This window comes from Euleptes europaea, chromosome 6 (genome assembly GCF_029931775.1).
Source record: "Euleptes europaea isolate rEulEur1 chromosome 6, rEulEur1.hap1, whole genome shotgun sequence".
NCBI classification, from domain to species: Eukaryota; Metazoa; Chordata; class Lepidosauria; order Squamata; family Sphaerodactylidae; genus Euleptes; species Euleptes europaea.
The window spans coordinates 82,019,808-82,142,464 of record NC_079317.1 but is presented as its reverse complement, the minus strand read 5'-3'; the positions used below and the strand labels follow the sequence as shown (position 1 = coordinate 82,142,464).

Genomic DNA, 122,657 nt, shown 5'->3' with positions numbered 1-122,657 from the left:
GACAGTACATGCTCTTTTCTCTACGAAGCAGAAATACCAATGTAGGTAAATATTAAAATGGCCTAGTTTTCAACCTCAGTACAGCACAATTAGTTTAGCGAGGTACAAGCTGTGAAAGCACTCCTGGTTTCCATCTAAGCATAGAAGACAGACCTTTTACCCCACTGTATAAGAACCACCATGCATGAGAGGGCAGATGCTACTCAATAGCTGTTTGCTCAAATCTGCTTAACTCTGAGTACCTTCAGCCACCTTCACAATGGTTGAAGTGTAGACTTGAGTGCATGCATTGTGATAAGAGGAAAGTCTTAACCTACACATTGCCAATTGTCTGAATAGGGAAATTAAGAGGTCTCCATTACAGCAACAAAATCCATCCATAAACCATGTCACATGTGGGGAGAAAGGGTTCTCTTCCGAGTGGAGAGTTCACAATGCTCTCCCAGAGGTCAAGTCTCTGAGACTGGGGGCCTCCCTCTACCATCCTCTCCTCCTCTGCCAGGTGGGCAAGAACCAGAGTTGGATGAGGCATGCTCCGGGGGTGCCAGGTTAAGGAGATGTGGGAAGATGGCAGATGACAGTGAAAGGGTTGGCAGAAAGGGTTGTGGTGCAGGACATCTCCCTCTGCAGGTTGATGGCAGTGAGGTGCTGCAATGGGCTGCTGAAGGAACAGCACCACCAAGACAGAGCCCATGCACTAGGGTTGCCAGCTCCGGGTTGGGAAATACCTGGAGATTTTTGGGGTGGAGCCTGAGGAGGGTGGGGTTTGGGGAGGGGAGGGACTTCAATGCCATAGAGTCCAATTGCCAAAGCCAATTGCCAAATTTTCTCCAGGTGAACTGATCTCTCTCGGCTGGAGATCAGTTGTAAGAGCAGGAGATCTCCAGCTACTACCTGGAGGAGGGCAACCCTATCATGCACCCACGTGTCTCTTTCTCTCCTCCGGTTTTCCATGTCCTGTTGAACAGCTGTCACCCTCTCAGCCTTTCCCCCCCCCCTTCAGCTCCCACTGTACATTCACTAGTTGCTGGGCAGCTTTTCCCTTTCATTATTGTTGCAAGGGGAAGGGGAAGCAAGAATGTGAGAAGCTAACAAGGAGGAAGAGGAAAGAAAGAGCAATAGAAAGGGCGAGGGCAGCCATTAGGGAGGACTGGCCTGTGACCCCCTTTTAGAGGCTTTGTGACCCCACAGGTTGAGAAACGCTGCTCTGAAAGACTTTGGTCCCATTTCCTCCATGATGTGAGCACTGAAAGGACAAGAGGCTGCAAAAAAATTCCAGTTGCATCAGCCTTTACCACTCAAAGTATTGACCTATTTCCACTCAAAGATAAAAAGGGATTTCCTCTGTTACTTTCCTACTTCAACATGTGTTGGGGGGGGGGGGTTGAAGTAGTCAGCATAACCCATAGGGAAGGGATCTGAGACTGCATAAATTTACTGCTAAGAATTAATTTGTGTTTCATTTTCCTAAATGTAGTCTGTTGAAATTGCATTGCATTGTTTTCGGTGGTCATGGAATCTTATTTCTGCCCACAGACGGTGGTTTCTGTGCCTCCAGCATGCCAGATAAAGAAGGTTAGATTAACTGGCCCAATAGGTTCTGTGGCCATAAACCAAAATTCCCCAGGTATCTAATGCACATCAAAGCTCTGTGTGTACAGCAATTCCTCTCCACTCAATGTTTGGGGTTTTTTTGGGGGTGGGTGGGTTTTGTTTTAGGGGGCTTCCAAAGCATTCCTTGCACATGCCCCATATGCACTCTTGAGTTTCTGTATGAATGCCATACCTTCTAGGATTAAAAACCAAAACTTATTTTGGAAATATTTAATGGGCTTTACACGTTACAAACAAATGTGTGTAACAGAGACCAAAGCAGTTTCTGAAGGAGATGCAGGTGGACTTTGGAGTTGAGAAATGTTGGAGTGCTTACGGTAATCAGTTTCCCACTTGCTGTTTCTAATATTCCACCCCCACTCCCCTGCCTCTGCTTTTCCTGTTATGGAGCACATAAGCATTTGGAACCCTAAGAGATGTGGCCTCAGGGGAATGGGAAAAGTTACTTAATCTTTCTCCTCCAAATGCATTGTTCCAAACTTTTTATTAAAAAAGAAGTCAGGACTGAATTGCACATTGTGTCACATTGAGTCCATGGGAACTGGTAACATTCTACAATACATCTCCTAAAGGGAACTAATTTTTTTCTTGATGTTTGGATTTTACTATACAGTGGGGGTGAGATGGGGGCAGAGAGCCCAAACAGTAATGCTTCCATTGCTGACATTGCACAGACCTGGCCTAATATAATATCACCACTGTGCTAAGTTTTCAGAATCATTTTAGAGGGGATGTAATTTGAATAAATACCTAAGCATATTATTAGAAATGAGTTATATCTCATGTACATATTTAGAAATTCTCATATGTTAACACACACAACTATGTTCAGTTGTGAGTGTTGGATGCTATCCATGTACCAGTCTGTGAATGACCTTGCCTTCATGACAGTTTTTTCCTCCAGTTGGTGCTATTATTATGCAATAAAACAATGCTGTAGAATATAATCCTTGTATCTTTGCTATTTTGAAATCAACCATATGTGAAGTATTATTTTTGAAGAATAAACAGTAGTTCACTCCTAAAGCTCTAATCATTTTCTAAACATTCCCATGTCAAGTCACCCCACACCAAACACACAGGGAAAAGAACATCATCGTCCTAATATATCTAGATGTACAATTAATCCAGTTTAATTATTGTGACTTCTTTCCAAGGTACCTTGAGAATTTTGGGGTCGTAGAGGACTAGGAAGTTTTAACATAGAGACATTTCTACTTAAAAACCTAGAGTCCTCATACTTGGCCTAAGGAAATTACAACGTCAACTGGCAACAGTCCACAGAAGGTTAGTTGTGGCCAAGTCCTACTGAAATCAATGGGATGAAATAGTTCAAAGCAGTAACTTAAACCCCAATGGCCAGGTCCCGCAAGCTACTTAGGTACACTCCAGGTCTCCTTTTCAGCCTCCTTTTAATGTCAGTACTCTAGCCATACTGGAAACTGCTTTTGACACTTCCCACAGTTTCAAAACTTACCGGTATTAGATATACAGACAAAGGGGCAGCTTTCTGAGAAATAATATTCCATTGGGTTTGTGGAACTGGGTTGTGCAAATCTCTGGATCCAAGCCAGTGATATCAAATGAGTTTAGGCATGGCATGGCATGGCATGGCATGGCTAAAATTTCTTTTAAAGGAAAGAAATGAAACTTCTGCAAGAAGTCCTATATTGTTTCCAAAACACTAGAATATATTTATTTGACTTCATTTCTTGTCCCCTTTTCTCATACCGACTCATGGTGGATTATACCGGTAGTTATAAAAGACAATGCAAAAGAGTATAGTATATAAACGGACAATGCATAATAAATGTGGATTACACAGATTAAAGAATAATGGACTAGACAAGAGCATATAATGTCACATAAACTGGATTTCATAATTAGAGCAGAACGATCCAATATCTTGTATTTCACACAGAAGTAAGTGCAAAACCTACACATCTATAGCTATGAGCCCAATCCTGAAGGGGGGTTAGATCTGTGGCAGCTGGGAGAGGTGGAAACAGTCCACCTCCTCAGAGGCTTCCTGGCTGCTGCGGAGACAAAAAAAGAAGTTTTAAAAATAATAAGGGGGAAATGTCCTAATGCACAAAACGAGGCTGTGCCACCAAAAAAGGTGGAGCAGCCATGCTGCAGCTCAAGGGAGAGATCCCAGGGCAAACAGGGTTAGGAAGCTGCTCAAAGGCTGTGCTGCCCCCGGGAATGTCCCTCCCACCGACATGGGCTTTCCCTTCTGGGAAATCCCTGCCAGCTTGGCAGTGCTGGTGGCGGGAGCTGGCTGCTCCCGGATATCGGTGTGTTTGCCTCCATGCCGGTGTAGGTGCCACCTTATTCCAGCACCTACGCCGGCGCATTCATGCCAGCTCCTAAGGAGCTTCCCCTTCAGGAACGGGCTGAAAATTTATATTTCAAATACTACCTTTGTTTTGTTAAATTTATATCATGCACTGTTTTCAGTGTTCCTTTTTTAGTTTCACTGAAAATCCACGTCTTTCAGCCATAAAGAAATCCTTTTATATATGCCTTCTTATAGAATTTCCAGTGGCTCCTCTTATATACCTCTTTTTAAAGACAAACAGAGATATAGATATCTCTTCATATGAGAGCTACTTTATGAACTTGAATCGCTCTCAACATTGTTCCTTGTGTTCTCTTTCATTTTGTATTGCTTATGAGTGTGTAGGATGAAGGATAAGTATTGGGTTTACATACATTCTACGGCAGCATTTTTAAAATAGACTTGTATTTTCCCTTCTTATTTGTTTTTAGCCTGGAACCTTTTACTGAATTCTAAAAACACCACAGACGTCTTTTTGTTGCGTCCCCCTACCATAAAATGTCATGAATATTTACTCCAAAGTAACTCTGACGGGGTTCAAGGGGCTTTCCTTTCGAGTAGACTAAGCAAGCACACTTACTTTCACACAGCCCAAATAATGCACTTTCAATGCACCTTAAAATCGTTTGCAAGTGGATTTTGCCAGTTCACACATGCCATTTTTGCATGGTAATTAGCAGCGTGTTCCAGGCTGAATTGCCCCGCAGAGTTTCTTTAATTTTGCACGCTGGATCGTCATTCCGGAAGTGACTGCGAAGCCAGGGCAGACCTGCTTCACATTACAAAAGAGCCCATTTAAGGCGACCTTTGGTGTTTGTCATGAAGAATCCCCCTCAAGGAACAATGCAAAACAACAGAGGCGTGTTAGCTATGCACATGCTAATGGCTATGCAAACAGGAACAAAGGAGCAGGTGAGTGGGGGGGGGAGTGGAACTTCTCCTTTTGCATCGGGACCATGAAAAGGCATTTTTCAAGTCGCATTTTTAAAAAGAGCTTTGAGCGAGCATCACAATTGACCGCTCAAAAACGGCCACAGTAAAATCCACCTTCAAAGTGCATCGACAGTGGATTGTGAGCACATTATTTGGGCCGTGTGAAAGTAGCCTCCTCGAGTCCCTTCCGACTCCACACTAGCTGTGGAAACACATTTAGGGTTGTGTTCCAGTGAGCGTCTTTTCAAATGAAATCCTGCTTTCTGCACAGCTTCCCCCCCCCCCCCAGGGAAGCTGAATAGATGCATTAAGGAAGAATAATACAAGAGGAGGCAGGAGAAACGACCACTGAAGGTGGTGTGGGAGTCCTAAGGATTAATATAGATCGATGAATTATTACTCTAGGGCCCTTTATGCACAGGAGGTTTTGCCTTGGATTTGCCACTCTTTAGATCAGGGCTGGATTTAGGCTTGATGAGGCCCTAAGCTATTGAAGGTAATGGGGCCCTTTATACGTCCAGCTGTCCTTTGTCAACAACAAATTGTTGCTGTTTTTTGTGTTGAATATATGCTATATGGTAATTTATGGACCTAATAGGTATCTAAAGCCATTTGCTGTATGTAGGTTTTATTTTGTTTTTTTATCTTATATATTGGAAATGTACATCCAGTTTTTTTTCCCTTTAAAAATTTTTTGGGGGGGGGGCCAAGAGAGTGGGGCCCTAAGGTATAGCTTGTTTCGCTTATATGTAAACCCGGCACTGCCGATAAGCTTAGATGCACATCTAAAGTTTAGATGCACATATCCCCCCATCCCAATTCTCAAAACTAAACCAGAAGCCACCCCAATGCAGAGTTTGGAGGATTTGGATGGGGGAAAACATGCATCTGGAGAGCGGCAAATCCAAGGCAAAAGCCTCTCGCGCATAAAGGGCCCCTCGGCTGAGGCTGCGCTGCAGTCTTTACGGTTCCATATTTTTGCAACGTGTTTTTTGAAATTGAAGCCACAGCCTTCCATTTGCGAGATCTGAGCCAGGCTGTCAAGGAGAGGACATTTTGGAGGACTTTCATTCATATATGGCCATTTATTCATGGAAGGTCTTGCCTTGGAGTTGCCACTCTTTAGATGCACTTTTCCCCCATTCATATTCTCAAAACTCAACAATCAGCCCCCATGCAGAGTTTTGAGAATTCGGATGGGGGGAAATGTGCATCTAGAGAGGGGCAAACCCAAGGCAAAGGACTTTCATTCATATATGGCCATTTATTCATGGGAGGTTTTGCCTTGGAGTTGCCACTCTATATATGGCCATTTATTCATGGAAGGTTTTGCCTTGGAGTTGACACTCTTTAGATGCACTTTCCCCCCATTCATATTCTCAAAACTCAACAATCAGCCCCCCTGCAGAGTTTTGAGAATTTGGATGGGGGAAAATGTGCATCTAGAGCGGCAAACCCAAGGCAAAGGACTTTCATTCATATATGGCCATTTATTCATGGAAGGTCTTGCCTTGGAGTTGCCACTCTTTAGATGCACTTTCCCCCCATTCATATTCTCAAAACTCAACAATCAGCCCCCCTGCAGAGTTTTGAGAATTCAGATGGGGGGAAATGTGCATCTAGAGAGTGGCAAACCCAAGGCAAAGGACTTTCATTCATATACGGCCATTTATTCATGGAAGGTTTTGCCTTGGAGTTGCCACTCTATATATGGCCATTTATTCATGGAAGGTCTTGCCTTGGAGTTGACACTCTTTAGATGCACTTTCCCCCCATTCATATTCTCAAAACTCAACAATCAGCCCCCCTGCAGAGTTTTGAGAATTTGGATGGGGGGAAATGTGCATCTAGAGAGGGGCAAACCCAAGGCAAAGGACTTTCGTTCATATATGGCCATTTATTCATGGGAGGTTTTGCCTTGGAGTTGCCACTCTCTATATGGCCATTTATTCATGGAAGGTCTTGCCTTGGGAGTTTCCACTCTTTAGATGCACTTTCCCCCCATTCATATTCTCAAAACTCAACCATCAGCGAGACAAGCCCCCCTGCAGAGTTCTGAGAATTCGGATGGGGGGAAATGTGCATCTAGAGAGGGGCAAACCCAAGGCAAAGGACTTTCATTCATATATGGCCATTTATTCATGGGAGGTTTTGCCTTGGAGTTGCCACTCTATATATGGCCATTTATTCATGGAAGGTTTTGCCTTGGAGTTGACACTCTTTAGATGCACTTTCCCCCCATTCATATTCTCAAAACTCAACAATCAGCCCCCCTGCAGAGTTTTGAGAATTTGGATGGGGGAAAATGTGCATCTAGAGCGGCAAACCCAAGGCAAAGGACTTTCATTCATATATGGCCATTTATTCATGGAAGGTCTTGCCTTGGAGTTGCCACTCTTTAGATGCACTTTCCCCCCATTCATATTCTCAAAACTCAACAATCAGCCCCCCTGCAGAGTTTTGAGAATTCAGATGGGGGAAAATGTGCATCTAGAGAGTGGCAAACCCAAGGCAAAGGACTTTCATTCATATACGGCCATTTATTCATGGAAGGTTTTGCCTTGGAGTTGCCACTCTATATATGGCCATTTATTCATGGAAGGTCTTGCCTTGGAGTTGACACTCTTTAGATGCACTTTCCCCCCATTCATATTCTCAAAACTCAACAATCAGCCCCCCTGCAGAGTTTTGAGAATTTGGATGGGGGGAAATGTGCATCTAGAGAGGGGCAAACCCAAGGCAAAGGACTTTCGTTCATATATGGCCATTTATTCATGGGAGGTTTTGCCTTGGAGTTGCCACTCTCTATATGGCCATTTATTCATGGAAGGTCTTGCCTTGGGAGTTTCCACTCTTTAGATGCACTTTCCCCCCATTCATATTCTCAAAACTCAACCATCAGCGAGACAAGCCCCTCTGCAGAGTTCTGAGACTTCGGATGGGAGGGAAACGTGCATCTAGAGAGCGGCAACTCCAAGGCAAAACCTTCCATGTCACGAGTCGGAGGCGACTTGGCGGCACCGAACACATTGTTGCAACCGGAGTTCCTATTTCGGGACGGGGGTGGCGGCGAGGGCGGAAAGGGGAAGCGCGCAGCAGCAGCAGCAGCAGCAGCAGCCTGAGCGCTGCTCTTACTACTGGACGTCTTGAAGCGCGCGCGCGCGAGAGAAAGCCCTTCTGTGGGTGCGCGCGGGAGAGGGAGGGAAAGGAGGGAGGAAAGGAGGGAGGAAGCCGGGGGGGGGGGAAGAGAGAGAGAGAGCGAGAGGCCAGCCTCGAAGGCTTGGAAGGATTCCGCTTCCGTGGGGAGCAGCAGAGGCCGGCAGCCTGCCTGTGGGGGGGAGACGGCGAGCGGGGGGCTCCTGACGCGCACACTCTCTCCCTCTCTCCTCGCCGAAGCTCCGCCATGGCCACCTCTCCCCAGAAGTCGCCCTCCGCCCCCAAGTCGCCCACCCCCAAGTCGCCCCCTTCCCGCAAGAAGGACGACTCCTTCTTGGGCAAGCTCGGAGGCACGCTGGCGCGGCGGAAAAAAGCCAAAGAAGGTAAAAAAAACAAAAACAAAAAACGGGGGGGGGGCGAGGGAGAGGCCATTGACGCGCGGGAGGGTTGCGCCTTGGGGTTGGCCGCTCTGTAGACGCCCCGTCCCGATTCTCAAAGCTCTGCATGGGGGTGGGGGGGCTTCTTGTTGAGTTTTCGGATGGGGAAAAATGGGCGTCTGCAGAGCGGCCAACCCCAAGGCGCAGCCCTCCCGCGCGTCAATGGCCAAAGGCCGTGGTTTGGGCCAGCCTGGTTTTGTTTTGTTGCGCGGCGCCTTTAAAAGGCAGGGGGAGGGGCGTGAGAGGGAGGGGGGAGCCGGAGGTGCCCTGCGCGGGCCTCGAGCCCGGGGCGAGAGGCGGCTGGAGGAGTGTGTGTGTGTGTGTTAAGTGCCGTCAAGTCGCTTCCGACTCATGGCGACCCTATGAATGAAGTCCTCCAAAATGTCCTGTCTTTGACAGCCTTGTTCAGATCTTGCAAATTGAAGGCTGTGGCTTCCTTTATGGAGTCCGTCCATCCCTTGTTGGGTCTTCCTCTTTTCCTGCTGCCCTCCACTTTTCCTAGCATGACTGTCTTTTCAGTGACTCTTGTCGTCTCATAATATGTCCAAAGTACTACAGCCTCAATTTAGTCGTTTTAGCTTCTAGGGTCAGTTCAGGCTTGATCTGATCTATAACCCACTGATTTGTTTTTTTGGCAGTCCACGGCATCCGTAACACTCTCCTCCAACACCACATTTCAAAGGAATCTATTTTCTTCCTATCAGCTTTCTTCACTGTCCAGCCTGCCAGGCCCTTTTGGGGTTTGGGTGCATCCCGGCTGGCAGGCGGCCTCTGCGGGGAGGAGCGCGTCACTGTCGAAAAATGTGGCCTGGAGCGCACTCCGAGTTGGGCTGGGCTCTTTTTTTTTCAGCTGGCCGTGTCTGTACCAGGAAGCGGCCCTTCGCACCAGCCCTGTTTGCAAGGCCGTTTTTAGTCTTTGTCTGCAAGGATGTGTCGCCAAGTTAATTCATGCCGTCGTATTCCCTACTATGTAGATCCCACTGAAATGTGGTGTTGGAGGAGAGTGTTGAGGATCCTGTGGACTGCCAAAACAACACACTTCTCCAACAAATCAGTGGGTTATAGGGGGTTACTGCACTTTGTATTCCCAGCAATGTATTAAGAGTTTGAAAATGTTATAAAAAAACATCACTTTAAAAGAGTTTTGAATACCACGGCTTATAAATGGTTGGAAGATGTCTTCGCAGCTAAAGGGGCCAAACAAAGTGCAAACAGTATTTTTTATAACGTTTTCAAACTCTTAATACATCGCTGGGAATACATAGAGTGCAAACAGTATTTTTCATAACATTTTCAAACTCTTAATACATCGCTGGGAATACCTAGTGTGGTAACAGCCATAGATCAAATCAAGCCTGAACTAACCCTAGAACGGGTGGGTGTGTGTAAAGTGCAGTCAAGTCGCAGCCAACTTATGGTGACCCCTTTTTGGGGTTTTCATGGCAAGAGACTAACAGAGGTGGTTTGCCAGTGCCTTCCTCTGCACTCAACTCTGGTATTCCCTGGTGGTCTCCCATCCAAATACTAACCAGGGCTGACCCTGGTTAGCTTCTGAGATCTGACAGATCAGGCAAGCCTGGGCCATCCAGGTCAGGGTAGAACAGGGGTGGGGAACCTTTTTTCCGCCAAGGGACATTTGGATATTTATAACATCATTTGCGGGCCATACAAAACTATCAACTTACAAATTAGCTGACCAAGCCTTAAGCAGGCAGCTGCTCAGATGACCCCCCCCCGGGGCACGGGCAAGCAGGCAGGCATCCAACCGGTGGTGCACTCACCCACCTGGTGGCACAGGATGGTCAGTTGCACCAGCTGGGCACAACACACACCCCAGTCCTAGAAGCTCCATAGCTAATGACTCTTCTGAAAGAGGAGGGAAAGGTTACTTTTCTCAGCAAAACAAACTCACATCCGCCTTGAATAGAGGCTATTCCTGTCCGCGGGAGGGGGCGGATCACCAGTCTTAGATCCTTCTGAGCTAGAGATCTGCCAGGACCCACGAAGGGCCAGACCAAATGATTTCATGGGCCTTAAACTGCCCCCGGGCCTGACGTTCCCCACCCCTGCCCTGGAAGCTAAAATGACTAAACCGAAGCTTTTGGTCACATTATGAGAAGACAGGAGTCACTAGAAAAGACAGTCATGCTAGGAAAAGTGGAGGGCAGCAGGAAAAGAAGAAGACCCAACAAGAGATGGATTGACTCAATAAAGGAAGCCACAGCCCTCAGTTTGCAAGATCTGAGCAAGGCTGTTAAAGACAGGACATTTATTCATAGGGTCGCCATGAGTCGGAAGCGACTTGACAGCGCTTAACACACACACTGTTTTGCAGCCCCTCCAGGGTTGGGGCCGGCTGGCAAGGCTCCAAGTATCCTTCTTGCTCTGGGGCCTTCTTGTAAGGGGGGGGTGTCTCTGGTGCATGGCCTTCTGGGAAGGAGTGTGTTTCCCAGAATGGAAACCCAGCATTGAAGCATTTCAGTGTGTTTTTTAAAACGAGGGAGGAGAAGAGGGATGGGGGAGTGCTCTTGGCCAGAGTACAGCATTCTCTTGGGAAGAATCTATGTTTATGTATGGCGATTGCTGGAGCCAGCCTAGTGTCAGACTTCGGTGACCTTTTTAAATATCTTTTAGCAACTAGTAAGGAAGAAGATGCATAGGGGAAGTAACTGTTTTTTTCTGTGGTGGAACTAGTTTGTTTCTCGGAAGACGTTTGTCACACCATTTTTAAAAGGCTACTGCGCCTTGAGTAAACTTGCTGGTTGGGATGCTAGGAAAGCGGCTTTTTCTTGTAAAGTTGGAAGCTATTTCAAAAGGCTAATATTGATCTACTATAAAGGCTGTTAAGAAATGCTGAGACTTTCTGTGAAATTGCTTCAACACTCAAAACACTTGCTTATATCATAACTGCCTTTTTTGGATTGGAAAACTGCAAAGCATCTTGTCATCCATGCACCAAACAATAGGATCGGTGTCTGCACAGTTAGAACATATAAATTTCTTGCAGGACTTGGCCTTTCTGATGATGTCTGTGAAATGTACTTTTTGCCTGTGTGTACTGTAGCTATAATGCAGATGTATCTAGATGAACTAAACAAATGCATACAGAGTGAAAGAAAAATCTATTGACAAACATTTTTGAAAATATTGTTGCATCTTTGGGAAGATCATTCCAATTGGCTTAAGTTACTGCCAAAAATTACTGTTGGGCTGTGGTAGGTCTAATAAACCTGAGTGAGAAGGAAACGGGAGGGAGAACTGCAAGAATCTCAGGTTCATACATAGCAAAATGGTTCTTTAGGTATGTGGATCCCAGATTATAGAAGGTTTTTAAATTAGAATTGGATCTGGAAGCATATAGATAAACAGTAGAGGAGTCCTAAAATCAGAGTAACATGATCACATGTCTGGTCTGTAGTCGGTAAAAGAACAGCTATATTCCATACCACCTGCAGCTTCTGGATAGCTTTCAAGTGGTGCCCCATGTAGAGTGCATTACAGTAGTCCAGACTTGAAGTTAATTTTCATTGCCACCTGTGTTAAGCAGTCTGTTTAATGGAAGTCAGAGTATACCATCACATAAACCATTGTTTATACTCAAATTTACTGTTACAACCATATTTGTTCCAGTTCCCCAGATAGGCTTACATGTGAAGGATTTACACCTGCGTTCTTCAGACATGCCCACTAAAGGAAGAGAAAAAACAGATTTACAAGGCCAGATTGATATATAGGACTACAAAATAACCTGAAGAGAAAATGACAGAATGTTAGGGTTAAGAAAGTCGGACAATGGCAGACTGCAGTAGATGGTCAGAATTGCTAATTTTTAATTTATATATATATACACATACATACACCCCCCCCCACACACACACACAGAGACACATATGTGCCCAGGCTAGATCTCGGAAGCTAAGCAAGGTCAACCCTGGTTAGTATTTGGATGGGAGACCACTAAGGAAGTCCAGGGTCGTTATGCAGATACAGGCAGGGGCAAATTATCTTTGAACTTCTCTTGCCTTGAAACCCCTATAAAGTTGCTGTAAATTGCCACAGCACTTGCCAATAGATAGATAGATAGAGAGAGAGAGAGAGAGAGAGAGATTTATATTCTATTTATTGTTTTTTTAATTACATCTAGATGATAAAAAAAGAGTCCAGTTGTAGAACTTCATCATTTATGACTCACTTTGTTGCCTTTCAGTAACACGTCTTTGTTAGTCTCGTTCTGATATTCTGTGCATTTTACCACTGCTTGTGAAAAGTCAGTCACCCACAAGGAGTAAAAATTGTCTCCAGGCAAGTGGACAGTTCTTGCAAACTGCAAGAAAAATGTAATTTTGTCGAATGGTTTTCCCTAGGCAGCATAACACATCAAGTATTTTTGATCCTTATAAAATATTAAAGTTACTAACAATTCTGAATGTTGCAATTAGTGTATCTTTTGAATGTCTTGGATACACTCTTAATGTTTTCATTTGCAGGTGTGAGACAAATATATGAATGTTGAAAAATTGAGAGCACATGAAAGGTGCTGTGCCAGCTGCCACTGAGTGCCACACAGCTTGCAACCCTATTTTTCTGGGAATAAGCCCCATTGAATAAAATGGGAATTGCTTCTGACTAGACCTGTTTAGGATTACTCCCACAGTCAGATGAGCAAATGAAGCTGCCTTATACTGAATCAGACCCTTGGTCCATCAAAGTCAGTATTGTCTACTCAGACTGGCAGCGGCTCTCCAGGCTCTCACACCACCTACCTGCCTATTCCCTTTAACTGGAGATGCCAGGGATTGAACCTGGGACCTTCTGCATGCCAAGCAGAGGCTCTAACACTGAGCCACAGTCCCTCATTGGGGGGGGGGGACGACATTTATACGTGCGTTTTGATTAGCACTTAATTTGGGTGGTACCAGAAACCGTTTGATTTGGGCTGTGCTTTATGCTAAAATGGTAGATGCTGTGGCTGCCAATGTACTACTTCTGGTTCCACAGTTGGTACCAAGGGTAGCTCTCTGCAAAGCACATTTGTGTGTCTGAGCTGAACATTTTTCAAAAGCTGTTATGTTCTACTAGACGTAAGAATGACGTATCTTATCAATGCTCATTTGTTTAAAACAGCAGTAAATAATTAAACCAGCTCCAAGGCCCACCGATCATCTTTGGAATATTTTTATATGAACATTCTTCTGAGACAACAGTGTGAGTGTGAATGGAGTGAGAAGTATGAAAAGGTTTTGTGTCTCATTCATCATGTGGGGTTAGCACAGATTCAGCCTCTGTGACACATGGATATAAAACCTGTGATATTAATAGTGGTGACTTCTGGGTAGTTAGTGTTTTAAAAGCATAGTGAACAGAACCATTTTCTGTGTAGTATTTTTAAGCAGTGGGAAATGAGAACAAACCCTGCTGCCCCTTCTTCCTCTTACTGAAGTATCTCATTATCTTATATTATGGGTTTCCAGGGTGAGTAAAGCCCCAGTGATTGTGCTCATTCAGTGTTCCTGGGATTCAGTGATGGACAGTAAAAATCCACACCTTGTAATAACCTGTCTTAGAGAATCTTAACAATTGGACCCTGACATTCTAATAAATCTCTGAAACACTCACCAAGGGAGAGCAAAGTTCAAAATTGCTTAAATTGGTGTAGGAGCAGATAGAAAACAGACAATTTGGACCCATGAATTTGATGGAGTGCAATTATGGTACCGTGTATGTCTCGGTCGGTTTCCCAGTTGATATGACTTCAATTTAAGTAATTTGCCCACTCTTCTTCTTGGCTTATTTAGTTTTGATGGTGCAAGAAGAACAAATCTTGCTCTAGCTTTTGTGACTCAGGTTTTTCTTTTCTTATTTTTTAAAGTCTTGCCATTATCTTGTCACTGTCGTTGGAGAAAGCTTGAGCAAGCCATGAACCTAGTGTTGCTAAATAATATGTGGCTTGAATGGCCTGTGGCTTGTAAAAATATTAGATAATCATAAGGCCAAATAAATAGGTTCTCAGGCCCAAGGTCACACCAGTAAGCTTCCATGGCAAGAATGGATATTTGGATTGGGGTCTCTTGGATTCCAGTCCAATAACCACTGCGCCACACTGTCTCTTATAATACTATGCATGCACTTGGTCAAGCTAATCCATTATTAGCAACATGTAGCTCAAACTATTTAAGTGCTGTTCATTATTTATAATTTTTTATTGTGAATGTAAATGGAGGTGTTAGAAGTTGGCTGTGTTCCACATTTGTCAGAAATAAGACATAAAACTTTGTGTTCAATGTTTTCCATCATTTGGAGGCTGACCTGGTGCATGCTACAGCGACATGCATGCTTACTTGGAACGAAATTAAATTGAAATTAATAGGATTTTCTTCACAGTAAATGTAATCAGAATTGGAACATATTACACTGTTGATAATGTTGGATTTTTTAAAATCACAGCTGCTGGCTTGTAACAGGGAATAGTTCAGAACAACTAGTTGGGGAAGATCTATGGGATGTCTGAACTACAAGGAAAAGATACTCTGTATATTTATGTACAGTGCTCCTCCACCAATTCTCTGTAGTTACTTCTCTGTATACACCACCTTGTTATTTTCATTTAATATTAGGATTTTATGGGTAGTATTTGGCATGCATTCAACTACACAAATCAAAGGAAGGTTTACTATTCCTAGGGGAAGTTTTATGAAGTATAGATAAGCATCAAACAATTCAGCATGGCACTTTGCTAACTTGATCCAGTAAAAAAAGAAAATGGTGGTTTATATCTACACATTTTTGGGATCAATGCTACAGGCTGAATGTGCACAAAGAGCTCATCTTTCTGAACAGTGAAGACTTTCCATGTTATGGTTGTTTGTTTACACGACTGAAATCATGATTTAGACATCAGCAGTAGTAGAAGATCAGGAGCTAGCTTTGGGAGCATGACCTTCCTTGCTGCAACATGCCGGGCCCATTATGATTAAGAGATGCAGTGCTATGAGTATTACCTGTTCTTAAGGATAAACATTTTGCTTGCTTAACCAGGATGTGAAACTAGGTTTGAAATTTAAGAAACAATGGTTGACAAGGGGTCTAGTTAGCGATCATTGGCGTCATTGTATTCCTTAACTGCTGTGAAGATAAAAGAAGTAATTGCTCTGGGTAGAGAGTGCGCAAAGCCCTGGCCTGGATAGCCCAGGTTAGCTTGATCTCATCAGATCTCAGAAGCTAAGCAGGGTTGGCCCTGGTTAGTATTTGGATGGGAGACCTCCAAGGAATACTAGAATTGTAACGTGGGGACAGGCTATGGGAAACTATCTCTGAACGTCTCCTGCCATGAAAACCCTACATCAGGGGTGGGGAACCTTTTTCCTGCCAAGGGCCATTTGCACATTTATGACATCATTCAGGGGCCATACCAGGTGAAGATCACCCGGTGGGGAGGAGAGGCTAGGGTTGCCAGGTCTCCAGCCACCACCTGGAGGTTGGCAACCCCAGGGGAGGCCACACAGAAGGCCTGCAGGGCGCCCCCGCTCCCCCTCCCAGGCAGGAGGGCAGCCAGCGGTAGGCCTGAGCAAACAGTTAATCGGCAAGGGAGGAAGGAAAACAGAGAAAGAGGAAAAGGGAGGGAGGGAGAAAGAGAGAGAAGGGGAGAAAAAAATGGAGAGAGGGAGGGAAAGAAAGAAAAGGACAGAGGGAGACAAAGAAAGAGACAGAAAAAGAGGGAGAAAGAGTGACAGAAAAAGAGGAAGAAAACAGAGAAAAGCCTTCCTCCCCCCCCAACACACACCCGCGCACACTGGCCCCGCACGACCAGGCCCCAGCCTCCCCGCCTCCCCCGCCCACACCCGGCAGCGCACGGAGCCCTGCGTGACCGGGCCCCAGTCTCCATGCCCTCCCCCCCAGAGTCCACAAAAGGCCCCCCAAAGCCCAATAGGCTCCAACATGCATGCCCTGTCAACGGGAGCCGACGGCCTATTCCCCCCCTCCCTCTCGCTGCTCAACAGCCGACAGCAGCTGTAGGAGGCAGCCTTGGGGGAAGCGTCCCTCCCCCTCCCCTCTCGCTGACCAACAGCCAACAGTAGGCAAGAGGAGGTCCAAAGGGCACCACAGCACCCCTGTAAGTCGCAGACCTAGGATCACCCTTGGAGAGGGCCGCCCTGCGCCCCGCCTCCGCGGCAGGGCCCCAGAGCTCCCGAGGGCCACAAAAAATGTCCTCGGGGGCCGCATATGGCCCCCGGGCCTGAGGTTCCCCATCCCTGCCCTACGTGGTCACCATAAGTCAGCTGCGACTTGACAGCAAAAAAAAGAAATGCACAACCCTGCTCTTAACCATTTGTTTATTCATTTATCTAAAAACTCTGACACACCCTTCCAATTTTCACTCAAGGTGACTTTACAGCACATAAAACTAAGCGTGCATGTAGTTTCCCATGCAATCCTATCCATACAGGGGCACTTGCCATCCAAAAGGTGCTGTTTGTTACAACTGCAGAAAATGAAATCACTATGCAAGGATCTGCAGCTCTCCACAGTATGCCTCAAACATGCACCAACATGGCACAAACCAAGCAAATGCTGTTCAGGCTGACCCTCCAAATAATAGGCAACTCATATGTTTATATAGTGTTTTCCACACAGGTCACTGCTTCTGCGCAAAATGGTCATATCTTAATACAAGGGCACAGAATTCAAAGTTCTAATTTACACTGGTGCATCATTCAACATGATGTCTCAGAACGCCTACGATGAAATCCCTCAGAAGCCGCCTCTGCAAAGCACAAATGTAAAGATATATGCCTATGGAACTTCACAGCCATTATCAACATCTGTCATGTTCCAAGCTCAATTTGCCTTTAAGGATACACCTGTTATACACCCAGAATATGTAGTAGCCAGTGGCACTGATACACTGATTGATTATGATTTGGCAAATCCCTTAGGACTAATCAAAATGATCAGAGCTGTATACTCTGATGGACTGTCTTAAAGTTTCCAAGTTCATGAAGCCCTGTTTCAAGGAATTAGCAAGCTTCATGTCAAAACAAGTAAAAATCCCCCATTGATGATACTGTTTGCCTAGTTGCTCTTCCTCATAGATGTATTCCCTTCGATACCAGAAACTAGTTGAAGAAGAACTATTGCATCTGGAAAAACTTGACATCATTGAGTGTGTAGAAGACCCCACTCCTTGGGTCTCCCAAAACTTAAACAACCAGGGAAAATATGAATTGTGTGGATATGCCTATCTAACCAGGCTATCGAATGAGAATAATGTTGCTGACATTATTGCCAATCTCAGTGGTGCGCAATTCTTCTCAAAACTTTACCTCAGTGCGGGTTACCATCAACTGAAGCTCATCCTGAGTCCAGGAGTATCACAACATTTTCAACACATGTGGGACTTCACCGCTACAAGCGCCTCAGTTTTGGCATCTCTGCAGCGATAATTCAGAATGCCACCCGTGAAGTTTTGGCTGGACTTCCAGGGATTCTGAATGCAGGTGATATTTTGGTGTTTGGTACCACATCTGAAAAGCATGACATGCATGTTGCTTCTGTTGAACAATCTGACACTAAACCAAAGCAAATGTGAGTTTAAAACACTGCTACACTTGAAGGTTAGGTTGGCTGGTGGTGGGAAGGACAGAAGGAGGCAGGAAAGGGGAGCGGCTATGAGAGCTTTCAGAAAAAGCAAGAGAAAATACTGAGGGAGGGGGAAATGAGATGCTAACTGGAAGTCCTTGACTGTCCCCTCCCCTGCTGCTATAAAAGGAAGTCTGTTGCTTCAAGAAAACATAATCATTCCTTAACTACTGGTTTGTTGCCCAGTGTTATGCACTTGGCTCCAAGAGTCCCTTGATGAAGCTGGTATATCTGTAGACTGTACTTGTGATGGATTGCTGCTTAATTCCCTTCATCCTTGATTTGTTCATTGTGGAAAGATATTCTGTGAAGGGTTCCAGTATGTATGGGGCCCCATAGCCTCTGTGCATGGGGAGCGTTTGATGAATGTTGGATCTGTCAAAAGCTCTACTTCCATGAAATTCTCACAACAGGTAATAAACACAGTTGATGTGTCCGTTGGAGAAAAATGGCTATGTAAATCCACCTCTTTTTTTCCTGACTGCCCTAAAGAGCTCTCCTGAGAAATATGCCTTTGTCCTCTTTGCCTTTCTTGCCAGCGCTGGCTGCTGAGTGATAGTTACAGGGCACAGGTATAGGTTTGTTTTGAAGGGCAGGCTTATTGAATTTGACACACACAAATAGAGTCCGTTCAAGATTAAGATGCTTGGGAGATGCGTCAGCTGCCTTTACAGACAGTAAAATTGCGGCATGTATTTTTCTTTGTTTTGCCCAGCTTTTGATTCCCAGTCTTTTGCATAGGCTGATCTGTTTTTGAATGAGGCCGTGTTTAATCCCTCTTGAGGTCTCAATAAGGCTTTTTTTTTTTTTGGTGGAAGATTGTTGCTCTAAGCATTCTGTTCATATTTTTTTCTTTTAAAAAATCTGCATAACAGGCTTGAAGATTAATCGGTAAACTTTCCTTGGAATTGAGCTTATATTAGTCATGGATTAAATGGGCCAACTGTCTGATGTAAAAAATATGCTCTTTCATGTTTAATAGAGAAATTATTTTGCCATGTGGATTTAAACATATAATATTGATTTTTTAAAACACAGTAGAAAGGTGAAGCACATACTGAAGGAGATATTTATTTTGAATATTTCTACCCTGTCTTTATCCCCAGTGGGGACCCAAAGCAAATGGCTTACATTATCATTCTTGTGACCTCCACTTGATTCTCACAAAACCCCTATGAGGTAGGTTGTTGTAGGTTAATCTGAGAATGTTACTGGCCCAAGATCATCCAACAAGCCTCCATGGCGTTGTGATGATTTGAACCTAGGTCTGCCAGATCCTAGTCCAACACTAACCATGACATCATGCTGGCTTTCAATACTGAGCAGAAGAAATACTCTGTCTGCTTAAATTAATATAATTTATAAAAGTTAAGTTAAAATGTTGCAGTGACCCTCCAAAGCTTCGTATTGTAAACTCTCTTAAGGATGGCAAGCTCCGGTATCCCAGAGAGAATGTAAGATACCTGTGTTTGCTAGTAGGGTATATTTTAAATAAATGTAGTGGATTACCTAAGGTAACGTAATTATATTCTTGTGTGAGATGAGATCTGAAACTGGTTTCCAGTTTGCGCTACACAGGTACTCAGCATATGCAGGGAAAACACTTCAACGATGAAAATCCATCGATGAAAACTTTTCACTGGGGGTGGTGGAGCAGTCTGTATCTTCTGCAAGTCTAGTCCTGACTACAATTTCTTTTACAACCAGCAGATTTGTGACAATGATATGCTGAAGTCATGCTAGTCATGCCAATAATACACAACACAATTTTATAATATAGTGTTCTAAATGTAAAGGAAATAGAATCTAGCTTGTGAATGGTTATGTGCAGAATGGGAAAGAAAGTAGGAGTACACTACTAGTTGAGATTAAAATGTGTACTAGGACCATGACAAAGACAGCAGCAGTGTGGAGAAAGTAGCTCTAAATACTTCCCCAATGAGATGCCCAGGAAAACTACCGTGGACAAGCCAGTGGCACTGTCCTCCAGGAGCTCCACAACTCATGTTGCATCTGTTGAGCTGGAGCCCGTTCCCCCGGTAGAAAAAGGCCAGGGTTGAACCTATGGAATTTTCCACATCTTCTCCAGTCGTCCCACTTTCAAGTCATTCCACCTAATTGATTAAGCTACTGTTTTTGACTTACCCATTGTGCTTGCAGTTTCCCCCAGTTTTATATCCCATGGAAATTTTCTATTCAATGTCTTTTTCTTTTTTTTTTGTATCTAGCCTGGGAACATAAAGACTTGTAAGCAGCAAGCTACATTTACATTTATAATGTCTGGCATAGGAATACATGCACCTGGAAATTGCAAGTCAAGAAACTAATAAATCAACTAAAGAAGTTGTCTATACGAAATGGTTTGATGAGCCTCTGGAGAATATCCATCTTGTTATCTACATCATATGGACTTCCAGCACTGGACTGGCTTGTGCAAACCTTTGGGATTGCAGTAGAACTACATATAGGCTTTGTGAGCCATCAGTGCAATATGTAGGCTTTTATAGGCATCAATACTATATGTGCAACTATAGAATAAGTTGTATGCTAGGTTATGAATAAGATTGTTTTTAATGATTAAGTAGAGTCATAGTTCATTGGTGAAGGGTTAACCCTGGTGGTTTTGTGTATGTGTGTATATGCTGCATACAAAGATATTGTTGAATATATTGGCTGTGCTGTGCTAGTTCTATAAGCTAATATTGGGCATAGGAAGGTGTGAGTTCTGTTTGCAAACTTGTCTGCTGACATGTTCTGTTTTGGGGTGGATTTTCTAGTTCAAAATTTACAACCTGCAGGTGCTCCATAGAGCACAAGGTGGCTCTAGTAACCAGCACATAATGGTAGTTGGGTAAATTGGAGGCAGAACAGACTTCATAGGAACTGACCAGCAGAATCGTAATAGAGAATAACATAAAAATTGTTATACTTTTTCATTTGGGATTCTTGGGACATCTATCATAGCTTGATGAAAACAAATGTAGATTATTCTCTTGTGTTATAGATATGTTTCTGTAATTCCCTATGTATCAGTTACATTACAATGTTTTGTCCATTTTTAAAAGTTAATTATAAAGAAGAAGAGATAAGTCATAAGAAGGCATCTGAGCCTTACATGTGTTCATACAAAATCCTCTTTCAGTTAAGTAACTTAATATTAATTTAGAAGGTATTATACAGTCTACAGCATATAATTCTACAATCAAAAACCATTTGATTTAAGGGGAAGTTCATTTATGATTCATGAAGTATGTGAAGTATAGGTTAAGGCAAGCCTTGACAAATTTTCTTTGGCTCTATGAACCAGCCCAAAAATGTAGGAGGCAGACTCATTTTCTGACGTTTAATTACAATATTATTTCATTGTTGCTACCACAAAACCTTATCCTAAACTCTTCACAGTTTCTCATAATTTCATTAAATCTGTGACAAAATTGTTGTGGTATATTAATAAATATAGCGTATATCACAGTAACAAAAAGATAACATCTCACCTAACTTCTCATAACTTTATTATTGCTTTTAATAGTTCTGTTTAGTTGAATATTGGAGCCAGTCTAGAAATCAGCTGGTTAAGGAATGAATTCATGTACCACCACTGAGTGGTGTAAAGTTAACATCTAAACAAGCAATGACAAGAACTTCCTGTACATGTATTTACATGTCATACAGCAAAACATAATCTCATGTGAAAAGATAAGTTTGTACTTCTCCCGTGAATCGCTGAAAGACAGTACAATAAACTCATTGCTGAAAATACTAGGTTTCACAATGAAATTTCTAGGCCCTTTGGTGATCTGGTGCCTGGGATTTGTCAAGCCATGGGTTTAATCTCCTTCCTTAGTTTGCATGCTGTGTATGAGGTTAGATTTGAAAACTGTACAGTAACTTGCTCAATTTATTATGAATAGGAAAACTAATTTGTGTGCCATTACAGCACACAACTCTTATGATCTCTCCGCAACTGCTGGTTGTGGTATGAATTTGCCAAATATGGATCTTGTCTGTCGTCTCAGGATTTGCTAGCATTTTGTTGTAGGGAAAACATTAAAATCTGACTTCAAAAACATGTTGCTGTTTTCATCAACTAATGAAGAAAATAAAAGTAGTAAAAATGGGTTGGCATTTGGCCAAACAGTAGATCTGAATAGTACTGAACAGAAACTGGATTGGATTTGGCACATATTGTTAACTTAATTTTAATTAGCCAGCTTCCATCTGGAGGGGCTCAGCTTTGTATGGAGGCTTGCAAGGGAAAAAAAAGACAATCTGCCATTTTGTCATAGGAACTAATATCACAGATGAAAGGTTGGTTTGCTTTTCAGAATATAAAGTGTAGGTACGTAGCATCTGAGAGCAAGACACAGCAAGGGCACTGGCAAATTAGGCTAACCCATACTTGACTAAAATGAAGGCTAAAGTTGATTTTATCAAGATAAATTGCTCCAATCTCTGTAGGTGTGACTGAATATTGGCTTGAATCCACCAGAAATTTCCACTGTTAGGAGAGATTTCTGTTAGTGGAGTGTGAATTTCTTGCCTCTCCTCTCCTGCCGCAGCCTGAAATGCCCTGTCCCAGAAGATTCTCAGGAATAGCATGAGGAGGGAGTCAAAGGTTTGCCACAGGAGGGGGGAAATCAGCTAAAATCACAATCTTCTTCCATCCTTGGAAATTCTCCAACAGATCTAACCCGTTTGTTCTCCATCAGAGAACAATGGATGAAGTTCCTCTACCCAGTCCTAGGTCAGTGTACAGCCTAAAACTATGAAAGCACTGGAAACTACTAAGCACTACCATGTGAGTTAGGCTGGGATTGAAATAGATATTTTTGTACACAACAGAAATTTAACTTGCTGTGCACCTATACATTGATGATATGCCATAGATACCAAGTTGTACTGAGTCTTTCTGATAGAAACTGTATGGACAATTTTGAGGAAGAACTGGAAACTGTAGGACTAGTGGGCCTAACAGTTAAAACTTTTGTCCTTGTTCATATGCTGCTGGAAGTATTCTATGAATCTTTTAACCCAGGGGTGTCAAACATAAGGCCCGGAGGCCGGATCCGGCCCCTTAAGAGCTCTTATCCGGCCTGCAAGCCAGCCGAGGCAGCCAACCTCCCCTCTCTCGATATGGCCTGGTGAGGCATGGCCCAGCCCAACCAAGTGACATTAATGACATATCTGGCCCTCGTAACAATTGTGTTGGACACCCCTGTTTTAACCTGTTCCTGAATATTTAAGCAAGTTCTTAATATACCGTGCATATCGTAAAACCCCTGTAATTTACTTCAGCCAGAATAAGAACACTAAACATGCAACTTGTTTGTTTTCAAACCGCAGAAACATTGTCAGGGGTAATTTTTTTTTAGTGGACTAGATGATATTTAAAGACATCTCATGTTGGAGTCTCAACACCACTTTAGAAAAGTAATTCAAACCACAGTTGAATGTGTATGAACCTGCCATACATAAGTGCCATTGCAATGAGGGCTGGTTGAGTTTGTTCCAATGAAGGATCATCATCAAATAATACTTCGCACATAAATTTCTCAAGAGTGTGAAGGAGCTGGAGACTGGGCATTCCTAGTATCTTCAGTTTATAGATCTGATAACGTGTATGTGGCTTTTGCATTTTGACACATTTTATGGGGATTCCAGTAAAAACACAATGGAAACAGCTATGTTTTATACATCATTTGATCTAGTAAACAAGAAAAAAACAAGGGGGGAGGGAATCCACCCATTGTCACGGTGAAGTCTGTATTTACCTTTATTTGGCTTCTGTATAATGAGGTGGTTTTTTAAATTGGCTAATGAGCAATATTTGCAAAATTGGAAAATTAATGGCTCTGTTTCAAGGACCACCATGGACAATTGCACACCTGCAGTTCTTGTGGATTTGTATAAATCAAAAAGAATATTCAAGGAAGTGCTGAGACAAATTCTTCCTTTAGCTCTTGTATGTTGTATAACTTCAATGTGTATAGGTAGCCAAGAACATAAGCTCTGTCTACAAATATTGTCCTGATTAAAGTTGTGCCACAGGAATAATTGCAAAATCAAGTTTAAGTATTGCCTGTTTGATGCAGTATGATGTGGCTTGAATCTTGCCAAAAACTAATGGATCCCTTTACAGGAAATTGAAAATTAAAGAGGATGAGTCAGTAGTGCACTTCAAGGTTAGATAATATGCATTGGACTTAAATAATAAATGCCAAACTCTAGAGGCAGCCAGTTGGATGCAGTGTTTTCTCTGCAACATTTCCCCCCACTCATTCTTTACTTAAGGGTCTTTTCATTTACGTCATTGGATATTAGGTGTGTGAAAATCATATGACGGCATGGTTTTGAAAGGGAAGCATCCTATGTATCATTTCTGTGCCAGGTACCGAGAGTAAGTTAAAATGTGTAATTTTCACTTTTGGGGACTTCATTTTTTACAAAGCCAGCTCTCCTTTTTTGAACTTTACTCCACTGAAGAAAAGGATTAATTTAACTAATCTGATCGCTAAAATAATATTAAACATTCACACTTCCTTCTTCTAGCATATTTATTTCATGTTAGGAAGAACTTCTTAACATTTTTAAAATGCACAGTATCAGAAATAGCACAAGTGCAGAGCATCAACTTCGCAAGAAAAAAAATTAAGAGTGTACCACTTGTGCAAGCAGTCCAGATTTAGTTACAGCGTTGGGGACCTGGTTTTATGTTAGGGCACTTTATTAACAATGTTCTTTGTCAATACAAACAGGACAGAAGTTAAAAGTTGCCTTTGCACTGACTTGTGAAGTAGTCGGGGGGAGAGTACTAGGGTTGCCAGCTCATGGTTGGGAAATACCTGGAACTTTTGTGAGTGGAGCCTGAGAAAGGTGGGGTTTGGAGAAGGGAGGGACTTAAATGGGGTATAATGTCCTAGAGTCCATCTTCCAAAGCAGCCATTCTCCTCCGAGGCAAGGGCATCTTATTGTTGGGTGTTTTCCCGCTGCTCCCAGGAGGCAGGACCAAAAACGAACTTCCTGTCTCCTTGGCGGGAAGACCGCCCACCATCCTCAGTTCTTTGTCCTGCCTTGTTCCGGAGAGCAGCGACCTTCATTAGCTCCAGCTCGACCTAGATTCCAAAACCTCCTTTCCCTATTCAATTTCGTCTGTACCATGAGTCTTCCTTGTTTGTCTTCCTGCTGTTTTGTTCGTCTCCGCCCCCCCTTTTTTCTTCGTTCCCCTCTCCCCGCTAGCGCTGGTCAGAGCAGGGCTTAAGGCACCGGCCAGCCAACCAAAATGGCCGACGCAGCTTCGGGGAGGGAGGATGACCTCCTCTCCGTGGAGGATTACCAAGCGGGCGGGCTGGTCCATTCCGCCCAGAACCCCTCCAATGACCGCCCCGGCGGCCCTTTGGAACGGGAGAGAGCCGCGGAAACGCATTCAGGGGAAGAGGGAGAGCCCGTGCCACAAAGAAAAAAGGTGCGAAAATCAGCGCCGAAGGTCGCGCCGCTCTCGGGCGCGCAAAAAAGAAAGACGCGCTCCAACAAACCAAAGACCGGTTCCTCCAGGCCCGCAGTCAATTCGACCGCAAAAAAGACGGCTCCAGTTCAGCCTGCGACCTTGGTGCAGCCTTTGAACTTCATCGGGTTACCGGTAGGAGGGCTCCAGGCGGGAGGTGGCATCCCCCCCCCCTTCGAGCTCTGTGGGTGAAGGGAGAATGTATTCCACTGATGAGGCTAACGATTTGGTTAACTTGGCCCTGCAGAGGCAATGGCAAGCCTTCCAAGCTTTCCAGATGAGGCTTTCCCCCCCCTTCCCCTGGGTGGTGCAACAAGCCTCCCCACATTCTTCTTCTTCCTACCCAGTTAGCACAGATAGAGATGAACCAGAACCTGGGCCTTCTACCTCTAGGTGGCCTACCAAGGCGGCCAAGAAGGCCTCAATGCAGGCCACAGTGGTTCAGGATGAGGCCCTTTCCTCGGAAGAGGATCAGTCCTCAGACCCAGACGAACGCGAAGATGGGGAATATGACTCAGACGAAGACATCTTGCCTTCAGATGAGCAACAGCCAAGACTGTTTTCTGGGGACGATTTTCAGAATCTTTTAGCTAAGGCCCTACTGGCACTGGACCTCAATGAGGATCAGGAAGCCTTAGAGGACCCTTCCCCAAAGCGCAAACGAGGGGTGCAGGAGTGCTTCCCTAGAAAGAAGACCCAGACTAACACGGTACCTTTTCCAGAATTTTTTCTGCAGGCGGTCAAAGACGAATGGGATAACCCCACTTCAGGTAAACAAATCCCTGCTGGAGTCAAAAAGAATTACACCCTGGCACCTCATGCCATGAGCCTTCTTAAGGTCCCTCTAGTGGAGGCACCTGTTATTGATTTACAAAACCCTGGCCTAGTCCCTGAGGACGGCGTTGGCTCCATCAGGGATCAATTAGACAGGAAGGCAGAATCTTTAACCAGGAAGGCCCACGAGGCTGCGGCTATGGCCATCCAAGCAAATGCAACCACCTCTATCTTTGCCAGAGCATCCTATCTCTGGTTAAAGAAACTTATACAGCTGGTCCCTGAGGAGAACCACCGGGTGTCGGCTGGATTGGAAAGGGTCCTTAAGGCAACCTCCCTGATGGCAGATGCATCCTTAGATGCAATTTCTTTCTCAGCTAAGTCCATGGCATCGGTCACCTCCGTAAGAAGAACCCTATGGCTCAGAACTTGGCCTGCTGATTTTAAAGCCAAGACTTCATTGATGGCCTACCCCATTCAAGAGGGAAGACTATTCGGAGAAAAGTTGGATAAAATCCTAGTGGAAACTAGAGATAAAAGACACGTGATGCCGAAACAACTGAAGGACGACAACCGCCCATCCGGATATCAGTCCTTTCGTACCCCCAGACCCCCCTTCAGGTACAGGTCTGAATCCAGAAAAGGATCCTGGGGCAACCACAATAGCCTCCGGCCATTTCGCAAGGGCGGCAGATTCCTTAGACAGGGTCAACAGTAGCGTTCAGATAAACCTGACAAGTTCTCTAAACCAAACTCCCAATGACTCCACTTCTCTCCCCATCGGGGGAAGGTTACAGGCGTTCGCAAACAGGTGGGAACTATCAAACCCCGACAATTGGGTTATGCCTATTATCTCCAGGGGCTACCTCCTGGAATTTTCCACTCCGCCTCCGGATCGCTTTATCCTTTCCCCATGGCCAACAAAGAAAAAAAAACAGCTAAGAACACTTCAGGCCATTCTCCATCTACAGCAATTGGCAGCCATAGAGCCGGTCCCAGCCCGGGAGAGGTTTCAGGGAGTATACTCCATCTTTTTCACGGTCCCCAAGTCAAATGGGGACTGGAGGGCAATTTTGGACTTGAAGTTTGTGAACCGCAGGATCCAAAAGAAGCGTTTTCGTATGGAAACATTGCGTTCCATTGTGGAATCCCTCCTCCCTGGAACCTTCATGACTGCGCTGGACCTCAAAGAAGCTTACCTTCATGTCCCCATCCACCCTATCCACAGACGATTCCTCCGCTTTGCCTACGCCCAGGAACACTACCAGTTCAGGGCACTCCCCTTTGGACTTTCCTCAGCGCCCCGGGTCTTCTCCAAGATCCTTATCACCATCATGGCATTCCTCAGGCAGGAGTCGATTCAAGTCCACCCTTACTTAGACGACATCCTGATATGTGCTCAATCTCGTCACCGGTCCCTACTAGACACCAGGAGAGTAGCTCAGGTTCTGCAAGAACACGGATATGTCCTAAACCTTGCAAAGAGCTCATTGGAACCCTCCCAGAAGGTCATCCATCTCGGAGTCCACATAAATTCAATCACAAATGTCCTTTCCCTTCCTCAGCCAAGAATCCACAAAATAGTCACCTTGGCCAAGGCCGTGATTCTGAACAAAAGATCCAGCTTAAAGGCTCTAGCGAAGCTCATGGGGCACATGGTCTCATCCATAAACATCGTACCATGGGCAAGATTCCACCTTCGTCCCCTTCAGTGGATGCTCCGCCCCTTCCAAAGGGATATCACCCGCAAAACACACAAACTCATCCAAGTATCAGTCTCAGTAAAGAACAGCCTTCGCTTATGGACCAACCCATCCAATCTACGCAAGGGTCAGCAGTATCTCCACGACGACCCACTGCAGCTCTTCACGGACGCAAGTCTGGAGGGATGGGGAGCTACCCTCAACTCCAAGGTAGCACAGGGGCGTTGGTCTCCGAAGGAGAAGAAACTCCACATCAACCTCCTAGAGCTTCGGGCAGTACGGCTAGCGTTGCTGACCTTTTCCGCCGACCTTCAACACCACCACGTCCTCATACGATCAGACAACATGGCCACGAAGGCATATATCAACAAACAGGGAGGCACGAGGTCATCGACCCTCCACCAGAAAACTTCTCTGATTTTCGAATGGGCACAGTCCAACGTCCAATCGTTAAAAGCAGAATACATCAGAGGAGTCCTGAACACGGAAGCGGACTGGCTAAGCCGCCAGACAGTACAGGAGGGCGAGTGGTCCCTAAACCAGATGACATTCCAAGCCATCACAGACAGGTTCGGTCTACCCACAATAGATCTCTTCGCTTCTGCCACCAACCACAAGACCCTTCGGTTCTTCTCCAGATACTACCATCCGAGAGCAGAGGGAACAGACGCACTTCTCCTCCCCTGGCCTCAGGAGCTATTATTCGCCTTCCCGCCCATTCCACTCCTTCCCAGAGTTCTACGCAAAATCCAGCAGGAGAGAGCCACGGTTCTCCTGGTAGCTCCCTTTTGGCCACGGAGACCCTGGTTTGCAACCCTCCGCAGGCTCTCCATTCAAGAACCATGGAAGATCCCGGCCACACCGACTATGCTTCAGCAGGGCCCCTTGAACCACCCAAAGCCCCAGTGGTTCTGCTTGACCGCATGGCTCTTGAGCGCTCAAGACTCTTAGCATGCGGTTATTCTCAAGATGTGGTGACTACCATTCTAGAAGCCCGTAAGCCTTCTACACGGCGGATCTACACAGCATCCTGGAAGGCCTTCGTCAGGTGAGGACAGAGAAAGAAAGTCGACCCCCTAAACCCAGGAGTCAATAAAATATTGGAATTCCTACAGGAGGGCGTAAGACTGAAGCTATCGGCCTCCACCCTCAAACGACAGATTGCAGCCATTTCCACTGATATTCCCTCAATAGAAGGCGTCCCTACCTCTCAACACAGAGACATCTCTGCGTTTCTAAAAGGAGTCACACACATTCGTCCTCCGACCATCCACCGCTTTCCCACATGGAAGCTGAACCTAGTCTTGAAGGCACTCACCTCGGCTCCCTTTGAACCGCTACGGAAGATACCCCTACAATTCCTTCGGATGAAGGTTTTGTTTTTAACTGCTATTACATCGGCCCGCAGAGTTTCGGAGCTCAGAGCCCTTTCAATCCACAAGGGCCTCTGTACCTTCCACAAAGATAAAGTCGTCTTGAGATTGGATCCAGCCTTCCTGCCTAAAGTGAACTCCTCCTTTCATAGATCCCAGGACATTTGTCTACCATCGTTCTGTCCGAAACCGGCCTGCCAGACGGAAAAATCGTGGCATACCCTAGATCTACGCAGAGCCCTTCGAATTTACATCGATAGAACTGAGGAATTCAGGAAATCTGATGCTATGTTCATCAACATTTCCAAACCCAACAGGGGGCTCAGAATGTCTTCCGCCTCCATAAGCTACACCCTGCGCCGGTGCATTCTAGAGGCTTACAAGGCCGCTAAGGTCATCCCTCCAGAGGGCATCACCGCTCACTCCCTTCGCAGCTCAGCGACCTCAGCAGCGTTCAACCGACAGGCTCCAGTTGATGAAATCTGCCGTGCGGCTACCTGGTCTACTATCAACACCTTCATCAAACACTACAGAATTAACACCTGGTCATCTGCTCAGGCGGCCTTTGGACGCAGGGTCCTTCAGCATGTGCTGGAAGAGAACTGACCCACCCAATTCTGGGAGCTCTAGAAGGTCCCAACAATAAGATGCCCTTGCCTCGGAGGAGAAGGAAGCCTTGGTACCTACCGTGAAGGCTCTTTCTCTTCCGAGGCGAAGGGCATCTGACCCACCCGATTAACAGTTCTTCCTATCTACAGACTAGGACGAATCTTGCCCCAATGGGCAAAATTACCTAAATATTGATGACGTTCAATCCTTTAATAACTAGTTTGCCAATACCCTGTTGGTATCATTCAGTTTTTCAAGTTACCGCTCATGGTGAGGTACACTTGCCAGTTAACCCTCTGGGTTTATCTAGGTTCACTGTTCAACGTTTGTTAACTACCCTGTTTCCTACCTTTCATGTGTACCGTTCTCAGTTTTTTTGTTTAGCACTACTCTAGGAGCTAGGCAAGCCAGTAACTGAGGATGGTGGGCGGTCTTCCCGCCAAGGAGACAGGAAGTTCGTTTTTGGTCCTGCCTCCTGGGAGCAGCGGGAAAACACCCAACAATAAGATGCCCTTCGCCTCGGAAGAGAAAGAGCCTTCACGGTAGGTACCAAGGCTTCCTTTTCTCAAGGGAAACTGATCTCTGTCACCTAGAGATCAATTGTAATAGTGGGAGGTCTCCAGCCACCACCTGAAGGTTGGCAACCTTAGGGGGTACATTGATAAAAACTTATCTCCAGGGAAGGGGAAGAGGGAAGCCTGTTTTTATTACCCTGGTAGTTGTATTAATTTTATGTTTTTAGAAGTGTTATGTTGCTTAGGCAATTGATTAAATCTGGTTTGCTTATAAACTTCGTTTAGGTTTAAACTAGGGTCTGCCTCTAGTTTTTATTAGATTTTTGTGATTTTTCTACTGTGTTTGGAAAATAGAAACCTCCATGGTTGTTCTTTTATGAATGTATGGAACATGACTGGTAGACGATAGGGAAGTGGTCCTACGAGAACAAAGGCGTGGTAGACCTTCCACTGTGAGCTCCTAGGAAATAGAAATAGCTGAAATGTCCACATTGTTTGTTAGTAATCCCATTCATGGAGAAATACAGTGACTTGTTTAGTTTGATTTGATTTTGGGATATCGTATGAGAGTGTGTAGGCCTTAATCCAAAGATTGTAATAAAACAAAAAGGGGGAAATTAGGGTTGCCAGGTCCCTCTTTGCCATCGGTGGGAGGCTTTTGGGTCGGAGCCTGAGGAGGGTGGAGTTTGGGGAGGGGAAGGACTTCAATGTCATAGAGGCCAATTGCCAAAACGGCCATTTTCTCCATCATCTCTATCGGCTGGAGATCAGTTGTAATCGCAGGAGATCTCCAGCTAGTACCTGGAGGTTGGCAACCCTAGGGGAAATCCAAAGGAAATGGACGTAGGCTGGTTACAGATATGGGAAAAACCACCCTTCCTGTGAAAGCAGCAACAAGGGAGGTAGAGGCGTGCGGGGCTGACGTCTACACGCCCTGTAATTGCATCGCTCAATGCCATTACCACTCCTTTGAAACTGGGTAGCCCAGATCCTAGTTTGACACTATAACCACTACACCACACTGGATCTCATTATGCTTTATGTGAGTAGGCCTACATATGGTTGGCTTACAATCAAGAAGGGCTGCCAGCTCTGGCTTGGAACATTCCTGGGGATTTAGGAATGGTCTGTGGAGGCTAGAGTTTGGGAAGAGAAAGAAGTTCAGCCTAGATGTGATAGTATAGAGTCTGCTCTCCAAAGCTATCATTTTCTCCAGAGGAACTGATCTCTACAGTCCAGAGATCAGTTGTGGGGCCAACAGAATTCCAGATAGGGGTTGCCAGCTTCGGGTTGGGAAATACCTGGAAATTTTGGGGGTGGAACCTGAGGAAGGCAGGGTTTGGGGAGGAACTTCAATGCCATAGAGTCCAATTGCCAAAGCAGCCATTTTCTCCAGGGGAACTGATCTCTATCGGCTGGAGATCAGTTGTAATAGCAGGAGGTGTGGTGGTTGGCAACCCTAATTCCAGGCCCCATCAGGAGTTTGGCAGCCCTACATTAAAGGGATATCTGTAAATGAAATTGTTGCATATTAAGTGGCCTGTGTTAGTAAAACATTGTGCAACCACACTACTTTCTGTTAGCTGTAAAGTTTCATTGTTTATCACTTCCCAGATGAAATTCTAATTTCTGGGCAACATAAACTGAAGATGTTTTTCAAAATCTTAATTATAGTGTAGGTCCTTAATTTAAATGCTTATCCTTGAGTTGGTACTGCAATGGCCTAAGTTTCAAAATGCAAATACTAACTTTCTGGTCTCTACTAATCTTATCTGGCATTAATAATTAATACTTTTCCTCCTATTGATAACTCTGACAGGTGCTAAATGGAACTGTTGAAAGAAATGCTGCATGTGTGTCTGTAACAATTTTTTTCTGGGAAAGAACAGAATGTAGTGTATTTGTAGCAATACATATTTAGGTAACCTTTTTACAGAATTATTTCAATGGAAATAAAATACTTTTATTGTAACCTTTAAAATGGGAGAGTATATCAGAAGTTTGCCACTACAGATTTCTAGAAAGACAGAAAAACATGATGGAGCTGGTTGAGGATATGGTAACATGCATCCTACCCTGGAAATCAGATCCAGCAATGTTTCTGTTTAATATGGCAATAGGGAACTACAGTTAGCGACCCAATGAATATGAACCTCCCCCCACCCACCCCAGCGCTGTTGTTGCTTATGCTTAAAAAAATCATGCAAACTCCTGTTTAACTGTTTCGTTTCCATCTGAAAAATTACTTTTGGAAATAAAGGCAAACAAAAGTCTCTGAAGCTGTTGAAGTAGGATTCATTATTTTATTTAACAAAGTAATTACCATTTTTGCATGGAGGGGGCACCCTTTGGAGCATAATTCTGCTGTTTTGTCAAGCGGGCCAGCTAAGGTTTGCACAGCTGCAACTGTGAAGATAACATTAACACTTTCCTTACAATAGTAAGTTTAGTGTATTCCTTGAAGATAGTGAATGTCTGTTTTTAAAAGGAAGGGCCTTCCGCCTCTCTCAAACAGTAGTTGCTGCGGCATGTTTTGAAAGTACATCGGCTTATGTGACCACCTTTCTTAATGATTCACCTTTCTATTTCTTTTCTCTTCTTTTACATTTCTGTGAAAGTGCTGCATTAAAATTTTGTTTGGTATTTATATTATAGATTTATATGATGCTTTTCCAAGGACAGAATAATACCACCAAACAAATGATTACATTACGTTTATTGTTACGGCCATTGGCCAGCACACCAAACAAACAATTAAAACCGAAAAACAGCATCAAAGCAATAAAAATAGCATGCAGGAAACAGTAGATAGCAACCATCCAGGCCAGCTGTTTAGTCAAGCTCCTCCTCAAAGGCTTGCACTTTGTGACAATACTTTCAAAATTAATGTTACAGGCTGGCTTCAAAAACACCACTTGTGGAAGAGATCTTTTCTCAGTCGTCTTCTGCAGCCCACCTTGACATCTATCCCAAAAGAACGATGGTCCCTTTGGAACAACATAAGATGTGGGGACCTGCAGATTAAGTGGTAAATTCTGCAGAAATGTAGCAACTACTCCCCGTGCAATCAGGTGCCTTCCAGTTGCACGGGGGTTCCGTTGGATCCACTCAAAAGGTCCTATTCAAATTAGACCATGTTAAGATTAAAATGTCCTTGCAAGGCCATATAACCGAGGACAAAAAACCAGCCTGGTACTAAAATATTACCTTTTTTAATTGATACAGTTCTGTCTGCCCTCAAAGTCGACCCCAACAAATAAGCTTCTTAAAGACACCCAGACTTTCCCTTTATTTAGCGAGTTGTTAGGGCAGGGGTGCCAGGTCCCTCTTCACCACTGGCGGGAGGTTTTTGGGGCGGAGCCTGAGGAGGGCAAGGGTTTAAGCCCTAGTTGGGCTTAACTGTTTAAGCTCTAGTTGGCTATCTTAGTTGTTGATATTTTTTGCTCAAAGCCCTGTGAAGCATTTGTGTACATATAAGCCTTAGCAGGCTACTATAGGTTTTCTTATAGGTTTTCTTTGATAAGTTTCTGTTCAAGCCCTGCGAGGCATTTTGACGTGGTATTCTCACACAAAAATTTTTTTTCGCATTAAGCCCTGCGAGGCACCTGAATGAATGTTGTAATTCTTGTTGCTTTTATGTTGCTCCCTTTTGAACTAGTAAATGGTTATTTTTATTATAGATTTGTCTTCTATTATTTGGTTAAGTCTTTGAGCCTCGTGCTGTCTCTTTCCACAGTACCTGGAGGTTGGCAACCCTATGTTAGGGGGTGTCAGTTATGATGTCCTTTCTTCTTTCAATGTTTGGACAGGAGCTAAAAGATGTTTTCCCACAAGTAGGTTTGTTTGTTTGTTTGTTTCACTATATTTTCATATTCCGCCCCAGAAGCTCAGTGCAGTGGTTGAAGTGTTGGGCTAGGATCTGGAGGCCCACCCTCGCTGACACCAGGTTTGAATCCCCACTCTACCTTGAAGCCTGATGGGTGATCTTGGGTGAGTCACATTCACTCAGCCTAGCCTCCCTCACAGAGTTGTTGTAAGGGTAAAATAGAGTTAGGGAGACTGATGTATGCTGCCCTGAACTCGTTGGAGAAAGGGTGGGATAAAAATGTAGTCAATAAAGTAAGATGTAAAGAACTTTAAGACTACAGTCTTAAGACTACACTTACTAGGAAGCAAGTTCTTCTGAATTCAGTAGGATTTTCTTCTAAGTAAAAAAGTTAAGTTAGGCTGCAAGTAGGGTTGCCAACCTCCAGGTGGTGGCTGGAGATCTCTCACTCCAGCCGATAGAGATCAGTTCACCTGGAGAAAATGGCTGCTTTGACAATTGGACTCTATGGCATTGAAGTCCCTCCTCGCTCCAAACCCTGCCTTCCTCAGGCTCCTCCCCCAAAATCTCCTGGTATTTCCCAACCTAGAGCTGGCAACCCTAGCTGCAAGCCTCATATTATTAATTGGAAAAGAGATAATTATACAAATGGAATTAAAAAGTGTTTAATGCAGGGCCCCCAACGTTTTTGAGCCTGCGGGCACCCTTGGAATTCTGACACAGCGTGGTGGGCACAGCCACAAAATGGCTGCTGCAGGAGGTGGAGTCAATCACAAAATGGCTGCCACAGCTTATCTTTAGTCACACAGTGAAGATCCTTGTGTTGTGGTGGCAGCTGCTGCAAAGCCAATCAAATCTCCAATGGCTAATCAGAAGCCTTGTTGGGAAAAGCCCCACCTGGCCCTGCCTGGCCCTTTCTAAAAGCATTTGACAGACACCATGTTAGGGAACTGCAGATTTAGAGGTTGTTTCACTGTCCGCTAGTCTGTTAAGCTTGCTAATAAGTATATTCCAACATGAAATTTTTTAAGTAATGTGTGACCTCCATGTCTAACCAAACGTATTTATGCATGAACAACTATCCCAGAATGTGCATCCATTGAAAGCAGCATGGTGTGGCTAGACACCACCCATGTTCCTTGCATCCGGTTTATGCTTATGGGTTCTGATATGTCAAATGATCCATGTACAAATCAGCACTTACTCCTGTATGTTATCTTAGAATCTTTGTATGTTATCTAAGAATCTTTCTCTATAAAATTATTGTTATAGGCTTGGATAGAAAGCAGCTTTCTTTCTTATGCGTGAACAAGGGGCTATTCTGCTCTTTCTAGTGGCAGCCTCTTGAAAAAAGCCTCTCACAAATGCTGGAGTAGGGTTGCCAACCTCCAGGCACTAGCTGGAGATCTCCTGCTATTACAACTGATCTGCAGCCGATAAGAGATCAGTTCCCCTGGAGAAAATGGCTGCTTTGGCAATTGGACTCTTTGGCATTGAAGTCCCTCCCCTCCCCAAACCCCACCCTCTTCAGGCTCCACCCCAAAAACCTCCCACCAGTTGCGAAAAGGGACCTGGCAACCCCTATGCTGGAGGAGCCTCTGGAGTGATTTTTTGACGCACAAAGGATGCAATTGGGATTGAATTGGTGAGCTTGACCATATGTGGAAGTGCCTTCGCTCACCAACACAAGGGGAGTGTATCTGAGACACAGATTTAGAAGCCAGTACAAAACATTTTTAAAATTCACAATGACCTAACTGTGGGAGACCACAAGTGACAGAGGCTTCCATAAAGGAGACTGGAGACCATTTTCAGAAAATGCTGTAGGTTAATGATAACCCCAGTTCTGATAGCTATAAGCACAACATAAGGGACATAAAAATAGTTGAGAAATGGCCTTCCTTGTGTGCTCTGAGCCCTTCCGTTTTAAAGTAGATTTCAGGTAGCAAAAAGCCTGCTGCCTGATTTTCATATTTCACCACAAAGAGTTAAGAATACAGGGCTGTTCTTGATGAGCCAGATGGTCTTTAACAGTAACGTTGTTCATATTGTTTAGATTATCCCATTGCAAGTACAGTGCCTCGTTTACCTTTTATGGAAGAAAGTGTGGAAAATTGACCGCAGATGTACGTAGCCAGGAATGATGGCTGAGGCAACCCTTACCAGGCCTCCCTTACGCACTTGATCCCACAGATAAAAACAAATGCAGAAATGTGAGGAGACAGCCTGAGAAATCTCTAGTGTTACCTGTTTACTTTGAAATCTCTGAGTGACTAAAGCTCTGATTTTCTTCAACCAAATGTTGCCCTACTTTTTATTTCATTTCACTACATTTAAGTGGCATTAACACACACATACAATCAAGTACTAAGCAGCTTGTAATTTCTTTAAAATACTGATTTCCATTCCCTTGAGGGGTTCCTAGCTTCTCTGAAGCATGACCCTTTTAAATCCTCATGGCAAAAAATCTTAGATGAGAAACTGTCGTTGTTGGGCTTCTCGCAGGATATGTTATTAGATCTTGGGAAAACTGAAGCTTTTACCAAAATTAAAAAGCACATTAAAGAGCTTGATTATAACAGCACTACTTTTCGTGCTCATCACGTCTGTTCATCCCAGTTCTTCGGAATACCCCCTCCACATGGTCTGCCTGCCTATACATATTATCTGACAACTCCTCGTCTCTGTAGAGCTTTTTGCTTGGCTAGATTGAATGCTAACCCTTCTGGGGTAATGCAGGGCAGAATTCTGAATATACCATACTCAGACAGGATCTGCCCTTGCTCTTCTGGCTCTATTGACTCACTAGCCCATGCCCTTTGGGAATGCCGCTTTGACGAGGAACTTCGATCGCACTATATTTCCCCCCTTTTAATATACAAATCCAATGCCTCTGTGACTGACATAATGCCTTTTTTACTAAGCGATAGGGACCCCAAGGCTACATTGTCAGTGGCAAGATTTGTTTCAGTCCTTATATCCCTCCAACACTAGATATATGCTGCTCAAGATCAATTGATCAAGGAGCTTCTAAGGGATAAAAGGAAAGGATTTCCATTCCCTTGCTTTTAAAACTGGTAGAAAAAGAAACTTAAGTATTTTGAAATAAATTATTTCTATTCATTATATTTTAGACAATTGTGATATGTTACGAGAACACAAACTCACTCTGAATATTGTTTTGATTACTATTGGAAGCTAGAATGGTGCTAGAATGGGGAGGGGCCGTGGCTCAGTGGTAGAGCATCTGCTTGGCATGCAGAAGGTCCCAGGTTCAATCCCCGGCATCTCCAGTTAAAAGGACTACTAGGTGAGTAGGTGATGTGAAAGACCCTCTGCCTGAAACCCTGGAGAGCTGCTGCCGGTCTGAGCAGACAATACTGAGTTTGATGGACCAAGAGTCTGATTCAGTATAAGGCAGCATCATGTGTTTCATGTGTGTGTTTCAAATTAATTATGGCTAGAACGTTGCTTGCTTTTAGTCATGCGTTACTGAGTTTGGGCCGTATCTTCAAAGGCATGTTTAAGTAAAAATGTGTTGTTTTGTGGGTTGGGTCATATCTTGATTGTGAACACACAGTTTTTAACATGGCAAAGGCAAACTGCAAGTGAAAAGCTACACGTTTTGTTCTTTACAGCATTTTTATTTCCTATGACTCTTCCTTCAGTCCCTCATTTCCTTCCTCCTAGTAGTAGTTGATGTCAAACGGCATTTACTTCTGGCAACTCCTTCTCTTTTCGAGTTTCATTGCTGACATGGCTGCATTTGCGTTCAGGTACTCCTGTGGCCGAGCACAGCTGTTCCAACCTGCATAAACCACACGAGTGGAGAAGGCCAAAACCATAAATCCATTCAGTGTCTGAAACTACCAAAGGTGAAGAACCTGAGTTGGTTTTAATACATTGAAAGCCTTGGCTGGTGTTTCCTCAGCTGCTGAAAATACACAGTCTGGTGGACTTCCCACACACCTGAACATGCTTGTTTACACGGTAGCTACTTTGATGATACATAAACCATAGGCTATAGGTCGAAATTCAGATGCCGAATTTTTGTTTTTGGTAAAACCACTTCCTTGGGAAGAAAACGAGACAGTGATAAACCAAACATGTCTGCAGGCATTCCATAGTATTATGTTACATATTAACACTGTCGTACGGTTTTACATAGCACTTTGCAATTGTTATGCCTTTTACAATGCTGCTATGAAGTAGGTAACTATTTTCATTTTGGGGCTGGACAGCCAGGGCTGAAAAAAGACATTTTCCTCAATTGCCCAAGAAGATCTTGAATCTAGGCTAATAAATCCAAATAACGACAACAGATTTTTATTACGGCGTTGCCATTCTAAGAATACTTGAATAAATCCAAACCAAGCTGTCTCCTCCTGGACAACACTTTGCCTTCATACCTAGGGTTGCCAACCTCCAGTTAGTAGCTGGAGATCTCCTGTTATTACAACTGATCTCCAGCCGATATAGATCAGTTCACCTGGAGAAAATGGCTGCTTTGGCAATTGGCCTCTATGGCACTGAAGTCGCACCCCTCCCCAAACCCCACCCTCCTCAGGCTCCAACCCAAAAATCTCCCACTGGTGGTGAAGAGGGACCTGGCAACCCTATTCATACCAGTTCAGTCTTCCTCCTTGACCCTTTCAATGATAGTTCTATCAAAGAAGTTCTTTTTTCTAACTTTGCTTCCAGAAGAGCTGGCTGCAAACCAACTACTCAGATGGGCTTGCAATAATAACTGTTCATTCACTGGTAACCTTCCTTGGACTACTGCTGTTCTTGCTGCTTTTTTCCTAGTGGGAGCAAAAGACAAAGCTGTGCTAAGTATATTGTATCAGTTTTAGCTTAATAATGCTGAATGCCACAAAGTTTCAGAGTTCAACTCAGAGGGTCACAGTTTTTCTTTACGAAGTCCTAAATGGTGTTTCATACTTAAAGAAACACCTTTGCCCAGTGGCGGACTGGATCTAACATTATTGATTGCCAGGAGACACACAGCTATAAGGCTACCATTTAATTTTTATAAGAAATAAATAAATAATAATGTTTAAGGGAGACCACTTGATCAGGGGACCACAGGGCCCCTTTGCCCCCTGGCTAGTCAGCCACTGCCTTTGCCTATATATCCTTTCAGGTCTATTGAGAGCCAGTGTGGTGTAGTGGTTAGGAGCGGTGGACTCTAATCTGGAGAACCGGTTTGGCTTCCCCACTCCTCCACATGAAGCCAGCTGGGTGACCTTGAGCTAGTCACAGTTCTCTCCGAACTCTCTCAGTCCCACCTACCTCACAAGGTGTCTGTTGTGGGGAGAGGAAGGGAAGGAGATTGCAAACTGGTTTGATTGTCCTTAGAAAGACAGAGAAAGTCGGCATATAAAAACCAACTCTTCTTCTTCTATTGGAGAGGCCCCACTCTGCCATTTTTCAGTCTTTGAGTAAGGAGCAGGCAGCCTTTGTTATGCCACACACTTTGTGGAAGTAACCTGTAAGGCACACTCTTCTAGGCACTTCCTTTGCCAGTTTCCACCAGCACTCAAAGACATTCCTTTATTGGAAAATCTCCTTCATGTATTGACATATATAGTGGGTTGGTGGAAGGTAACTTCTGAAGTTTTATTGTGGTTAGCAGGGCTCTCATTATATCACGTTTTTAAGAGATTATCAATGATCTGATTATTTTATTATATTGTACTGGCTTAAAAAAATTTTTGCATCTTATATTATAAAGCACTTAGTAGAAACGTAACAAATTTAATTTAACTAAAAAAATCTAACAATCATAAACATGAGATTAAACAGTCTGCTGTGCTGTACAAATGGGAGATTAATGGTTTACCAGGAAAGCAGGCTTTTAAAATAAAAAATTCAATGTATCAGATTAGCAGATAAGCTTTCTCTATCCCCCTCCTTTAAAATAGCACTAGAAATGGAATGTACCCTTGCTTTCATACTAGAAACAGATTTCTGGTATATTAGAATATATTAATTGAAATATGTGAAATACTTACTTTTTAAATCAAACCCCATTTTCCTGCTTTAACAACATGAATGAATAATTTATAACTTACTTAACATATAAAATTGTATTAATTGGCATATTTATGGCATATTTTAATTCCTTGGTGTTTTACAAGCAAAACTGCAAATACACCCAATACTAAAGCAAGAGAGATTCAGACTGCTGCCTGATGCTATCTGAGCACAATTCACTCATTCAAAAAGAAAATATATTTCAGAGAAGTTTTTAGTGCACCTCAAAAATTTCCATTTTTCTCCATAGAAAAATTGAAAGAAATCCGGGGGGGGGGGCAGCTTCCCCTCCTGTTTTTTTCTTCCTGTTATTCATTTTCCCCCTGGATCATACTCAGGGTTTCCAGGTACCCCCAAGCAACTGGCAGCAGTGAGGACTTACCAGCAGTGAGGAGGCCTAGCCAAGCATCTCAGTAACATCACCAGCAACACAGTGATTTCCGGCATGTGCCAGAAGTTATATCACTGTGTTGCTGGTGACATGGAGACACTCAGATATTAGGGCAAAAACTCTGAAGTTGAAGCCATTTTTACCACAGCATTTTTGCCCAACTAACAGCGAGTCCCTCATTGCCCGTGATGCAATGACGTCACTTCCACTGTATGCTGGAAATAACGTCACTGGCAAATGTCACTGAGATGCCGGCCTAGGCCTTCCCCACTGCTGGTAAGACCCCCCACCAGCCAGCTGATCGACGGCAGGGGGTGTGGCCTGGTTATGGATATTCCCCAACCCTGGTAGGGGCCTGGCAATGCTAACTATATCCCTTTCATTTCCATTGTCAGGTTATTGTTTTGTAACTGAGATCACAAAACAGCAAGTGGCTCCAGCTGTACAAAGTTCAAGTACACTTATTATTTTGCTTGATATTTGTAGGTTGTGAATAGGAAGCCTTTATTGGTATTAGTTATACAAACAATAGCGTCTAGATAAACATAAAAAAACCGTTTAGGATCACCTCCATAAAATTAACACGAAAACAGGTTAAAGAATTGCCTCATGAATTGCACAAGCTTTCACACACTGATATTTGTAGATTGATATTGTGCTGTATCCTTAAAATTTTTCAACAGTTCAGAAGTTTGTTTAGATTTTTGAAAAAAACCATAAGGACTATTTTTTAAAAGTTATTCCATAAAGCTATTCCTTGAAATTAGAATATGACCTCCCCCTCACCATTACCCGCCACATGCACTGAGTTCAGAATGATCAGAGCACAGATAATTTCCATAACTGAGATATGATGACAGTAGCTCTCAAAGAGTGTTTCAGGAATACATTGTATAATTGGACCAATATTGTTACTAAGATGAAATATTCGGGTTAATGTGCAGTGCAGTTTGTGGTTGTGTTGTTAAGGCAATTGTGTGAGTATAGAAAGAAAAGCCATGTCGCATCAGCTTTTGTAAAGCTTTGAACTTCCTGGACTGGAACTTGCCAACTTGCAGGTCTAGCATGAAGTTCTCTCAGAATTACAACTGATCTCCAGACTGCAGAGATCAGTTACCCTGGAGAAAATGGGACTTCAGGAGGCAGATTCCCTCCCCAAATTGCCCCCTCCACAGGCACCAATTCTCCAGGAATTTCCTGGGCCAGGGTTGGCAACCAAAAAGAGATCAGGGAAACATTTGTAGTATCAGTGTATAACTAACACTTGGTGGTCTAGGTCTGTTTATAGATAGGATGAAGCAAAATCTATCAGGCTGGATCCTAACAAGTATAACTACCCAAAGCCATAGCAATATATTCCCAGAGAAATATACCTCTGGGAAGTGATTAAATAAAAAAGGGACATTGTTTTACTGCCTCCTAAGCCTTTTCTTATTAAAATACTTTACCAACATCCCTGTAAACAGTCAGCTATTGTAACTTTTTGAGGAGGGTGAATAGGTTTTTAGATTGGGAAATGTATCTCCAGGGAATTTAAACTCTAGTTTGTACTTGGATAGTTGTTTAAATATTGCAGAAAACAGATGGAGCTGTGTGTCATTTCTCTTTTTGGTTTTTCTTCTATGAAGCAATGGTATTCATTGAAATGTTGCTACACTTTAAATGGAATATTTGCAAATTAACCTCCTTGATGCAGAGAAATTGTATCTTTAGGCAGTGGTTCTTAAACTGTGGGTCTTGACTCTCTTGCAAGAAGGTCCTTAGGACCAAGAGAGGGAGGAGGTTTAGCTGGGAGAGGAACCTTGGAACGCTAGATAGCAAATTCGGGTTTGCTTCCGCATATTGTGTGAAATAGCCATTGTTCAGTAATGCTATATGTTTATTAATACTGATCATGAAAAATAATCTTGTTCTTTGATAATTGAATTGATATTACTATGTTTTGAGTTGAAGATGGAAACATAGCATGGAGTTACTTCAGAATTTTGGGGAATAGTTGCTTTAAGGAGACATAATATGGATAAACTTTCTCTGTTCGTTTGCATTACTTAAAATCCACCTTTCTGACACTGAAGGCAAGTTGCACAAGTATTATACATGATATGGACAAATTGTATTACATGAGTAAGAATACAATACACTGAGAGCAAAATAATACATACAGTAACAGTGGGACCATCTCCTCCCATACTATCCATGCCACCAGTTAAAATTTGCATCTCAATCCCTGTTCTCTGTGCCCCCATCTTCAGAGATCAGACAGAGATCGGAAACTTGTTTCTGCAGCAGTAATGCTGTGTCCAGTAAAACTCCTAGGTTCTTAATGAAGTCAGCAAGGGTCAGCTGAACCCCATCAAAAGTCATTTATCTGTAGGGGTGTTTTTAAAAAAATAGAAGCTGGATAACTGCTTCTTTGAGTGGGAGAGGGAAAGTGCCCTGAATCAGGGACTGATTTATGATGGAAAATAATGACTCACTAATGTGGCCCTTACATGATTTCAGCAACCAAAATGGACAAGGGTCCAGAGTGCAAGTGGTAGCTTTCAGAGAACACAGCCTCCTGTCAACCTCCATTGCAATAACTGGGTCAAAATGGCCCATAAAGACAGTGGATTAGGTATTTCTTCTATTCTGTCCATGTGACAATTGGCATCCAACTCAGAACATATTTGATAGACTTTATCAGCAAAACATATTGCAGAAGCATCACAACTAATTTCCTGTTCTTGAGACAATAAAGGCTCAGATTTAGGACTCAGTAAATACTAAGATACCTTAAACTATTGGGAAGGTCATGAGCTGGCTGATTCAGTGATGATAGCTGTGAAGTAACGCTTCTTTGCTGTTGTCACTGCTGCTTCATAGGTCTCCCAGTGAGCTCTATAGCATGCTGTCAGATTCAGTATACGTTTTCTGCTAGTGTCACCGTAGACATCTCCTGGACCTTGTCACCCAGCTCCATGGTAAACCACAGAGCCATGTTCCTCCCTAGGGGTGGGAAAGGTTGACAAGGGCAACTTTGTTGATGACTTCTAGAAGCTTCATGTTCCAAACTCTCACTGCAGCCTCAACAGGGTGTTCATTTGGAATTGTAAAATCTCCAAGAATATTGTGGAATCCAATAGGATCTGTGAGTCTCTACAGGTGGACCATTTTAACCAGCTCCTCTCTCCTGTGCAATGGTGGAGCCATATTCTCCCCCGAGGCATCCTGAGCAATGGGTTGTTTTCCTCTCCATCCGGGTAGGCAGGACCTAAACTTAAAACTTCCTTGTTTTCCCTTGGTGGGAAAACAGCCTACAGGAAGCCAGATTTCATCCTGCCTATCTGGGTAGAGCAGGCACCATCGCGCAGCTCCGTGCCCTTTCCTAGATATAGGACTAGATAGGAGAGATTTCGTTTGTTCGTTCATCAGTCATTAAACATGAGTTTGTCCGTCCCTTTCCCTATCGGTTCTAAGCCAATTCCTTTCTGAACCTTCCCTCCCTAGTGTGTTCTTCCCCCGTCTTCCCCGTCCCCTTAGAGGACCAGGCAGGACTACCGTAGAGGGTTAGTCCAATCCACCCCGAAACCCTCCGGCTCTCCAAACAGCCGCGAGTGCGGACCATTAGGGACCCAGCCGCAAATGGAGGAGACTGAGGCTGCAATTAGCAAGCCAGCCCCAACGCAGCCGAAGAGCAAAAAGGCATGTAAAACTGTGCAGCCACACCAGGGCGGCAAAAGGAAAAGAAGAGGCGGCAGACCGGGCGCCGCACAGAAAGCCGGGCGGAGTACGCCCGACTCTTCCCCCAACGCCCCGGTTATAGCCACCAGCGCCCAGACGGGTCCCTCGGCGGCATCAGCGGCAATTCCTTTCCCCATGGGAACCAGTAACGTGACGGCGACGGGGTTTCTCCCGGTGGGAGTTGGGAACCCCCCATTTCTCCCGGCGGGAGTTGGCAACCCTCCATTTTTCCCTCAGATAGTGGCGGGGGGCCATTTCCTGTCATGGGAAAGTGCTGATAAGCTAATTAATTGTGCTCTTCAGTGGCAGTAACAAATCTTCCAGGCGTTTCAAACCCGCTTGCCCCCCTCCCAACTGGCCGTGATCAGGCGGGGTATTCTCAACCCCAACACAGCACACGGTAAAGGAGGCAACAGAACCCGGTACATCTGGGATTGTTAGGAATGCTGCCTGACCCACAAAGGCGGCCATGAAAGCGCCACTGGTGGATCAAGGGGAGATGCTCACAGAAACCTCAAAATCCCAGTTGTCCTCTACTGAGTACGAGGGGGAGGAAAGAGAAAAGGGGGGATTCGATTCCGAGGAAGAGGAAATCCCCCAAACTGCTGATCAACACTCTAGACTATTTTCAGGCGAGGATTATCAGGGTCTACTGGCTAAAGCCATTTTGCCCCTGGATTTAAATGAGGACAGTAATCCCTCTGAGGAACCTCAGTCTAAGATGAAGCAGGGGATCAAGGAATGCTTCCCCAGACCCCGGACACAATCCAATCTGGTACCATTCCCTGAGCTCTTTATCAGGGCAGTCCGGGAGGAATGGGATAACCCATCGGCCAACCAACAGGTACCACCCAATATAAAGAGGTTGTACTCCTTAGCACCACATGCAATGGCCATGCTAAAGGTTCCCCTGGTGGACGCTCCAGTACTGGACCTCCAGTCACCGAGGTTAGTCCCAGAAGACGGAGTAGGATCCCTGCAGGATCAGTTGGACAGAAAATCTGACTATTTGGCTAGAAAGGCCCACGAGGCCTCAGCTATGGCCATCCAAGCTAGCTCCACAACCTCTATATTCGCTAGAGCATCTTACCTTTGGATTAAAAAGATTATGCAACTAGTTCCAGAGGACAAACTTAGAGTCATCGGGGGGCTGGAAAGGGTACTCAATGCTGCCACCATTATGGCGGACGCATCACTTGACACTATGTCATTTGTATCGCGTTCCATGTCATCGGTCACCTCCATTAGGAGAGCATTATGGCTGAGAGCTTGGCCTCTCCTCCCTTCGAGCCACTCAGGTCAGTACCTGTCATGAGTCAGCCTGCAGAGAGTCAGCCTGCAGAGACCTCCTCTGATGAAGAGGAGGTAGAGGCCAGAATAGAGGATCAGCCAAAGTCAGGAGATGACTCACCATGTCTGCAGCCTGCCAACTCAAGGACTCCAGTTGGACCTGACACCTTGCAACATGCAGTGTCTCCAGAGGCCTCGCCAGGGCCACTGGAGCAGAGAAGAAAACAGGTCCGTCTGGCAATGCAGCAGAGACGGCAGAGTGCTAGGCTGAAGGCTTTACAGAGGAACCTCCCCAGTAGCAGTGATGAGGAAGAGCAGGGCTGAAGCACCACCTGTGAACTCAGCCTCATCAGCATCAGCTGGCTGCTACAGCAGCAGGGGAAGGGATTTAAGCCATCAGTTAGGCTTGGCTGTTGTGCAAGCAACTTGTCACCAACCTCCTTGAGTACCTGCCTTGTTTCCCTGCTATCCATTGGATTCCTGGTATCCTGACTTCTTGGACTGGCTCTGACTAACGCTTTGGACTTCCCTTGCCTGTATTGATATCTTGGACTCTGCCTTCACTGTGAATGACCTTGGACTGTTCTCCAGACTACGCTTACAGCCCTCGCTCCTCGCCGGTACCACGACAGTACCCATGAGATACCTTCGCATGAAGGTCCTCTTCCTGATGGCAATTACCTCCGCTAGGAGAGTTTCAGAATTAAGAGCCCTATCCATTAGGAAAGGCCTTTGTGTGTTTCATAAAGATAAGGTCGTGCTAACACCCGACCCCACATTCCTGCCTAAGATCAATTCTAGATTCCACCGGACACAGGAGATTAACCTTCCATCCTTCTGCCCTAAGTCATCAGGACCCAAGGAAGCCCAGTGGCATTCACTGGACTTAAGGAGGGCTATCCGCATTTTCATAGATAGGACAGCCGAGTTTAGACAATCTGACTTTATGTTTATAGGGATTTCCAACCCTAACAAGGGGGAAAGAATGTAAGCGGCAGCTATCGGCTACACCTTGAGGCAATGCAGAAGACCGGTATTGCGGTGCCAGGTGGCATCATGGCTCACTCCCTTCGAAGCGCGGCCGCCATGGCTGCATTCGACAAACAGGCACCTGTTGATGAGATTTGTCGGGTCGCCACCTGGTCATCGGTCTCAACATTCGTTAAGCACTACAGGATTAACTCCTGGTCTTCTGCCCAGGTGGCATTTGGCTGTAGGGTATTGCAAAACTTTGTTGATTAGAGCGACACCCACCCAATGGGGAGCTCGATAAGGTCCCATTGCTCAGGATGCCCTTGCCTTGGGGGAGAATGAAGCTTTGGCTACTTACCATAGGGGCTCATTCTCTTCCGAGGCGAAGGGCATCCTGCCCACCCGGGCTCTTTTAGAAATGACAATGCTATTTAGATGTTAAGGTATTAATTGTTACTGCCACTATGCTCACCTTAGGAGCACAAGCCGTTAGGTTCTTCTGCAAGCATTTTTCCGCGAGTTCATACTTGTTCCTGTCAACATAGCTAGGCTAGCCGGCAACTGGCTTCCTGTAGGCTGTTTTCCCGCCAAGGGAGACAGGAAGTTTTAAGTTTAGGTCCTGCCTACCCGGAAGGAGAGGAAAACAACCCATTGCTCAGGATGCCCTTCGCCTCGGAAGAGAATGAGCCCCTACAGTACGTAGCCAAGGCTTCATTCACCCTTGCTGTTAATAGATAGGGGATCAGATCATGGTACAGGTTGGACCTCCAACCTCAAAGGCTCAATGTAGAAGATTAAGTCCAAGGTGTGACCTTTCTCAGGTGTTGGGCCCATCACGACTTGTGAAAGGCCCATGGGAGCCACAAAGACTACAAAATCCTGCACAGGAAATTCATTTGCCAGTCATTGCATCTCATAATGGAAATGTCCTGTTTGAAGCATAGACAGGAGCAAATCTATTATCTGTGATAGCTGGATATAAAATCTTTCTGTTCAGAAAGAAGAAGAAAAGTTGGTTTTTATATACTTATTTTCTCTACCTTTTAAGGAGAATCAGACCACTTTACAATCTCCTTCCCTCCCTCTCCCCACAACAGACACCTTGTGAGGTAGGTGAGGCTGAGAGAGTTCTAAGAGAATTGTGACTAGCCCAAGGTCTCTCAGCTGTCTTCATGTGTAGGAGTGCAAAAACCAACCCAGTTCACCAGATTAGAGTCTGCTACTCATGTGGAGGAATGAGGACTCAAACCTGGCTCTCCAGATTAGAGTCCACTGCTCTTACCCACTACACCACGCTGGCTGTCCAGTGTGTCATGGATTACCAGATGCAGAGAACAAACTTCTGTCCATGTCCTGATCGTGAGCTTCCTGAAGGCATCCTGATAGTGTCATTGGTCCCTTCCAAAAGGCGGTTCTTACATGCTAAGCTTCAAAGACTGAAACAGGAAAAGAGTTAGAACATCAGCTAGAGTTGTGCAAGATAAAGTTGAAAGATTCTCTAATTCACATTCTGTTCCCTCAACAGCTGGCCAGATGCTTCTGGGAGCTCACTATCACTGAAGATGACAACCTTCCATGTTTGTCCCCATCTGTTATACAGAAACACACTGCCTCTAGGCATGGGGATCCCATTTAGTTATTGTAGTTAACAGATGGCGATAGACCAGTGCTCTGTGCATGATACAATCTTTTTTGTCCATTAAATTCATCTGATTCATATTTGTTTTTACATTATTGGATTGATACCTGCTCATTGTTTCCCTAACTCCGTGAAACATTCTATGATAGAACAAAATCAAACCATTTCTTAACCAGCTTTTTCAGGATATTTCATAATGTAAACAATGTGTGCAATATGAAATGTAACATTCTGTAAAGATGAAACTTCTAAGGACGCTTTTGAAAACCTTCTAACAATTTTTATAAATGCAAGATGTAAAGTTTCTTGTGTTCTGTCATCACCAAATGCTGGAATTAGATGAACAGTATTTTATCTAGCCTTAAATATCTGGAAGGGTATGTAAATATGGCCTTAAGGCTTAGCAGACAGAAATCCAATTATTATTCTACCATTTGCCAGGTGAAAATGCCTCACAGGTTTTAATTTAATCATCTGTGGAATGGCATTGCTCTTTCTGTCTTGTTGCTTTCTGTGAGATAGTATATGACTACAAGTTTGTAGCTGATTTCCCCCTTAACCCCCTCACCATGCTATTTCCTCTTTCCGGCATCCCCTATATCTTCACCTTTCCCTGCTTCCTTCTCTCCCACCAACTAACCTTCCCTGCCCTCTAGTCTTCAACCTTATTTATTATTTAAATCATTTACACCTTGCCTTTTCTCAGGTTTGTAGAAAGATCTGGCTTGTCTGTTTTTCATCCCAGTTTTTGGATTTAAGTATCCACAGATGAGTCCATATTGACAATTAGATATATTGATAAGACAGTTGGATCATGAAAATGTACCTGGAGAGGATATACCTTATTTTGTGTCCCATCTTCCTTTCTGTCTGTTTAGCCAACTCACTTGTGTCTGTCTGTCCCTCTTTAAAACCACATTGTAAAATCTGCTTTTTCCTCATCCATTATAATCATCTATTGGGCACAGTTAAGTTCCAGTCAAATTACACTTAACACCTTGCTCCCTAGTCAAACATTGTTGTCTCTTTAAAAAAAAAAATCGCTCATATTACTTGGGTACCAAAACTTCAGAAATCAGGGCTTGTAGAGAGCTTTCAGCACACGTACACTGCAGTCCATAAGACCGTCTTCCTGGGAATAAGCCCCATTGAATAAAATGAGACTTACTTCTGAGAAGACTTGTTTAGAATTTCCCCCTTATTAAATGAATGCTTAGTGTTAGCTAAATAGAAAAAGCAGCCAAAGGCTCAGTTCTAGAGGGGACCTGTTTAGTCTAATAGAAATAAGCTTATCTCCAGAACAGGTTTTACAGTAGCGGTATCGTCATACTCTTAGTTTACTGTGTACATGTAATTTGCTTTCTTCAGCAATACTTTTTCAGCCTGTGACAGTAAGATAAAAACAAAGTGATAGAGGTGGGGAAGGTTTCCCTTGAGTTGCTTTTTCCTACTGAAGCCAAGCTAGTAGTAACACTGTGAAGTAGATAGTCGTTGGTGGTTTCCATGAAGACCAAATTTGTTCACATGCTTCAAAAATAATCTTGCTCATTTGAAAAATAAAGTTATGATGATACATAAAATTGGAAGCATGTTATTTCTCTTGTAATGAGCACTTTGAAGAAGATTTATTAGTAATTGAATTGGTAATACACAAAGCAAGGTTTCACAAAAAACAAACAAAAAACAACAACCCACGTTTCCCCCTACTATTGTCTGGATTTTCTCAGGGCCTAGATAATTTTATCCTATTAACATCAAACATGCAGGTAACTTTAGAATTTTGCATCTGCATTATTTCTAGGAAGCCATAATATGATTAGAAATGACAGTAATTGGCATTACATAGTCTAATTAAATTTCCTCATCTGTGAATGAAAACCTTTTAGCCAACCATTCCAGTGCTATTTCTGTATTTATTTGTTATGTGCCTAACAATGAAATCCTAAAAAGACTTGCACCATTCTAAGTCATTTGAAATCGGTGGACTTAGAAGGATTTAACTCTGCTTAGGATGGCAGTGTAAATGTGTTATGAGGCAGATATGGTATTTATCCATTTTCACAAATTAAACTGTTAGTATTATGTTGCCTGTAAATTATTTCTTGAACTGATGGACAAAACAACCAAAGAGAGAATTCCTACCATTTCTTGCAAAACTTTCTGTTTTTGCTAAACTGAAAATTGCTGGGCAAGAAAGTAAAGTAACCCTTAGTGACACATGAAAACATTAAGTAATATTGTGGAGTTTTTCTTGCCTAGGAGAAAGGTAGCATGATAAATTTTATTCTGAAAATGATCATAGAAATGTCTATTACACATCAGGAGAAAGGCTGTTATCTTCCAAAATATTATTTGACAAGCAAGGCTGCATTGACAAGTTTGGATATATTTACAGAATATTCCACTCTGTTCCATAGTGTTTGTTTTAGCCTACGCATCCAGTAGAATGAGACAATAAAGTACAGTGTACCACTTCTGACTGCAAATGGAGGAACACAGTTTGAACACTTTTTTATTTTAAACTCATTGCAAATAGAAAACAAATATAGCAGCCAAATTGCCAGGCCTCTTCTGCCTGCTTTTTTTTTCAGGCAGAATTTTTGTTTTACATGGCAGGATAATTAAAATTGGAATCACCAAACTGCATTTTGAAATAGTACATTGCATTCCAGAATCGTTTCCCCCTCATTCTCCCACATGTTGTAGACCAGAATAAGATAGTGAAATCTGACATTCCTAGCCTATTTGTTCATAGCTATTTGTACATAGCTCTCCTAACCCATGTTGCAGTAGTACTGTTTATGCTACTATATTCAATGTAGTGAGCATACTACACAGTGCATAAAAAATGGACTTGGACTGAGGATACCTGAAAGAGGTAGGAGACACACTTTTTCTCACCTTGATTATGACCTTGGGTGCTCTTGTGTGAAAAGAGAATGGGAGTTGCCATTGAAGCAGCACATTCTAGTCAGTTTTGCCAAGTCCTAATGGAAAACCCTACTGGGTCACCATCAGTCAGCTGCGACTTGATAGCACTTACCACCACTACTTTAGATACAGTCTGATCCAGCAGAGATTGACAAGGAAAGAGAAATTGAGGTTGTAGCGGGGAGCTCGATGAAAATGTTGGCAGTGTATGGCAGCAGTGAAAAGGACAAATTCCATGCTGGGGATTAACAGGAAAGGAACTGAACACAAATGGGCCACACTTGTAATGCCCTGTATAGATCTAAGGTGCAGCGTATATTTGGAATACTGTATACCGTTCTGGCAATTGTATCTCAAAAAGGATTATTGCCGAGCTGGAAAAAGCACAGAAGATGGCCACCCAAATGGTTAAGGAGTTGGAGCATCTTTCCTGTGAGGGAAGGCTGAAGAGTCTGGGGCTGTTCAATGTAGGGGGGAAAAAGATGGCAGGGACATGATAGAGATGTATAGAAGTATGCATGTGATGGAGAAAGTGGATAGAGAAATCTTTTTCTCCCTGTCCTGTAATACTAGCAGAGGCTGCTACCTTGGTTTGTAGATTACCTGCTCCCAACCCCATTTGTGCCCTGACCTGGATGGCCCAGGCTAGCCTGATCTCGTCAGATCTCAGAAGCTAAGCAGGGTCTTCCCTGGTTAGTATTTGGATGGGAGACCACCAAGGAATACCAGGGTTGCTGTGCAGAGGAAGGTACTGGCAAACCACCTCTGTTAGTCTCTTGCCATGAAAACCCCAAAAAGGGGTCGCCATAAGTCGGCTGCGACTTGACGGCACTTTACACACACACAACCCCACTTGTAGAGCTCCATACCATGCTTAGAGCTGATATAATTACTTGCTAGAGACTGGGAAGAGAGAGGCTGCTACCACCTTGGCCTGGAGAGTGCCACTTTTTCGAATTACTTTCAGTAAGTGTATTTTGGTGATGGGGTATCTTCCCCCAATATCAGTTGCTTCTCTAGAGGCTAATTTGTAATTGATGAAACAAGTTTTTGATGTGTGAGTGATGTTGGTTGAATTTCTGTAATAATAGTGGCATCGGTAATTAATGTCTTGATGTTCTGGGACTTCAGATCATCACACTGTTTTAAGATTGTTTGTGACAAAATGTATAAGCTGCTTCAGGTCCTGTGTTATGGGAGAAGAGCGGCTTACAAATATTCTAAATTAATTAATTAAATGGGTTGTTTTAATCATAGTGCTTTGTCCTTTTGTTCTCTCTCTCCATCCTCTGTCTTTATGGCGGAAGAGATAATTTGGGGGGAGGGTCTCACAAAGTCAATTGCAGCATTTAAACAAGTGTTTTTGAGGTACAGAAGAGACTCGGCTGATAGTGCTTTGAAGCTCATTAAGGCAGCAAATGTCTTTGCCTTAAAAAACAAGGATGAGATTCATCTTTGCCACTGGCAAATGTGCAAGTACTTTTGTAGAATACTTGAGAATAGCAAATCCCTGAATAAATTTAAGGTTTTGGTTCCCAAACTAGGTACCCCTTGAAGGGCAAAGAATCCTTATCTGAGTGGCTGACTGATTGGGACCTATTGGTGTGTGGGGGGGTCACAGCAAGGTGAATATGCTTTCCTTTTCTTTCCTCTGCAGTTATTGCCCCATTTAGTATGTTAATTTTAGGTTAGATCTTTCTCACGAGGTATTTGTTTCTTGCTTATGTGCTTTCATACACTTTCCTTAGAAACACAGGCAATAAATAAGCATGCTTTTATATGCATTTGATTAAGACCAACACAGGTTAGTAGACCCTAATATGATAACCGTGCTGTTAAATTGGATAGGGAACTTTATATAATTGGTATGTGCTTGAAGGGAGCCAATCCATAAGAGCCGCCATGGTATAGTGTTTTAGAGCGGCTGGCACTAATATAAAAACTGGGTTTGATTCCCACTCCTCCACATGAGCGGTGGACTCTAATCTGGAGAACCAGATTAGATTCTCCACTCCTCCACATGAAGCCTTCTGGGTGACCTTGGGCTAGTCACAGTTCTCTCAGAACTCTCTCAGACCCACCTACCTCACAAGGTGTCTGTTGTGGAAAGAGGAAGGGAAAGAGATTGTAAGCCAGTTTGAGACTCCTTAAAGGTTGAGAAAAGTGGGGTATAAAAACCAACTCTTCATCTTCACCATCATCATCATCATCATCCTGGATGTGGTAGTCTAAAGCTCTTCTAAGATGCAGGAGGAGCATGAGTTAATGTGCTGGTTATGAAAGGGAACCTGTAGAATTTGGGATGCATTTGCCCCAGGTATCTAGTGAATCCCCTCCCCATATTATTGTGACTTAATTTGAAGAACTGAGATTTACAACAACAAAAGGCCAGCACCTCAAGAATAGTTTGTAATGTGCACAGATACCCCTATATTGCTGGGTGAAAGAAGCCAAAAAAAATATGTGGGAGAAGATCTCATAGACTCTAATGTGCTGGCATATTGCTGGGAAAGGGATCAGTAGAGTTTCTATACACAAGGTGTGAGGAAACTGAAGCAGACAGATTGGTGGTAGAACAAGCACAGATGCTTTGTAATTGGGATGCAGCTGTTTGATGATGAAGGATGCTGTCTAGCTCAAGTGAAGTTCCTTTTTCATCAGATGCTTCAGTAGAGCAATTAGAACTGTCTCTTGATTTGGTGGTCTTCTGCTTCGTTGGAACACCGCAGCTGTCTCATAGCTTATTGATCTGAATGCAGTTCTGCTTTAGCGAAGCATTCCTTCACAGTGCTAAACCTCCAGTACAGAAGTGGATGAGACGTGGTTTCTGTATACCAGGGAACCAGGGAAGCACCATATCTACTTCGTAACAGGCCCCTGGCAAATACCTGACCGTGCCACATAGCAGGGGTGAGGGTGGAGGTGAGAGAAGGACCTTCCATGCATGTGCTGACCATGGCCCAATTTTGAGGTTTTTGAGAGGAAGGAGGGATTAATTGTTTCTGTTAATTTGGGGGGAAAGCCTAGATGGTTTTTCCCTTTGGCAGAGATCCTTAACATTGTGCTGAAATCTACACTGGAGGTGGGAGCCACTATTAGGAATGTGATAGTCACGTTGCTGTAGCTTTTCCCCCTTAATGCCCATCTGCTTGGCCCTATGAATAGTTCAGTGGGGAGCCAAAGCTCATTTCTTTAGCACCACAGAGCACACATCATAGCTCATGTGTTTTTATATTGAAGTAAAAATGCAGTATAATAGCCTTCGGTGAATATTGTAGCAGAATTATAGCTGAACTTTAGATGAAAAGAGTGTTTCTGTTTTCGACAACGGACCCAATGCTTAAATTGCCCTTCATTTTCGAAACACAAGCAGGGAAGTGGAAATTTTTACACCCGTATTTCAGAATTAAGTAACTTCGGTTTGAAAATAAGTTGGGGCACAGTAAGATAGCATAATTGAAGACAGCCGGTTTCCCACATTGATGCAGCCTACCAAGCAGCGGCCCTGTAGTAACACTTAATATATGTATGTATTTAAATATTGCTTTAAATCTGCATTTTTTTAATTGCTGGGAGTTTTCTGTTACTAGCTGCAGTGCAGGTTCCAGAGATGCAGTCTATAAATCTAAATAAATACATAAAGTTAATCAAATTCCCAATTTGTTTTGTTCAGTTTTCTTATGACTTCAGACTTCTGAGCTGATTTTCTCCCTTTTCCCTCACTAGTATCTTGAAGCCGTTATGTTTTATAAAAAACCATAACATTTCTGATTGTTAAGGTGTTCCTGTGTACCTTACCCTCATCTTCCTAGAACATGTGGGAGTGGGTATTTTTGTTCTGCATCCGATTAACAGAGCTACACAGCCCCCTAAAGTCTCATGCACCAGCTAAAGGTTGCAATAGCACATGTTTCCTGCTCTGAACATAACTCAATTCTTACATTACTTAGAACATAAGAACTTAAGAAAAGCCATGCTGGATCAGACCAAATCCAGCAGTCTGTTCACACAGTGGCCAACCAGGTGCCTCTAGGAAGCCCACAAACAAGACGACTGCTACAGCATTATCCTGCCTATGTTCCACAGCACCTAATATATTAGGCATTCTCCTCTGATCATGGAGAGAATGGGTATACCTCATGACTAATATCCATTTTTACTAGTAGCCAGGAATATCCCTCTCCTCCCTGAACATGTCCACTCCCCTCTTAAAGCCCTCCAAATTGGCAGCCATCACCACATCCTGGGGCAGGGAGTTCCACAATTTAACTATGCGTTGTGTGAAGAAATACTCCCTTTTATCTGTTTGCTTTAATGTATAAGGTTACGTTCCCTATAAGAGTTAGTATGGGGAGAAACTGCCGTCTGGTCTTTCCCCATTCAGATGTAGTCAGGACAGCATAAGTGGACAACAGTCACCCTTCTGCTTTAGATAGCTATGACTTTGTCTATACAGCACATATTTGGCAGAACAAACAAACACCCCTGGCTTATACAGATCTGAGATCTGTTGCCTGCACCGAAGGAGCAAGGGGAAGGTGGAGAAACATAGAGAAATAGACTCTCCCACTCCTTTCCCACTCACTGTTCTTGTGTCATGTCAGGAAGCTACTTCAAATGTGCTTTTGGGACTGGAAGAAGAGGGGTTGTCTAGAGGGATGTAATCTGAAGACAGAGTAATGTTGGTGCAAATCAGTGCCTAGTGTTGCCTCACCACCTTCGAACAGCACAGAAGCTGTAACCAATCCTATAGGGCTCTTTGTAGGCAACACCCCTTAAATTTTGCCTCCAGCCCTGCATAGACCCATTAACAAGCCCAATTCTTTCTGTCTTCCTTTCCCCTGAGGATACCTAAACAGCTGAGCCTTTCACCACCAGCCAGCCTTCACCGACAGGCAGAAGTGTGATGGGTATAGCTTGAGTGCCCATTTGCTGCATGTTGCTTTCAGGGTATCAAATATATGTTAAAATGTGGGGCCACATTAGCAGAGCGAGGGTGAAGCAGTAAGAGTCAGAGAAAGGAAACGGGGCTGAGGAAAAGAATGGACTTAGGAAGAGGCAGGCGATCAAGTAGTGAAGTATATAACATCTGCAGCGTAGTAGTCCCAAACTCTTGTCAGATATTGATCAGTCAGTGAAAATGTGGTTTGAGGTAAAGGGGAATTTGTTCCAGTACTGCTCACAACTTCCTTAGCATCTGCGTTACAAGGGATCTGGGCCCATCACCATTCTTGTGGCAACAACTATTTTGGACCATCATAAAACATTAATTCTATAAGCTGACGGGACAAACAGTGTTGCTTTGTGTGTCTCAGAAGCATTAGGCTTTCCAGAATGAAATTTGCCTAGATGGGGAATGGCAAACTTAGTTTGTTTTGCAGATGGTCTATGAGTCTCCTGTGGCATCATATTAAATTATATAGGCAGGCAGTTGTACTATGATACATTGAGCTAAGAGTTGCAATACGCATTTGAGCATTCTGTTGAGAAACAGACTTGAATGCTTAGCACTGCTGCACAGGTCAGCAGCAGAAAGCACTGTTTCAAAATTGGGATGTTTTAGCCAGTTCTCCTCGTGCTGGTAAAATGAGGGCTTGGACAGCATACAATGGGATGTGGAGTATTGTGCCCCAAAGGTAAGGAATGTTGCAGCCCTTGCTAAACTGTGATTTGGGTTAATTGCCTGATGATCTGTCTTTAGCATTCAGGTGTTTCAGTAGTGATGCTCCTATTTGTTTGCTACAGTTTTAGTTTCTCAAATGATTAATGAAGTTTTTTAAATTTTATTTGTTATCTGTTGCATTGTGGTGATCGGGTAATGCTGAGGTCAATAACTTCAGCTAATGTGCTAAAGGCTTGATTCTTTTTTCACTGGATATGAATTTTAGTGAGTTCAGCTCAGCAATAATTGAACTGAAAAACAGCACAAATGATAGGGTCTGTATTTCCACAACCTATCCAAAAGTCTTTATTCAAAACTCTTTTAAATTGGTATTGCAGCACGGCCTCTCTAACTTGAGTAACATTAAATTTGGATCTTCTTTACTTTAACAGTGACTTGAAATAATCTTCCTCGATAATACTATAAGGACTAGTTTTCCAAATATGAGTGCTGGGGAAAGTATTTAATTGTGTTCAAGAGCCTTTACTATAAATGATTGCATGCAAAGATTGGTATTTATGGAATTAAGGTGTGATGCTTGTTCAAATGGCACTCCCCAGTTGGAAATTATTTATTTGAAGTTTTTTTGTTATAGATTATTGCTGTGCAATGGCATGGAAAGCACTTATATCTGACTTATTTAGTAGTAACAATATTGTGGATATTGAAAAGTAAAAGTACTTAAACCAGCATACACATTAGAAGGAGAAGGAGGAGGAGTTGGTTTTTATATGCAGACTTTTTCTACCACTTAAGGAAGAATCAAACTGGCTTACAATCACCTTTCCTTCCCCTCCCCACAACAGACACCCTGTGAGGTAGGTGAGGCTGAGAGTGTGTGACTACCCCCCAGGTCACCCAGCTGGCTTCAGGTGTAGGAGTGGGGGGGGGAATCTAGTTCACCAGATTAGCCTCTGCCGCTCATGTGGAGGAGTGGGGAATCAAACCCGGTTCTCCAGATTAGAGTCCACCGCTCCAAACCACTGCTCTTAACCACTACACCATGCTGGCTCTTAAAGTGCTATGGTTGTAATTACATGAGCTTAAATTCCACTAAAACTAGCAGAGTTGACTGGTACACAAGTGGGGGCAGTATTATACCCTAGGAGTTAGTTAGGATTGAGGGTGTTTCTGTTAAGTTACAGGCTTTCCCCTGTGAACTCTGCCTATGCATTTTCCTAAATTTCTGTCAATTTATGAATTTGGAACGGCTGATGGAATTTTGACAGTCAGTTCAGTTGCTTCAGAAGGACTGGATAGTAAATTAGACTGTGCCAATTGGGTCCCAGGCATAAGGAGGAGCTCCTATCCCAAGAAAGAGGAAAGGGAAGAGAGAGGTATTTGGGGAAAGTGGAAACCAAACCCAAGAAGCGGAGGATCTAAGGGTCAAAAAGTCCAGAGATTAGAATAGGTGAAGAAATCATAACAGAGCAAGCAATGTCCCTCTTCTGAATAGTCTCTAGATGTCATGTAGGTGGCAGGAGGTTGGGGGGAAGTGGGAGTGGACAAGGCTGAGAATTAGTAGAAATAAAGCAGAGCTTGGAAAACTTCACGTGGGGTCTGAGAACAAATGGAGAAGAATTGGGAAGCTCATGGTTGAACACATTCCAGGGAGGAAGAGCAACTGGCTGAACTTCAAATATTGAATTGATTTTCAAATAGTCAGATCTTTGACCACAAGTCTTTTTCAGTCTTGCAAAAGCATGAGCTCTCTGTGGTGTGGTAATGATTTTAAGCTCCCTAAACTATTTATCCTACCTACTTCTTAAGATACCTTTAGTTTTGGATGTCATAATAAATTACAGTAATTGTCCCTATGTTATACAAGGTGGAAAACATTTGTGATGGCTGTGGCTCAGTGGTAGAGCATCTGCTTGGCATGCAGAAGGTCCCAGGTTCAATCCCCAGCATCTCCAGTTAAAGGGACTAGGCAATTAGATGATGTGAAAGATCTCTGTCTGAGACCCTGGAGAGCCGCTGCCAGTCTGAGTAGGCAATACTGATTTTGATGGACCAAGGGTTTGATTCGGTAGAAGGCAGCTTCATGTGTTCATGTGTTCAACACTGGTTTTTTTTAGAGTATTATTTTCTTTATTCTTTGCCCAATGGTTTTAAAAATATAAGACAGTTTTACTGATACCTGAAATGGGCAAAATCAGCAGTTGCCCATACATGTGCATTCTCCATTGTGGCTCCCGCCTTGTGGAACAGTTTGCCCAAGGAGATAAGGAAAGCTCCCACTCACCTGACTTTCCACAAACTATGCACAACTGAACTATTCAAAAGGGCTTTTCTGAGCAGGTAATAGGGTTGCACAGTACAAAATGCCTACAATTTTGCCTACAATTCACACACACACACAAAGATGATAGTTGTTGCTGTCGCTTCCTCAAGTAATGCTGCAACCCTTTTGGCAAGTGGTATATTATGAGCACAGGGATCAGGTCTATAGAAGCTGTCATAATTGTGTAAAAGAAGCAGGAGCAGTTTTCTTCCTTTTTTCCATACAAGCTGTGCCTCTCAATATTACTCTCTACAGCCATGTGTCCAATTTTGTAATTTTATGTTTACACACGCTTGGATGTGTCTACCGATACAGGATACACTTCTCACATCTGATAAAGTGGGCTCTAGTTCACAAAAAAGTTCATGTCATGATAATTCTTTAGCAAGTAAATCAGTACGAAATCTATTTCAGCTTACCCTTGTAACTTTAAGTAGAACAAAATCAAGGGCAAACTGGGTTATGTAGTAGTGCTGGATGAGAAGTTCTGGGATCACTGGGATTGATTTTTCTGACATTAAAAAGGTTATGACAAAAAATACAGTAGCTAAGCCACACCAAAAGTGTAAACAAAGTATAAAGTACCTGGCTGTAGGGCAAAAACTAATTACATCATCTTAATAAGTTATTGGAACAAGTTAACACCCATCTACAAGTTGGTAAATAACCAAAGATGTATATATTACTGGTCTCACAGAAGTCAAAAGTCCTCCTCTATTCTGTAATCCTTCTTTGAGGTGAACATCACTTTCACAGATAAACTCTTGGCAAGAGGGGCTACTTTGCACGCAGAAGGTCCCAGGTTCAGTCCCCAGCATCTCCAGTTAAAGGGACTAGGCAAATAGGTAATGTGAAAGACCTCAGCCTGAGACCCTGGAGAGCCGCTGTCAGTCTGAGTAGACAATACTGACTTTGATGGACCAAGGGTCTGATTCAGTAGAAGGCAGCTTCATGTGTTCATGTGTTCAAGAATCAAAAGTCCTTCTCCGTTCTGTAATCTTTCTCAAAGATTAATTTTTAACAATGACCAATTTAATCTGTAATCCTCCTTCATGGTAAACAGATCAAAGATGGGCTGCCGGCTCTCTCCCCATTTCGAACTTTTCTTCCTCAGACTAATTCTTGCTTATCCATAGTAGAATACCTCAATGCAGTTGGGAGTTTTTCATTTTTAACAGAGCAGTTCCTCAGTGGAACCAGGCTTCCTTGGGAGGTGATGGGCTCTCCTTCCCTGGAGGTTTTTAAGCAGAGTCTAGATGGCCATCTGTCAGCAATGCTGATTCTATGACCTTAGGCAGGTCATAAGAGGGAGGGCAGGAAGGTTTGCATCAATGTTTGGCTCTCGTGGCCCTTTCTTGCAAGCCCAGGGTAGTGCCAATCGCCATTTTGGGCTCAGTAAGCAGTTTTCCTCCAGGCCAGATTGGCCAGAGAACCTGGTTTTTTTTTTTTTTTTTTTGGCCATCTTCTGGCCGTGGAGTAGGGGTCATTGAAGGTGTGTATGTGTGTGGGGGAGGTTGTTGTGAATTTCCTGCATTGCGCAGGGAGTTGTAATAGATGACCCTGGTGGTCCCTTCCCACTCTATGATTCTATGATCTAGAAGAGAAACTCACACTTGGTGATTTAGAATAGTTTTGAGTACCAATTTTTAGTTTTTTTCTGAAAAAAATGCTGTAAAAATATTATTGTTGGTAAATAATTCAGAGAACAAGGACAGAAGAAATTCATCCCAGTGAAGTAAACTATGTTCTTCAGAGAATCATGGTTGTTTTCCACATGGGAACTGGTTTTCCCCTTTGCTGCTGCAATGGCTGATACAGTGTAGTGGCAACGGGGCTTCCACATGACAGTTTCCCCCGCATTTTTGCTGCCCCAGTCTTCCATCAGTGGCTGTCCCACACACCACCATGGCTTTTTCATTCTCTTTTAAACTCACTTATTAAACAGGTGACTCTGATTCTCTGAATTCCCAGCTTTCTTTTTTTCAAAAAAGTCCCTAGCCTCTTTCCTTGCCGTGGTGTAAGGGGAACGGCATAGCTCTGCAATAAGAGGGGCCGTAGTGGGGCAAAATGGTTGCCATGGGCACTGGGACCAGGGAAATGGCTGCCAAGTGACTGAGATGGGGGGAAATCCAAACTTTCTCAGCCATGTGGCAGCCATCCAGGATTTGCTGCAATCCTTCTCAAAACTTTGCAGCAAAGCAAGTTTGGGTAAGATCGGAGAAAAGACAAGGTAAACCCAAGAGGTGCACAAATGCACTCAGTGGAATGGGGAGCAAAACAAAAAGAAAAATTCCCAAAAGCCCCAAATCCAGGGTATATAATCCATGTGGAAAAGGGAATGGTGTATTTCCTTCAATGCTAATTGTAAAAGCCTTTCCTCCCAATGATAAGAACTCTGTGGCTGAGAGAGAGTGCCTGGGGGGGGGGGGACTTTCTTTCCCTTTCGTTTTCCTTTGTGAAAATTTCACTTGTAGCTGCCTTTACATCCACTGGAGAAAAACTATAGGAACCTGTGTTTGTTTTCTCCAGAGTACACGCGGCTTTTTTCAGCAAGAAAAAGAGCGAAGGAGAAAAAGGTTCCGGACTCTGTTTCCGTGTTGTTCTCCTTTTCCAAAAAGCGATTAGCTGCCATTTGCAACGAACAAACAAAAACAGCTCCTATTTCTCTTGTATAGCCATCTGCTGTGGAATTCTACCAGAGATCGTAGACAAATGAAACTCTGGACCAACGTCTTTAGAAAGTTGTGAATTAATTTCTTGGACTAGGTGGACTTCCTATAAGTAATATTAATATCTCCCTCATATGGAAATGCTTGTTTGCATCCCCTTTTGTACAAAAGTCAGTGAGGCATTAAGAATTTTAGGCTCTTTCAACTAAGTAAGGTACTTCTGTTACTCAAAATATCTTCATATGCTAATCTCATACCATCACAACAATTCTCTTGGGGGATTCCTTGGGGGAAGAGAAGAAGAACTATTTAAGTTGCTAATCACCCCCCCACAAGCTCATTTGTATATTTTAAAAATGTTTGCAAGCCACAGAATGAGTGAATAGTGTATATATTATTTGGTCCTTGTCCTTTTTTTAAATCAATGACGTAATATGTATTGGCCCTATTTAACAAAAAGTGGGGAAAGGTGATGATTAGCCAGATGCCAATAAATAAGCTTTACTGAACAACTTTGGACAGTTGAGACGTTTAAAATATTAGGCCTTTAATTTGTATTACACACAAGGCAATTAGATTGTGATTTTCACCCTTCTTTTTTCCTATTTCTAGTTATGTTTTATTTAACAGAGAAATGAGTCTGCCAAAGAAAATGGGTGCTTTCTGGAGAATGTATACTAATGCATCCTCATCAGAGTGGTGCATGTTTGCATACTCTGTTTTACAAGTGATTGGCTTGGAGTCAGCAGTTAATGGATGAGGGATGGTGATCTGCTACAGATGGTTTCCTGAAAAAACATTTTAAATTGTAAACATATCCTTGTTCAATTTTATTTTATATTATTCTGCATTTATGAGGTCTCTGAGAACAAACGGAGAGTTATCACTTAACAATGTAAGGTTTATGTTTTGGAGATAACTGCTTCCACTGATTCCGCCCCCATAAAAAGCCATCTGCTCCATTGCAACTATGTTTATGAGGTTTTGTGAAGTCAATATTTAATATCAAATCACACATTTTAAACATTTAACTGTTAGCTGTATCACTTCATTACTTGACTCAAAATGTAGACTTGTGTCTCGTCAGCGTATGAGCCTGTTGTTTTGCTGCTGCTATCAAGCATTTAGATGGGATATTAGCCTTTGTAATGCAACTGTAATAAGTAAAGCGAGACTTAGTGTGTGCATGAGGATTCTGCTTATTTTGATTTGCATTTCATTTTGCATTAGTCCATAGTATTCCTTAGTATGAGCCTCCTGAAAAGAAATGGCATTTTAGAAATTAAAAGCACCTTCTATATGCAAGTTACTGGTTATTGTTATTATTATTATTTTGTTCTTTAGACTTCTTTATCCAATCTTCCTTTTTAAAATAACAGTATGGGGGGGGGGTTGCCGTCAAGTCACGGCTTACTTATGGCAACCTCATAGGGCAGGGGTGTCCCAATTTTTTGGCTTCCCTGGGCCACATTGGAAGAAGAAGAATTGTCTTGGGCCACACATATAACACACGAACACTAACTTGGGTCGCACATAAAATACACTAACACTAACAATAGCTGATTCATAATGTTTTAAGTAAGTTTACGATTTTGTGTTGGGCCGCATTCATAGCCGTCCTGGGCCACATGTGGCCCAGGGGGCACAGTTTGGACAAGCCTGCCGTAGGGTTTTCTAGGCAAGAGACACAGGGAGGGGATTTGCCATTGCCTGTCTCTGTGTCATGACCCTGGTATTCCTTGGAGGTCTCCCATTCAAATACTAGCCAGGGTCAGGGCTGAAAGTGTGTGACTGGCCCAAGGTCACCCAGTAAGCTTCCATGGCATGAACAGGGATTCGAACCTGAGTTTCCCAGGTTCTAGTCTGACACCCTAACCACTACAGCACGTGAGCTCTCAACAGTACATAACTCAGTTTATATGTTAGTATTAGGGTTTAGATCAAAGGAAACATGTGCTACGTTCAGCTCGTACAGCAGACCTTTCTTGCTCTTCTTTCCACTATAGCTTTCTCAGTATCCCCAAAGCCCCCATTGAGTGTTGGGGTATGCTCTGTAACACTGCAATGCGACACAGGAGGGGGAAATTGGTGGAATTCAGAAACACAGAGACATGTGTACAAGTGGAAATGCCAGTTGCCTGTGCGAGGTCACTGTAAATATAAGCCATGACGTTTACATATTATTTTCTATACCGTTATATATTCTGTGTTCAACCAGTACCAAATAGACAAGTAAAACATAGTGGTTAAGAGTGGTGGTTAAGAGTGGTATAGTGGTTAAGAGTGGTGGTTTGGAGTGGTGGGCTCTAATCTGGAGAACCGGGTTTGATCCCCCGCTCTTCCACTTGAGCGGCAGACTAATCTAGTGAACCAGTTTGGTTTCCCCACTCCTACACATGAAGCCAGCTGGGTGACTAGCTTGGGCTAGTCATGGTTTCTCTCAGAACTCTCTCAGCCTCACATACCTCACAGGGTGTCTGTTGTGGGGAAGGGAAGGAAAGGTCTTTGTAAGCCGGTTTGATTCTTCCTTAAGTGGTAGAGAAAGTCGGCATATAAAAACCAACTCTTCACCTTCTTCCTTCCTTTCTTTCTTATAATAAACAGGAATTACCTCCTAACAATTCAGAAGCTACCTTTGGATACTGACAGTTTAGTAATCACATCTGTGCTAAGCATTCCATAAAGTATTCCCAACTGGTGTCAAAGAGCTGCGCTGCTACTCTTGCAGAAGGCATTCCTCATGAGGCTAATTCAGGCATTCACTAAATCTGTATCTGAGCGTCTGGGGGAATTGTAGTTTTCCATTTTCTCAATATAAGCCTTTAGGCCACTAGAAATTCATGATTCAGCCGCAGCTGCTGCTCTTATGGTCATTTGCAAACTGGAAAAATCTATGAGTATTTCATGCATAAAAGAAAAGGAACAACACACAAAATGAAATTGGAATATCTAAATAAATTGTGCCAAAATGGCATATCAGCTGGATGATTCATAAAGTAGGCATTACTGAAATACTGCAACACTACAGTATGTCAGAATTCAGCATACATGTACTTTTTAGTTGTATTGGAGTCCAGCATGCACAATCTATTATTTTGTTGTTGTAGAAATCTGAATGTAATGTACATAGATGTCTGAAAATGCTAATAAAATATTGTGGTGCATTGTATCTGAGAAAGCAATTATACTAATATCAATCAAGCTTTTTGAAACAAAAGTTTTTCTCATTATGTACCGGTAATTCTGGATTGCTCTTTATCACTGAGTATAGATGGTACATTTTAATGAATTTTTTAAATACTGATAAGTAGCACATTCAATTTATTTGGATGACATGGGCTCAATGTAACCATCAACAGGTTCTGACAATCTAGTTATAAATGTTGACTCCCGAAGAATGGATTCAGATATCAGAAATGCTCAAGGATTAGACTCTATCTTTGAGCATTTCTGATATTTGAAGGTGATTCTTCTCAAAAGTGAAACTTCCATTTCCTACTTGTATTACCTGCTTCTCTTTCTATTTTTCACTCATTAAAAAGGTCCACTTCATTCTTGTGACTGTAAGCATAGACTGAAGTCCATGGTCACATCTATATAGAACTTCTAAATAGATGTCAGATACATTGCAACACAATAAACAATGCATAACACATTTACGTGATTTAGGGAATGCATCTGGTGTCCTTCAGCAACACCTGACTTTTCCTATGTAGGGGAGATCAGCTACTTTCAAAGTAGGCAAGGAACTGCTGCTTTAAAAATAAATGCAACTGGTGTACAGCAGTTTCATTGGCTTCTCATGCTTTCTTATATCCAATATTCATTTATTTAAATTGCTTATTGGATACGCTCATGTCAGGACCCAAAGTGGCATATGGTAAAAATTAAGACAGCAGATCCAACAGAGCCAGTGTGGTATATTGGTTAAGAGCAGTGGACTCTAATCTGGGGAACCGGTTTGATTCCCCACTCCTCCACTTGAGTGGCAGACTCTAATCTCTAATTCCCAACTCTAATTCCCCACTCCTACACATGAAGCCTGCTGGGAGACCTTGGGTTTGTCACAGATCTTTCTGAACTCTCTCAGCCCTAATAGTCAACAGCACCTTCAGTAGGAGGAAGAGCAGGAGGTTTTTATATGCTGACATTCTCTACCACTTAAGGAAAAATCATCCTGGCTTACAATCACCTCCCCCTCCCCACAATAGACATCCTGTGAGGTAGGTGGGGCTGAGCAGTGACTTAGAGAGCTGTGACTAGCCCAAGATCACCCAGCTGGCTTCTTGTGTAGGTGTGGGGAAACCAACCCGGTTCACCAGATTAGCGTCCACCGCTCATGTGGAGGAGTGGGGAATCAAACCCGGTTCACCAGATTAGAGTCCACCACTGTTCTTAACCACTACACCACACGAGATACAATAACTTGGAACCACTACACCACTATGAGATACAATAACTTGGAAACAAACAGATAACCAGTGCAAAGATTTAAAGCTGAACGGTGGAGGCTAATCTGGTGAACTGGATTTGTTTCCCCACTCCTACACATGAAGCCAGCTGGGTTACCTTGGGCTAGTCACAATATGTTTGTTTTAAAAGGTATCCTGTTAAAAAAGATCATTTCCTTGCCCCACCCCAGCTGGGTTGGAATGTTCCTTGCTGCCAGCTGTGCCCCCAGCCAACGCCTTGGTCTGGCAAACCTCCTGGCCCCTGCTGCTGTGCTCAGTAGTTGCTTGGTGGGGGAGACTGTCTTGCAGATGACACCCCCTCCACTCTGGATGGGGCCATCGTGCTGCTACTGCCATCCCTGGCAGTACCCCACCCTGTCCTGGAGCAGCTGCTGCCTTTGGCCCAGTAGGTTGTGCCTCCTCTGGCCTCTGCTGCTGCCTCTGTGCCCCCAGTGGGAGGAAGAGTGTGGGGACTATGGGCTATAGCACTGGTTCCCAACCAGGGGTCCATGGACCCCCAGGGGTCCGCGAGAACTAAATTAAGGTCCGCGAAACAAAGTTATAAACCCATAATAAATTAATATTTTCAATTAAAAGTTCTCTATTATAATATATATATATATATATATATATATATATATATATATATATATATATATATATTCAAATATAATTCTAAGTTTAATGTTTAACTAACAGTTATGATTAAAGTTTATTTTCAAATTCCCTGAATTTTTATTTTGAACCTTGGGGTCCCTGCACCGAACAAAAAAGTCCTAGTGGTCCCTGGTCAAAAAAAGGTTGGGAACCACTGGGCTATAGTGAGAGCAAGAGGGAGAGATTAAGAATAAGAGAGAAGTTGTATTGTAGCTACCAGTCCTGAAGCGTGTATTTTGTCTCCTTACTTGCGGGAAATGGAAAAATCTGACCTTTCTGTGTGTGTTTTTATATGTTTATGTGATTATAGTGTGTGTATGCTTTTAAATGGCTGGAAGATTTTAATGTTTGCCACCTTGGGAAACCCAGCATTGGGCGGAAGGGTGGCATAGAAACATTTGAAATAAATAAAAATAAAACAAATTAAATCCCAGACATTCTATACCCAATTTCCTGCCTTTTGGTAGGGTGTGTTCTGTGATAATTCATGGAGTAAAATTAAATTACTTTATCTGCTAGTTTCAGGCTTCAAATAAACTTCTTTTCTTTACTAGTATCTTTTTTGTGGGGGAGGTCAGCAGCTGACTGTGGCATGAAATAGTCCTGATATTACGATTAACTCAAGCATATAGGGTTGCCAACCTGCAGGTACTAGCTGGAAAGCTCCTGTTATTATAACTGATTTCCAGCCGATATAGATCAATTCACCTGGAGAAAATGGCCGCTTTGGCAACTGGACTCAGTGGCATTGAAGTCCCTCCCCTCCCAAACCCCACCCTCCTCAGGCCCTACCCCAAAATCTCCAGGTATTTCCCAACCCGGAGCTGGCAACCCTACAAACATATCTGGAACTTTGCTTACAGATGTGTTGGGGCTACATGACCAGACCTATTGGTTCCTCCAAGGTAAAAAAAAAGTTTGAAAATACTGATCTAGGGAAAAATAAATACATATAATGACAAATGGAAAAAGTCTAGAAATCATAGCATGAAACTAAGGTTTGTGTATATTAAAGGAATTAAGCCAATATAAATATTGTGGGCATTTGTATTTGTGCCTTTAGATTGAATCATCAGTTAATACCGACTTCGAGTAGTTGTAGGTATTGTTATTAAAGTACTTGTTAGATTCCACAGTGTAGATTTGTGACCTTGTGTTCCTGGATCATCTCATTAAAGGCTTTATCCAGGCTAAAAATAAATGTTCTAGCAAGCATACATGTATATAATTTTGTGTTTTGCTGCCTTTGAGTCAGCAGTATCAAATAGAATTGATTCACTAGAGATAATTTTTGCATGATTAATTTAATTATGCAATGGATTAGGGAGAATGTTACCCTTTGATGTAAGGCTGTTTTCTCTTCTCTTATGATAGCTTTTAATATACCATGTAATCCACATAGAATAGAAATTCAAATAAATAAATAGATTACAATACAGGTAGATTCACACTGAAACATGCACTGTCCCCTTCCCAGTACTCTGTTTAGGCTGTGTCCAGATATCCCTTCTAAGAGTGATGGTACCTGGTAACTCTTTAAGGAGGACATCAGTTGTAGTAGTTGTCAACTACTGTCGCTTTTTAGACTCAAGGGTAGCACCCTCTCGGGCATGGAACGTGCTAAGTCCAAGCAGAATAGTAGTTCTTGGACATGCCCCCTGGCCCATGTATGGTTTGGATATGATCTGTGCTTTGGACACATAATTGTAAAATCTACACCCTAAGTAGAGGGCACTACCCTTTGCCCCAAGAGAAGCCCCAGAAAGACTACTAAGTATATTTTACCATATGTCTTGCATGATGGTTTCAGGTTCTTTTAAGGAAGTAGAGCTTTCTGCACAAAATTCTTTGTTTAGAACATGGGCTCTCGACAAGGGAGGGAATTCCCCCCAGGGGGGAATTTTAGGGTTCCAGGGGGAAAGTGTGATGTCCTGTAGATTATGTACAATCTGTAAAATTGTAGTTTGTTTTTAATTGACTCTGCTACATTCAATGAAGTTTATGACTATCTTGGGAAGGGGAGAAATTGTATTCTGAACAATGGTGAAAGGGGGGGGATGGAGCAAAAAAGGTTGAGAGCCACTGGTTTAGAATTTCTTAAGTGGGCGCACAAATTTAGACTTAGACGTTTCACAATACCAGTCTGGTTTCACAATACCAATACTCTGGTTTCTCTTCAGATTGTATAAATCTTTCGCCTTTTAATACCAGTCTGAACTAAAGGCTTATATTTATGTAGACAAGACAAGTAAATAGGCTACATAAAAGCCAAGCTACTGATCTCATTCATTTATGTTCTGTTTTGTTAACTATGTTAAGTTGCTTTGTGAACCTTTACCGTGAATGGAAATGTCTTACAAATGTAACTACTGTTAGGTGGTGAATGTGTACCTGGACATGGATCTGTTCCTGCATTCTCAGTGGCAGCCCCACAATGATGGAACAATCTCAGGGAGGCGTGCCTTGCCCCCTCATTTTCAAACTTTAAGAGGCAGTTGAAGACAGTTTTATTTAGGACTGCCTTTGATAATTTAGTAGCAGTCCTAAACTGCAATTTTTAATTTTTAATAGATTTTATCAATATTGTAAACTGCCTTGAGCTCTATATGGAAGAAAGGTAGCTAATAAATGTTTTTTAAAAATAAACTAAAACATTCATTTCCTGTTTTCTCAGTGCTCAAATTTAGAAAAATGTGAATTCTTTTTTTATTTAATAGTTCTATTGAATTTTTTCAGGGTACAGAAAGGAAAAAGGGGAAAGGGGGAAAAGTAGGAAAATAATTATAGTAGATAATTAACTCAGACAAAAATGACATGGTATGAAATGCAGGATGAAACTTTTCAACCAGATAACCATAATTCAAAATGGGGTAAAATGTGTGTTAAGAATATAACTAACAATATTAGTAAAATAAGGGCTAATCTGTTACTTAGAATAAGGCAATGGGTGGCAGCTGTGCTGGACAAGGGGAAATGTGAATTCTTGATATGAATTCTTTTTATTCTTGGAAAACTTGAGAGATTTGTATTTGCTTTCCAAAAGAAATTGTAGTAGGTAAGACTGTAAGAGCAGTTCTGCTAGATCAGACCAATTGTCCATTTTGTCCAGCATCCTGTTTCATGCAGCGCCTAACATTAAATGGTTTAATATTTGTTATCTTCACCACCTTGTGGACCCTGACTGAGTGCAAAGGCGGCTTAAAAATATTGGAAAAAAATAAATAATAAATAACCACTAGATGGGAAGGCAAACCCGAGAGGGTGGGGATGTACCAGAACCCTCGGTTGGGCTCTGACTCCTGTGACAGCTTCTCAAAATCCCAAAGGTTTCCTCAGGCTCAAAAAAGTTGGGGACTCCTGCTGTAATGCGTTGCACTGTTTGTTCCACCTGTGGCAGAGAAAATGGATTTGAAAGTCTGTTTCATGGGCCATCTTTCTGAGAGCTGAGGGTTTTCTGAATTTGTGGGATTTTGTTTCAAAGGCCTTCTACAAAGGCCTCGTAAACTGAGGCCTGAAGAGTTCACAAACTGGGACAGTAGAACTGGCAGAAATTACCTGTTTGGGGTTTTTTGCCAGTGACAACAAAATTGTAAAAGATCAGCTTACAGAGAGATAAGCGCAAGATTCAAGGGCTATGCTAACCAAGGAGATCCAGAGTGGCATTCTGCATGCATTGCAATTTATATTTGCTCAGGAGTAGAAGGCCACTCCCTCCTTTTCCAGGCTTGTGTTTTTTACAATCGATTATATTATTATGCAGCTGAGATTAATGTGGAAATAAAGCTTTACATTCACGTTCTCATTGCTGACTGAAGACATGCCACTAATTTTTCTTTTTTCCCCTCCTAGTGTCTGAGTTACAAGAAGAAGGAATAAATGCTATTAACTTACCGCTCAGCCCAATTCCTTTTGAACTAGATCCTGAAGATACTATGCTAGGTAACCTGAAATAAGTTTTTTTACCCTCAACCTAAATTTCTGAAGTAAATCAGAACACTAGGTGAATTTTTTGTAACATGCGTTTCTCTTGTTTTCTTCCATTTACTAAAGAGGAAAATGAAGTCCGAACAATGATTGATCCCAATTCGAGAAACGATCCAAAACTACAGGAGCTGATGAAGGTAATTGTGAAAGGACTTGCAAACTCTTTTGTAACAAAATATAGTAAATGTAATTTTTCATTCTGCCACTTCAGATTTGAACTTTAGGGACCAAGGTAAGCAATATAAGGCCAATGGACAGGATACAGACTCCTTTTCAAAGCCCTCAAAGGCTCCCCCCCGCCCCGAATGCTCATCTCTTTGATAACCTTTTAACCAAATGATCATTGGCTCATTTGAGAGGATTTGAAGATTACAGCTCTAGTTTTGAGTGAGCCTTGCCTAATTTCCCACCCATCTGCATTCCCAGCTGAGTTCTTCAGTATTTGTGAGAGGGAGTATCTTACCTATTCCATTTCCTCACATGGTTAAGAGACACTTCAGCGTTTGTGTTGTGACATTTTGTTTTGGCTATATCTATATAAGATAGTCATCTGCTAAGTCATAACTAATGAAGTTGTTGGCATAAGAACATAAGAAAGGCCATGCTGGATCAGACCAAGGTCCATCAAGTCCAGCAGTCTGTTCACACAGTGGCCAACCAGGTGCCTCTAGGAAGCTACAGCATAATTACTATAGCAATAGAACACATTGCAGTAGTCTAATCCAGATGTTACCAGGTCATGCACCACATTGGCAAGATCTTTTCTGCCCAAGAACAACTACAGCTGCCTCACCAGTCAAAGCTGGTGAAAGGTACTCCTTCCACAGCTTCTACCTGTTTAGGTCCAGTAGCACTCCAAGCTACAAACCTGCTGTTTTAGGGGGAGTGCCATCCCTTCCAGTGCAGGATATATTCCTGTTCCTGGATCTGGCCTTCCTCCCACAAGTAGTACCTCCATTTTAGCTTGTTAATCCTCATCCATCCCAAAACTGCCTCCAGGCACCTTTTTGCAGTTTCCACAGCCTCACTGGAATGCGCTGGAAGGGCAAGATGGAGCTGAGCGTCATCTGCGTTTTGGCAGTAACTCAGCCATAATCGCCAAATGACCTCTTTCAGTAGCTTCACATAGATGTTAAAAGGCAAGGGGGAAAGGATGGAACCTTGCAGGACCCCAGAAGCCACGAGGCTGAGCAGCAGCGCCCCAACGTCACACTCTGAGACCTACTTTCAAGGTAGGACTGAAACCACTGCAAAACAGTGCTTTCAGTCCCAGCTCCGACAGATGATTTAGAAGGATATCATGACTGATGGTATCAAAAGCCAATGAGAGATCTAGGAGAATTGACAGGGTCGCACTCCCCCTGTCCATCTGCCAGCTCAGGTCATCCACCAGGGTGACCGAGGCCATGTCAGTCCCATAATCAGGCCTGAAACCACACTAGAATTAATCCAAAGAATCTGCTTCATTGAGAAATCCTTGAAGTTATCCTGCCAGTATGCATTCAGTCACTTAATTTAAGAATGGTACATTTGAGACTTGTGGGTAGTTATTCAGCTGTCCTGGGTCCAGAGTAGGTTTCTTTAGGAGTTGGTCTCAAACTTCCAAAAATCCTGTCCTCAGACTGAACAAGTTGAACGTTACCCCGCACAACTGGACAAGTCACCACCCAGGGATCATTTCCAGTATGTTTGTAGAAATGTGTGTCCTTCAAAAAGTTAGTACTCACGGAGGTCATATATAGTGGACATTACAAAGCACCTCTGTATAGTATCAATTAAGCTTTTGATTCATCTCACAATTAACTGTGCTTCTCCTACTGAGTGCAATGAGATTTAAGTGCTTTTAGCTGTGATCTGGATTACAGTCATTACGTTTTAGTCCTTTATCTCTGCAGGTAACTGGTATGTCTCCTAGGTAGCTGCAAACCTTTCTTAAAGCAATAGCAAGTTACAGTCATTATGTAAGCAAGAGAGTAATTGCAACCTACCTCTAGTATAATGTGGGGATGAATAGCAACTACCTTGAGGTAAAACTAATTTCCTTTTTTGTAATATGCATACAAGGCCTCATTCTTACATGTTAATCCCTGTGGTTTGTATATTTTCTCTAATTTTTATTCTAATGTTGTATCTACAACTTGTTATTCATTGCTTCTTTGGTGATCTGTTTTCTGAATATTTACTCTTGTTTCCAATAGCCTGTGTGCTCATGCACATGTGCAATATTGCTAATTTTTTATCTCTTGCGCAGGTGTTAATTGACTGGATTAATGATGTGTTGGTAGGAGAACGCATCATTGTGAAAGACTTGGCTGAGGACCTGTATGATGGCCAAGTACTGCAAAAACTCTTTGGTAAGGAAATACACACACACATAGTTAGAGACGGGGGGGACACTTGTTTGCCTTTAAGACATTAAGGGTTATTAGTTTATATTACTTGCCATTTCATATTACTCCTAGCTAGACAAATCTTTCCTGTTTATTACATATGATGCTAGTGGTGTTGTGATCAGGCTAAGAATATTGTCTGTTCATCCCATACTTTGAACCTGTTGTTTTCTTTGTTGTTCCTTCTCTTTTATCCATTGGACAGCCCTCAGTAGTATTGTAGCCCATTTCAACTTCATGGTATGGCAGTAACATAAAACATCTGGTCTTACCCATCCATTTAATATCAATGCCTACTCCACTTTTAACAATATGCTTGCAGACTCCTTGTTTTCACAAAAATTCTTGCAACAGCTTTTCCTATGTTTGTATTGCACTCCTATTTATGCACACTAAGACCTTAAAAGGTTTCTGAAGCTGACTATTTTGTATTATGATGCATTGTAGAAACACAGATCTGTAAAGGAACCCCAAGGGTCATCAAGTCCAACCCCCCACACACACAATGCAGGAAATTCACAGCTACCTCCCCCCGCCTCCACCAGTGACCCCTGCTGAATGCCCAGAGGAACACAAAAACCCTCCAGGATCCCTGGGTCAATCTGGCCTGGAGGAAAATTCCTTCCTGACCCCAAAGTGGTGATCAGCATTACCCGGGGCATATAAGAAAGGGCCACAAGAGCTGAGCACTGGCTCATCCATTTCTGCCCTCCCTCTCATGATCTGCCTAAATTAATAGTGAGTCATAGAATCAGCATGGCTGTAAGCTGGATATCTAGCCTCTGCTTAAAAACCTCCAAAGAATTAGCGCCTACCACCTCCTGTTCCACTAAGTAACCTCTCTGTCAGAAAGTTCTTCCTAATGTTTAGCCAGATTTAATTTGATTTGATTTAATTTCAGCCCGTTGGTTCTGGTCTGCCCTTCTGGGGCAACAGAAGGCCACTCTACTCCATCCTCTATATGAGAGCCCTTCAAATATGTGAAGATAGCTATCATATCACCTCTCAGTTGTCTCCTCTCTAGGCTAAACATACCCAGCTCCTTCAATATTTCATCATAGAAACTGGTCTCCAGATCCCTCACCATCTTTGTTGTCCTCCTCTGGACACATTCCAGCTTATTAACATCCTTTTAAAACTGTGATGCCCAAAACTGAACACAATATTCCAAGTGAGGCCTAACCAGAGCAGAGTAAAGTGATACTATCACTTTGCATGATCTGGACACTATACTTCCGTTGATGCAGCCCAAATTTCATTTGCCTTTTTGGCTACCACATCACACTGCTGTTTCATGTTCAGTGTATTATCTACTTAGACCCCTAGATCCTTTCCCATGTATTACTGCCAAGACAAGTTTCCCCCATCCTATAATTATGCATTTTTCCTGCCTAAATACAAAACTTTACATTTATCTCTGTTGAAATTCATGTTGTTAATTTTAGCCCAGTTTTCCAGCCTGTCAAGATCATCCTGAATCTTGATTCTGTCTTTTGTTGTATGTGCTTCCCCTCCAAATTTAGTGCCATCTGCAAATTTCATGAGTATCCCCTCTATTCCTTCATCCAAATCATTTATAAAGATGTTGGACAACACAGGACCTAATACAGATCCCTGAGGCACGTCACTCCTTTCCAAAAGGATGAGGAACTATTAACAAGAACTCTTTGGGTGTGATCTGTCAACCAGTTATGAATCTACCTAACAGTGGTAGGATCCAAACCACATTTTACCAACTTGTCAGCAAGAATATCATGTGGAACTTTATCAAAAGGCTTCCTGAAATCAAGATTAATTGTGCCCACAGCATTCCTCTGATTCAAAAACTAGTGATTCTCTCAAAAAAGGAGATAAGTTTAATCTGACATGACCTCTTGAGGAACCCATGCTGGTTCTTAGTAATCACAGCCGTCTTTTCTAAATACTCAAGGATTGACTGTTTGATTATTTGTCCACACCTGGAAAGGTTTTAGAACGTCAAGCTGATGGGTCGGTAGTTATCACTGAGTTTATCTGGATTTAAGATTCTCATTCTGGAAGCAACACACTTTCGATAATTGATAATAACTCTTTAAATAACTGAAATGCTCCAGGTGGTATAACATGTAACGTTGTTGTGATTTTATCATACTTTGCATTACTTTAGGCAAACTAAATAGAAGAGCTTATTTGATACCTTTGTACTTCCCTAAGAAAATAGAGGTTTGTCTTGGAAAAATAAATGGCTGTACCTAGGCAAGCTGAAGAATTTTCAGTAGTTACTCTGAAACTTCAGACTAGTTATCTATAGGAAACCCATTGTGGTATATGGAACAGAAAGTCCGCACATTGCACTTGGTACATGGAGTCGAGGTGTAGACACTGCTTTTTCTCTCTCCCATTATCACTTCAGAGAAGCTTGAGAGTGAGAAACTCAACGTTGCTGAAGTAACGCAGTCAGAAATAGCTCAGAAACAGAAGCTGCAGACAGTACTTGAAAAGATCAATGAAACCCTTAAACTCCCTCCAAGGAGCATCAAGTGGAATGTTGACTGTGAGTTGTGTATTTTACAGTGGAATTCTCACTTACGAATAATATGAAAAGTTACCTTATTGTGGTTTGTAAAATCTATGATGTTATGTAAAATATTGAATATAAATTAGTTGAAGAAGATTCAGCAAATGCCTCTTCATGTTTTGCTCAGGTGTGTGGTCCTGTGTACAACTAGAATTATAACGTTGTGTGTGCCAAAATATAGATAATTGGATAAATGTGGCAGCTAAGCAGTTACTGCTGCTGCCTATGTACACAATAATATATTGGATTTTTTAAAAGCTGAATGTTTAAATTTCTGTTGTAAGTACAGTATTGCACAGATGTCTGGGTGCACATTCTGAGAATTTTCCCTTCAAATATGGGTGATGTGTTTCTGCTGCTTCTCCCTCTGAGACTTTGAGGAACTATGGGTATGAAAACTATAGGCATGTGTTGGTGTGATAAATAAGTCGTATATTTCCCATTCTTTCTCTGGAGAGCTCAGGGCTGTGTTTTTATGTTTCTACAATAATGCTGCAAAATGATATACAGTCCCATGCTAAACAGAGTTGCACCCTTTTGAGCCCATTGAAGAGAATGTTTAGGATTGCACTATTAGAAGATGGGGGGGGGGGGTTAGGTTGAGAGATTGCGATTTGCCCAGTTCCTCCCAGGTAACTTCTTGGCTGAGTGGGGGATTGAAGCTCAGGGTTCTTTGGTCCAAGTGTAACCCTCTAGCCCACTGTATTGTACTGGCTCTTAAGGAACACTGAGGCCCCATTCAGTTGAAACGAATTTGAAGTTAATGAGACTGAAGCCTGCTGGATTACATGTGTAAAGTCCTGAGAATGTGGACTTTTTATTTATGCAAATAGGTATCATATGTAATCTTTTTTTAAAAGCAACATTGTTGCAGATTTGTAATTTAGAATACTTAGTGTGGTTGCAGAGAGACCTTTGCATAAAAACATTATTACAGTTGGTTCTTTAGCCGCTTTGTTAAGGTTGCCACTTACCTGGTTGCTGCAAGGGCAATCTTTCCTGTCCCCTGTCCTTCCTCAGCGGAGTGATGGGGTGGGAGAAACTGGTGGGGAGAAATAGTGTCAGTCAACACCTGGGCTCCACTTCCTGTTTCAGAACAGGAAGTGCTGTCATGACACTCTAGGGATTTTCCAATTTATGTGGTAGAGATTTTTTAAAATTCCTAGAAGATCATGATGTCACTTCCTGTTCCAAAATAGGAAGTGACCTCCCAGATGTCTCCACCCCCCCAAAATTTTTATAGATTCATTGGTCACACAGGCACTAAAATAATTAAAATAAGAAGAAAGCCAGATGCAAATTATTTCCTTTGAAGCTAGAAGCTTGATATTGGATTAAAGATTTCCTACAGTAACTCTTTTGATACTTTGCAGTCGTGTTAGTGTTAAATAAGCATTGGAAACCTGCTGTGAATAAGCTTACAACAACAAGAACACTTAACAAGTTCATGAGGAATGTTTGAGTCACTCAGCTTAGTAAGTTATTGCTCAAGGGTACAGGCTAAATGGGCTCATTCGTCTTCCTGCAGACATCATGACACTTAAAAATGAATTAAGTGCATGTTATGAATACAAAAATATCCTTCTGATAGTTCATAAATCGACACTAGAATAGTGAGGATAACAAAATGGCACAGAGTATGAATAGACAGCACTTAATACTACTGCATAATAAAATCTGCCTTTTGATTCAAGCTTAAATTTCCATCTTTCAAGCCAATGGGATACAAGCGAGCAGTAAAACCTAACCTGAGGAATATTGTTCATTTAATTGTTTTCATAGCACCAGTTGATTTATGGCAGAAAGGAAAAACACTTAAAAGGAACATGCACAGTCTTTCAGCAATCTCTAGTGTGCACAGACATCAGAGAATAAAATATCCTACACTGTCAGGGAGGGGGACACTGCATGCAAACCTAAGTACTTGTTTTAATTATGTAACTGGAGTTCTCAATTTGTTTCAGCTGTCCATGCTAAAAGTCTAGTTGCGATACTGCATCTTTTGGTTGCATTATCACAATATTTTCGTGCCCCAATCAGACTGCCGGATCATGTGTCCATTCAAGTTGTTGTGGTCCAGGTATGAAAGATAAAATCCATAACTCTGAAATTTCTTTGCATTTTAAAAAAAAATAGAAAAGCCGTGTGTCAGAAAGGGATGTGTGTGTGCGGGGGGGGGGGGAGGTTTGGGCCCATTTGACCTCAGCCCTGGATGGCCCAGACTATCCTAATCTCATTAGATCTCTGAAGCTAAGCAGGGTCAAACCTGGTTAGTACTTGGATGGGAAACCACCAAGGAAGTCCAGGGTAGCTATGCAAAGACAGGCAATGGCAATCCACCTCTGAGTATCTCTTGCCTTGAGAACCCTACAGGGTTGCCTATCTCTACATAGCATAAATTGGCTGCAACTTGACAGCACTTTCTACCACCACCACAGAGGGAACCGGGTTATTCCCATTCTGTCCCCTCTTCTGCCAAATTTCTTAGGGCATGTGCTGTCTCTTTCTCTCCCCCTCTCCATGGAAAGCTGTTTTTCTCCTGCCTATTAATGTATGGTCTCCAGCTATGCTGTGTTCCTTTCTCCTTTGCCTCACTTTTGAGAAGGCTTTTACCCATAAGCAGACTATTGCTTGCAATGGACTCAGCTGAGAGGTGCAGCTGCCTTCCTTGTGACAACTCTTTCCCAACAGCTAGCAATATAGGGGTGCTCTCTGAACCTCCACTTAGGTGAAAAAGCTATCGAGTTAATCAACATGTGTGTTCTGTCTGACATCTCTTCAATAAGTCCAGTGAACCATGACTTCCTGATGTCATAGTGTTCTGGATGGTGATATTAACACAATATCAAATGCTATTTTAGCTTGGAAGATAAATGTAAAGGTAATGTTGTACATACTTCTGGTGCACCCTTTCCAATTTTAAATATTCAGATGGTGCTTTGTCCTGAGTAAACAATTATTGTTCATTGAACACAAGTTTAATAAACAGGTTTACATTATAATCTAATCACAAATTTACACTCTTCCATAAGTTTGGGAAATGTTGCCAGTCTCTCTACACTGGTGAGGCTTGTTCCGTAAACCTTTATTCTTGTTTTTCTTTTTTTAATAAATCTGGACTTTGCTCATGTTGATTCTTGCTGAGTTTTGTATTGTTCATGTCCATTTTACTACTACTACTTCTCCTTCCCCTTCTTCTCCTCCTCCTGCCTATGTTTTTGAGCCCTTCGTTGATTTAGCCAAGTAACTTAGCTGGCCCTGTGCTATACTGCCTAACTTAAATACAGCTTTGTTCAGCTTCTTTGAATTGTGCATGAGCAGAAATATGTTACTAAGATATAAAGGCCAGGGAACTTTGGGTAGATGTGGTTGAAGTCAAATATTTAACTTCCAGGCTATTAAGATTCCGTTAAAAATCTAGAATGGTTCTGCACTGACTTCAGAGAAAAAGTACCATAAGCCAAACAGTTTGCATTTCTCACATCAGTGCTATAAATATATGAGAAGTACAAGCTTATCTCTAATTATGAGTGCTAACAAAAATGCAACATAAGAATGTGGCACTCAAGTACTAAGGAAAAGTGTCCATTTGTAACCACTTAGAATTCCAGTTGTGCATTCCACGTTCAAACAACACTTCTGTGGAACTGGATTTGCTTGTCCTTTTTAGTCACCAAATATGAGATTGAACTACCAGCAGAACTACTTAGTTCGAACAACACTAGAAACACATAGAAGATGGTTGTAGCCCTAATTCATGGCTCAATGGCCTCCAGATTGTTCCACATTCAGAACCAAATTGAAGATGTCCTAATTCATCTCTTTCCTTGTTCTATCTTCTCTTGAGAGCCAAAGTGGTGTAGTGGTTAAGAGCAGCAGACTCTAATCTGGAGAACCAGATTAGATTCCCCACTCCTCCACATGCAACCTGCTGGGTGACCTTGGGCTAGTCACAGCTCTCTCAGAACTCTTATCAGCCCCACCTACTTCACAAGGTGCCTGTTGTGGGGTAGGGGGAAGGTGATTTGAGATTCCTGTCGATAGAGAAAAGTGGGATATAAAAGCCAACTCTTCTTCTTCTCTTTCCCCCCACGCTCTATTGCAATATCTATCTGCCACCTTAATTGGCTCCAGTCTCATTACACTGGAAAGTGTCTAGCTAGGGTTGCCAACTTCCAGGTGTTGGCTGGAGATCTCCTGCAATTACAAATGATCTCCAGGCAACCAAGATCAGTTCCCCTGGAGAAAATGGCCACTTTGGCAATTGGACTCTATGACATTGAAGTCCCTCCCCTCTCCAAACCCTGCCCTCCTCATGCTCCAATCCCAAACTCTCCAGGTATTTCCCAACCTGGAGCTGGCAACCCTATGTCTAGCCAAAGCCTTGTGGACAATCCAGAAGTAGAGACACTATAATTCAGTCAAGAACAATTTGTATGATCATGTTTCTTATGTAGTTACATTTGCAGTTAATTTTTACAATTTGAAATATATAATTTATTTATTTAGAAAATTTATATGCCTCCTCTGCAGCGACTGGCTGGAGGCAGGTAAAATATAACAACAAAACCAAACAAGCCATTAAAAACAAGCCAGGGTAATAAACATAGCATGCAACAAACACTGACAGCCTAAAATAGTATTTATAAAGCACTCCTTCAGGCTAGAAGCAGCCCATAAATCAGCTTAAAAAGTGGAACTTGAAAAATAAATAAATATCTCTTTTCCAGAAACGCGATGGAATCCTCCAGTCCCGACAAATACAAGAGGAAATTACTGGTAACACTGAGTATGTGGTCAGCATCACTGTTACATCTTCAAAATTCGACTGTTTGCCAGCATTAAATCTTCATTATTTGGTGTACTAAGAGCTGTCCATAGCTTAGCTGATAAAAGGGTTCCAAATATACTTCACTAAAAGTTATATGAACCCCCAGTGGGTAAAGGGTGTTATATTCAAAAAAATTCATTTTGGTTTTTATACAGTTTAGGGCAGTTTTTGCTTAACTCAAATGCCTCATTTTAGTAAATTTCAGTTTGAACAATGATCTCAGCCACAAGAATATGAGAAATGTGTTGCTTACTCTCCACCTATTTTTAGTTATAAAAAAACGATGAAAGCAAGAATGCTCAAATCCTTACTTTTTCCCCTTCTTCATTGGACTTGGTTGAGGGAAGTTTTCATTGTACAGGTGCAGTTAGTTTAACTGAATTATATGTACGGGTCATCCTCAGTTGGTATGAACAGAAAGCCTTACATGATGACTATGTGCATGCTTACGCCCGTTATGTATACAGTTTTGTTTCCATACATGAAAAATATATTAAATTACTGTGTAAGTGTATATACATGAAATTTCATTATTTCTTTTTTTCTGCAGGGCGTTGTCAGGACGGCATGGTAAGTCTCATTTGATTCTGAGCGTTTTCCAGAGGTCTCCAAAGTGTACTTTGGTTTATTCTGTTGCAGCTCCTGTTTTTTCAAGATGAACTTAATTCAGATTCATCGCCATCATGGTGTAAACATGTAAACCTTAGTGCTGTAGTCTATGGTCCAAAGAAAAATCTATCCATCCCATCCGTGTTTGTGTTATTTGTTTGTTTGTTTGTTTGTTTGTTTTCCAAATTTGTAACCCTCCCTCCCCAGCAAGCTGGCTCAGGGCGGGTAACATCATTTAAAATAATTCAGCAATAACTGGTACAGTGAAATCAACAATAAAATACCTTAAAAAACCCAAACAACTAGAACAACAAGATGGCGCACAAAATACAATTATACTGTGAGAGCCGTACAGGAGGTTAAATTACTGTAATGCACTTTACATAAAGTTACCTTGGAATATGATCTGGAAACTTCAGCTTATCTAAAATGCCAGGCTGTTGTCAGGGACAGAATACAGGGATTGTATCACCCCGGTGCTGTAAGTTCTGCACTGGTTGCCCATCTGGTTCTGGTTCTGGTTGTTACCTTTAAAGCCATAAATGGCTTGGGGCCAGGGTAATTGAAGGATCATCTCCTCTCATATTGTCCAGCTTGATAGTTACGATCTCTCTCACAAGCCAGGCTCTCTTTGCCCCTACCTTCAGAGGTGAGGTGAGTGGCAACCAAGACAAGGGCTTTTCAGTAGTGGCACCTAAGATGTGGAGTGCCTTTCCCCTTGAGGTTTCACCTGGCACCTGTGTTCTTTCTTTTAGGTGCCAGGCCAAATATGTTTCTGTTCATTCAGGCTTTTAATTAAGAGGATGGTTTTTTTAACACTATTTCAGTATGGAAACTTATTTTAAGCTGTCTCTGATCTGTTTTTATGGTGTATGTTTTTATACTGGACTGAGTTTTTTCTCCCTAAGGCTAGATTTTAATTAATTTAATGTTTTGTTTCTATCTTTTTTATATTGTGAGTTGCCTTGGGCAGGTTCCTGGAGGGCGGCATAAAAGTTTTTTGAATGTTTTTTTTTTAAAGTGCAATGAATCAGTATTATAGGACTGCTCTTAGTACTTATGTTACCTAACAGATTTTTATCCCCTTTGTTTCAGAACGGGATGCATTTGACACCCTATTTGATCATGCTCCAGACAAACTCAATGTTGTGAAAAAGGTTAGACTAATTTTTTGTTTTTGATATACTACATTTAAGTAGCATAAAATGACACTAAAAATAGCTAAAACAATATGTCTTAATTGATATGCTGTATAATATAATGTAATATTTGGTACCCCAACCCCCTTTACCAGGTGCGCTGTATCTCATAAACTTGGCAGATCTTGGATTTTTAGCCTGAAAAATATACTGATCTATTTGTTTTTGGCAGCACATATTTAAATATGATATCTTTGGGATGATAAACATTTTAACCCATGTAATGCATGTGAAAATACTACCACTGGTGTCTTTATCCAAAGAAAGAAGTTAAATATGGACCTGTATTACTTAGAGAAAGTAGGTGGCTTTCAAGCATTGTTTCAAAATAAGAGAGGAAAGAATTTAAATGCAACTCCTTGGTCTACATTATATAGCCCGATTATGTGTTGGAACAAATGGAAAAAGAATTATACCCGGCTTATTCCCCATTAATACCTTTTGTCCAAATTTTGAGGTGTTAAGAGGTTAAGAGGTTATGGAATAGAATTTGAAAGGATTCTTGATAAAAGGGTGTTTTTAAAGAATGTTAAGAAAACGATAGAAGAGGAGGAGGAATTAATGGGCTTTGAGGCTTTCCTCCCTAAACAAAGTCATTGGCTATGGAAAAATCAAATAACTTCTTTTTTGAGTAAGAAGGAAATCCAAGAACAAATGAAAAAGCCTTTGAATGACTTTGAGGAATTAGTTAACAAGATTGATGTAAAGGAAAGGAATTGATTGGTTCTTGTAGGTTATCCGGGCAGTGTGACCGTGGTCTTGGTATTTTCTTTCCTGATGTTTCGCCAGCAGCTGTGGCAGGCATCTTCCCACAGACACTGTCCTTCAGTGTTACTCCTCTGAAGATGCCTGCCACAGCTGCTGGCGAAACGTCAGGAAAGAAAATACCAAGACCACGGTCACACAGCCCAGATAACCTACAAGAACCAATGAACTCTGACCGTGAAAGCCTTCGACAATATTTTGAAAGGAATTGATTTCAAGAATATACAAGATATTAATTGATCAGGAATATAAAACTGCAACATCATTAAAGAGGATATGGGAAGGGGAGTTAAAAATGAATTTGAGTGAGGAGGAGTGGAAGGAAATCTTTAAAAGACCCCCATTCAAATTGATATCCATGAAAATTCAGGAACATGGTATAAAAGTATTGCAGTAATGTACTTTACCCCACAAAAATTACATCTTATACATAAGGTAGTAGATAGGCATTGTTGGAGAGGATGTGGGCAAATTGGTACATTTATTCACATGTGGTGGGACTGTCCAGTTATACAAAAAGCTTGGAAGGAAATTTTTAAGAAAATTGAGGCAATTACCAAAGAAAAAATAGAACCCCCAGTGAAGATAGTTCTCCGGAATCTATTTTTGAACAAAAACGGGAATTGTACACAGAAAACATTAGTAAGTTTTTTGAATATAGCAGTGAGGTTGGTACCGTATATACCCGTGTATAAGCCGACCCGCGTATAAGCCGAGGTGCCTAATTTCTCCCCAAAAATGGGGAAAAATTAGGCACCCGCGTATAAGCCGAGGGTCGGCTTATAACCCCTCCCCCCCAAGACTTACCTTCTGGGCTCCTGGCGGCGGGAAGCGGCGGATCCAGCGGGGGCGGCGGAGCGCCCTCTGTATGCCGCTCCCGGCCGGGAGAAGGCGGCGGGGGCGGCGGAGCGCCCTCCCCGTGGCGGGCCTCTGAAGGCCGCTCCCGGCCGGGAGAAGGCGGCGGGGGCGGCGGAGCGCCCTCCCCGTGGCGGGCCTCTGTAGGCCGCTCCCGGCCGGGAGAAGGCGGCGGGGGCGGCGGAGCGCCCTCCCCGCGGCCGCAGCGGGCCTCTGTAGGCCGCTCCCGGCCGGGAGAAGGCGGCGGGGGCGGCGGAGCGCCCTCCCCGCGGCCGCAGCGGGCCTCTGAAGGCCGCTCCCGGCCGGGAGAAGGCGGCGGGGGTGGCGGAGCGCCCTCCCCGCGGCCGCAGCGGGCCTCTGAAGGCCGCTCCCGGCCGGGAGAAGGCGGCGGGGGCGGCGGAGCGCCCTCCCCGCGGCCGCAGCGGGCCTCTGTAGGCCGCTCCCGGCCGGGAGAAGGCGGCGGGGGCGGCGGAGCGCCCTCCCCGCGGCCGCAGCGGGCCTCTGAAGGCCGCTCCCGGCCGGGAGAAGGCGGCGGGGGTGGCGGAGCGCCCTCCCCGCGGCCGCAGCGGGCCTCTGAAGGCCGCTCCCGGCCGGGAGAAGGCGGCGGGGGTGGCGGAGCGCCCTCCCCGCGGCTGCAGCGGGCCTCTGAAGGCCGCTCTCGGCCGGGAGAAGGCGGCGGGGGTGGCGGAGCGCCCTCCCCGCGGCCGAAGCGGGCCTTTGTAGGCCGCTCCCGGCCGAGAGAAGGCGGCGGGGGCGGCGGAGCGCCCTCCCCGCGGCCGCAGCGGGCCTCTGAAGGCCGCTCCCGGCCGGGAGAAGGCGGCGGGGGCGGCGGAGCGCCCTCCCCGCGGCCGCAGGGGGGCTCTGGAGGCCGCTCCCGGCCTGGAAAAGATGGGGGTGGTAAGTTCCCCCCTCCCTCCTCCCTCCTCCTTCCCCCCTCTACCGTATTGACCCGCGTATAAGCCGAGGCCAGCTTTTTCAGCCCTTTTTTTGGGCTGAAAAACTCGGCTTATACGCGAGTATATACGGTAATCGCCACGAATTGGAAAATGGCAGAAAATATTACGTTGGACAGCTGGCGACAGAAAATAAAAATGTTCATGATTTTGGAAAAAAATACTTTTAATACCAGAGTAATTCAAGGATATAAGGTGGGGGAAGAATTTAATAAGGTGTGGGGTAATTTGTTACTTTATTTCGGAAAACCTTTGACTGTAATGTAAGTAATTTAATTAGGTAAACCAATATTTTATGTCTTAATGAGCAGAGAATTAGTAGAATGTATTGTTGCTCTCATTGGGGTTTGCAAATGAAGTTCAAGAATGGTCTTTTTGGTCTATGTAATTTTTGTGACCGTTTTTTTTTATTTCGGTCTTTGTATCTATGCAGTGTTTTTTCCCTTAATTTCTGATGTTCCTGTGTTGTTGTTGTTTTTGCACTTTCTAACAATAAAACTTAAAAAAAATAGCTAAAACAAAAACTTTGGAGTAGCAAAGGCATTTCACTTGGATCAATGCTGGTGTTCATGGTCTTGCCTGATGTTTATTTATTGTTGACTCGTATAAATTGACTTTAAAACCTAGGATGGAAACAGATCAAGTTATCTTAATTTCAGTGGTTTGTGTCACATACCTAATATTGATACTGAGGGAAAAAACCCACACCAACCAGCTGGTCACCACAGGAGCCAGATGTTATAATTTGTACGAGGGACTGGAAGTGCAGCACCAGGTCAGAGAACTAAGGGAGTAGTCAGAACAGCAACCCAGGAGCCTTGTAGGTTTATCGATAACGTCTGAGTAACTAAAATTAGAACTCTGTATTTTTTGAATAATCCATGCAGTAATAAAACATGAGGGGAGGGTTAGGAGCTGGGGAAGTTGCTAGATTCACACAACAGGATGTCGTAAATGCATTGCATATGCAGGGCACGTAGTGCAAGAATGTTCCCTCCTCAAAGCAGTTGTTAGAGCAGTGTACGGTCTGGGAACATACATCTGCCTTGCACGCGTTTTGTAATTAGCAGCAGCAGCAGCAAACCTTCCCTTCAGTGAACTAGAATCTTTAGGTAGGGTTGGGAAATACCTGGAGGTTTTGTGAGTGGAGCCTGAGGAGGGTGGGGTTTGGGGAGGGGAGGGGAGGGACTTCAATGGGGTAGAATGCCATAGAGTCCACTTCCCAAAGCAGTCATTTTCTCCCAGGGAACTGATCTCTGCTGCCTAGAGATCAGTTGTAATAGTGGGAGATCTCCAGCCACCACCTGGAGGTTGGCAACCCTACCTTTAGGGGAGAAAGGAGGAGATGTATCATTACAACTAAAAGAGAGAAGGAGTACCTGTCGCTCTGACTGTTGGGGCTTCGGTTTTTAAATCAGATTATAAATTATAAAATCTTTCATCTTTAGCAATGTGGATTTTCTTTTTTCTTTTTTTGATAAGTTTTTATTACGTTTTTATGGGGTACAGAAGGAAAAGAAGGGAGGGAGAGAAGTTTTGCATCCGTTTGCAATAGACAGTATTATCTCAATCATAATATACATGCATAAAATAAAAATTATGCTTGCTACAATTGATTCAGTATATTGGTTTCTATCCTGTTACTTAATTAAGAAGTAATCAAATATATTCTTAAAATTGTTAGACAGCCACTAGCATAGGAAAAAAGAATAAAAATAAAATCGCGTTATAGATATGCCATAGTTTCAATTTTTCCAAAGGTTAATCATTATTATGATAGTGTTATAAATATACCATAGTTTCAATTTCTCTAAAAGTTGATCATTATTAAGGTAAACCAAATGAATTTATACATGAAGAAAACATCTACTCACATAAAAAAAGGAATTGAGGTAAATCTAAGTAGTTAAGGACATATGAATGTTCCATGGTAACCATTTCTCATTAAATTGCTCGACATTTTGCTTGTCGTCTGAATTCATCAAGTAAGTCATTTTAGCCATGTTTGCATATTCTAACATCTTTTCTTTCCATTCGTCAACTTCTGGTAAAGTCGTTTGTTTCCATCTCTTTGCAAGGACAACTCTCGACAATGTGGATTTTCTGTTGTTTTCTTCAGCATTATCTCTTCAGCCCTAGGCACACAGGATAATTTTATTTATTTATTTTTGCAATATGGCCTCGATCAGATACCAATCAGCCTATTCTACTTTACATCTACATCATTGTTTTTGCTACTCTGTTTTATTAATTATATTGCTATAGCAGCAATGATTTGTCTTTACAGTAGTATCTATTTCATGGCAGTGTATTATTTGTTTAATGTTTGTAATATATTTGACAGGATTTTCCTCTCTCGTAAGGCAACAAATAGGCTAGTTACACATTTAAAGATGCTGAAATATGGTTCGTGTTTGCACTTTTCATAATGTCGTATTTTTTTAAAGTTAAAATGCTTTGGTTTAAAAAGCTGTATATGTTCTTGATTTTCAGACTCTCATAACTTTTGTGAATAAGCACCTGAACAAGCTTAATTTGGAAGTTACGGAGCTGGAAACCCAGGTAGGACTATGTAGTGTTGTTTTCTAGAGGAGAGCAATGTCCTATCATCTTCTATCTTTTCCAGTCTATTCATGAGTTCAAGCAACCTTGGTTGGCTTTGAGGAAGTCACATAGTAGTAGTTGTAGTAGTAGTAGTAAACATAGTACTTTAGAGTATTCAAAGCATGTTGTGTACATTATCTTGGTAATCCCTACCACACCCACATAAGGTAGACCAGTATTAATGAGTTTATGGCTAAAACAGAATTTGAACAGGAAACTTCCTGGCTCGTCCCTAGTCACTGTGCCACTAGCTATTAAATAATATCCTTATAGTGTTTGGATAACTGAGCAGAATGGGCTCTGTTTCATTGGCTTTGTATGTTTGATGAACCAGAAGACTGTGCTGTCCAAGTGCAGAATGCAGGCTACCTGGAGCTGTTTCAGGCAGTGAGTCGATATGCTGGGAACAGGACGGGGGGAAAAACCTCTGTTTTATCCCCTGAACTCTGCATGTACATGCAAGCTCATGCATTTCCTGAACAACATGAGAGTCATTTTGTCCGGCTGTTGCTATGCTTTGCTTGAGAACTGCCGTTGTTCATGTGACAATGAGCTAACGTTATTTGTCTTCTGAACAGCCTGGTTACTTTCTGCTGGTGTTGCATTGGAAGGCAGCAAATGAAATAGACCCATGCTTTTCGATAATGTACGAAGTGAAAGATTTTGATCTGGATTGTGCCAGATTAATTTTAAGAATAAGTTGTTTACCTTCGTAATTCAGTTAGGCTTTGTCACAGTTTCTTGCATACTCGTCTAAGAAAGCTAAATCAATCATGATTAAATGGCATCCTTTCAGAAACCTGTTCTCTGGATGATTGAATAATTATTCTCTGTTCACTTAACTTTCTTCTGCATATGTATGGAACAGGTTATTACATTAGGCAGCTGTAGGCACTGGTCAGCCATGTCCGATGTACCTCCGTTTCAGTTATTGATGAGTCCTTGGATTGTAACATTAAGGAGCCCCGTGGCGCAGAGTGGTAAGCTGCAGTACTGCAGTCCAAGCTCTGCTCATGACCTGAGTTTGATCCCGACGGAGGTTGGTTTCAGGTAGCCGGCTCAAGGTCGACTCAGCCTTCCATCCTTCCGAGGTCGGTAAAATGAGCATCCAGCATGCTGGGGGTAAAGGGAAGATGATTGGGGAAGGCACTGGCAAACCACCCCATAAACAAAGTCTGCCTAGTAAAGGTTGGGATGTGACGTCACCCCATGGATCAGGAATGACCCGGTGCTTGCACAGGGGACCTTTACCTTTATTGTAACATTACAGTATTCTAAATCATGGTTCAGATGATTGTGAATGTGCCACAGGAATATCATTTGCATGAGAGCCAGTGTGGTGTAGTGGTGAGAGTATCAGATTAGGGTCTGGGGGCCCCAGGTTCAAATCCCCACTCTGCCATGGAAGCTTGTGGGGTGACCTTGGGCCAATCGCACACTCTCAGCCTAACTTACATCACAGGGTTGTTGTGGGGATAAAATGGAGGAGAACAATTTAAGATGCTTTTAAGTTCCCATTGGGGAGAAAGGCATGATATAAATGAAGTAAATAAATAATAATGAATAATGTTCCTGGACAGGCCCAGTCTACAGGTATCTTTATTTCAATTAAATTTTCTATATGAAAATGTCAAGAAATGTTTGGTGTGTTTGCCATTACCCACTGAGCCAAAGCAAACTGAAGCCGTATGTGGGGGTAAGATGTTGCTCATTTCCTGTGACCTTTTTGTCAGAAGTGAGAGCACAGAGTTTTCTTCAGCTAAATTGGTCCAGCTCCCTTCTGCTGCAGGGACCAGAATGTACTGGTGATACTGGTTGCTGAACAGTCCTGGCTGAACAAGGCTGGGGAATATCCCTCTTCCTCCTCAAATTCACTGTACTCCCAAGGCCTCCTTGCTGTACTGAGAAGATTTGCCTTTGGGAAGGGAGCACAAGCTTCACTTGCATAAGATCTCAACTTAAAAGATCTCACTTGGCAAGGCTGGGAAAGACTTCTGTCAAAAAGAGCAGAGGTGTGGGGGCAGAAAGTTTTCCAGTGCTTTATTCTTCCACATAAAACATTCCATTTTTAAATAGTCATTGATTTCATTAAAAAATTAGTAACAGTGAATTGGTTACCAATTCAAAGTTAGCATGTTAGGCAGTTTCAAAGTTGTAATAATAATAATGTTTTCCAGGTGATTATTCCTAAGAATTGTGTGAAAGAGTACATATATGTTTTATTAATTGGTAGCCAGGGGTGAGGGTAAAACTACACATACTAATAATAATCCAAATCAGAAATCATGTTGTGAATTTGCAGTTGAAAATGCAGGTCAAATCAAACCCAAAGCTTATTTATGTCTCCTCTAACATAATGGAAGGAATTAATATAATTGCCAGTCCGATATGAAAATAACAAGTAACGCAAGTATATTTGTTCGTAAGAAAGAGCCAATGAGCATTCACTTTACAAAGGAAACTGGGGACCAGAACCTGGATAAATAGCTGTACCAGTACTAAATGTAACATGACAATTACTTAATGCACCTGTGAAAAAAACACAGGTGTATGCTGTACATGAACTGTATGATTGATCTCCATTGAAAAGAATTACATTCCACTGAAATAAGTGAGTTGAAACTCATGTCCACTGCTTATTGCACACAGTTCTTTGTGTGTGCCAAAATTAATGTATCCAACAGTTTTCAGTCACCTTAGTTTTTTTGCTTAAATTTAAGCAATATAAGGCAAGCACTTTCTGTATTGTCCTTTAATGTTTACAAGTATTATGCTAGTAAAAATAATTTCTTTCCTTGCCTTTATCCCTTAGAACAGGGGTGGGGAATGTCAGGCCCGGGGGGCCGTTTAAGGCCCTCAAAATCATTTGGTCTGGTCCTTCGTGAGTCCTGGCAGATCTCTAGCTCAGAAGGATCTAAGACTGGTGGTCTGCCCCCTCCCATGGCCCAGAATAGCCTCTATTCAAGGCGGATGTGAGTTTGTTTTGCTGAGAAGCAAAGGTTCCAGACTCACCTGGAGCCAGCTTTGGTGTCTGGGGCGGGGGCGGAGAGCGGCAGAGTTGCTTCCCCCCCCTTCACGGGGGCGCATCTGATTGGGCCAGGGAGCCGATTGCTCCCGACCAATCGGGCGGGGCCGGGAGGCTGTTGCCAGGCAGGGGAGGCTTGGCTCGGCCCCCTCCCCCACTGCGCATGTCCGGCAGTTACCGACCGTTGCTTCAGTCTGTCTCCGGCTTTGGTGAAAGGCTTTGGGCTGGGGTGAAAGTGGCAACAATGGAGGGGTTAAAGGGGGCAGGGCCAGAATGCTTGAGGGGGGCGAGTTGTTAGCCAGTGTGTCCTCATTTCACCCCTGCAGGCAGAGGTAGCAGGAGCCGGCTGTAGAATCCGGCCCTGACCATGCAACTCCAGTGTGTGGCTGGACAGCTACACCCGGCTGGTTCAACAGACCATCCTGTGCCACCAGGTGGGCGAGTGTGCCACCGGTTGGATGCCTGCCTGCTTGCCTGTGCCGGGGGGGGGGGTAATCTGGGGCAGCTGCCTGCTTGGGGCTTGGTCGGCTAATTTTTAAATTGATAATTTTGTATGGCCCGTGAATGATGTTATAAATATCCTTGGGGGGAAAAAGGTTCCCCACCCCTGCCTTAGAAGCTCCTTGATCCTTTGATCTTGAGCAGCGTAAATCTAATGTTTGAGGGATATAAGGACTGAAATAAATCTTGCCACTGACAATGTAGCCTTGGGATCCCTGTCACTTAATAAAAAAGGCATTATGTCAGAGACAAAGGCATAATTTCTAGCAAAAGCTTTCTAGCAAAATAATTTCTAGCAAAAGCTTTGAATTTATGTGACTATGACATTTAAACCACCCTTGATTTATTCTTTTTTGTACTAAAATGTTTCAGTTCAAGCATCTGTTACCGTTGGGACAAAATTAACATTCAATTCTTTTTAATTTTAGTTTGCTAAATGTAAGTCAAAATAAACATGCTAAATCAGATCATGCTGTATCAAGGACTTCTGGAAAATTTTCTCATTTAACCTTTTCCAGAAAGTGCCCATCCCTGCTGGAGAGCTGCTGACTGTCAAAGTAGACACTGCTTATATCTGACCAGTGTTGTGACTCAATATAAGGCAGGAACATTCATTTGTGTATGTGTGTTGTTGGAAATTTTATTATCCCTGCAAGACAAAAACAAATACAGTTTCAAAATTCTCCTTGAAAAGGGCAAATCTTCTGTGTGAGAATGGAACGATTGCTGCTAGCTCTTTATTTCCTGCTTCACATTTCACTACCTCAATAATTTACCTCCTCAATAATTATACATTTAATGTCAATGCTGAAAGGGTGTTAGATGAGATCCATAGTAAGGACTTCTAGGATTTTAAGATAAATTAAGAATGATGTTGATATCAGCTTATGACTAAGATCTTCAGCAGGAAGCAAAAAACCATTGATGTATCACTTTGGCCTCATAACATTGGTATCTTCTCTGAGGAACCACACTAACCATTTTGTACTCACAACAACCCTGTGAGGTAGCTGAGGCTGAGTGTGTGTGACTGGCCTGAGGTCATCCAGCAAGCTTCCATGGCAGAATGGGGATTCGAAGCTGGGTCTCGCAGATCCTAGCCCCGCACTCTAACCACTATACCACATTAGCTCTCTACATGTATGCCACAGCCATAGTATTGTTTGTTTGCTCATTCAAAATTTGATTTCAGCACAGAACAGTGAGATGTCATTTGAGAGACTATGCTGAGGCAATTATCTTGTGTTAAAGTTTGCAGATGGAGTGTACCTGGTGCTCCTGATGGGTCTTCTTGAAGGTTATTTTGTGCCTCTACACAGCTTTTTCTTGACTCCTGATAGTTTCGAACAAAAGGTAATTCTGTAGTTGGAATTTATATTGCTTAATGCATGCAGCAGATGCACTGTTATATACAGAAAGCACTGTATATAACAAGCTATAAGGACACTGACAGTGCAATCCTGTGCAGAGTTACTCCAGTCTAAGACCTTTGAAATGGATGGGCTTAGACTGGAGTAACTCTTCTTAGGATTGTACTGTTAGGAACGGAAAATTCCACCACTCCACTGGCCCTGCTTCCCCTCTAGCTCTGTTTCTCCTCTCCCATCTCCCTGCTTTTGCTTGCTCCATTTCCCTTCCCTTCTGTCTACTACCTTTCTTTCTCCTCCTTAATATGCCCCCCTTTCATTTTACTTCTCATGGTGCTGTTTGGTGGCACCACTATTTCAATGTCAATTTGGTTTGCTACAACAACCAAAAATGCCATCCAACTCTCCCCCCTTCCACTGCCCCCAGGGTCTGAGAATACACAGACCTCACTTTTAACTTATTAGAGTTCTTCCCCTCCAAATAATTTGTTGAACATACTGAATTTTTTGGCAAACCCTGGATTTCTTTGAGGTTTGTAGAATTCTAAATGGTAGATACAGCTAGTCCTATTTTGAAATCTTGTGTTCTTGTGTGTATAATACTTATATATGAGAATAATATGTTGTTCTGAAGTCCCCCCCCAAAAAAAAAACCTCAACAGAAATTTCTTTTAGTTTTATTTCATATTTCATAGTTTTAGAAGCTTAAACTATGTCCATAATTAAAGCACTGAGTTGTGTAAGAAAGTGTGGCAGTGTGGGAAGGTTAGGGCAAGTGTCATTCCTCGCAGATAGAGAGTGTAGTACGCTGTCAGCACTTTGGATCATCAGCGTTTACAACCTCGTTCTCAGATATTATTTACTTCGTGCTTATGGTAAGTCACTACCTGTCGGACTGAGATCCTAGTATCTAAAACTGTAGTATTATTAATTAATTTTTTGATATAATTGTTAAGAGGCGGAGGTTAAATGATGTTTAGAGGGTTGGTTTTATTTGATTGACTGCTTGATGGTATGTCAATAAAGGTATTGAAATTTGAGTATTACTAATCTAACTCGTGACTAAAGGGTGGGTGATAAAGAAAGCTATTTTGCTTGTTTACCTGTTGTGGAAACTATCCATAACTGCAAAGAATCCAGTTATGATAAATTCCAGCTAAAATATCTCTGGATTCTATATGGAGAATCCTATACTTCTGTAAGTTTATTTGCATAAGACACAATTTTAGGACTAGCAGTTATCTTAAATTTTCTTACTGTAACTCCATTGATAAGGGAGAAAACTCACTTGTCTATTGGATAAATATGATGGTTAATATCATTACTTGTTAATTTATGCGATCTAGTTGAATGTTCTATAGGCATATATATTTGTGGCTTTCTTTTTTCCTGTTTATACAAATTAGATATTTCTGTAAAAAATATTCTTGGCTAATAAAGAGCCTCACTAACTGTTCTATACAGTAGTGTAAAAATGTCAGTGATCAATTTCTCTTATTTAAATCGCCAGGTTCTTAATGTGTCCTTTGCATTTGAGCTAATGCAAGATGGAGGGCTGGAAAAACCAAAACCAAGGCCAGAAGGTATCTTGTTGAACTTCTTGCAATGCATCTTTCCTGTGATAAGAGCCAACAACAAACTGTTTAAAATTAGAATTTAAAGCAATGATTGAATAAGCAGGAATATTTGAGCATTATATACACTTTTCTAGAAGCACACAACTGTTGACAGATAGACATTTTCAAGGGCAGATGTGATGGGATTCTTTTATTTAAATAAATAAAACTGAAAATATTGTGGGTGTGGTGAGATTATATTAGAAGCACATACTGATGATGCTGTTGGAAGGAACTGCTCTATATTATGCTGCCCAGGTAGATTAGTACATGGCCTCAGACAAAGTGAGTGGAGATAGAAAAGGAAAAATAGAACCATAACGAAAATGGAGAGTTGCTGTGATCTCACATCCCTTGTGGATAGTTAATGTCATTATGTCATTTTAGTTTTTCAGGTATTTATTACTCAAAGAGATGGCTGGGGTTTTTTCCCAGCATGAATCATAAATCACACAGACATTTCAGCATTCATTTATGTGTTTGTGTGTGTATAAGACATTTCATGTGCAATTATTGAAAAGCTTAATGTGAAACTTCCTGTTCGCCGTGAATGGAAAAACACATCTGTTTTCTATGTTCTTACATCAGGCAGAATGCCCACAGTTAAAACTTCCACCAGGCACGAGAGACTAAAAGGGCCCTTAATAATATAAACATGACTTGCAAAATAGCTTTCAAATTCCTTGCTTGCCTTGACCAGAGTTTTGATGAATGAATTTTTAAAATGATTATCTAGTCACAGAATAGTATTGAGCAATGAAAATGCTAAGCAGAACATCTATATTTCTCTCGAAATGGCAGTTTCCAAAAACGTTCCCTTTCCCGGGCTCGAGTTTGTATACCGTGCCACCATAAAATCTAAGAAAAAAGGGCCACTGTGGCTTATAGAAAAGTGGTCTTTAGCTGTGGGTCATACCAGTGCCCTTATTTTGTATGTTTAGGATTTTTTTAAAGATGAAGGGCGAAGGAGGGAGATCAGAGAGAGAGAAAAAGGTGATCAGAGAGAGAAAAAAAGGTGAAGGGGTAGAGCAGGGGTGGGGAATCTTTTTTCTGCCAAGGGCCATTTGGATATTTATAACATCATTCACGGGCCATACAAAATTATCAAAAATTAGCCTACTATATTTGGTCAAACATTTAGCCAAGAGGCACGGCCAGAGACGGCTCCGAATGTCTGCCACACAGAGTGACTCACTTTTGAGCTCTGCTGTCCCCAGCTGGGCCCAAGAGATTCAGGCAGGGCAGCATCCTGAGCTAGAGATCTGCCAGGACCCATGAAGGGCCAGACCAAATGATTTTGCGGGCCTTATACAGCCCCAGGGCCTGACGTTCCCCACCCCTGGGGTAGAGAGAAGCAGAAAAATGATTGTTTAGAGCGAAAAACCTAAAACTGGGACTCACATTGCAGGTTACTGTTACTGGGTTTCAAATTGAGGGAGAAGGGCCACTGAGCTGGAAGCTATCTAATGACTTTCCTATATTCTTATGCTCATGATTGTCATATACATAAAACTGTAGTGATTGATGTGTTCAATTTTCCTGTGGTTGTAGACTGTTTCAGGCCCAGGTCCAGCATTGTGTCAAGACCTTTTCAGTGCTGCCCAGTTGCAATCAGCCAGTGAGTTTTCTTCCTAGGCAGTAACACTTAAGTCTCTTGCTCTTGATAAGCATAACAGCAACACAGAGAGCAATCCTACTCAGGTCTACTCAGAATCCTACTCAGGTCTCGTCAATGGAACTTACTCTCAGGAAAAAGGTCACAGAATTGCACTGTCAGGATCCTTGGTCTCAGAAAACCCCCCCTTTCTTCTTCCTTCATGTACTTACGTATCTGCCATCCAGTTGCAACTGACTAATACAACTCCAACAAAGTACTTTCAGGGCAAGTGAGAAGCAGAGATGGTTTGCCATTGCAGAGTCCTCCTTGGTATTGTCCCATCTAAGTACTGACCCTGCTTAGCTTCCAAGATCTGACGAGATTGGGCTATGTCATGCTCCCTTCCTTCCTCCTTCCCTCATGTACTGGAAACCAATTAGTTATTTCTTTGTCTTCAGCAAACCAAAGATCGCTGTTATATCAAAACTGGCTTGTATTCCATAATTTGGTTTGCAGGACAAACAGAAACCATAGTTTGCTGGTGCAGATATAATGACAAACTATGGTTTTCTGAGAACCAAGAAATAACTGGCATGCTCTTAGAATGGAAGGGGAGAGAGAAGAGAGAATGTTTCTGCCAATAATCTACCAAGCTGTCATTTAGGACTCACAACCATGGCCTACCAAGCTCTGACAACTCCATGTTTTTGCCACCTTTGTCAGGAATTTGAGTAGCTTATGGACTTGTCATTAGATAATATCTGGACGGCTGGCTATGTTTGGTTTGGTGGATTGAAAGTTGTGTGTGCCTTTTCTTTTCCTGGTACCTAATTGGCAATAGTCCTGAACCAAGGCTGTTAAGATCCCACTTAAGTCAAATGCACTTAAACCACTTCCATTTTAAGTAAAGGTATACTGATGCTTCCTCCAAAGTTTGGTCCTTTGTTTGCTCGTTGGGTATTATTCTAAGAGCTGACTATTCTTTCTTCTTCTTTTTCTCCCTTAGACATTGTCAATTGTGATTTGAAGTCAACCTTGAGAGTGCTGTACAATCTGTTCACGAAGTACAGAAACGTAGAATGAAGAATTTGTTGGGATTGCCACAGATGGCTGTAAAGGAACCAACCAAGGAAGCCACTCCCATCTTTGCAGTCTTTTTGCTTTAATTAAACACTGTTCTTTCCTCAAAGGAGACGCCACGCTTCTCAGAATACTCTTGCTACATTTGTTTTGCATAAGCTAGGACTACCACAATACGTTATAAAGTAAAAACCCAGTGCATGCGTTTCCTGCTGAGACTCCATACTACTAAACAATTCTTTTGTTTAAACTCTCTCTTAATTTCATGGAAAATAGGCATAAAGTCTGATCCCGAACTGGGTTGAGAGAGAGAAATGAAAACAGCAGCATTTCCCCTTTTTTGCTACCCAGAGGCAGTGACCCAGAAGTTTGTGTAACTCAGGCTCTTGCATTTCTAAATGAAAAACAGTCTTTCTTTGGGACCAGTCCTAGCCAAAGAGCCAGTGCATCTTCTGTGCTCTTCTCCCTTTTTCTGTGTACCATGCAAAATACTTAACCAGTCCAGGAAGTGGACCATTCTTTAATGTGGCCTTCATTGTTGCTGGAGCTCCACCATAACTCTGTACTGCCTTCCTCACTAATAAACAAGCTTGGGGCATTGCCTTATTACCAGGAAGATGCCATTTAAGCTGTCATGGTGCACAGCGGTGTTTAAGATTTGGCAGATAACTTGGATTCAGATGGAGTCTAATGGAGTTAGAACATAAGAAAAGCCCTGCTGGATCAGACCAAGGTCCATCAAGTCCAGCAGTCTGTTCACACAGTAGCCAACCAGGTGCCTCTAAGAAGCCCACAAACAGGACGACAGCAGCAGCACCATCCTGCCTGTGTTCCACAGCACCTAATATAATAGGCATGCTCCTTTGATCCTGGAGAGAATAGGTATGCATCATGACTAGTATTCATTTTGACTAGTAGCCATGGCTAGTTGCGAGTCAGGCTGCAGGAAATTTTCCATGACTCTGTGTGTGTGTGGGGGTACATATTTATTTCAGGAAAGGATCCCTCCTACTCAATGAGATATAGAAATGCTGGTATAAAGACCATGGAAAATATATAGGCAGATAGACCATTGGTAGCATGACTTAAACCATGTTTAAAGAAGAAAAACCTTGAAAACAGGCTTCACCTGAGTATTATTTCCTGTACAATAGTGGCCTGTGTACACATTCCTCATAATTTTTTATTCCTTAAAGTTTACAATGTCTTTATATATGCAGAAAAGCACACTGCATAGTATTACTTTCTGCACTATGAAACACTTGGCTAGTTGAAGAGACAATGATACTAAATGTGCAAATAATTTCAAACTCACCATTCTTTAACAGCAAAACACAGAGAAAGTCAGCATTGTGACAAAATGACAGAATAGAATGAGATCTCTATCAGGGCTCTGAAAGGTACCGTATTTTTTGCTCTATAACACGCACTTTTTTCCTCCTCAAAAGGGAGGGGAAATGTCAGTGCGTGTTATAGAGCGAATGCAACGGCAGCAGGGCGCGGAGCCGGGCCACCCTGGGAGCCGGCTGGGACTCCACCAGCCAGCTGGGGGCGGAAGGCCCCTCCCAGCCGCGCAGCGCAGAGCAAATTAAAGACCCACTGCCCCCCTTCCTGGGACTCCCGAGAAGGGGGGCTGTGGGTCTTGAATTTGCTCTGCGCTGCCTGCCCAGGCAGAGCAGAGTTTAAACACCCGCCGCCCCTCTTCCCGGGAGTCCCGGGAAGGGGGGCGGTGAGGAAAGAGGAGGAAAAAGAAGAAAAATATATTTTTTCTTCTTTTTCCTCCTCTAAAAACTTGGTGCGTCTTATGGACAGGTGCGTGTTATAGAGCGAAAAATACGGTAATTAAGATAAGCTCTTTTTATTTAATTGGAATGAAACATTAAAACAAAACTGTTGGTACCAGTAGTTTAACTGCAATCAAATGTGTGTCATTAAAACGGAGAAATATTCTTGTGTACTTTGGTTTTTGGAGATTTAACATTGAAAGTTTCCTGAAAATCACGCTATATAACTGCAACATTATTTAAACTGAGCCTAAAATTAAATTGTTAGAGTATCTGAATTTTAACAGGATTTGGTAAAGAGTACCTGTAGGCAAAATGAAAGCTCACACCACAACACACTCTGATGCAGTGTGCTCAGTATTTAGTAGTATTTAGTACTAAACTGAAATTTTGGAAAGTGCAATTCTGTAATCCCCTTGAGGGAGCGACTTAATTTAGAGATAAAATAACATCAACCCTGTATTATATACATTTGACATGCAGATTTCTAATGAATTTGTATCTAAGTTCCCTTAGTTTAGTTCACCTTGGATTTTTTTGGGGGGGGTACATATAAAATTGTTCATGTTATATAGGAACATGCTGGCTGAGGACTTTACCTCTCCAGTTTTATTCTACCTCTTACATGCACAGAGGTGTGTCCTTTTTACTGCCACCGCAAGATTTAGAGATATGACTAGAGTTAGACTCTCCACTTTTGTATTATAAAAGACTGCTCTGATTAAGAACTGGACACCTACTTCAAATCACATGGATGTAAAAAAGCCTGGATAATATCACTTGTTAGGGTAATTAACTTGTTAGCTTGCTGGGGGTAAAGGGAAGATGACTGGGGAAGGCACTGGCAAACCACCCCGTAAACAAGGTCTGCCTAGTAAACCTTGGGATGTGATGTCGCCCCATGGGTCAGGAATGACCTGGTGCTTCCACAGGGGACCTTTACCTTTTTTTTAAAGGTGAATTCAGGTCAAGGTAGAAGACTCCCTCCTTTGTACCTTGGTAAGCATGGGCCAAGTTAGGCTTTTGATGGGTGCAGACAACCTTCAGAAAATTTCATGGGTTTTAACAAAAGGGGGGAGGATATAGGGGAGCAACAATGTCTTAACTACTACTGACAAAAGGAAAATAAAATGAGCAATAAACACAACCTCTTTCCCTAGATCCCCTATTGATGGTTAATTAAGAAGTAGGCAGAATAAACTTAATGATTTAATTGTAGTTATTAAGATTTCTGTTTCAGGCCATGTTTAGCCTCCACAACCAGCCATTTCTGGTCTCTTTCATTGAAGTCATCTTCATGTACACTCAACTTCTCTTTTCTCCCTAAAGAAAAAAACTCTCCCCAAAATCATTTATAACAAAAAGTAGAGTTCTTTGTTTAAACCTGCTCAGACCCCTTCCAATCCTACCTGATGGAAAATTAGCCTCTAGGAGTTCCCTGAGATTGCATACAGGTGCCAGAGGTAAACATTCTTTTGTTTTGTTGGCTACCTACTAATCTGGCAGTCTGAAGGCAAGATAGAAAGACCCAATCTAAAATCGTTTGCCTACTTTTAAAAGGTGTTTTTAGGTAAACCCCTGAGTGTTCACAGAACCCAAATTACCATCTAAGGATGTAAATTTTTGGTAGTGTGAGCCCTCTATGCCTTTAACAGCAGCCTAGCAGCCAGAAATTAAGGTCATGAACCTTTTTCTAGCATGGACATGAACTTGGTCGCACAACAGTCCTTGGCAGAGCAAGTTTCAGTGGATGTTACAGGGGGAAAGGGACTAGACACAGAGTTGCCATTTTTGGCGGCAGTCATATGTACATCATGTCTAAGCTGCTGTTAAAGGCACAGATTGAAGACCAGGAAAAAGTGGCAGTTCTCTTCACTATCAGGCTACACACAGACTTCCATAATTAGAATGGTCAAGCCATTGTGGGTCCATACTCACCCATTTTGTTCATGCATAACAGTTTCTTGGCAGCATCAAGCTCAACAAAAGCTAGTTCTACTAGTTTCCTGAAGAATCAGCTGTGCATAGTGCTGATTGGTTTGGCACATGTGACACAGGGAGGGTCTGTGGCTCAGTGGTAGAGCATCTGCTTGACCTGCAGAAGGTCCCAGGTTCAATCCCCGGCATCTCCAGTTAAAGGGACTAGGCAAGTAGGTGATGTGAAACACTTCTGCCTGAGACCCTGGAGAGCCACTGCCGGTCTGAGTAGACAATACTGACTTTGATGGACCAAGGGTCTGATTCAGTATAAGTCAGCTTCATGTGTACTTTTCTCCCTAAAACAGACTTTAAAAAAAAATCATGTGCCAACAAGTAAACATTCTATTAATGTGTGTGAAGAGTAGCCCACCTAAAGCACAGCAGTGAGCAGCAGAAGGGCAATGAAGATTTGAGTTGAAGGCTGTACATTTGTTGTTTGAAGATTGCATGTAAACCATGCAGGTGTTCTGGGGGGGCTCTTCCCCAACCAGTTTTGGGGTTCAGATTCAGGATTGGCTCAATACCCTTGAATTGTGGGATATTTCCGTACACACGCAAGTACAAGACATTCACCTTCAAAATATGTATTAGGGAGCCAATAACTGTAATAATGACCATAGCAATGGTCTGTGTTATATTTGAAAAACAAATCTCATTGATGTACACTGAGGGAGGATGCAAAAACAAAATATAAAACACTGAAACTACAAATATCCAAGAATATTGGTTGACTATGTCAAGGTCTACAATTTCATATGGGTGTAAAGTTGCTCAAAACTCCATCGATGTAGAATAAGTATTTCTGAGCAAGTTCACTCTCCACTTGAATGTATAACTTGTCATATTTAGTCATATGCCATATGTGCTTGGTGTAGTTTTATCCTTTGCCTTGGTACTAATTTATTGTATATTAATGATGTAATTCATCTCTGTCGTTATATTGTGACATGGCTTCTTTGATATTATTGGCTCCTAGTATGTTAGACTTTTTTGCATGATGGACTTTTGTAAACCCCATTTCACTCTTCAACATCCTTTTTCAGTTGTAGCCATCTTGCACTCAGACTTCAATGCTAATGGCTTCAGTTATGGAATCAAAGTTAAGAGACTATTGAAGTTTAGTGCTAGCAAAGAAAAACAGAAAAGTCTTCACCACTTGAACAGTAATTCAATATCTAGCTTATAGTTATGCTATGAACAAGGGGAAAACTTGCAGCCGGAATTCCTGGGTAACTTCAAAGAGCAGAGCTAACAAGCTATAGAATTCTGTTACTAATTTTACTTTGTATGATTTCCCAACAGTCATTAGCTAAATATTAAGTTACCTAGTTAGATTATTATTTCACCACAGTTTGCTTTGTACCGAGTACAACTAAATAGGCTAAAAAATAGAATTCTATGAACAATAAGGGTGGTGTCTGGTGTATCTGAAACAATAAACAAATCTTATTTTTAGAAGTAGCTAACAGTTTAAGAGGAACATATTAAGATCAGTCTTCTATCCAACCTGTCCTTAACGAAGGTCAGAGATCTGTGCAAAGGGTATCAGACCGTTTCTAAACTTGTTGACAATTGTTAGCAGTTGGTCTCTGTTTACGACAGTCCCGATTTGTAAAAAATTGTGTCCTATAAAACAGTGACTAAGAGGAGGCACTTATTTCAGATATAACAAACATGAGGCTAACTCATGTTGGTACTGATGACCATTGATATTAGATACTTCCACAAATACACTACAAGTTTGATATAATCTGACCGGTTGTGAAGTCTGTTTTTCATATGATATCTTTTCATGAGAAAATGTGGACGCACATGTTTAAAACAAGCCAAAATCCAACGGCAACACGTTTGCGGTAAAGAAAATCTGAAACTGCACAAGCTGTTCAACAGGGGACTGAATCCAGCTGCTCCATTCCCTTTTCAGAACACCTCATTAGCTCTGCCCTTTAAAAAAAAAATCAGCCCTGTATTCACAGTTGTTTTGACAGGATCAGTGAGGGAACTACGTGTGCCTCACCCATCTGCAGGTGCAGTTCCTCATCTAGCTAAGGATATGGCCCCTATCTGGACCAGAATGAGAGGCTGGATCTGTTCACATGAGGCTGGCTGTCTTAGAAAGTGGACTTTGCAAGGGCATAAATAACCCCCCTTTTGCCATTTGCAATGGGAAAGCCCTGCTCAAGTGTACCACTGCTTCACTGCAGCCATGTTAAGCATTGCTTACATGTTGACCATTTCATAATAATTTGATGGTAGCACTTTTATTTCCTGGAAGTGTTTCTATCCAGATTCTAGTATGCTGCTTCAAGAATCAGCAAAATGCCTTGCAAGTAAATACAAAGCTAGTTACATTTTTTTAAAAATACAAGTGATTGGACACTTGGGATCATAAATAACCCTTCTTTTGACAAAGCAAAGACCAAGCATTATACATCCCATATAAATTTATCCTCGTTTATATTTCTAACAGATTTATCATCTATGTGAATTTAATCTGAAATAGACTCTACATATTCTATATAATTTATTGCAGCTGAAAAATATAGACATGTATACTATACTATATCCTATAGCAATACTATATTGCAATAGTAGAATTATTTCTCTATCATGTAAAATATTCTTTTTTTAAAGATGTCAAACCGAGTGTTAATCTAGTTGAATAAAATTGTGCGATTATCAGAAAGTTCTGATTTATCCAGAATTCATCCCTTTGGTTGTTGGAGAACTTTAAGCCTAACACAGCCTTATTTATGATACTAGAAAGTGAAATGATTTTGTATTGCATAACAAAATTGCAGATGCTTTACAATTATGTCTTTATTGGGCCAGCACAGCCTAACATCTAGATTGATCCAGGCCTAGGACCGATGGTGGTAGGATGAGGTAAGACCAGAACGAACAAAGAGAAAATGCTGCCACAGTATGCTGTGCAGTGCCACACAGAGCAGCATTTTATCTGTCTCCAACTGTTACTCCATCTATCCTCTCAGTATCCAATAAACAATTGCCTGTGGGACACTACAGGACTGTCACCAGCCAGCTAGGATCCCACAAGGTTACCATGATTTGCACAACATAGGCAGCTTGAAAAATGCTTGTGTGGTTGAACAAATTGTGCTCATCCTCCACTGACCAGGAGGCTCTGGATAATGCAAGTGGCATCTTTGCTCTGAGCCCACAGTAATTCCACACAATCCCTGGTAAAGTTATGGAGCCTGCTGAGCCTCTGGAATTGACCACTATCTTTGTTTATCCTAGGAAGAGCTCCCTTTCCCCCCACATTCTTTGATGCCCCCTGACTGCCTTTAACCATTTGGAAAGACACCGCCTCTCCCCCCCCCCCCCCGAAAAAAAGGATGAGCAGCTTGCCATCAGCATTAAATGTGTTATGGTCTTGCCTGTAGAGATCTACAGTCAGTTCAAATGAAAAGAAATATACAAAAAAGTCTCGGGTGAATTCCCTGTTTGGTGCTACATCCTGCCTGGTACTGAGTACCTGCTAGACAGAGCTACGACTGGATCTTAAGCCTAGCTCAGAAATTAGATTCCCAAGAATTTCTCAGAGTTGTGTTTTTAGTCTTTACCGTTTCAGAAAAGAAAACAAAATCTGCAGACTGAGAACTATGCTAGGTTCGACAGGACTGAAAGTTGATTTGACCCCATGATTCCTATCTTTTGTCCCACTTGTCCTTCCTGCCACAATTTGCCTGTAACATTTCATCCATGTATTTTTGTTTAAAATGTTCAGATATTACATCTGGTGGGGATTTTTTTATCAAAGGGTCATAGTCCAGATTTATTAATCAATACAGCTTGCATGGATATTAAGATAAATGGTACTTGAACAGTGTGCCTAACCTTTGCTTTATGTTGAATATAGATCTTGTGTAATTTCCAATTAATCTTCTTAATTATTTTTGACAGTGCTTTGTTTAAGCCAACACCAACAGTGCTAAATTGAACTGTTTATTTAACAAGTTATGTTTTAATTCAGTAGCCAGAAAGTTGTATGAGTATATCACACACTTCACATTTAAAGTTGTTTGTTTTTTTTGTTTTTTTGCTATGGCATTCCTATCTGAAAAATTATTCCCTGATTATGCTGAATATTATACAGTACAACAGCACCTTGAAATTATAGTTGTTTGTGGAATTTCTTTACCAATTAATTGTGGGTGATTTGTCAAAATTCTCAACACTTTTCTCTCTCAACTAATCAAATGAGAATTAGACTTTAGAGGTTTATTAAGGATTTGCATACTCTCCTGTGCACTAGGTAGTTTTATAATCAATTACAGATTATTAACCTACTGAAATGAGCAGGCATATGGTGAAGTTATCTCTGTGATAAGTCCTGTGATGTAGTTCAATTTAATGCACAATTAAAATCCCATCAGGGCGGACCCAAAGCAAACCCACCACTTGTGGTATGATGTTTGCAACTTTCTCTTTCATACTACAGCCTCCTGCATCCCTAGGAAAGTTTCTTCTGAAGGGCACCAGTGGGAATAGCATGGGGACCAGTCCAGGGTTTTTATAGTGGAAAGGAACTAGTCCCCTTATGTGAGTCTGGTTGGATCCAACAAACTGTATGAGCGGAGCTCACTGACAGAAATGAAACATTTCTGCCTCCTCTTCTCCTTCTGGAGCCCCAAAATTTGCCTCCGGGTGGTCAGAGGACCCCAAAGATCAATGGGAGGTAGGAGGTGATTGTCTGCTTTGGGAGGAGAATAATCAGCTGTAATTGCCGCCCTGATCCATTGAAAGAATGTTTGGTTCCAAACCACTGTAACTCTGTAATTCTCCAGACTAGAAAATTAAGTGTGTGTGTGTGTGTGTGTAAAGTGCGGTCAAGTCACAGCTGATTTATAACAACCCCATAAGGTTTTCAAGGCAAGAGACTAACAGAGGTGGTTTGCCAGTGCCTTCCTCTGTATAGCAACCCTGGACTTTCTTGGTGGTCTCCCATCCAAATACTAACCAGGGCTGACCCTGCTTAGCTTCCAAGATTTGACAAGATCAGGATAACCTGGGCCATCCAGGACAGGGCAGAAAATTAGATCAATATAAATATTTGATGTTTTTCCATATAAAAAGTATTTTGCTATGTGCTGATGTTAGAAATGCCAAATTGGAGCATTCTGCCTTCATATAGATTTAAAGATTTTAAAGATTTGTTTAGCTTTAATTAACAATCAATCTGGTACATTTGAATCTAAATATATTGGTTTGCCATCTGTGTATTTTGTTGCAGGGTGCTTTTGATTAGATTTTGTCTAAATTAACTAGGATGTCTCAACTACAAATTCAAAGGCATCTTTCCCTAGCTTAAAGTGGTTTATATAAATATTAAATATAAATTTAAAAGCTGCAACCGAATCAAATTTAGCAGCCAAATTGGTACTTATTCAGACTAGCCTCTCCTCCATCAAATCATCCACAAAATAATCCTTCACAAGACCATCAGCAAGGAGTTAATCCTGATCTCTCTCAAGCTCTATGTCAGGACTTTGGGACACCAGGGTGGAGGGACTATGGATGCAAAATTATGGCAGGGCCCAGTCACACTTGGCAACCACTGAACCAGGCAAGCTATGTGACTAGAGTTGCCAGGTCTCCCCTCTCCTACAGTGGAAGATTTTTGGGGTGGGGATCACATGTGTGTGGCTGCAAACCCCCATTTGAGTGGTACATCATCCCTTCGCACTGTGGCGCTTCCGGAAGTAAACTGGAAGTGATGGGATCGTGTCGCTCGCGGCCGCCTGCACGTGGGATCCTTGCTGTGAGCCGGCCAATGGATTGCCGGGTAATTGCCCACCATTCCAAGCCACCTGGCAACCGTATATATGATTGGTTTTCATATGTTTAGGTTGAGCCTGGGTAATGTGAGGGCAGCCCATTGGTCCATGACAGCTCTGCGTAGTACTAGCAGTAAAAGCCCCACAGTTTGTTTTTGATAATTTTTAACTCACATAATAAAGGTAAACTGAGTAGGGGTTGATGTAGGTATCTTAACTGGAGCGGACAGTCATCTGGAGAGAGAGAGCATATAAGGAAGGTTGATGAAGGGCTTTAAAGACAAGCACCAGCATTTTTAACTCAGGCCTGGAATACCACAAGCAGTCACTGTCATTGTCAAAAAAAACCTGGCTGAATATATTCTCACCTGTCAATACTTATTGGGGTGTAGAAACACCAGCTGCAGCTTCTGAATTCTCTTCAGGGGCAGTTAAAAATCAAGTGTAATTCTGTAACCAGTGTGTGAGGTTACAACAGTATGGATGGTTATTGTCCTGAATGCTGGCAGACATGAGGGCCAGAGGTGGGTAGCATAGTTGAATAGCGGTTTGAGGGTCAATACCGGACTGTTTCAGGTCTGGATCCAAAGTCAGTATCAGAAGCGAAGTCCAAATTCCAAAAGTCAGTTCCAAGGTCAAGGCCACAAGAGTATCCAGTGGTATAAGAGTCCAAAGAGAGCACAGAGTGGTAGTACCTCATTGTTCCCACGCTGGCCTGGATGCAAATACCTGCTTGAATAGGCCTAGGGTGAACCAGCTGTTGCTTGTTTCTCTGACTCAGCATTCCCTGCTGGATAAAGCTCATTAGCCTCATCACTGTCAGCAGGGAGTGATCTTTGCTGGGCCTGCAGTCTAGCATTCCTACGCTTGTGAAGGAGTGCTCTGAACCTTGGGGGCTCTCTGGTGATATTGCCTGCGGCTGGCCCTCTGACACAGGTGAGTCCCCTGCTCTGGGAAGCTGTAGGCACATCTGTCTGTGACTGTTTAGCCTGCTGTTGTTCCTCCCTTCCCCTGCCTGCTGCTTCAAGGTCCTCCTTGACTGAGGAAGCCTCAGCAGGCTGCCCCATGACAGTTCTACTTCCACCCGAGTACCTGACAGGCCACCCTCACTCCCTGACAGAACCTACTCAGCCAATAGTGAGGCATTAGCATATCAAAGAAACTATACCCATCTGCAGGAGGAGGTTTTTCCCAGCCTTGATGGCATCAGGAACACTGGTGGTCAGTCTCCTCTGTTCTAAAAAGAGTGGCAACTGGAACAGCGAGTGTAGCTGAGAAAAGTCAGTTGTGGCCACTTCCTTTTTAAAAAAGGCCAAAGCAGATCATGGCAACTCCAAGGCTTTCATCTTGCTATGAAGAAGTGAATACCGCTCCATCCAGTAGACATATGTCCCATTGGATACAGGGATCACCTGATTGTTTCACTTTAGGACCAAGATAATCACTGCTGTTTGCTTAAATAAAGACATATAATGCTGGTGCTATTAGCATATTGATTATGATAATAGTTACTGATTATCTTGACAAGGACATTCTCATAGATTGACCGCATAGCCAATACTACCAAACTTTTAGGGGCAGGTCAATGTCCTTAATGCTGAAAAAGCTTCTCCAATTAATGCTGTGAGACAGAAATTATCTGGGTACGACCGCAGATGCTCTGACCAGACCTTGAAACCTATCTAAGAACAATATGATCTACAGTGACAAAAATTGCTTACAGTTTTAATGGAACAGTGAGATATTTTCCTATTCTCCTCCAAAAACCAGATAATCCACAAAAGTCACTAAGGCCATTTCAGGTCCCATAATTGGGTTGGAACCCAGACTGCGAAGGGTCAAGGAAATTACTGAGGTTGTTTTGTTCTTACAAACCCAATAACCTTACCTCTGCCCCCTTCCCTAACCATCCTTGCTTTGCTTTCAGTGGGTATAAGCATAGTTTTTCTGTGCCTGCCTAGCATGTGTGCAACATCAGGGGCCTGGAGACCAAGCCCTGTAAGGAAAGGCTGAGGGAGCTGGGAATTTTTAGTCTGGAGAAGAGGAGATTGAGGGGGAACATGATTGCTCTCTTTAAGTATTTGAAGGGCTGTCACTTAGAGGAGGGCAGGGAGCTGTTCCTGTTGGCAGCAAAGGATAGGACTTGCAATAATGGGTTTAAATTGTGGGCGGAAAGGTACCAGCTGGATATTAGGAAAACATTTTTTTACAGTAAGAGTTGTTCGAAGGTGGAATCAGGGAGGTGGTGAGCTCCCCCTCACTGGCAGTCTTTAAGCAGAGGCTGGTCAAACACTTGTCAGGGATGCTCTAGGCTGATCCTGAATTAAGCAGGGGGTTGGACTAGATGGCCTGTACGGCCCCTTCCAACTCTATGATTCTATGATCAAGTAACAAAATAACTCAGGCAAACAGGATCCGTTTTTATATAGAATAAGAAAGCTGTCCTCAAGCTACTGTGTGCATGCAATAACTTGAAAAATGTGAAGACACTGAGCTCTAAAATGCCAACTGGGACAATCTCGTTTCATGGGAACATTCTGGTTGGATGATATCCCCAGCACATATGTAACTGCTGTCACTTCCCTCTTGCTGCCCAGTTCCTCCTGCTTCAGTGCATGGGAAAATGAAGTCAAGCAATGATACGCCAAAGTATCCGCTCAAAATTCCAATTGCTTCCAAATGTCAGGCATGTTTTTATTTGTATTAGGATATTTTACTGTATTTCTGAATGGGGTTTCAGGTTGGGTCATGATTCGTGAATTCCAACCAGATATACCTATTGGAGTGAGCCCCATGGCCAGAGTGGTAAGCTGCAGTACTGCAGTCCAAGTGCTGCTCACGACCTGAGTTCGATCCCTACGGAAGTCGGTTTCAGGTAGCCGGCTCAATGTTGACTCAATCTTCCATCCTTCCGAGGTTGGTAAAATGAGTACCCAGCTTGCTGGGGGTAAAGGGAAGATGACTGGGGAAGGCACTGGCAAACCATCCCATAAATAAAGTCTGCCTAGAAAACGTTGGGATGTGACATCACCCCATGGGTCAGGAATGACCCGGTGCTTGCACAGGGGACCTTTACCTTTATACCTATTGGACTTTAAACGACACTGGTTCTCTTCACACCCAAACATTAACCGCACAAATGGACTCACCTGTGAACAGCTGAAAAAATCCTTAAACCACACCCAGTCGCATAACCAACACAGAACATTCTGATGTTTTTGAAATGATTTGGCTGGCTCTAAACAATTTTAGAGATGAATCTTTTTGGCCTGTGAAACCATCTCTGTTAGCTTAAAGTTTTACACTGCATCAGAAAGTCTGCTTCAGATATTCTTTGAACCTTGAGGTTTGCACAATACAAATGAGAAGAAAATTCATCTTACAAAGCCAGTGTAATTATAGTTATTGAAAAGTTATTCTGTGCTGTTTTACTGAATGCTCAGATTCAGAGGTTTTCAGTGGAAACTAATCAGTCCAGCTGAGAAGATGTATCATTTAAAGATGAACAATGCTGATCAAAGCTGCCTCTTAGAATTAAAAATCAATTAGGTAGTGCTATTACATTACATAATATAATTTGACATTCGCAGGATTCAAAATTGGCCATTCAACTTTCACGTTATAAGTACCCAACATTACATTGATTTACACACTCAATGTAAACCACACCTTTATACAATTTTCTGTAGTAGCCACAGACAAAAAGAAGCCATCATGAATAGTTTTGTATAGAATATTTTGAATGTTTTATAGCTCTTCCCAACAACCCATGAAGAATTATCCCTTTCTGGAAAATAGGGAGCGTGGACCTCTCTTACAATCGGGAAAGGCTAACGAAGAGGAGGCTGAGAGTTTAGAGAAAACCTGATTGGGTGAGGGTTTCATAGCAGCTACAGAACTGGGGGGGGATTTCAAAAAACAAGCATAAAGATCTAGTTACAGCTTAGATGTGGAAATGGAGGAGATGGAATCAAAGTTCAGTGCCATGATATGAAAAGCAGCAGCAGAGAACAGTCTGAGAAGGCAGGGAGAAACAGGGCTAGAGAATGGCCGTCCCCAGCGGGTCATATACGCAACAGAATCTATTCTTGAGCTTGTTAATTATTAAGTCTTTACTTGCATACAGTTATACTTCTCATACACACATGTAATGCAAGTCAGAGCCTACCATACTAGCAATAAAGTTTTAATTAACTTGGCTTCCACACAAACACATTTTACAAGGAAGAGATATTAGATCCGTTGTAAAATTTTATGAGATCATGTTGGGGGAAAATCATTCCAAGAAAGAATGTAAAGGGAGAAAAGCCACAGCAGTTTATCTCTCAAGTTGAGTTTGCTTGACAGGTAATTGAAATCACTCTCATTTGCACTCCTAAATTTGCAAAACAGCAGTAGGAAACATTGGCACAAATGAAATTAAAGAGAGTGCTTTAAATCTTATATACTTTATGCAGCCATGGAAAGTCTTCTAGACGGGTTTCCAGCATTTCAAACACTATTCACTGAGTTTCATAAAGCTGCAGTTTTCTTAAGTACAGTTTCTAGGAAGTAAGCACAACTGGACTCCATGGGTTTTATCTCTGTGTAAATGTATACTTATTTTATAGCCAATGTTGCATTTTTACAATTTTGTGCTACGCAAAGCATTCCAGTTTTTAGCTTGTAGCTCTTACAGGCTAAAAACCATAATTCAATGGCCGTACATGCTATGATTTGTTGGAACTGATACGGACATATAAATACCATACAGTAGAGATACTTCACATGGGGCTGGATCCAGTTAATCTCTTCTGTAAGGTTGTCTGCTTACTCCCAGTAAGTTTATACTTTGATGGAGAGAGAGAGAAAAAAAAAACTTTCTCTAATGGGAAAAGAATTCTTTCAGCAGTGGAAGAAGTCCACCAATAAACTTGCTCATGAATGAAGCATCATCAAAGGACGTCTGAGCAGAGGCAGGTCATTGGCTCCAACTCAGTGGAAACATTTGGTCCATCCCATAGTGACAGAACTATTTCCTTCATTGTAATACTCAGATATTTAAATGTATGCTTTTGTAATAAATTTCAAACGCAATATATAAGATTTTTTTTAATGAGAAGTGTTTTTCTGCCCTATGCCCAGGAGTTGTATACCTTCACAAAAGCAGTGTAGGGGTGGGGAATCAAGCCTGAGCATTGTCCTGTTGGTATGGATGACTACCTTCCCACTGTTCCTAAAGATCAGAGTGAGTAATGGACTTCCTCCCTAAAATGTGACCCAGAATGCCTATCACTGAGATGTGGAGAGCTGGAGAGGAAGATAAGATCAGAACCCCTTCTCACCATAAACTTGCATCTAAGCTGATTTTTAAAACATCACTGAGACGTGTGGTCTGTTGCTGTTCCAAACAGTAACAGCTGTAACAGAGTCAGTCAGCGCATGCTTCCAACCTTCTCCCCTAGCGTGGTGTAATGGTTAAGAGCTGCGGACTCTAATCTGGAGAACAGGGTTTGATTCCCCACTCCTCCACATGAGGCCTGCTGGGTGACCTTGGGCTAGTCACTGTTCTTTCACAACTCTCTCACAAGGTGCCTGTTGTGGGGAGAGGAAGGGATTGTGATTGTCAGCTGCTTTGAGACTCCTTAAGTAGAGAAAAGCAGGGTATAAAAACCAACTCTTCATCATCATCATCATCAAATGGCTGCTTGATTCAGGTTAGAAGAGCAGCAGTGTGACTCTCCGACCCCCACATTTCTTAAACAAACTCACATATTCAGCACTCACTTACAAAGGGGCTGATTTACATGTTTATGTCCATCATTTGGCTTCATATCATTGGTTGATTCTGTTCACATGCTCCACTGCACCTATTGAACAGAGTTGTGAGTTGATGGGATGCAATATGAAAGGTTCTTCTGTGTGAGGTCTCATTCACACATCCAAGTTACCAGTTGATACCACAGTCATCAAGTGATGAACGTGCATGTCTGAACCAGTTAACAAAGGAGCCCAGTGGCATCAGGTGTGTGCCAGGATCTTGCAACTTGAGGCTCAGTCAAGAAAAACTGTAGAGATCCAGTCAATCAGGATTTTTTCCTTCTTTAATTTTCAGTTGGAGTGTGAAAGGGAGAGAGTTTGCCCATCTCCAGAATTAAAAGAATTCTTAAAAACAATGCTACTAGTTAACATTTGTACTGTATTGCAGACATACATACAATGGCTTAGCAAAATAGGCCAGCACTGTTGTTTCCTTACTGCAGAAGGACAGCTGAGGCTGAGACACAGCGATTGGCCCAGTTTTATCTACTGAGTTTACTGCTAAGGCATGGTTTGAACTGAAGACATCCTGACATAAGGCTCATATTCTTAGCCCTTACATCAGCCTTGGTGTTAATTAAAGCTTCAAAGGAGAGATCGTTTTAGCATATCAGGAGTTGTAATGTTACTCTGGTGTCAGAGAAAGCCTTCTGTTCTATTTAACTCTTGGTGATCTCAACTCATCCATTTAATTGAACACCAACTGCTTGGTGATTTTGGGAAGTTCTATCTAATTTGGCAAAGCACCAAACGATGCTTTGGTGATCTTTAAAACAGAAGCCTATTTGCAGATTGTCACCTGAATAAAATTAAAGTCATGGTTGTTTAACTTTTGAGAGCCAGCGTAGTGTGAAGTGGTTAAGAGCAGTGGTTTGGAGCGGTGGACTCTAATCTAAAGAAATAGGTTTGATTCCCCACATGAGCGGCAGACACTAATGCAGTGAACCGGGTTGGTTTCCCCACTACTACACATGAAGCCAGCCGGGTGACCTTGGGCTAGTCACAGCTCTCTTAGAGCTCTCTCGGCCCCACCTACCTCACAGGGTGTCTGTTGAAGGGAGAGGAAGGGAAGGTGATCGTAAGCCAGTTTGATTCTTCCTTAAGTGGTAGAGAAAGTTGGCATATAAAAACCAACTCTTCTTCTTTTGATTTTCCTGAAGTTGGTTTTCCTGAATAAATATTTTGTGATAGCACTTTTTATTTTACTCCTTGGTCGTTCAAAGCCTATCCAGAACTTCCAATCACAGGATTTACCTGCTTGTATTCTGAAGTAATACAATGTACATTAGCCCTACCGGTAAATGTCATGATCTAGAACTATCATATTCCTGCATGGGCAGCTGTAATTTCAGAGTGACTTCTGTAGGCATAGTTACCACAGCACTCCAAATCCATCTGTTATGGTGCCTATCATTTCTAATTGCATTGTAAATATAACTATTAAATATTAGGCATGCAAGACAACACAGACTTGTTTGCTACAGTGGCCTTTGGGATAACTGTAATAGATAGTTCCTCTATTATGTTTCTGTCATATCCTTTCTCTGTTCAGTGCTGTGCTTGAAACTACCACACAGCATCTGGCAATAGTTTGTGAAAATCATAGCAGTGTATAATTGCATTGACAGTACAATTCTAAGCAGAGTTACACCCTTCTAAGCCCATTGTTTCAATGGAAAGAAGGGTATAATTCTACTTAGATCTACACTGCTGCTGTTACACTGCCCTTGTACAAACCTGTGGTGAGACCACACTTGGAATTACTGTGTCCAGTTCTGGTCACCACACCTAAAAAGGGATATTGCAAAGCTTGAGAAGGTGCAGAAAAGAGCAACCAAAATGATCAGGGGACTAAAGCAACTGCCCTGTGAGGATCAGTTAAAATGCTTAGGACTGTTTAGCTTGGAAAGAAGGCGGTTAAGGGGAGACATGATAGAGGTTTGGAGAGAGTGGACAGGGAGAAGCTTGTCTCCCTCATAATACTAGAATGCAGGGTGAAAGATTCAAAGCAGATAAAAGGAAGTATTTCTTCACACAACACATAGTTACATTGTGGAACTCCCTGCCCCATGATGATGTGATGGCTGCCAACTTGGAAGGCTTTAAGAGGGGAGTGGAAGGCTTTAAGAGGGGAGTGGACATGTTCATGGAGTAGAGGGTTATTCATGGCTACCAATAAAAATGGATACTAGTCATGATGCATACCTATTCTCTCCAGGCTCAGAGGAGCATGCTTATTATATTAGGTGATTTGGAACACAGGCAGGATGGTGCTGCTGCAGTTGCCTTGTTTGTGGGCTTCCTAGAGACACCTGGTTGGCCACTGTGTGAACAGACTGCTGGACTTGATAGACCTTGGTATGATCCAGCATGGCCTTATGTACAGTGTAAAGCTTTCTTTGAGCCAGCTTTCATTGCCACCAGAATGCCACAACTCATGACATTTCCCTGGTCAGTTGTTGCCCCAGTGAAGACTCATTTCCCAGTGAAATTTCTTCTGAGATCTGCCAGTAACACCAGTTCAAAATGTCTACTCCAAATGCAGGGTTCCATCGGACCTGATGTCACATTAAACAGGTCCTTAATCAGTATGCTAAGTGTTGTGTGTTCACACCAATTTAGGGCCCATACTCAAGTTGTACTAGTGTGCAGATGCTGTGTGCGCACAGAGACTGGTGAATGGATTAAGAACTCGCTAAACATAATGCTGAACCATGTGGACCCCTGCCTAGTTAAGTGCATTCCATGCATCCAACTTCTCGTTTAAACCAAGTCTAAATCATCTTGGATCAAAACAGCCAATCTTAGACCTAATTTGTATGTGACTAAAATCACAAAAGATTCTGATAACAGAGCTAACACGCCAACTATCATATCATCCTTCTTGTGCCACAGAATGAATTTTAAAAGATTTGTGTGTATGTGTGTTAAGTGCCGCCAAGTTGCTTCTGACTCATGGCAACCCTATGAATCAATGTCCTCCAAAATGTCCTATCTTTGGCAGATCTTGCTCTGATCTTGCAAATTGAGGGTTGTGGCTTCCTTTATTGAGTCAATCCATCTCTTGGGTCTTCCTCTTTTCCTGCTGTCCTCAATTTTTCCTAGCATGGCTGTCTTTTCTAGTGACTCTTGTCTTCTCATAATGTGACTAAAATACGACAGCCTCAGTTTAGTCATTTTAGCTTCCAGGGTCAGTTCAGGCTTGGTTTGATCTATAACCCACTGATTTGTTTTTGTTTTTTGTTTTTTTGGCAGTCCATGGTATTCGTAACATTGTACTCCAACACCACATTTCAAAGGAATCTACTTTCTTCCTATCAGCTTTCTTCAATGTCCAGCTTTCACACTCATACATAGTAATAGGGAATACGATGGCATGAATTAACTTGATCTTGGTGGCCAGTGACACATCCTTACACTTAAGAATCTTTTCTCGCTCCTTCATGGCTGCCCTTCCCAGTCTCAATCTCCTTCTGATTTCTTGGCTGCAGTCTCCCTTTTGGTTGATGATGGAGCCAAGGAATAGAAAGTCTTCAACAATTTCAATTTCCTCATTGTCAACCTTAAAGTTGTGTAATTCTCCTGTTGTCATTACTTTTGTCTTCTTGATGTTCAACTGTAGTCCTGCTTTGGCACTTTCTCTTTTAACTTTCAGCAGTAGTCATTTCAAGTCTTCGCTAGATTCATATTTCAGCATTATATGACTGCAAATAGAAGCAAATATTTTCAAAACACTAGTTGGAAAATGCCATCTTCTTCCTTTCGGGTTGCTATTTTAAATATTTAACTAGTCAAAAACATGTATGTACTTTAAGGTTACCAGAACTGAATCTCATCTTCTTTTATTTGGACAGCCCTATTGTGCAGCCAAATTGTATAGCCATATTGTGCCACTGGTATTTCAGGAGAGTTCCCAATTTAAATCAATGATTAAATGGCACAGTATGTCTCACAGGATGGAGTTTTTCCTGCATTTTTGTTAAACTCTTATCAGATTCAAGAGAGGTTATTTATACCTACATGAAAGCAGAGATCTGGCTCTTCTGGTTACTCAAGGTGAGAGTCTAAAGGCAGAACAGACCAAAAGAAGCAGTCTAGTTTTGACCCCCTTCATGATAAAAGCTAAAGTATTCTAGCGGTTGCAGTACCCAGTTCAAAATGGCTGGTTGATTAAAATTAGAAATTATTCCCCCCCCCAAAAAAAAAAAAAAACTCACAGCTAGGTATACATTATAAGACATATATCAGTTCTTTCCCTTCCCCACAATCCCAGAATGATCAAAAGTATGAAGGGGAAGGGGTGTGGCTCTGAGTTTTACATGCAGAAGATCCAGATTCAATCCCCAGCGTCTCCAGATAAAACTGTGAGGAAGTAGGAGATGCTAAAGACCTTGACCTGAGATCCCAGAAAGCCACTGAGATCCCAGAAAGCCACTGAGATCCCATTCAAAGTAGACAGTACAGACTTGATAGACCAATGGCAGTATAAGGCAGCTCCATGTGTTCATGAAAGTAATTCTCTACAGGTAGAATTCTATTATGTATAGCTTGCTTTGCTTGATGCCAAGGCAGTGCCTGCTTGTGGCACACATTTCAGCTCTATTTTCAAGCATGGTCTAACAATTCTGAATCACTCAGCAACTGAATCCCCAGAAGGTCGGACCAGAACCAACGGGTTGAAACTAAATCAAAAGAGTTTCCGTCTAGACATTAGGAAGAATTTTCTAACAGAGCGGTTCCTCAGTGGAACAGGCTTCCCCCAGAGGTGGTAAGCGCTCCTTCCCTGGAGGTTTTTAAGAATAGGTTAGATGGCCATCTGTCAGCAATGCTGATTCTATGACCTTAAGCAGATGATGAGAGGGAGGGCATCTAGGCCATCTTCTGGGCATGGAATAGGGGTCACTGGGAGTGCGGTGGGGGAGGTAGTTGTGAATTTCCTGCATTATGCAGGAGGTTGGACTAGATGACCCTGGTGGTCCCTTCTAATTCTATGAATCAGTCAGTCAGGGCCAAGTAATTTTACAGATATGATATTACAAATGTAATATAGGTGTAATATAGAGTATTGCTGAGATATCATCAACAGAGACCATGACATCATAGAAAAGGGGCCATCTTCCCCACTTCCATGGTGTCTAGAAAATGCATCATGCAGAGTTGTTCTAGATGGTGAATGATCTGGGGAAATTAACCTTTTTTTAAACAACATTCTGCACGGTCTGTAGAGACCTGGGTTCAAATCCCTCCTCCACTATGAAGATCACTGGTGACCTCAGACCAATCTCACTCTCTCAGCCTAACCTATCTCACAGGGTTGTCGTGAGGATAAAACAAGGATGTGCAAACAATGTAAACTGCCCTGAACTCTTGCAGGAAAGTGGGACCCAGTGTTTTGTGAGCCTTTTCACTTGGTTCCAAAGCAAACTATTGCTTCAAACGAAGACAACTTAAAGATAGTCATGTTTCTAAAGAAACCAGTTAATTGCTAAAAAAAAGAACATTTTGCATTAGTGCTGGAGTCAAAACAATGAATGAAATGTTCGTGAGACAACCTGGGCAACAACACATTCCTACGGGGACAGTGCAGCAGTGAGCATGAGGTACATGAAGAACCAAACGTGGGGGAGAGTTAAAGGGTGACCTGCAAATGATCAACAGTCTGTTTTGTCTGAGAGGCTATCTAATGAATTTTGTGCAATTAAACCATCATGCTCCACTTGTTCTAATCTTTCTCTTCTTGCACAAGAAACGTCTGTGGCGTCTTTCAAAGTTAGAACAGAGTGCCTCTGCAAAGAAGGACTGTATTGTAACCTGCTTCACTTTTCCTTTCTCCTGCACCAGGTGGCTATCCTTAATGCTTCATAGAATGTACACTTTCTTAAGTATTAACTTGCATGGACGCGTGTTCTTTTCAGACAAACTGACCTAAAAATGGCCAGATACAGTGGGCTGTTTAAGTACACAGCATTGACTCAAGCGAGCAACTGAAAACTGTGTACAAAAATAGATGTCTGATTAGTTGTGGATATAAATATACAGCTTCTTTGAATTAGAAAAGCCTCTGTTAACAGACAGGAGGAACAATAGACTGCACCCAATGATGGGGTAACACCTACAGAATGCCATCTTGATCTCTAGGCAGTAGCCTTTTCTATATAGGTCTAAGGGATCCCTCGAGTGGATGATTTGCCATTTATAGTAATGATGTCTTTTATAGATGTATCTAGACACTAATCAGTTTAGTGTTTAAATATATCAGCAGTATTGGGACCATTTTGCTGCACACAAAGTCTACCTTAAGGGCCAATTCAAGAGCGGTGGTTTGGAATGGTGGACTCTGATCTAGAGAACCAGGTTTGATTCCCCACTCCTCCACTTGAGTGACGGAGGCTAATCTGGTGAACTGGATTTGTTTCCCCACTTCTACACATGAAGCTAGTTGGGTGACTTTGGGCTAGTCACAGCTCTCTTAGAGGTCTCTCAGCCTCACCTACCTGACAGGGTGTCTGTTGTGGGGGAAGGAAAGGAGATTGTAAGCCGGTTTGATTCTTCCTTAAGTGGTAGAGAAAGTCGGCATATAAAAACCAACTCTTATTCTACTATTACTACTACTACCACCACTACTATATGCAGCAAGGGTTTTGCGATATGTACACACTGGCCCAGCAAGGATTAGAAAGTGAAAAGTGTGAACATGATATTTGGAAACACGGTAACAAGCAGTACATTAATCCTTCTAAGCATGTATAATGCTTACCACTCCAACTCCCAGCTCCCACATTTGCCACATATGGGAACTTGCCCAAAGAAACTGAGCATGGTCTATTTTTCAAGAAGGATCTGTCTCTTTCAAGTAAATGTTTTGAGAAACAGAAGAGCAGCTTTCTATAAAAGTGGGAGATGTGCTTTTCGGGCGGTGCTAAAATGTATATAAATCATTCTCCACTGTCATGAAATCCTTTAGCTTGGTTTCAAAAACTTAAAACACTTGCGTTCTTAACTTACCTTTCCACTAGATGGCAATAGTGCATATAGCTGCATGTACTCAGAAGGGCTTTGGTATTATAACAAGCTGCAATGATGACTGCTAGATCAGAAAATAACCCATCACCCTAAATTTGGACCCCACCATAACTGTTGGAAGTTGTTTCATCAGTAGATTATTTTACTTCCTTTCCATAAGAGTGCACTGGAATTTGCCTAAAGAAGAACCCAGTTTTTGGTGCAGTCCCTTTTGAACTGCACTAGACAAAACCAATTCTGACAAATAGACAAAACTAAGCCTGAACTCTCCCTAGAAGCTAAAATGACCAAACTGTGACTATTGTCTTCTCATAATGTGGCCAAAGTACAAGATTCACTGGAAAAGACAATAACGTTAGGAAAAGTAGAAGGCAGCATAGAACATAAGACAAGCCCTACTAGATTACACCAAGACCCAGCAAGTCCAGCAGTCTGTTCACACAGTGGCCAACCAGGTGCTTCTAGGAAGCCCACAAACAAGATGACTGTAGCAGCACCATCCTGCCTGTGTTCCACAGCACCTAATATAATAGGCATGCTCCTCTGATACTAGAGAGAATAGGTATGCAGCATGACTAGTATCCATTTTAACTAATAGCCATGAATACCCCTTTCCTCCATGAATATGTCCACTCCCCTTTTAAAGCCTTCCAAGTTGGCAGCCATGACCACATCCTGGGGCAGGGAGTTCCACAATTTAACTATGCGTTGTGTGAAAAAAGACTTCCTTTTATCTGTTTTGAATCTGTCACCCTCCAGCTTCAACAGATGACCTCACGTTCTAGTATTATGGGAGGGAGAAAAACTTCTCCCTGTCCACTCTCTCCAAGCCATGCATAATTTTAGACCTCTATCATGTCTCCCCTTAGCCGCCTTCTTTCCAAGCTAAACAGCCCTAAGCGTCTTAACTGCTCCCTGTAGGACAGTTGCTCTAGTCCCCTAATCATTTTGGTTGCTCTTTTCTGCACCTTCTCAAGCTCTGTCATATCCTTTTTTAGGTGTGGTGACCAGAACTGTACACAGTATTCCAAGTGTGGTTTCACCATAGATTTGTACAAGGGCACTATGATATCAGCAGTTTTATTCCCTATTCCTTGTCTAATTATGGCCAGCATGGAATTTGCCTTTTTTACAGCAGCCACACACTGGGTTGACATCAGGAAGACCCAACATGAGATGGATTGACTCAATAAAGGAAGCTATGGCTCTCATTCTGCAAGACCTGAGCAAGGCTGGCAATGATAGGACATTTTAGAGGCCATTAATTCATAGAGTTGCAGATGATGGTGGCAGCTTCAGGGCAGCAGCTGGGGCAATCAGCTGTAGGGAGAGCTCTCTGCTTTAAGCCTTCCCACCCTTGAAACCCAGTGATCAGCTGTGGACTGGGAGACTGAAACATCCTGGGAAGGCCCTGCCGACAAGTCCCATCCACAGATCTTGCTCCCCGACAGAGGGTGGAAGAAGAGGTTCCTGCTGTTGTTTGTGTCTCCTCTAATTGGGGGTCAGGGTGCCTACTCATAGTGATGACTGCTTGTACCTGTCCCATCTGGGGTTTGGGCATTTGGTTTGAGCCGCTCCCATTTGCCTCACATGGGGCAAGGGCCAGCAACGGGGACAGCAGAGTGGTGGCAGTGATTCTGGGGCCCCATCCTGGACTTTTGCCCAGGGCCTCAGAAAAACTAAGACTGCTTCTGTCAAGTATATACTTCAGATGGATTCCCTTGTCAGAAATCCTGATCTTACAAAGATTTGCAGGTGCTAACAAAGGCAACCACACCATTTATTTCAATGAAATAAATATTAGTAAGCTTGGGCAACACTATTGCCTGAACGTTTGCTTGGCCTCCTACAAAAATTTAAATCTTCCATTCTTTCCTCTTAAGGTTTCATTTAACTGGAACTCTTTTTTAAGAAAAATGTATGTGCAGAGTTACAGTTAGTCCCATGGCAGCCATTTTATTTTGGCACCCACTCGTTTTTCAATGGGGAAATGGTATTTTAAGGGATGCTCTCAGATATGCTGGATTCCAGTACAATATACTTTTGTGTATTCAGCCTGTCCAGTTTCAATAATGGGGTTCTCTCCAGTCTCCATTATCTGGTGATGGTAAAGATCACCACACATTGCAGAAGGAAATGATCAGTCTTATCTGTTTTGTTGCATTTTTAACTATACACTCATCAGATAACTAAGGATTTTCAGTTCAAATCACCATATGCACTCTAGCAGTGCATGTTTACTAAAGCAAGGCTATTTTACAGAGAGATTATCTGGAGACCATTCAGGCCTCAAGGTTAGCAGACTGAATCTTTATTACTTTGTATATAGATGCAAGAAGATTAAACCACAAAGATGTCTGGGTACAAGGGAATCTTTAACATTATAGCAGCCATCACCCTAAGGAGTATTTGTTCTTTGCTGTTTGGTTGGCTTGGTCCTCTCCAGAGAGAAACTGCTGCAGGCCTAAACATCTTCCAGAAATATATTTTCTGAGCAAATTATATTCACCAGATACTCAAAAATCAGCCCAAACTTCATATTACGCATTATAACCAGTTCCTGTTCAGAGACTTAAAATGTTTATTATTCAAAGCTATATCCATTAAATTTATTTATTTATTTACTTCATTTTTAGCCTACCTTTCTCACTGAGACTCAAGGCAGGTTGCAAAATATAAAAATGCAATCAGACAGCATAAGGTATCCAATAAACCATGCAGTAGGACTAGGATTACAGAACTGGAAAACAATGTAACTGTCTAAGGTTTGACATACCATAATGCAGAAATGTAACCCTAAGGTACGACATAACATGATGTAACTGTCTAAGGTATAACATACCATAATGCAGAAAGTAAGTAACAAAGGCAGAATAAATGCAGTAAAAGCAAAATTATGCATACAATAAGCATCACAATACACTACAACCCTGTTTTGCTATAAAAGCAAAATTCCTAAGCTGTTATATTGTAGTACAGTTCTAATTCCTTTACAAGGACGTTCTGAATATTTCTGTTTTGCACATTCTGCAAAATGATGGAGGTGTGGGGGCCTTCCTGACCTCTACAAGGTGGGAGCCACCATAGAGATTGTGGATGAATGGACAATTGTTGACCTTACCCGTCTGCAAGGTGGCACCTGGCAGAGCATAGCTGGAGAGGCAGTTCTGCAAGCATGTGAGTCCAAGGCCATTAAGGACTTTTTAGCAGAACA

The 122,657-nt window shown here is 42.5% G+C and overlaps 1 protein-coding gene across 1 annotated transcript; it reads left to right on the top strand.

The window, feature by feature from the left end:
• The first annotated feature begins 8,291 nt into the window (after positions 1–8,291).
• PARVA (parvin alpha) lies at positions 8,292–97,188 on the top strand. The gene is made up of 13 exons (XM_056851316.1): positions 8,292–8,427; positions 70,973–71,062; positions 71,174–71,244; positions 73,359–73,461; positions 75,890–76,030; positions 78,019–78,134; positions 80,785–80,843; positions 81,436–81,455; positions 82,590–82,651; positions 87,760–87,828; positions 92,648–92,749; positions 94,274–94,346; positions 96,983–97,188. Exons 1-13 carry the CDS (start codon positions 8,292–8,294, stop codon positions 97,057–97,059), a joined length of 1,119 nt encoding a protein of 372 aa, XP_056707294.1. The 3' UTR covers positions 97,060–97,188.
• The last annotated feature ends 25,469 nt before the right edge of the window (positions 97,189–122,657 follow it).

Coding starts and splice junctions, on each gene's coding strand:
- PARVA (XM_056851316.1), top strand. CDS start 8,292: ATGGCCACCTCTCCCCAGAAGTCGCCCTCCGCCCCCAAGTCGCCCACC. Junction 81,456..82,589: donor GGCGTTGTCAGGACGGCATG/GTAAGTCTCATT, acceptor CCTTTGTTTCAG/AACGGGATGCATTTGACACC. Junction 92,750..94,273: donor CTGATAGTTTCGAACAAAAG/GTAATTCTGTAG, acceptor TTAAATCGCCAG/GTTCTTAATGTGTCCTTTGC.